The 144,179-nt window shown below is 46.6% G+C and overlaps 1 long non-coding RNA gene across 1 annotated transcript; it reads right to left on the reverse strand.

Annotated features, from left to right (window-relative positions):
- Positions 1–20,392: 20,392 nt before the first annotated feature.
- On the reverse strand, positions 20,393–95,194 carry LOC141074141 (uncharacterized). Its single transcript, XR_012227136.1, has 3 exons — positions 94,938–95,194; positions 90,415–90,497; positions 20,393–21,438 (listed from the first exon to the last, which is right to left on the reverse strand). It is a non-coding gene; the product is annotated as an uncharacterized lncRNA (long non-coding RNA).
- Positions 95,195–144,179: the final 48,985 nt, after the last annotated feature.

Genomic DNA, 144,179 nt, shown 5'->3' on the forward strand with positions numbered 1-144,179 from the left:
CCGGCGCGCGCGCGTATCTCTCTCTCTCCCCCCCGCATACCGCCGCCTCTCTCGTCCCCGGTGTGGCTCCTTTAAATGCTTTCCAAGCCAGATCAGGCGCCGCATCTGCATCCGGCGGTCCGGCTTTCCACCGCACGCCGCCGGAACAAAACGATCGGATGTGTGAAAGCAGCCTTAATGATTAATGAGACACCCATCCATGGGAGGCTATACAGACAAAATGCTTAGCTCAGAAAGGGGAGGCACAGCACTCTTTGTGCAAAGTACAAGAAATTATAGCAAAACCAAAAAACTGAGCTGGACTAAAACCTGGTATATGTGCTAAGTATAAGGCTAAGTGTGCATGTTGTGCATTTGCTGGCAGAAATTTCTGCAAGGTTTCTGTGTCTCTTGGCAGCAAAAACGCTACATAAAAATACGCTGTGTTTTTGGTGCATTTTTGCATGCATTTTTTTCCCCGTGCATTCAATGGGTTAGAAACAAAAACGGCAAAAAGAATTGACATGATGCAGAAAAAAAGACGCACTGCAAATGAGTGCGGAAATTTACTGATCATGTGCACAACACTTACGGATTGTCATTGAATAAGCTTGCATAAGTATTCAATTGCGTTTTTGGACCATTTATGGGAGGAAAAAAAAACCACAACAAAAATGCTTCAAATACGCAACATGCGCACATAGCCTAAGAGAAATTGTATTATCATAGTCTAATGCTGTCTAATAATCATCTCCCGTTTCATTGAAGGCTTCGGATTCCACCTTTCCCCTTATCAAATTTATACTGCAGCTCTACTTTCAGAAATTGGTTGTTGTTTAGAAGCATAAGCACATTACAAGGGATCATCTCCTGTGGAGACGCTTATTTAAAGACATTGTGAGGTAAGACCCACTAGTCAAATGAGTTTCTATTATTTTATCTCACCCAGTGGTGAAGTTTTTTTTTTCTATAAAATATATGATTTTAAGGTCAAATATATTTCTAGAAATTATATGCATGTAGTGGATGTCATAAATCATTATTAAGACCAGTACAGACTTACTATACAATAATATTTACACAATTTTTAGTCGAATTTTCAACGAAAACTGATACAGAAATAACAATAGTTCATTTTTTTTGCCAGTAGATAATACAGTATTCTCTAAACTTAAATGATATGTTAGCTGTTAAACTTAAGTAAGAATAACAGTGAGATCTATTTATTTAGATTAGGAATAACTCCTCAATGTGGGATCGTAGCCCAAACGAGGCTGTAACCTGCCAAGCTATTTCCAATGATTTTTAGCTCTTAACCGCAGTGTAGTTACAATGCAGACTATATGTACAAAGCTCGCTCCCATTGTATATAATTTTTACCAATTGTTTTTAGAATTACATACCTCAATTACACCACATGCTCATACACTGCATAGTAATCAAGGTCATAACATGTATTTATTTATTTTCTCTCAAATTGTCCTGACATGTCTTAAATTCAGGGCAACTGTTACCACCCACCTTTCGTGTCTCCCTCTTTCCTCATAGACTGTAAGCTTGCGAGCAGGGCCCTCATTCCTCTTGGTATTTGTTATAATCTACTGTATGTGATTATTGTTATGCTGTAATGTCTATTGTCTGTACAAATCCCCTCTGAAATGTAAAGTGCTGCGGAATATGTCGGCGCTATAAAAATAAAATTTATTATTATTATTATTAAATTAAAAAGAAACTCCTTAAAGGAGTTGCCCAGGCATAGCGGATCGGAGGGATGCCGCCTTGGTTTCTGACCGTCCACAAATTCCAGGACAGTCTATAAAAATATGGCACTTACTTGCCATGTCCGTAAAAAAATGTAAGTCTTCCTTAATTTTTTTTTTGAAGCTGGAGAAACTTATACAGATTACTATATGGAGGCCCGATGCTATCGCATCGAGAGGGCAGTAATATCATGATGGGGGCAGGCTTTGCATCTTTGAGAATCTCTCCCTCATGTGCTCACCCACCTATCCACTCTGTATTTCCCCATGTGCTGACTTCTGTCTGTACTCTCTTCTTTTACCTGTCTACCCCATGTGCTATCCCCCTTGTCTGCTGTCTCTCTCCTTCCTGTGCTGTGTTCTCCCCTCATGTGCTGTCCCGTTTGAGCTGTCTCCCCCTGTGCTCTGTCTCTCTCACCCCTGTGTGCTTTCTCTCTCCCCAATCTGCTATCTTCTCCTTTCATGTCATGAAGTTCATTTTAAAAATTGTCTGTGTCTGACCGTGTACATAACATACCACAGCTTCTGGGCAGAGGAGGAAGCAAAAGACAATACTGACATTACAGCAGGAGATCGCAGAGGATACATTTTGTGAGGTAAAATATTGTTTAAAAATAGTCTGTGAAATATTTTACCTCACAAAATGAATCCTCTGTGATCCCCTGCTGTCCAGGAGATGTGGTATGCTCTGTACACAGTCAGACACAGACAATTTTTAAAACGAACTTTCGTTCTTGGGAAAATCCCTTTAATGTGACCGGCTTCCTCTGCCTGTAGACACGCTGCGCATCTGCCGCCAGTATCAGCCGAATGGATTCACTGCACCTGCGTGGAATTCGCACAGGCGCAGTAAATCAGACCGGCGCCATCTTTATGCAGGCACATAGCAGTGGTCACATTAAAACTCCTCCTGTACAAAGATGGTGGCGGTCAGTGAATCATTCAGCTGATCCCGGTAGCGGCATGTTCACGACGTTGTTCCGCTGGTGGTACTGAGCAAGAGGCTGCGTACGACATATACAGTATGTGTGTGTGTGTGGTGCGTACAGCATATATAGAGTGTGTGTGTGGTGCGTATGACGTATACAGTGTGTGTGTGTGGTGTGTACGGCATATATAGAGTGTGTGTGGTGCATACGGCATATACAGTGTGTGTGTGCAACGGTGTTCCGCCTTAGGTACCGCGCAAGAGGCTGTGGCCTCTGTTCACACAGTATGCATTTTTGTTAGCACTGGCTGGCCCGCCTGATCTAAGAGCATGGGCATCATTAATAGGTTCAGCCAGATGTTTTGCATTTTCTTTGTGAGCACTGCCACAGACAGATTATATTTTTTGTGCATTATTTTTCCAAGCGGCCATTTCCTGACTGCCTCCTGAGGTATTTTTGCATCTTTGCCATCTTATTGGGTCCACTGCACCTTGTTAGTGCATTTGTTCTGTGGCCTGAGCAGGTAAGCATCTTTTGTCTCTTTGCTGGTTGTTTTTACTACCAGCAGTTTCCATATTGAGACACTCATCACTTGGGTGTCCCAATATGGCGGTCGGTGAACTTCCGCCGCTTAGAATTCTGGGATCCGGACACATCTGGATGGAACAGGATATGAAGACATTACAAGTTATATATTAGATTATGACTGTAATTATCACCATTTTACAGTGAATACTGCTGATGTCTTCATATCTGAATTATGGGCTGTAAGCATATATCACTTATAATCATAATGATTATTATGGTTTTCCAAAATATTGTCGGTCCGTCATTTTGTTGATAATCTGCTAAGGAAAATTAAAGAAAGTCCAGTTGGCAATCCTGGGTCCTACAAAAAGCACCACTACCAATCTGCTGTTTTTGCTCTAGTGGTGACCTGATGTATACACTTTGAACAGATATGCTGCTGAGCACAGTTCCCTTTAAAGTGTAGCAGCCGTGACCAGGTACTGCAGCACAGCTCCTGTTCTTTTGCATAAAAACTATGCTGTAGTAGTCTTCAACGGCTGGCAGCAGATGATACACGTTGAATGGAGCAGCATATTCAGCGTCAGACTGGAGCACCTTGGGCCCACCAGAGAAAATCATTCTTGGGGCTCACTATGTAGCTACATAGAAATAAATACAAGGCCACCAACTGTGCGATATGACACCCTAAAATCAGGGTATAACATAAGGTAGTACACGTCTTAATGATATAGCAGGGGTTGGCATCCACATTTTGGTTCAAACTCAATGATAAATGTTCCCTGGTGTTCACCACTAGGCCAATGTGTTATAGCACCAGTGTAGTGGAGGGGATTTTATGACATCTCATCTCATCTATACGCTGAGAAAATCCACGGTGGGAATTGACCGATGCAGTTTTAAAGGGGATATGTCACCCCATTTTAGCCCTATCAGCTGCAGGCACTGCCATCAGGGGCTTATCTACAGCATTCTGTAATGCATTCACACTAGAGAGGAATACGGACGAGTGAGAGGCGATAAAACAACGCATTGCACACGGACCAATGATTCTCTATGGGGTACCTCCCATCAGCCGTATTTTTCTCTCGTATTTCCTATGGTCCGTGCCAATCGCAGCATGCTGCGATTGTCAGCGTATTATGACCATAGTACGCCAATGCAAGTCTATGGGTGCACAAAAACATCGCATTACACACGGACCACCCGTGTGACTTGCGAGAAATACACAAGACTTTTCCTGGTGACAGGAAATGGGCCAATCCATCATCAGGAAGCTTAGACATACAAATTATCTCAAAAAGCGCTCCAGACATACAGGAAGTACGCCTCCACGGAGTACAGTATCATGGCACCCTACCAGAATCTCAATGTGGAGCTGCTAATTGTTCTTGTGCATGATCGCCCGGAATTATGGGACCAACGGGATGCACATTATGCCGACCGGGCAAGAAAGGAGACTGCATGGAGGTGCATATATCGCAAAATGTTCCCTGATTTTGGTGATCGGCCACGTGAGGAGCAGCAGAACATAAGTACGTGCACATAAATTATGTATGTCAAATTACCTGCCATCCCAAAAAATGTTAGAAGTAGGCCCCCCCCACATCCTGTGCTTCTGATATTGTGCTCTTGTGTCTTGTAAATTATTTTTGGACCCACTGTTTGACCCTGAGAGAATGTTACCCTGTCCCCAAGCTCCTCATAATGCCTAGCAAAAACAGTTTAAAGAGTTGCTAATTGCCACATGAGCTACTGTGACCCTGTGCATCTGGCCTGGTTGCACCAATCCTATATGCCACCCTGGGTAGAACTCACACCCTAGTAGGCCACATGACTTTGATACTAGTTCAAAAACTTGTTTTAGGCAAATTGTAAATTTTCATTCCTTTTTATGTCACATTGCAGTCGAAGATGTGATGAGACGCTGGTGCAGCATCCGTGACCAGCAGCGGGCAAGATGTGGTTCAGAGGACCACACAAAGCGGAAATATGTTTATTTTGACCGCCTCTCATTCCTCGCTCCAATTATGGATCTCAGACTGTAAGTATAACAAAAACACCACATGACACAAATGCTTTATAGGGCCCAATCAAAATTTCTACCTGTGTGGCAGCTCACTAGCGACCACCTAGCGATGCACCAGCGATCCTGACCGGGTAATATCGCTGGTCGGGATCGCTGGTGCATCGCTAGGTGTAACGGTACCCTAAGGTTAAAAGGCTTTCCAATTATTTTGTTGATTATAGATGAAGAGATTTGAGACCATAACAATTTTGTCATTGGGCATCCCCAAAAGACATGCAGAATATCCCCTTTTTGGCCGCATCCTCTCCAACAAAGTGGGGAGTTTGAGGAACCTACGTGAGCCAGACTGTTGGGAGTGTAATACCATCTGGAGATAGTTTTATAGTGGGTCTCCTGTAGTGGGATGGACATTACAGATTGGTAAGCTGAAGAAAGAGCGTCCTCCCAACTTTCAGCAGAGAATGAAGAGTTGAGATCCTTCTCCCAACTCAACATTGAGGGATTTTTAAGTAATAATGTGTCGTTATTAAAATTATCATATATGAAGCTATGGCTCCAAGAGATCTGGTGCTCATGATTATTCAATAACTTTATAGATGCTTCAGAGAAATTGAATTTTAGGTCCAGAAAGGATTGTATGGTGTCTTTGAGGATTTGGTACTCTAGGAAAGAAGATGAGGAAATATTATATTTTCTCTTGAGAAAAAGAAAACTCGAGAATTTGTTTTTGTGGAAGATGTCTCTTAGTTTGAAAATATTGGAATCTGCCCAGATAGGAGACAGAGTACGGTTGATGAGATTTGCTATGAAGGTAAGGGGGAGTTTTGTTTTTATTTCAATTTGCTGAATTTTTAGTCTTGTTTTTGAGAACTTATTCCATGCCGTAGCAATGGCCTGGAAGATTGGGTGAGCAATCGTGTTGGGGAGGTTATTGGTAATAGCTTTGATAAATATGGCTTAGGGGTGTACATTGTTATTCAGAGTAGTTTCCAAATCAAGCCAGGCTGGGCTGTGAGAATCATTTAGCCAGTGAGCACTCTGTTTGATTAAAAGCGTGTTATAGTGAGCTGTGATATTTGGTATGCAAATGCCTCCATGTATTTTCTTTTTATATAACATTTGTGTTGCAACTCTTGGCTTCTTATTGCCCCATATAAAGGAATTTATCTGTGATTGCATGCGGGTAAGGTGGATAAAGAATATTGGGAGAGGAAGACATCTAAGTATATGAAGAAGTTTAGGAATAGTGAACATTTTCATTGTCAAGACCTTCCCCCACCAGGTTAAGTGTTTAGTTTTGTAGGTGACATTGTCTTTATTGATGATTTCAGTCATTTTATTAAGATTGGATTTGACCATCTGTGTGAGGTTTTTGGAGATGAGTATACCTAGGTAAGGAAGAGTTTTATTGGTCCAATTAAGAGAAGTAACTGTTTTGATATAAGGGACTGATTTTTCATTAAGCTTAATCGGGAGAATATATGATTTTTGGTGGTTAATTTTAAAGTTTGAAATGGCAGAGAATTGGTCAATTTCAAGGATAGTTTCAGGGATGGAAATGCAGGGGTCCGTAAGGGTAAGGAATAAGTCGTCGGCATAGAGGCTAATTTTGTATTGGTGGTTTTGCGTGTCTATACCTTTGATAGAAGGATGGTTTCTAATTCGTTCTGCTAGGGGCTCCATGGCAAGAAGGAAAAGGAGAGGAGAAAGGGGGCAACCTTGCCTAGTGCCGTTTTTTATAAGGAATGTGTCAGATACATGGTTATTACAAACTACTCTGGCTTTGGGGGATGAGTAAAGAGCCTTTATGGAGGTTACTAGTGAATCATTGAATCCAAATTTAGTTAGGGTTTCTCGAAGGAAAGACCAGCTTAATCTATTGAATGCTTTTTCTGCGTCGAGCGATAATAAAGTGATAGGGTGTTTGGTAGCATTGGCCCATTTTATGGAGTTTATCAGTCTCCTTGTGGCATCTGCTGGTTGCCTTCCTTTGATAAAGCCAGACTGATCATTGTGAATAAGCCTAGGGAGAATGGAGCTAAGCCTGTTCGCTAGAATTTTAGAATATAATTTAACATCAGTGTTAAGGAGGGATATGGGTCTACAATTCTCGATAGCCTTTGGATCTCCTTTGTTTTTAGGTAGAACTAAGATGGAAGCTTCCAACATCTCAGAGGGAAATTGACCTGTATTGGAAGCATGATTAAAGGCCAAGGTGAGGTGAGGTGAAAGGATAGTGTTGAAAGCTTTATAACACGTATTAGTGAACCCGTCGGGGCCTGAGGATTTGTGAAGGTCAAGCTTGTTGATGGTTTCCTCAATTTCTGATTTGTCTATTGGGGCGGATAAGAATGAAAGGTCATTTTCAGAAAGAAGGGGGAGGTTAATAGATGAGAGGTAAGTGGCAATTTCTGCTGTATTCTGAAGCGAAGATGTGGGGTTGGTATTTAAGTTGTAGAGATTGGCATAAAATTTTGCGAATTCATTTGAAATCTCTTGAGGATGGGAAATTTTGGAGTTTCCTACAAGATATTTGATTCTGTTTATTTTACTTTGAATTCTGCTATTTTTAATTTTGTTGGCCATGTATTTTGTGGACTTGTTTAGAGAGGTATAGTAATTGAATTTGGATGATCTCACTGCGGCTTCATAGGGGACCTGAATTAGATTCCTAAGGTCAATTCTGAGTTTTGATAGGTCCAATTTATGTTGTGGTGATGACGAGGGCAAACCAATTATAACGTTCTCTATTTTCCAAATTGATTTTTGGATATTGGAAATTTTTAGGTTATTTTCCTTTTTGTTCTTAGAGGAAATCTCTATTAGGATACCCCTTACCACCGCCTTGTGAGCACACCAATTTGTTAGCGGACTGGTGTCTTCTGGCTTGTTCTCATTAAAATAGTTGTTGATAGCGTTTTGTAAGGTAATTTTATGTATGGGGTTATTGACAATGTTTGCGTTACATCTCCAAAGTTTGGTATTTCTTAGCGGAGGACCTAGAAAAAATTTTCCAATAACTGGTGCATGGTCGGACATTGTTCTGTGGCCAATAGAGACATCTTAAAATCTGGTAAGAGAAAAAACATCAGAAACGATGAGGTTGATTCGCGATGCGGATTGGTGGGTATCGGAGAAATGTGAAAATTCTACTGAAGGAGAATTTAGGCATCTATAAGTGTCGAACAGCTCATTTTTATCAAGCCAAGTGTTTAGGTTATCAGTAATGGGTCTAGATAGTGAGGATGAGTCTATTGTGCTGTCTGGGGTGAGGTTAAAATCGCCCAGGAGAAACAGATCTCCTCTCCTCACAGATGATACATTTTTCATCAACTTTTTGAGAAACTTATGTTGGCCTCGATTGGGTGCGTGCAAATTGACTAGTGTGCAGACCTGATTATTCAATTTGCAAACTCATATGTGGAACCTACCCTCCTCATCACCATGTTCCTCTAAGGCCTCAAAGGGGATAGATCCATTAATCAGCGTTATAACCCCTGCTTTCTTGCTAGAGTTGCAAGACTCATAAATATGAGGATACTTGCTGTGTTGAAAGTATGGGTGGTTGTCTCTGAGGAACTTCGACTCTTGAACACATGCAATGTCAATACATGCATTTATCAACTCTCTCCAAAAAGTGTGTCTTTTCTTAGGGCTGTTTAAGCCTCTAACATTGTAAGATAAGAATTTAAGACTCATATCTGAGGAACGACAGAGACAGACCACTGATATGAGGAGGGAGCTGGTAAATGGTTTAGGTTGGAAGCTAACAAAGCAACTAGAACAATTAATGAAAATAAATAACTATCAAATGTTATTTCAACTTTTGCTTCAAATTATATATAACGGAACAATTTAAACTGTAAAACTGTTCAAGTAGTTCAAAGCAAAGAAACTACATCTATAATATCGGGGGTAATTCCGTGAACTGGAATAGGAGGGTAAACCTCCACTATAAGAGACTACAGGCCTGAGTACCTGTGGAAGAAAAGGTTAATAAGCAGGCAGGCTGTGTATGATTAGATCAATTATTATGCCTGGAATGACTATTGCTAATTGAATCCAAGAAATCAGCTCCTTCCTCTGGAGTGAAGATGGGGATCGTTCTCCCTCTATAGTTCACCAGCAATTTGACGGGAAAACCCCATTTATGTCACGGTCCCCACCGCCGCGCGCCCTGCCAAGGCCCCCACCGCGCACCCTGCCGCACGCTGTCATACTCACCGGCAAGCTCCGCAACTCCTCTCTCCAGCGTCGGCGGCAGCGTCCTTCTCTGACGTCACTTTGACTCCTGCGCATGCGCCCTAGGCCGCAGCCGGCTCTCCCTGCTGGATCTTATACTCCGGCGGTGTCCTAACCCGGTAGCACCGCCGGACCAATGGGGGCGGATCCTTACCTATATCAGGCCGCCGTCCCTTAGTGGAGACGCCTGATCGCTGATGTTACATTAGCACTCTGGGTCTCAGTGGTTCTGCCTTCTGTGTGGCTTACCTCACTCTGCTTTGTGCTTCCTTGCAGTCCTGCCTGACCGTCTCTGTTCCTGCAGTCCTACTCCGGCCCTGCTCCGTCCTGTTGTCCGTGCTCCAGTCTCCGACCTGCTGTCTGTGGTCCAGTCCTGCCTTACTACTCCAGTCCTGTCATCCGTGTCCTTGCTCAATCCTGCTGTCCGTGGTCCGTTCCTCCAGTCCTACTCCAGTCCAGCCTAACCGTGTCTGTTCCTGCTCCGGTTCTGCCTACCCGTGTCCGTTCCTGCAGTCCTACTCCAGTTTGCCTAGCCGTGCCTATCTCCGTAGCACACTCCAAGCCACCCCTCTTGGTTCCGGATACCGTGGCATTCGAACCCCTGGACCTGCTCCTAACGATCCCTGTATAGGGGTCGGTTCCACCTGGTTGCTCGTCCGGGGCCCCTCGGTGCCGCGGTCCAGTGGGTCCACTCCGGGACTTCCACCTTGCCTAGCATGTCGGTAACAATTTATAGGGTATGTCCTTGTCCCGAAGGGCTGCAGTTATATTATGAAAGGACCGACGTAGTTCCAGCGTTTCCTTGGATAGATCCGGGAAAACTTTGAGATCTTTGTATGGGTCAGCGAAGGATTTGTTGGTCTTGAGATAATTTAGGATCCTTTCCATAGTTTGATAGAAATGGCCTCTAAGAATTGTGTCTCTTGGAAGTTCCTGAGAAATTTTTGGCGGGCGAGGGAGCCTGTGTGTTCTGTCTATTATCAAATCTGATTCGGATAGGTCAGGGATGGCTAGCTTGAAAATTTCTTGGATATGACTTGTAAGATTTTCTTGGAGGATGTTTTTGGGGATCCCCCGGATTTTAATATAATTCCTCCGTCCTCTATCCTCTAGGTCGGCCATTTTGACTCTCAGTTTTTGTACTTCGGCTGATAAGTAGAGTTGAGCGAAACGGGTCGAAAAAATTCAAAAGTCGCCGACTTTTCGCAAAGTCGGGTTTCATGAAACGAAACCCGACCCTAGGATGAGGTCGGCCACGAGGTCGGCGACTTATGCGCCAAAGTCGCGTTTCAAAAGTTTGTTTTGCGCTCTTTTTCAGCCAATCAGGATCCACGGACACTGTGGGCAACGTGATGACATAGGCACGGGTCACCACCATCTTTCAGAAGGGCATGCAAGTGATTGGCTTGCTTTGGTGGGCGTCACAGGGGGTATAAAAGGGCGTGCACGCCGACCGCCATCTTACTTCTGCCGATCTTAGTATAGGGAGAGGTTGCTGCTTATTCTGTAGGGAGAGCGTTAGGCAGGGAAGAAGACAAAAAAACTGCTTCTGCTGCTAGCGATTTGGCCTGCACAACACACAAGTCACTGTGTGTGCAGTGCAAGGGGAGGCTATATTGTGGTGTATCAGTGGTGTTGGTTGTTGGGCTGCCTTTTAAGGCTTCCTGACACGCTGGCATTGCTGTTTACCCACTGCTCCGCAAACTGCTTTTTTAAAAGCAATCCAATCTCCCTTATCCTCTCGTCACTTTGGTCACAGGCAGCTGTGCCATCGAGCGTGTCACATAGCGCTCAGATATCAGTGGGCCGCACACAATCCACAAGTGTTCAGTGTCCAAAAGTGTACGCAGAGATTCAAAATCTCCATTATCCTCTCGTCACTTTGGTCACAGGCAGCTGTGCCATCGAGCGTGTCACATAGCGCTCAGATATCAGTGGGCCGCACACAATCCACAAGTGTCCAGTGTCCAAAAGTGTACGCAGAGATTCAAAATCTCCATTATCCTCTCGTCACTTTGGTCACAGGCAGCTGTGCCATCGAGCGTGTCACATAGCGCTCAGATATCAGTGGGCCGCACACAATCCACAAGTGTCCAGTGTCCAAAAGTGTATGCAGAGATTCAAAATCTCCATTATCCTCTCGTCACTTTGGTCACAGGCAGCTGTGCCATCGAGCGTGTCACATAGCGCTCAGATATCAGTGGGCCGCACACAATCCACAAGTGTCCAGTGTCCAAAAGTGTACGCAGAGATTCAAAATCTCCATTATCCTCTCGTCACTTTGGTCACAGGCAGCTGTGCCATCGAGCGTGTCACATAGCGCTCAGATATCAGTGGGCCGCACACAATCCACAAGTGTCCACTGTCCACAAGTGTACGCAGAGATTCAAAATCTCCATTATCCTCTCGTCACTTTGGTCACAGGCAGCTGTGCCATCGAGCGTGTCACATAGCGCTCAGATATCAGTGGGCCGCACACAATCCACAAGTGTCCAGTGTCCAAAAGTGTACGCAGAGATTCAAAATCTCCATTATCCTCTCGTCACTTTGGTCACAGGCAGCTGTGCCATCGAGCGTGTCACATAGCGCTCAGATATCAGTGGGCTGCACACAATCCACAAGTGTCCACTGTCCACAAGTGTACGCAGAGATTCAAAATCTCCATTATCCTCTCGTCACTTTGGTCAGAGGCAGCTGTGCCATCGAGCGTGTCACATAGCGCTCAGATATCAGTGGGCCGCACACAATCCACAAGTGTCCACTGTCCACAAGTGTACGCAGAGATTCAAAATCTCCATTATCCTCTCGTCACTTTGGTCACAGGCAGCTGTGCCATCGAGCGTGTCACATAGCGCTCAGATATCAGTGGGCCGCACACAATCCACAAGTGTCCAGTGTCCAAAAGTGTACGCAGAGATTCAAAATCTCCATTATCCTCTCGTCTCTTTGGTCACAGGCAGCTGTGCCATCGAGCGTGTCACATAGCGCTCAGATATCAGTGGGCCGCACACAATCCACAAGTGTCCAGTGTCCAAAAGTGTACGCAGAGATTCAAAATCTCCATTATCCTCTCGTCACTTTGGTCACAGGCAGCTGTGCCATCGAGCGTGTCACATAGCGCTCAGATATCAGTGGGCCACACACAATCCACAAGTGTCCAGTGTCCAAAAGTGTACGCAGAGATTCAAAATCTCCATTATCCTCTCGTCACTTTGGTCACAGGCAGCTGTGCCATCGAGCGTGTCACATAGCGCTCAGATATCAGTGGGCCGCACACAATCCACAAGTGTCCAGTGTCCAAAAGTGTACGCAGAGATTCAAAATCTCCATTATCCTCTTGTCACTTTGGTCACAGGCAGCTGTGCCATCGAGCGTGTCACATAGCGCTCAGATATCAGTGGGCCGCACACAATCCACAAGTGTCCAGTGTCCAAAAGTGTACGCAGAGATTCAAAATCTCCATTATCCTCTCGTCACTTTGGTCACAGGCAGCTGTGCCATCGAGCGTGTCACATAGCGCTCAGATATCAGTGGGCCGCACACAATCCACAAGTGTCCAGTGTCCAAAAGTGTACGCAGAGATTCAAAATCTCCATTATCCTCTCGTCACTTTGGTCACAGGCAGCTGTGCCATCGAGCGTGTCACATAGCGCTCAGATATCAGTGGGCCGCACACAATCCACAAGTGTCCACTGTCCACAAGTGTGTGCAGAAATTCTAAAACTCCCCTGTCCTATAGACACCTTGTACCTTGTTTTACATTACTATATAGTTTGTTGGATTTTGTCTACATTTCTACCAAAAATGAGGAAGGCTGGTGGAAGAGGCCGTGGAATTGGGCGGGGGTTGGCAGCTGGTAATGATGGTGTTGGTGGTGGATCTGATGGTAGTGGCAAGAGCAAAATAGGACCGAATGCAGGAGGTGCTGACCCTGCGTCATCGTCTGGCTACATAAGGACTCGAACGCTTAGTTTTCTAGGAGTTGGCAAACCGCTTTTAAAGGCAGAGCATCAGGAAAACGTTTTGTCTTACATTGCTGACTCAGCCTCCAGCTCTATCGCCTCCTCTTCTTCAGTTGTAAAAAGTAAAAGCACTGAGTCGTCATTGGAGGCTCATGTTCATGAACCACACCTTTCCTTGTGTCCTTCACCCCAACCAAGATTGAAGGATGACGCAGGCCATACTACTGATTACTCCATGGAGCTGTTTTCACATACCATGCCTGGATTATCAAGTCAAATGGTGAATTACCCAGGCCAAGATGAATCTGACATGGAGTGCACTGATGCACAGCCACTGATGGATGATTCTGCTGGTACATTCACTCAGAGCACTACATTGTCCTCGCAGTGTACAGAGCCAGATTTTGACCCTGATGAGACTCAGGTGCCCCTTCCCGCACACTATACCACCATACACGGTGACACAGAGAAAGGTGCACATGACATAGAAGAGGAGGTGATGGATGACCCAGTTGTTGACCCAGATTGGCATCCATTGGGGGAAGAGGGTGCTGCTTCCAATAGCTCAGATGAGGAGCATCCACAGCAGACATCGACATCGCAACAGCTGTTATCTGGCAGGCCCGGAGCACTCCAAAGACAGGTTCCAAACATCAAAAGAGTTGCTGGACAGCTTGTCCAGAGGGTCAAAAGATCACAGCGTGCTAGGCCGCAAAATGTCTGCCAAAGTAGGAAGAGTGCAGTGTGGCAGTTTTTTGAACAAAATCCTCATGATCAGGCCAAGGTTATCTGTAAGAAGTGCGCAAAGACCTTTAGCCGAGGGAAAAATCTGAAAAATTTGAATACCAGTTGCATGCTTAGACATTTAACCAGCATGCACTTGCAAGTGTGGACACAACACCAAACCTCAAGTGCCACATGTGCAACTGATCACAACGAAGGTAGTCAGCAACGCTACATTGTTTCCCCCACTGTAAGCCCACCGGTTAGCACAGCAGCAAATGTTGAGGTGTCGTTGCAAGGCCACAGCAGTCAGGGAATCCCACTGTTATATCAACGAAAGACTGATTCTAGGCCATCAGAAAGAACAACAACTCCATCACCATCATCAACCCTCTCTCAGTCCGCCCTGTCCACCGCTACTTCCACCATATGCAGCTCTCAAGTCCAGCTCACCCTCCCAGACACTATGAGTAGGTCAAGAAAGTACTCAGTCTCTCATCCGCGTACACTGGGTTTGAACGCCCACATTGCCAAACTAATCTCGTTTGAGATGATGCCCTTTCGGTTGGTGGAAAGCACAGCTTTCCGCGAACTCATGGCCTATGCAGTACCACGCTATGACCTACCCAGTCGCCACTTCTTCTCTCGCAAAGCCATCCCAGCCCTCCACCATCATGTGAAAGACCGCATTGTCCATGCACTCAAGCAGTCAGTGAGCGGAAAGGTGCACCTCACAACTGATGCATGGTCCAGTCGGCATGGCCAGGGCCGTTACGTGTCCATCACTGCGCACTGGGTTAATGTGGTGGATGCAGGGTCCACAGGGGACAGCGGTGGTGGGACAGTGCTGCCTAGCCCACGGTATAGGAAACAGTTGGCTGTAGGCGTTCGACCCTCCTCCTCCTCCAGAAGCGACAGCTCGTCCACAGAGCGCAGTCGTACGAGCACTCCATCTGCAGCTGCCACTGTTGCACACGATGTGTCCCCCTATCGAGCAGCTAGTGGAAAGCGTCAGCAGGCTGTGTTGCAGATGATGTGTTTGGGCGACAGACACACCGCCGAGGTGCTGGCCGAGTACTTGAAGCGACAAACTGAGTCATGGCTGGGCAGTGTACATCTTGAGGCAGGCAAGGTAGTTAGTGATAACGGCCGTAATTTTGTGGCAGCCATAGCCCTTTCAAAACTCAGCCACATACCTTGCTTGGCTCACACCTTGAACCTGGTGGTGCAGTGCTTCCTCAAAAATTATCCGGAGTTAACAGCCCTGCTCCAGAAGGTGCGAAGACTGTGCGCGCACATCCGCCGGTCGCCTGTACACTCCGTTCGTATGCAGAAGCTGCAGCGATTGCTCCACCTTCCCAACCACCGCCTCATTATCGACATTGCAACAAGGTGGAACTCCACCCTGCACATGGTGGAGCGGCTGTGCGAGCAGAGGCAGGCCATAATGCATTTGTGGGAGGATACACGGCCAGGCACTTTGAGAGCAGACATGGAGTTGACAGGCGTGCAGTGGTCGAAGCTGAAAGACCTTTGTAAAGTCCTTCAGTGTTTTGAGGAATGCACACGGCTGGTAAGCGCAGACGACGCCATCCTAAGCATGAGCATCCCACTTATGCGTCTGCTCATGCAAACTTTGACGCACCTTAAGGAGCAGGCGTCTGCAGCCAATGTTGATGAGGAGGAAGAGGAGGAGGGAATCCTTGATGACATTCAGCCATTGTCTGCTCAGGGACCTCTCCTGGACGAGGTGGAGGAAGAAGAGGAGGAGGAGGAGGAGGATGATGGGGATGATTACTTAGGGGAGGAGGATGCATCTCGTGGGGCAAGTGAAAATGTTGGCGTGGCAAGGTCTGGTACAGGGTTTGTGCGTGACTGGAGGGATGTGGATTTGCCAGAAAGTGCTCCTCCACCCAGCACTCGCAGTGCATCATTGACACCGGGAACATTGGCCCACATGTCAGATTATGCCTTGCGGATCCTAAAAAGGGACCCCCGCATTGCCAAAATGATGAACGATGACGACTACTGGTTGGCCAGCATCCTGGATCCACGCTATAAAGGCAAATTACAAAACATCATGCCACAGGAGAACCTTGACCTAATATTGGCTAATAAACAAGCAACTCTGGTAAATCGGTTGCTTGAGGCATTCCCAGCACACAGCAGCGGTGATGGTTCTCACACGAGCCGTACGGGCCGGGGGCAGCTTGGCAGAGGTGTTCGTGGTGCACACAGCAGAAGTGGCGTTGGAGACAGGGGTTTCATGACAATGTTGTGGACTGATTTTTCAAACACCGCTCACACAACTGGTAATACTGCATCGATGGAAAGTGACAGGAGACAGCAGTTGTCAACTATGGTTACAAACTACTTTTCCTCCCATATCGATGTTCTCCCACACAGGTCATTCCCCTTTGACTATTGGGCCGCTAAACTGGACACCTGGCCTGAATTGGCCCAATATGCCTTACAGGAGCTCGCTTGCCCAGCTGCAAGTGTGCTATCGGAAAGAGTCTTCAGTGCAGCTGGATCAATCCTGACAGAAAAAAGGACCCGTCTGTCAACCCAAAATGTGGATGATCTAACCTTCATTAAAATGAACCACGCATGGGTTTCCAAGGATTTTGTCCCACCTTCCCCTGATGAAACATAGGGTGACAGAAAAATGGCTTGCTTTGGTCCACCTCTTCCTGGGACTTCACCTATTTCGCCTTTTGCATCAGCTGAATGTCCAACATCAACATATGCCACTTTCTAAAACTCCCTAACTGTGCTGCCTCCCCCCCATGGCCGGGGTAACCACCTAGCGCACGACACCGTGCGAGTGCTGTTGCCCTGGACAGGTGGGTAGGCCGACTCTTGGGCGCGGGCACTGGCACAGGGTCCCTCATAGTGCAATCAAGTGTCTCTGACGGTGGTGGTGCACACCCGCCGTCAGACACACCGCTGTACTATGAGGGGCCCAGTGCCAGTACCGACGCCCAAGAGTGGGCCCCCCTTGCTTGGGCAGGGCCCCAGCATTTGCAATCTTTACCTCTCCCTGCTCCTCCGCTGTGTAATCTGGGCCGTCAAATCCATACTGTGCCTGACACCGTCTGAGCCTGCCTCCTGAGACATATATTTTGAATGTGTACGCTATCCATACATGTTATCCAGGGATATGGTACCCTTTCTAACCTTTGTGCAATCACGTGCAATCCATACTGGGCCTAACACCGTCTGAGCCTGCCTCATGCTGTATAGACATATATTTTGAATGTGTACGCTATCCATACATGTTATCCGGGGATACGGTACCCTTTCTAACCTTTGTGCAATGACGTGCAATCCATACTGGGCCTAACACCGTCTGAGCCTGCCTCATGCTGTATAGACATATATTTTGAATGTGTACGCTATCCATACATGTTATCCAGGGATATGGTACCCTTTCTAACCTTTGTGCAATGACGTGCAATCCATACTGGGCCTAACACCGTCTGAGCCTGCCTCATGCTGTATAGACATATATTTTGAATGTGTACGCTATCCATACATGTTATCCGGGGATACGGTAACCTTTCTAACCTTTGTGCAATCACGTGCAATCCATACTGGGCCTAACACCGTCTGAGCCTGCCTCATGCTGTATAGACATATATTTTGAATGTGTACGCTATCCATACATGTTATCCAGGGATACGGTACCCTTTCTAACCTTTGTGCAATGACGTGCAATCCATACTGGGCCTAACACCGTCTGAGCCTGCCTCATGCTGTATAGACATATATTTTGAATGTGTACGCTATCCATACATGTTATCCAGGGATACGGTACCCTTTCTAACCTTTGTGCAATCACGTGCAATCCATACTGGGCGTGAGAACGGCTGGCGAGCTGTTAAGCAAGCTACAGCACCTGTCCAGACAAGTACAGGGATTCCCTAGCGAGGAGACTTATTTGATTGTTTTCTATGTTGGGACAGCAATTTTTGGGGAGCACTATACTCTGGAGAATGATAGATGGGGCCCACCATACACTGGAACATTCCAAAGGTGGACATCAGACACTGGAGCAGCATTTACAGGGCCCATTATACACTAGAGCATTAGAAATGGGGCCCATTATGTTTGGAGCATTATTTGGGCCCATAAGACAGTGGAGCTTCATCCATGGGGACCAACATATACTGTAGCATTATGTGGAGCTCATCATATACTGTTTCAAACATTATATGGGACCAATGATTTTGTATGGAGAAATAGATGGGCCTCGTCATGAGATGTAAAAAGTGAGGTATTTTTCATTGTACTATACCGCTATTTCTCTGCCGTATCGGAGCATGATGAGTTGTGGTATGTGTTAAAGGGGCGCTCTTTCGCCCAGGGCACATGAAAACCTGCAGCCAGCCCCCCCCCCCACAAATTTAGCCAAATAACCCCCATTTTTCAGTGCGTAACTTGTATTATGAAGTTAATTAAGGTTGACAAGCTTAAGTAAGAAGAATTGATGCTTTTGGCATTCAAATGGGCACTGTAGGTGTGTTTCCTGTCCTCCTCTCACTGCCGACTTTTATTCCCCATTGACTTACATTGGGTTTCGTGTTTCGGGACGACCCCGACTTTTCCCTATAATCGGACGATCTTGCTCGACCCGACTTTTGGAAAAGTCGGGTTTCACGAAACGAAACGCGACCCTAAAAAAACAAAAGTCGCTCAACTCTACTGATAAGTATTGAATGTCGACTGAGGACTCCTTCGACTTTCATTCAAGTTTGCATAGTCTTTCTTCATGATTGGCTAGTTGCCTGTCGATGGTCTCACAATATTTTTTAAAGTTATTATCTATTTTTTGGCTTAATAGCTCAAAATTTTTGTTCATAGAATTAAACAGTTTACTGAGCATGTCTTGGCTGGGGTCATGAGGGCTAGCAGATTGCTGAGATGGTGGATGGTCAGGTCCTGCATCAAGAGCAGATTTTTCAGGTCTAAATTTGGTTTTAGCGGGCGTTGGATTTGGTGATGTGTCGCTTGACACTCCTTCGGAGTCTGAGATCTCCTCTTGATTTGAGCTAGATTCGGCCCGAGCTCCTGGAGTTCTCCTTTTTTTGTTGTAGGAGGTATCCATAGTTTCCGCTGAATAATATGTTGATATCTCTTTCAAATTAGGGGTATTGAATTGAGAAGACAGATTTGTTCTTCTCGTTTGACCTGAAGTAAGAGGAAGGTCCCTTGTAGGAGACCTGGATCTCAATGGACTTGAGGTATTGTCTTGTGGACTAGTTTGATGCCTGTTCCAGGAAGAAATTTCCATCTTTCGTTCATTTTGTGACTTGGGAAGAGATGGAGTAGAGAGTTTACCCTTGGACTTGGAATTGCTCATAGTGGTAATAAAATTGCATTGAAATGGAGAAACAGAAATATAAAAGATTTGTGGCGTCACAGTAGCGATCTCAAATGGAGTCGCACAGAAATTGTAATGCAGTAAAGACTACGCGGGGATTTTTAGTGCGATACCAAATGATTGCGATGAGGAAGGAAGACTTAGTAAAGTCTTGTTTGAGGACGCTCGGTTCCACTGCATCTCGTTAGGGAACTTGCGAACGGAGTCAGGGTCTAGTGGAGACCAAATAGGGACTCTTGCATCTCCAGCAGTAAGAGAGTTCGCAGGGGGGATCACGGAACCTCGCAAAGGTAGGTCGCAGCTGTGTCCCGATTATGGAGCTTGCAGAAGGTCACAACTGCGACCCGATTTACGGAGCTTTGTGGCAAAAGAGGGCCTCTCTGCTTACCAGTCAGTCCCGTTCTGTGTCCGCAGTCCTGATGTGTCTGCGGGATGCTGATGGTGTGTGGTCTGTACCAAGAGGGCCTGTATTCTCGGCTCCGGTCAGAGTTGTGATGAGGCTGACAGCTCTGGAAGTTAAGTCGGTCGCTACCAGCTACTTTAGCCCCTGGCTTTGCGGCCTAGCAGCAGATTTAGGCCTCAATCCTCTTTGGTGCCCCGGAAGATCAGAGGTCGATTTTTACCGGGCTTGAAGTGATCTCTTGGGTGTCAGAAGAGTGTTATACACAGATTTAGTGCTGAATGGCCTGTTTTTGCCGCTGTGGAAGTCAGATTAGGGAGGTATACTCTCCAGAGCTCCAAAACCTACATCCACCTCATGTGGGATCTAGGCCACGCCCTCTCTAAGGCCAATTCTGGCCATTTTGATAAGTAACATAAGGCTTCACGAGGCCTTTAAAAAAAGGATACATAAAAAGTTTTAACTTTCAATTGTTGTTGTCTTTATCAATGATGCACTTACATCACGACATGCTGCCATATGCTTACTCATTGATTTATAAACAGAGAAAAGACATAAGGGGTTGTAATATATATAGTTTCCCAAAGCCCAAAAAGAAACATTTACAACATAGACACAGCATGAACTTGCCAAGAAGTTTCCCCCTCAGGTGACATAAAGTAATTTGTGAAAATATCACGCACTTTGAGCCCAGAGAGCGGTCTACGTTGAGGGTTGATAGGTGGTCTCGCCCTACGTACATTGTCTGACCCATGCACAACACCAGCAGAGGAGGAACAATCATGTATCCTGGTGAAGTAATGGCGAACCCCACATGATTTAATTACTTCATTTACATTTTGTTCACTCAGCTGAATGGCAGACTGTAGGAGCTGCCATTTGGCCCAATGTATGCCAAAGTAACACTCCACTAGTCGCCGAGCACGAGATAGGCGCAACTTACAAATTCAGCGCCGGTGGTCCAGGTTGCGCCGGGGATATGGCCTCATGACATTGCGTGTTAACTGAAACTCCTCATCTGCCACAAGGACATAAGGGACTGATTCTTGAGTGGATCCTGGTAGCTGTCGTGGTGGGGGTAGATCCAGCTGGTTGGTGCGTATCCGCCGACCCATAATGGAAGTATTGAAGACTCTAGAGTCTCCCGTCCTTCCATAGGCCCCAATGTCAACAATTATAAACTTGTATTGAGGGTCAGCCAGAGCCAACAATACAACAGAAAAGTCTTGTTTCTAATAGAAGAATTGTGAGCCAGAGTTCGCCAGCTTACGCACCCGGATATGTTTGCCATCAAGGGCCCCAATACAATTAGGAAAGTGGCATTCCTCAAAGTCCCTTGATATCCTCAACCAGTCTTCCATCCTTGGCTGGGGCATGACGAGTTGATGTAGTCTTGACCATATTTGACTACATTTCGACCTGACTATGCCAGAAATGTCAGATCTTCCAATGAGAAAATCATGGTGGAGGGCGGCAGAAGACAGGCCAGCGGACAGGAAGCTGAAGAACAACAGAAATGGAACATTTTAGAATGCACAAATTAACAAAACACCATGTACATACATACCAAACTTGTTAGTGATTCATATCTACTAACACATATATATTTGGTCGCACAATAACAATTTTTCAGGATGATCCCGCAGAGAAGAATAGAGGGGCTGAAAATTACCTCTTGTGAGTCGTTGCCTCAAAAGTGGATGGACCCACATGCGTCTCCTCCTTCTCGGATCCACAATCTCTGGGTATGGGTGGCCAAAGCGCCTGGACAAAACCCAGTTGTAGAGAACACGGTCAGTTGGGGTGAACTGAAGTGTGTCAGACATGTTTGCTAACAACCAGCAAGAACCCCACACAAGCAGAGCACCAAAATGGGCAGATTGGAGGCTGCCACCTGATGTTGAGGCAATAAATAGGGTTGGTGCTGATGATTTAAATTATGCGCAGGCCTCAAAACCGTTAAATGTCCATTTTGCAAGGATGCAAGAAAAAACGGAATACGGATGACATACGGATGCTTACATGAGAAAAATACATGGCCACACCCTGACAGCGGATGACTTACGGAGCACTATTTAGGGACCATTTATGCATATTATGGACGTAAAATACGGTCCGTATTTTTCTACCTTGTGTCTGACTCCAGCCTAATGCTGTAGATAAGCCCCTTTCATGTAACATGAAAGAGTAGAAAAAAGAGTTAGATTATACTCACCCCGGCGTTCGGTCCGGTCGGATGGGTGTTGCAGTCCGGTCCGGTGCCTCCCCATCTTCATAAGATGATGACCTCCTCCTTGCTTCTCCCTCGGCTCCTGCACAGGCGTACTTTCTCTGCCCTGTTGAGGGCAGAGCAGAATACTGCAGTGCGCAGGTGCCGGACTTCTCTGACCTTTCCCGGCACCTGCGCACTGCAGTACTTTACTCTGCCCTCAATAGGGCAGATATAGTACGTCTGCGCAAGAGCTGAGGGAGAAGCAAGGAGGAGGACATCATCGTATGAAGATGTGAGGTGCCGGGCCGCGACACCCACCGCACCCGCCCCCCGTTGAGTATAATCTAACGTGTTTTTCTTATCTTTCAGGTTACATCGGGGGCTTATCTACAGCATTACAGAGTGCATTACGGAATGCTGTAGATAAGCCCCTGATGGCGGTGGCCGCAGCTTATAGCACTAAAAAGGGGTGACAGATTTCCATTAACAAATTCACCACCGATTTCATCCATTGCAATACAAAGAATCAGGTCAGTGGTAAAGGTGCGAAATTACATAGTAGTAAATGCAGCAATATCTGCACAATGTCTGTGTGGATGTTTTTTCTGTTAATTTGCTGTTTGATTTCTGCAGCAAATACATTATGTGAATGCCCCCTCTTCTAGTGGTGGGGGTCCTAAATCTGACATTGGAGTAATATCAAAAGAGTTTTCACTCACGTCCCCCATATACTTTTTACAGAAATCTCTCTGCCGACTGTAAGACCATAACATTTTATGAAGAGCCTCATTTTGTTAGCAGTAGGGAAAGAAAGTTTCAGTTGGGTTATAATTTGGGAGAAGGGCTCAATCAGGGTAATACAGGGGGAGGTGGCGCAGTCAGGGGTGATAAAGGGGGAGAGGGGCTCAATCAGGGTGATAAAGGGGGAGGTGGTGCAGTCAGTCAGGGGTAATACAGTGAGAGAGGGGCTCAGTCAGGGTGATACAGAGGGAGGTGGCGCAGTCAGGGTGATACAGGGGGAGGTGGCGCAGTCAGGGTGATACAGGGGAAGGTGGCCCAGTCAGGGTGATACAGGGGGAGGTGGCCCAATCAGGGTGATACAAGGGGAGATGGTGCAGTCAGGGTGATACAGAGGGAGGTGGCGCAGTCAGGGTGATTCAGAGGGAGGTGTCGCAGTCAGGGTGATACAGGGGGAGGTGGTGCAGTCAGGGTGATACAGAGTGAGGTGGCGCAGTCAGGGTGATACAGGGGGAGGTTGCGCAGTCAGGGTGATACAGAGGGAGGTGGCGCAGTCAGGGTGATGCAGAGGGAGGTGGCACAGTCAGGGTGATACAGGGGGAGGTGGCGCAGTCAGGGTGATATAGAGGGAGGTGGCGCAGTCAGGGTGATACAGAGGGAGGTGGCGCAGTCAGGGTGATACGGAGGGAGGTGGTGCAGTCAGGGTGATACAAGGGGAAGTGGCGCAGTCAGGGTGATACAGAGGGAGGTGGTGCAGTCAGCCAGGGGTAATACAGTGAGATAGAGCCTCAGCCAGTGTGATACAGGGGGAGATGGTGCAGTCAGGGTGATACAGAGGGAGGTGGCGCAGCCAGGGTGATACAGAGGGAGGTGGTGCAGTCAGGATGATACAGAGGGAGGTGGTGCAGTCAGGGTGATACACGGGGAGGTGGCGCAGTCAGGGGGATACAGGGGGAGGTGGCACAGGCATGGTGATACAGGGGGAGGTGGTGCAGTCAGGGGTGATTCCGGGGCGAGGGGGTGCAGTCAAGGGTGATTCCGGGGCGAGGGGGTGCAGTCAGGGGTGATATAGAGTGAGGGGTGCAGTCAGTCAGGAGTGAAAGGAGAGATGAGGTAATGGGGCCCTGATTTATCCCTAAGTAACTTATCCCTTCCCCCTCTCTCCCCCCAGACTAAAGGTGGGTCCCCTTCCCAGGGCTGTGGGGTACTCGGTACCGGGCCGGTGTCAGCGGGATATGTCACAGCAGCGGTAACCCGGTCTGTAGCCCTGGGCGCCCAAGTAATGGGGGAATTGAAATGGTGAAATGTAATTGTTTGAATGAATAGTTCGTGACGCCACCTGTGGTGTTCGGCAATTGAGATGTTAAGTCGACGCTGCATGCAGATCCTCTGGGGCTGGTGGTGTGTTGCAGTCAAGATGGTGAAGCTCCCCACATGTGGAGCTGTAGTCCCAGAGCAGTGTAGAAGCAGGTACCCAGATGTAGCGGTACCGGGTGTGTCGGCGCAGGAATAAATGGAGGACACCGGGGCTTGTAGTTCCAAAGCTTTACTCACAGTCTGTAGTACACACAGGTGCCTGCCTCCGTGCCGTGTCCTCCGGGTCAGGGACTCAGTCAACCTCCAGGTCAGATGGATTGCTCCCTTCCAACACTCCGCCAACATGTGCCTTTCTGAACGTCTCCTCTTATAGCGCCTTTGGTGTGAAGTACTCCTACTACTTAGTTACACTGGAGTTCCTCCTGAGAGATGTTCCCAAGAACTATACTTGTACGGCAGACAGCTGTAGCCTGCTTCGGGGACTCCTTACTCCTAAGTCCCGGCTCACTATCCAAGTTGCTGTTGTGCCCCTAAGTCTTAGATGGGAGTAGTGCATTTACAGCCCACTACTCCACCGGTGTCTGCTGTAGGACCCTTAGTATCCATACAACCTCGGGGACCGGGCCCCAGCCTTGCGCTTAGAACTTCTAGGCAGGGTTCTCTTCTAACCCACGTCCTCTGTTCCCTTTTACTCCTACGTTCCGTACTAGTCTTTCTGTCCCATGGAAGATCAGGTTTCTGTTCAATGTCTTTTTCTTTCTTTTCTTTCCCGTGCCAGCAGACCCAGGTCCCTGAGATCTGCTGGGGCACCTCCTTCCTCCATCCCTCTCCCAGTGATCTTCACTCCTCACTCTCTCCTCTCAACTCAACTGAACTCAACTTAACTCAACTCCTAAACCTTCCCATTCTTTTATGTATTCTATCTCCACCCACCTCCCAGCACGTTTCGTGTTTCAAGCAGGGAGCCAACAAAGGTGCTCTGCTACACTCCAAGCAGGGAGCCGCAATGTGGCTTTGCTACACTACTTTGTGATGATGGGTGCAGGTGTTGGAATGTGGTCAGGAGCCTTCAACTTACCTGGATGGTGGGGTACCACACCTCAGGAGGAGATGCAGTACCTCTGTGGCAACAGAACCCTCAGGGGCGCCACAAAGGCTCCCTATTTACACTTACTTTTAGGCTGGCAGGGGGCCCTCATTCAACCATTGCAGCTGTAGTAGGGAGTCATCTATCTCCCTCTGCTGCTTACACTGTGGGGGAGGGGCATTATAGATGACAGCAGCTCATTACCTGAGCTGTGCTGTACGGCTGGGGAGAAGAGGACACAAACTTAAGCTAACACTGACTAGCTGTGCTGTAGCCAATCAGGGTTAGCCATGCCAAGAGCTGCTCCACTCTCTCTGCTTGCTGATCGCATTGAAGAGCAGTAACACAAAAAGTCATCAGGACTCAAGAGCTCTTACTGCTTACAAATAGTGCTCCCCAGTCTGCAGCAGCAGAACATGTGACACCCGCCCACACTACTCTCTGAGCAGCTCTGAGCAGTGAGCACGGAGCTGGGAGTAGTGGTGGTGACATGACGCTGGGAGGAGTCCTGCTCTGGGCTCCTCCCACAGAGCAGTGAATATTAATTTTTCTTTAGTAGCAGGGGCTGCAGAAGCTGGCTTCTGCTTCCTAGCACCCGCTGCTGCTCCGCTGGCATCGGGGGGCCCGCATAGCAGCTGCCCACTGGCTGGGGGCCCCTGGAGCAGTGGGGGCCCTAGACAACTGCTGGCCAGTATGCCAGCAGCTGCGTATGCTTGGGCCCACCTGAGAATTCTCCGGTTCTCCAGTGGGCCAGTCCGACCCTGAGTATATTGCTTTGCAATACTGGTATATAATAGTGTCAGTGTTACTGGGCATAATAAATATATCAGTAGGTTAGGTCAACAATATTGGATTGGTGAGGGTCAAAACCCAGGCACTCCCACCAATCAGCCTTTAGCTCTGACAAATATGAAATGTAAACAGTGAATTGAGCTGCACTGCACAGCTCCACTTGAAGGGGTAATCAAGGATAAATAATTCTTTTTTACTATGGGCTTAAGACCTAACAGCTAGGTAGTTGCCGCCGTTATCTGCTGCTACAGAGTAGTCAAAGACTGCTCCTGCTGGCAATTCTGCAGCTTCCGCTTATGTTACATTGACAGAGCTGCAGATTCTCTTCCGCATTGCTTTATTGATGGGGTGTGACTGTCGATGTTATGCTGATTGAAAGCCGGGAGCCTGCCTAATTGCAGGGAGCTGGCTCAATCAGCATGATGTTGGCAGTCACGACCCATTGACAGAGCAGTTCAGAAGGGGATGAACTGCTCTGTTGGCTTGGTGCAGCTGAACCGCCAGTTGGAGCAGTGAGTGACTGCTCGGTGCCGGCGCCTGGTAGAACAAGTAGCTAGCAACTACTTGTTTTTCAGTTATTAGGCCAATCTATTCTATTATTTCTAAACACTGTTTTTCAGTGATTCCTTTGTATCCCCATTCATACTGCACCCACATACACAAATGATACACCATTTGAAAGGTAAACTTGCCCCCTTCAGCAAGAAAATAGCCATACAAACCACACATCCAGGATTTGATCACAAAATACAGTTTAAACATTAATTTGCATAAACCTGCAGTAAGGAAAAATGACCTGCAGGTAGCACCACAGTACCCCAAAGCACACTACCAACTCATTTGTAAACATGCACTGCTTTTTTGCTGATTACTTCGCCCCACACACACACACATGATACACCATTTGAAAGGTAACCTTTCTCCCTTCAGCAAGAAAACAGCCAAACAAACCACACATTCACGATTTTATAAATAAATACAGTTTAAAGGGAACCTGTCACCCCCCCAGGGCATTTTTAACTAAAAAAGCCACCTTCAGCAGCACTAAGGCTGCACTCTGTGAAGGTTGCTCTTCTGTTTCTGATCCCCAGTAACACCAAAATATTGAGTTTTACAAATAGGTCCCCAGACCTGTATTGAGGCCCATAGATGTGGTGTGTGCCTCTGTATCAGCCACCTCCCATCCATCCATCATCCCCCTATTGCGTCACTGTGCCACCTCCCTGCCATTCATCATGTCCCTGTTTTGCGTCCCTGCGCCGCCTCCTCCTGTGTTGCTGTTGACGTTACAAGCCAGCGGGTGCCTGCGCTGAGCCAACAGTTCTCGGGCATGTGCAGTGTGTACTGCGCGTGAACTTACATCAGGCTATCACGCTTTCGTATTTCGGAGGCCCCAGATCCCGGCCCACAGTGTGGTATGATGTATATATTTTAGCTTGCTCGGAGATTTAGTTTTTGTCTCTTAGGCCTCTTTCACACATCAGGTTTTCGCCGTCAGGCGCGATCCGGCGCTTTTGACAGAAACCGGATCCGGCGAAATGCGGTTTCCCCCCAATTGACTTGCATTTGCTCCGGATCGCGCCGGATGGCCATGCGTTTCATCCGGTTTTCGCCGGATCCGGCAATGTGTCACGATCCGGCGTCTGGAAAAAACGGCTACTGTAACGTTTTTTGTCTCCGGCGAAAAAGCCGGACACGCCGGATCCGGCGCGTCCGGCTTTTTCACACAATGAAAGCCTATGAGCGCCGCAATGTGCCTGATCCGGCGAAAGCCGGATCCGGTGGCCGGATCCGGGTTTTTTGGTCTGAGCATGCTCAGTAGCTCTGCCCACAAGACATATATAAAAGCAAGACAGTGGGACCCACAGCCACACCCAACATGCCACCCAAGAAAGCAACCAAGCGCAGCAGGAGAAGGCAGGAGACCACTGCAGCACCATCAGCACCACCACCACCCCAAATGGAGCAGCAAATGGAACATGCTGAGGAGGGGAGGCCAGCAGCAGATGAGAGACGGTATCAAATCCCCCATTCCTCCAAACTAGGGCTATGGAATATCAAGATATTCATTGGCCCTTTGTTTCTCTTTATTCAACAGCCGCCCAATAGATGCAGCAGCAGCAGCAGCAGCAGAAATGGCAGCAGCTGGAACACCACCCACAGCCATGGAGTCTGGCCACCAGAAAGACAGCACATCATCTTCTGGGAGCCCTCCCTCGCATCGTCAGCGTTTGACGGTAAGTTTTTATTTCCAAAATCCATCATCTCTGTAATATATGTCTATTCATTGCCTTTTATTTCAAAACAGGAATCACAAGATGAAGAGGAGCTCCCAGAAGAAGAAGGAAGGGGTGGACAGACACTTGGAGTGGGCTCACAATTGGTAAGTTTTTTGCATCAAACGCAGAAACACAACATCACACTACACACAACACATAGAAAACAATGTTCTGCAGACCACACACAGCAAACAAATGCCTACATCCAAAGACATAACATTTTTTGTTTTCTTCTCTAGTCTTCCCAATCTGGTGCTCGGCCAAGAGGTCCTCGCAGTGCCTCCCAGGGTCGTCGGCGACAGCAACGCGGCGGTCACCAGCGTGTAAGTATAAATATTTTTGCTTTGGTTTTTTTGCACTTTTTATTTCATTTCTTTTGTGGAGGCTAATTATGTTATTTTTGTCTTTTTCTTTAACAGCATTCACAGCGTGAATCTCAACTCTGACGGTGAGGATGGAGGGATTGATGTGGACCGCCTCATCGATCTCGTCAGAGAAAGGGAGCCGCTCTGGAATATGGCTGACCGACGCCACGCTGACCTGATCGTTACCCGACGACTCTGGGAGGAAATCTGTTCGCTCCTTGTGGACCACTGGGAGGACCTCGAAGCTCGGGCCCAGATTAAAGAGCGTAAGTATATACAGTACCGGTTGCTTGATTTAAACCAGTGTTTCCCGAACTCCAGTCCTCGTGGTCCCCACGGATCATGTGTTCAGGATTTCTATTTACTTTGGAAATCCTGAAAACATGACCCCTGGGGACCATGAGGACTGGAGTTTGGGAAACACTGATGTTGTATACTAACCACTTTGTCCTTTCTCATTTCAGGGGAGAGAATTGTGAAGCGGTGGCGGTCTGTGAGGGATCGTTTCAAGAAGGAGTTCAATAAAGAGACGCGGGCCCCGAGTGGATCTGGAGGACGCAGGAGCAAGTACAAGTACGCACAAGCCCTGTCGTTCCTCCGGGAGACAATGCTCACCAGAAGGTAAATATTACACACCACATGTGAAAAAAAAAATATTTAGATGTAACTTTTTTTTTTCAGCCAGGGCCATACCATGTCACTATTTTAATTGTTTTTTTTTTCTCTTTATTCCACAGCACGGTGAGCAGCACTCGGGAGCCTGCACGATTGGACCCTTCTGAGGCGATCCCTGAGGAGACCGGCACCGAGGGACACTTCGACCGCCCCGGTACATCTGCACCTTCCCAGCCTTCCCACACATTCGACCCATCTGTCCCATCCACCAGCACAGGAGCATCGTGGCCGCCTACATTATATGAAGCTGCTGGTGAGGAGATCGCTTTCCCTTTACCCCACCCTTCTGCCCCTGCCACCTCTAGTACACCTGCGGGTACTGGGCGGCAGCGGCAGAGGGGTCAGGAAAAGAGTTATGCGCCAGAGTTCTTGCATCTGAATGCATCTTTCCAGAACTGTCTAAAAGTCTTGTCAGAGCAAATCTCCGCAGGCTATCAGCAGATCAACTCCAGCATTCTGGAGGTGAAGACACTTCTGCAAACCATGCATTCAGAAGCAAGATCTTCGCCAAACCACACCTTTTTCAGGTCTGTTGTGGAGCGCATGGAAACGCTCTCTCCTGCCCAGCAGATGCATGTAATGCATTCATGCCACGCTGCTCTCCAGCAAGTTACCTCCCAACCTCCTCCTCCCACCACAGTAGTTCCTCCACCTGCACCCCCTCCAGCCACTTTCCATCCTCCCCCTCCTATTACATCTACACCCCCTCCAGCCACTTTCCATCCTCCCCCTCCTATTACATCTACACCCCCTCCAGCCACTTTCCATCCTCCCCCTCCTATTACATACCATCCACCTCCCCAGCACCATCCACCTCCCCAGCACCATCCACCTCCCCAGCACCAGCAACCTCCCCAGCACCAGCAACCTCCCCAGCACCAGCAACCTCCCCAGTACCAGCAACCTCCCCAGTACCAGCAACCTCCCCAGTACCAGCAACCTCCCCAGTACCAGCAACCTCCCCAGTACCAGCAACCTCCCCAGTACCAGCAACCTCCCCAGTACCTGCAAACTCCCCAGTACCAGCAACCTCCCCAGTACCAGACATCTCCCCACTTCCAGCAACCTGCCCCGTACCAGACATCTCCCCACTTCCAGCAACCTGCCCCGTACCAGACATCTCCCCACTTCCAGCAACCTGCCCCGTACCAGACATCTCCCCACTTCCAGCAACCTGCCCCGTACCAAACTCCTTCCCCATACAACTTGCCATCAACATCATCTGCTCCTACAGTCCCTGCCCAACCCTCCACTCCACCACCCACCACCTCTTCTGCTTCCCACATGTCCACCCATTCTGTAGTTTTTTCCACACCTTCACCTCTAACTGTTCCCTCCCCACCACGATCCCAGTCCTCTCTCCACACTCCCAGTGTTGAAGTGTCCCGCAGCCCCTCCAGCAGTATTTCCACCACACACTACACAGATTTATAATGTGTGTATTTAAATAAAAATGACCAGTTTTATGGTTTCAAAGCTTTATTAAACAAGTTTATTAAAATTTTAAAAAAGTTTACTAAAAAAAACATTTTTCAATAAAAGTTAAATTATTTTACACTGGTTGTCTGTCATTTCTTTCTGCGGCGAAAAAGGTTAAATACAGGGTATTTAAAAGGTGAAATGGTATTCAAAAGTAGGTATATAACTGTGGGTAAATTTTAGCTTTTTGCCACAGTTGTGTTCCTGGTTGTGTTTGAAGCAAAGTATTTCACCTAAAAAGTTGTGTTTATTGTTCGTGATTTCATAACAATGTGCACAACTTTTGTTGAAAGGTGAAATACTTTGCATAAAACACAACCAGGTACACACCTGTGGCCTAAAGCTAAAAATAGTAAGACCATGACAAGATAGCCAACTTTGGTTGGCAAAGGTATATACTGTTGGTACAGAAGGTACACAAGTTTGGTTGGGCACAAATCTTTCACACTCTGTCATCCTGCCAGTGTACTCTGCCTTGAGGTGTCATAAAGTATAGTGCAAAATTGTCCCTCATTACTGAAACCGTCACAGAACTTCTAGTGGTAATGTCATGGTAATCTTGCAAGGTGGTTTCTTCAGAGGTGTCCTCAATGGAAATGGGTTCCTTGCAGATAACAAAATTGTGGAGTACCACGCACGCTTTGATCACCTCGTCCACAGTTTCTGTCTTGAGGTTGATCGCAGTCAATAGGACCCGCCATTTGGCTGTCAGAATACCAAAGGTACATTCAACCATTCTTCTTGCTCTTGTGAGGCGGTAATTAAAAATGCGTTTTGGTCTTGTCAATCCTCTGCTAGAGTACGGTTTCAAAAGGTGTTCTGACAGCTGGAAGGCTTCATCCCCTACACAGACAAATGGCATAGGTGGACCAGATGTTTGCGGCAGCGGTCTAGGTGGTGGGAACTGAAAGGTGTTTCCATACAGTTTATGCCCCATGGCAGACAGTTTGAAAACTTGAGAGTCATTGGAGCGGCCATAGGCCCCAATATCAACCGCAATAAATTTGTATTCCGCGTCAGCGATGGCCATGAGGACAATTGAAAAATATTTCTTGTAATTGAAATATTCCGATCCCGATCCAGCTGGCTTTACAATGCGGATATGTTTCCCGTCCACAGCGCCCAAGCAGTTGGGAAACTGACATATCTGTTGAAACTTGTCAGCAATTTCAATCCACCTCTCTGTTGTGGGCTCTGGTAAAAACTCTTCAGCTAAGGAGTCCCACAGTGCACGGCATGTGTACTTCACTATTCCAGATATGGTGGAAATCCCGAGTCTGTACTGGAAATGCAGAGACGAAAGGGATTCTCCAGTTGCAAGAAATCTGTGGGGAATTAAAAAACAATAAATTAGTTTTAAATCACAGCATTACATACCAAAACTGAGCTATAACACTTGGAGATACAAACTACCACCAACAAGATTGCAGTGAAAGTGTGCTCTGATGCGATCACATCCAATAAATGTGGCTTACCTTAAAGTCACCATCAGACGCTCTGCGGGTGAAACAGAGAAGCGGCAATAGGTGTCCGCTTTTCTTATGAGGTGTGCAATGCGCTCCACCAAGTAATCAAAATTCTCCATTTTCATCCGAACATATCCAAAAAATTTATCCGGGTTTCGTCGAAGGTCCATGCAGAGTGTAGAATAGACCCCACGCGTCATTCTCTTGGCTGTGATGGGGTGGATCCACAAACGTCGTCTACGATGCCTGATGCGCTGCTGTCTCGCTCTCTCCTTCTCCAGAACAATCACCCTCAAACGATTCGCCTCCGCTATAAAATCCGCCAAATTCTTCAAAATATTTCCAATGACAACATCCATCTTTGCCAGTAACTTGCTCTTCTCTCCAACCTGCACTTTCTCCTCTACAACCTGTCAAAGAAGGGCTGTAGGAACATGCTATATATAGTTTTCCAGTAGCCAATCCCGTTCGGAAGGCCACAAGGGTCAATTTTAAAAACCGGATCCGGCGTAATCCGTCGAAAAACGGATAGAAAAACGGATGAACCGGATGTCTGTCAAGAAAAAGACGGATCCGGCAGAAAACCGGATCCGTCACATCCGGTTTTACTAAACATTTGCCGGATCCGGCGTTCCGGCACGACGCCGGATCGCGCCTGACGCCGAAAACCTGAAGTGTGAAAGTAGCCGTACACAGGCCCACTAGTCACATGGTGACTATATAATATCTTTGTACACTTGTAGTTTACAAGAAGTGAGAGGAGATTAACACGACTATATAACATGTAGTCACAGCTGTTCCCAGTATTTCAGCTCAGTCCTATTTATTGCTTTTAGGTACAGTACTCCTCCCAAAACTCTGTCCCCTTTTGTATGCATCATTACAGAATTCCTGGCAGAACTGCTCTCTATTGGGCAACCAGACCCCCTGGTCATAGCCGCCCCTATCATACCTCCCAACTTTTGAAGAAGGGAAAGACGGACAAAGACTGCGGCTTTTGGCCACGCCCAGCCACACCCATTTCACAACTAGTCACACCCATGTGCACACCTAATCGCACCCATTTAGCACTGCTGATCACACTGACTGGTACTGAGGGCACAGTGGCTGGCATTATGGGCACACTGACTGGCACTAAGGAAGAGAGAAAACAGAGAGAGAGAAAAAAGAAAACAGAGAGAGCGAGAAAGAAAGGGGAAAGAAAGAAAGAACAGTGAGAGACAAAGAAAGAACAGAGAGAGACAGAGAAAGAACAGAGAGAGAAAGAAAGAGGGGAAAGAAAGAAAGAAAGAACAGAGAGAGACAGAGAAAGAACAGAGAGAGAAAGAAGTAAAGAAAAGAAAGAAAGAACAGAGAGAAAGAGAGGAAAGAAAAAGAAAGAAAGAGGGGAAGAAAGAACAGAGAGAAAGAAAGAACAGAGAGAGAAAGAAAAAGAGAGAAAGAAATAAAGAAAGATTCTACAAAGATACTATAGCAGCCCGGCTCCTATTGTAGTGCCCACCTGAGCCTCCCGGTGCAGGACCTATCATGATCCGCTCACATGGCCGGCATCCCCGATTCCAAGGCGATCCTGCTGTCTGCGCTGTCGGAGGAGGACACGGTGATGGATCTGAAGCATTCCTAGTTCCGTCACAATCTCCTCAAGAAATTATCTCATTTCCGGTCAGCTTCCAGCACATCACTTCAGGTGGAACGTCATGTGTGTCTTTTAAAATGCTCCTCGGGGCTCCGCCATGTACTCCTGTGTCCGTGGGAAAAGCACGCTTTGTATGCTTTGTACACACTTGGCTCCGCTCCGTACATCCCGTACACATATGGCTCCACTCCATACACACACGGCTCCACTCTGTCCACCTCGTACACGCGTGGCTCCTCTCCGTACACCTCGTACACACGGCTCCTCTCCGTACACCTCGTACATGCGCGGCTCCTCTCCGTACACCTCGCACACGCGCGGCTCCTCTCCGTACACCTCGCACATGCGCGGCTCCTCTCCGTACACCTCGCACACGCGCGGCTCCTCTCCGTACACCTCGCACACGCGCGGCTCCTCTCCGTACACCTCGCACACCCGCGGCTCCTCTCCGTACACCTCGCACACGCGCGGCTCCTCTCCGTACACCTCGTACACGCGCGGCTCCTCTCCGTACACCTCGCACACGCGCGGCTCCTCTCCGTACACTTCGTACACACGGCTCCGCTCCGTACACTTCGTACACACACGGCTCCGCTCCGTACACCTCGTACACACGGCTCCGCTCCGTACACCTCGTACACACACGGCTCCGCTCCGTACACCTCGTACACATGGCTCCGCTCCGTACACCTCGTACACACACGGCTCTACGGCTCTGCTCCGTACACCTCGTACACACGGCTCCGCTCCTTACACCTCGTACACACACGGCTCCGCTCCGTACACCTCGTACACATGGCTCCGCTCCGTACACCTCGTACACACACGGCTCTACGGCTCTGCTCCGTACACCTCGTACACACACGGCTCTGCTCCATACACCTCGTACACACACGGCTCTGCTCCGTACACCTCGTACACACTAGGCTCTGCTCCGTACACCTCGCACACACGCGGCTCCGCTCCGTACACCTCAAACACACGCGGCTCCGCTCCGTACACCTCGTACACCCACGGCTCCGCTCCGTACACCTCGTACACACACGGCTCCGCTCCGTACACCTCATACACACACAGCTCTGCTACATCCACACTGTAAATCCTGACCCCACACATACTTACCTCAACCAGCACCATGACAACAGCAAAGCAGAGTCTTGCAGACGGTAGAGGCAAGGCTGAGCGCACAGGACCTGTGATGAGGTCACAGGAGGGGCGGAGTCAGGGGTGACATGTTCGGGGGTCTGGACAAAGTCTCCTGATCATGTGACCCCCTGACTCCTCCCCTCCTGTGACCTCATCACAGGTCCTGCGAACAGAGCCAGCAGGCAAGCGAGTGCGACGCTGTGAGTGGCTGGGGGGGAGGGGGTCTAATGCTAGGGCGAGGATGGGGGAGGGGGCGTGGCGGCTTATCTCCCTGCAGTGCGGGAGGAACTTGGAAACTATCACCGCCGTGCCCGCAGAGGGCCGGCGGCAGGAGAAACAGTGGCCGCAGCAGCTGGCAAGCGGCCAGATGATTGGGCGCTGCCGCCCGCGGCCCACGTGACAGCGGCCCAGCGGGAAAATTCCCGATTGGTTATATTGCCAATCCGGGCCTGCTCTTCACTAATAAATACCTGTCTGTGTTCATCAGCTCATGAAATACATTTACATTTGACCATCTTGCTTTTTCTGAAATTGCCTGTGCCTCCGACGACCAATGTGCGAAAATTTTGCAAGGGCCAAGCTAGTAGAATAAAAATTAAATTTCAGATAACCACATTAACATGTAGCAGCCACTGCCAGGTACTGTAGAATATCTCTTATGCTCGTAAGCTTTCCCCACAAATAGAAGTCTAGATTGTAGGTGATTTCCCACAAATGAGCATACAGTTATGTCAGATGGATGGCAAAGGTTCAGGAGTTTTGCCCGTGCCATCAGAAGCAGGTGGCAGATGTAATACACAGCCAGGTTCCTGCAGTATGTGTCGAGACCAGACATTGTGCCGATCTCAGCATTTTAATCTCTCACATGTTGCTGTCAATAATGAATTACTGAAAAGGACATAAAATTCAAAAAACATTACATAAATAAGGCATCTGTATTTATTAACACCAGGTCACAAAACTAATTTATTACAGGATGCAGCAAGTCCATCATAAAGGCAGAAGCAGCAGCAGGTGCAAAATACTGATGAAACAACCACTCACACACCAACCATTCATGGAAGGGATAGTTGCTTAGCATTATAAAGGCACACAATGAGTGCTTTCTTGTAGCACAACAACAATAAACCTCTGGAGGGTAAATAGCTGAAAAATAAGTAAAAAAAAAAAAGTTAAACATTTTTTATTTATTAAAAATTAGTTAGAAAATGTTGAAACTATTATTGTTGATATATAATATAATAAGGCATTAAAGGGAATATGTTAAAGTATTTCATTTAGAGATAGGGAGCGACTTGTCAGACTAAAGGTATGTTTCCACGGTCCATAACGACAGCGCTTTGGACGCAGCACGTGCCGGCTCCGTCCAAAGCTCTTGTACGCGCGGTGATTCCGCATGTGTTCATTGAACCATGCGGAATCACTGCATCATATACATTGGAGTGTGATATTTATCTTGCGGAGATGGAGCATCTCCACAAGATAAATAGACATGCTGCGGTCTTTAACCCCTTCACCCCCAAGGGTGGTTTGCACGTTCATGACCGGGCCAATTTTTACAATGCTGACCACTGTCCCTTTATGAGGTAATAACTCTGGAACGCTTCCATGGATCCCGGTGATTCTGACAATGTTTTCTCGTGACATATTGTACTTCATGTTAGTGGTAAGATTTCATACAAATAACTTGTGTTTATTTGTGAAAAAATGGAAATTTGGTGAAAATTTAGAAAATTTCGCAATTTTCCAAATTTGAATTTTTATGCCCTTAAATCACAGAGATACGGCACACAAAAAACTTGATAAGTAACATTTCCCACATGTTTACTTTACATCAGCACAATTTTGGAACCAAAATTTTTTTTTGTTAGGAAGTTATAAGGGTTAAAAATTGACCAGCGATTTCTCATTTTTGCAACACCATTTTATTTTTACGGACCACATCACATTTGAAGCCACTTTGAGGGGTCTATATGATAGAAAATACCCAAAAGTGACACCATTCTAAAAACTGCACCCCTTAAGGTGCTCAAAACCACATTCAAGAAGTTTATTAACCCTTTAGGTGCGTCACAGGAATTTTTTGAATATTTTAAAAAAAAAATGAACATATATCTTTTTTCACAAAAAAAAACTTCAGATTCAATTTTTTTTATTTTACCAAGGGTTACACGAGAAATTGGACTGCAAAAGTTATTGTGCAATTTGTCCTGAGTACGCTGATACCTGATATGTGGGGGGAACCACTGTTTCGGCGCATGGCAGAGCTCAGAAGGGAAGTAGCGCCGTTTGACTTTTTCAATGCAAAATTGGCTGGAATTCAGATCGGACGCCATGTCACGTTTGGAGAGCCACTGATGTACCTAAACAGTGGAAACCCCCCACAAGTGACACCATTTTGGAAACTAGACCCCCCAAGGAACTTATCTAGATGTGTGGTGAGAACTTTGAACCCCCAGGGGCTTCACAGAAGTTTATAACATACAGCCGTACAATTAAAAAATCATATTTTTTCTACAAAAATGATCTTTTCACCCTCAATTCTTATTTTTCCAAGGGTAACAGGACCCTAAAAGTTATTGTGCAATTTGTCCTGAGTACGCTGATACCCCACATGTGGGGGTAAACCACTATTTGGGCGCATGGCAGAGCTCGGAAGGGAAGCAGTGCATTTGACGTTTTTGGCTGGAATTGAGATCTGACACCATGTCACGTTTGGAAAGTCCCTGATGTACCAAAACAGTGGAAACCCCCCACAAATGACACCATTTTGGAAACTAGACCCCCCAAGGAACTTATCTAGATGTGTGGTGAGCACTTTGACCCCTCCAGTGCTTCACAGAAGTTTATAACGCCCGGGCGTAAAAATAAAAAATTCTTATTTTTTCCACAAACATGATCTTTTAGTCACCAACTTTTTTTATTTTCCCAAGGGTACCAGGAGAAATTGGACCCCAAAAGTTGTTGTCCAATTTGTCCTGAGTACGCTGATACCCCATATGTGGGAGAAAACTACTGTATGGGCACATGTCGGGGCTCGGAAGGGAAGTAGTGACGTTTTGGAATGCAGACTTTGATTGAATGGTCTGCGGGTGTCATGTTGCCTTTGGAGAGCCCCTAATGTACCTAAACAGTGGAAACCCCCCACAAATGACCCCATTTTGGAAACTAGACCCCCTAAGGAACTTATCTAGATGTGTGGTGAGCACTTTGAACCCCCAAGGGCTTCACAGAAGTTTATAATGCCCTGGCATGAAAATGAAAAAAAACCTATTTTTTCTACAAACATGATCAATTAGTCCCCAATTTTTTTTATTTTCCCAAGGGTAACAGAAGAAATTGGACCACAAAAGTTGTTGTCCAATTTGTCCTGAGTACAATGATACCCCATATGTGGGAGAAAACTATTGTATGGGCACACGTCGGGGCTCGGAAGGGAAGTAGTGACGTTTTGGAATGCAGACTTTGATGGAATGGTCTGCGGGTGTCATGTGCGTTTGGAGAGCCCCTGATGTACCTAAACTATTGAAACTCCCCACAATTGATCACATTTTGGACACTAGACCCCCCACAGAACTTATCTAGATGTGTGGTGAGCACTTTGAACTCCCAAGTGCTTCACAGAAGTTTATAACGCCCGGGCGTGAAAATAAAAAAATCATTTTTTTCCACAAAAATTATATTTTTGCCCCCAATTTTTTATTTTCCTAATGGTAACAGGAGAAATTGGACCCCAAAAGTTGTTTTGCAATTTGTCCTGAGTAGGCTGATACCCTACATGTTGGGGTAAAATACTGTTTGGGCGCATGGCAGAGCTTGGAAGGGAAGGAGCACCATTTGACTTTTTCAACTCAGAATTGGCTGGAATTGAGAAAAGACGTCATGTTGCATTTGGAGAGCACTGATGTGCCCAAACAATGGAAACCCCCAATTCTAACTCCAACCCTAACCCCAACACACCCCTAGCCCTAACCCTAGCCCTAGCCCTAACCCTAACCATAGCCCTGGCCCTAACCCTAGCCCTGGCCTAGCCCTAACCCTAACCCTAATGGGAAAATGGAAATAAATACATTTTCTTTTAATTTTATTATTTTTCCCTTACTAAGGGGGTGATAACGGGGGGTTTGATTTACTATTTATGGCGGTTTTTATGTTTGGCAGCTTTCATTCGCTAAAAGACGCTTTTTATTGTAAAAATAGTTTTTGCTTCACCACATATTGAGAGCTATAATTTTTCGGTATTTTGACCCACCGAGTCATGTGAGGTCTTATTTTTTGCGGGACAAGTTGACATTTTTATTGGTACCATTTTTGGGCATGTGACATTTTTTGATCGCTTTTTATTCTGATTTTTGGGACACAGAATGAACAAAAACCAGCGTTTCAAGAATTTCTTTTGGGGGGGTGCGTTTACACCGTTCTGCGTGCGGTAAAATTGATAAAGCGATTTTATTCTTCGGGTCAGTGCGGTTACAGCGATACGTCATTTAGGTCACTTTTTTAATGTTTTGTCGGTTTTATGCAATGAAAACTATTTTATATAAAAAATAATTATTTTTGCATCGCTTTATTCTGCGAGCTATAACTTTTTTATTTTTTCTCTGATGACACTGTGTCATGGCTCGTTTTTTGCGGGACAAGATGATGTTTTCAGCGGTACCATGGATATTTATATGCGTCTTTTTGATCGTGCGTTATTGCACTTTTTGTTTGTCAGTATGACAATAAATCATTATTTTTGCTTCATTTTTTATTTTTATTTTTTAAGGGGTTCGCTAAAGGGGTTAACTAATGGGATAGTTTTATAGGGCAGGTCGTTACGGAAGCGGCGATACCAAATATGTGTACTTTTATTGTTTTTTTTTATTTATTTCCAAAAAATAGATTTATTGGGGGAATATTTTTTTTTTTTCTAATTTATTTGGCGATTTTTTTTAAATTGTTTTAACACTTTTTTTTTAACTTTATTACATAGTCCCAGGTGGGACATCACTGTCCTGTGACAGATCGCTGATCTGTCACATCACAGATCACTGTGACAAATCAGCGATCTGTCACGTCACAGGCACTGCTGCAGACTTCCTCATGCCTGCGCTTTGCAGGCACTGAGGAAGCCAGCTCCCTACAGGCCCCCGAAGGCCCCTGTCGCCATCTTGGATTTGGGGGCCTGCAGGGAAGGAGCCCCCCGCAGCAGAGCTGCACATTGCGCTGCCGTGGGGGGCTCAGGGAAGCACGGAGGGAAACCCCTCCCTGCCGATGCTTCCCTTTAACCCCCGGTACACCGCAATCATGTTTGATCGCAGTGTGCTAGGGGTTAACGAGTCGGGGGCGGTCCGTGACCGCCCTTGACACATTGTGCCGGGTGTCAGCTGTGATAATCAGCTGACACCCAGCCGCGATCAGCGGCGCTCACCACGTGAGCGCCGCTGATCGCTGAGACGTACTATCCCGTCCATGGGCATAGGGGTTAAAGACGCGCCGCATGTGCGTTTACCAGGGATGCCACGGGTGTCCCTGTATGCATTGCGGAGATGGGGCTTCATAAAATCCCATCCATTATGCTGTAACATCTGGAGGCTGTGGAATAGACACTGTGGCTGTACGCAATGTCCAGTCCTCAGCGTTTACTGACCGTAGAAACATACCCTAAGGGAGCATGGTATAGAAAAGCCAACAGGACCTGCCTCAGACCAGTCATCTAAGATGCATAGTCCCTGGCCAGCTTTTGAAACTTTGTTTTCTATGAAATGCTGCAGCATTTTACAGCAGAACATACATACAATCATGGCCAAAAGGGTTCGCTTCCTTGAAATTGTTCCAGAAAATGAAATTATTCTCTCTGAAATTATTGCAGTTACACATGTTTTGTATACACATGTCTATTTCCTTTGAGTGCATTGGATCAACACAACAAACAGAGAAAAAAAGGCAAATTTTACATAATTTTACATAATTTCACACTACATCCCAAAAAATGGTCCAAACAAAAATGTGAAATTTAACAATCACACTTGAAACCAGATAAAAAGGGGATAAATTGACTCAATCTTTGCGTTGTGCGTCTGTGTTCGACACTAAGCATGGAGAACAGACAGAGGAGAAGAGAACTGTCTGACTACTTAAGAACCAAAATTGTTTAAAATTATCAACAATCTCAAGGTTACAAGTCCATCTTCAGATATCTTGATGTTCCTTTATTCAAGGTGCGCAACATTATCAAGAAATTTACAGCCCATTGCACTGTAGCTAATCTCCCTGCCTGGACATAGACAGAGAAAAATTGATTGTCCAGCTAATTGTATAAGCAGCCCCAATCAGGTTCCAAAGAAAGTCCAGCTGTCCTGCAGGCTCTTAGTGGAACAGTGTCAGGACAAGCTGTTAGGAACGGCGGAACACACTAAATAAAAATAATAAAGTACGTTCGCCGCTCGGGGTCCACCATGCAGTAGATGTCACACCGCTGCTAGGTAATGACAGACAAGCAATAAGGCGGTATAATGCGCACGGGTTAGACTTCACCTGAGGTGTGCAAAGTGGGCTCTGTTCACACACAGAGGCGCCGCAACATAAACATACGAAAACGCTGAGCCTGTTAGTGTCAAAGACCACAGGGAAATGCACGCACAGTATCTGGTCACAGGAGCAGGACCCAAGGCAGAGGAGCTGCGTCCGTCTAGCCCTACCGTGTGTGCGGCATTGCTACTGCGGACGCCAAGGAGGGCTGCAAATGCAGCGCGGTGTAGGGTACGGCCTCTAGTCGACAAAGCTAGGAGGCAGGTGCAATGTCGGACGCTAGAGTAGAGATGCGGAGAGCACAGTGGACTAAGGCTTGCCACTGACTGGTGCTGACTGCTGCAATAATTCCCTAACCACATGCGTAATATCAGAGGGAAGGGGTTTCAAATGAGTCAGTCACCAGAGTCATACATCCGTCACCATTCACACACTAGCTTGAAATGTCTATACTAGCGCATGGCCAAACGGTCATATGCACCTTCCAGATCTCCGAGATGGGCCAATGAGATCTGGAGCAGGACCTGGGCACATGACTCCCGATCTCCAATGGGAGATCGCCTCGTGAGCATGCCCAGTAAGAGCACAGAGGAACTTAGTTTCTGGAGTGGTCTGCTGCAAAGTAATCTCCTCTGCAGTAGATAGACAGCAGGAGACCACAGAATGTGAGGCTCTGGATTCCTGCAGAGCAGGCACAGAAACCAGAAGCCTAACATTACCCCCCTCCTAGGGCCCCCTCCCCTCTGAGCCTTCCAATCCACCACCTTGTGCCCATCAGAGGCATAAGTCTCAGACTCGTCCGAAGGCAAGTCTGATGTCCCGGGAGGTGACACTGAAAACCGTGACACGTGGAAGGTATCAGAGGCGGCAAGATCACCAGGTTTAAGTAAGGACACGTGGGAGACAACGGGAGTGGCAAGTCCGCCCGGAGCATAGGTTGAAGTGGAACGCCGCGGTGTGTCGGCGGACGTTTCCACTCTCTGTTTAAGGATGCTATCCCGAGCACATGAGGTGCATGCCTGAATATATTTTTTAATGTCCCGAGCCCTGTGCGGCCACCAATACGACTCTGCCAGGAGTTCTGTGGTCTGCATGTAGCCACAGTGACCACCCGCCCTGGTTGCGTGTGCCCACGCGAGAACCTTCGGCCGAAGGCGAGGTGGGACAAAGGTCTTGCCCGGCGGCACAGAGTTTGGCCATTGTGGGGCCCCGTTATCCTGGGGAACAGAGTGCTGACAGTGGTAACCGCAAGTGGAGCTTAGTGCCGGACGCACCTCGAGACTGGCGCGAGACAGCTCCATGGGCTCTGTGAGTGAACACTCTGGCTCGGGGGATTCCAGAGGTTCAAAGAGGTTAGGAGCCGGAGTAACCCTCCGTCTGGATTGAGCACACTCCAGCCCGCGCTCCGAGAAATGGAGATCAATGCGGGTGGTAATGGCAATCAGCTCCTCCAGACTTGCAGGAACCTCTCTGGTAGACAGAGCATCCTTAACATGCTCAGCTAAACCTCTCCAAAACACAGGGATGAGGGCTCTATCAGACCACTCCAGCTCGGAAGCCAGAGTCCGAAAACGTACGGCATACTGACTGACTGAGAGCGACCCCTGAGTTAATGCCAATAGCTGAAGAGAGGTGTCGTGCATGACTCGTGGACCCAGAAAGACCTGCTTGATAGCTGTTAAGAACTGAGCAGCGGTCCGAACCTCTGGGTCGCCACGCTCCCAAAGCGATGTGGCCCAATCCAACGCCCTGCCCGACAGAAGGGAAACAATAAACCCCACCTTAGCCCGTTCCGTAGGGAATTGCACAGCCAGTAACTCCAGCTGGATAGAGCACTGGCTCACGAAACCCCTACAGGAGGTGCTATTGCCAGAAAATTTATCGGGCAACGGGAGGCGGTAAACTGTCAGCGCAGGGGAGGACATGGACATAGGTGAAACCGCCTCTGCAATCGCCTGTACAGCAGCCTCTGAAGACTTCACCTCTGAGATAACACTCTCAAGAGTAGCCAACCGGCCCTCCAGGTGGCAAATGCACTGAAGGAGTTGCTGCTGATCTGCCATTACTAGCCAGACCCTGGCGCTAGTATAATGTTACGAATGGCGGAACGCACTAAATAAAAATATATAATAAAGTGCGTTCACCGCTCGGGGTCCACCATGCAGTAGATGTCACACCGCTGCTAGGTAATGACAGACAAGCAATAAGGCGGTATAATGCGCATGGGTTAGACTTCACCTGAGGTGTGCAAAGCGGGCTCTGTTCACACACAGAGGCTCCGCAACATAAACATACGAAAACGCTGAGCCTGTTAGTGTCACAGACCACAGGGAAATGCACGCACAGTATCTGTTCACAGGAGCAGGACACAAGGCAGAGGAGCTGCATCCATTTAGACCTACCATGTGTGCGGCGTCGCTAGTGCGGACGCCAAGGAGGGCTGCAACTGCAGCGCGGCGTAGGGTACGGCCACTAGTCGGCAAAGCTAAGAGGCAGGCGCAATGTCGGACGCTAGAGTAGAGGTGCGGAGAGCACAGTGGCCTAAGGCTTGCCGCTGACTGCTGCACTAATTCCCTAACCACATGTGTAATATCAGAGGGAAGGGGTTTCAAATGAGTCAGTCACCAGAGTCATACATCCATCATCATTCACACATTAGCTTGAAAAGTCTATACTAGCGCATGGCCGAATGGTCATGCATGCTTTTTATAGCCATGCGGGACCTTCCAGATCTCCGAGATGGACCAATGAGATCTGGAGCAGGATCTGGGCACATGACTCCCGATCTCCAATGGGAGATCGCCTCATGAGCATGCCCAGTAGGAGCAAAGAGGAACTTAGTCTCTGGAGCGGTCTGCTGCAAAGTAATCTCCTCTGCAGTAGATAGACAGCAGGAGACCGCAGAATGTGAGGCTCTGGATTCCTGCAGAGCAGACGCAGAAACCAGACGCCTAACACAAGCTATCTGACCACATTTGAATGAAAGGAAACTCTATAGCTGGAGACCCAAAAGGACCCCACTGCTACCACAGAGACATTAAAAAGCTAGATTGCAGTTTGCCAAAATGTACTTGTGAAAACAAAAATCCTTCTAGGAAAGTGTCTTATGGACAAATGAGACCAAGATAAAGATTTTTGGTAAATCACAGCATTCCACTGTTTACTAAAAACGGACTAAGGGCCTACAAAGAAAACAACACAGTACCTACAGTCAAATATAGTGGAGAATCAAAGGTTTTTATGGGGTTATTTTCTTATCTCTGGCACTTACTGTGTGGAAGGCATGATGAAATCTGAAGATTAGCAAAGGATTTTGGGTCACAATGTAATGACCAGTGTAAGAAAGCTGGGTTTGCATCCTAGATCATGGGTTTTCCGGCAGGACAATGACCCCAAACATTTTTCAAGAAGCACCCAGAAATGAATGGAAACAAAGCATTGGAGAGTTCTGAAGTGGCAAAGAATGAGTCTGAATCTAACATTTCTGTTGGGAGAAAACACCCTTCTAATATGAGAGACCAGAAGCAGTGTTCTAAAGAAGAATTCCAGTTGATAGGTGTAAGAAGCTTGTTGATGGTTATAGGAATGATGGATTGCAGTTATTTATTCCAAATGACGTGCAGCCAAATATTGAGTTGAGGTAGCCAACAATTTTGTCCTGCCCTTTTTTAGGGTTTTGTGTGAAATTATGCCCAATTTGCTTTTTTTTTCTCAGTTTTTTTGCTGTACTAATATACATAAAGGAAATAAACTAGTGTATAACAAAACTTGTGCAATTGCAATTATTTTCTGGGAGAAATACTTCATTTTCTGGAACAATCTCAAGGGTGTCAACACTTTTGGCCATGACTATAGCTGCAATAACGCTGCCAATGTCAGGCATTAGTGTTAGGGTTCAAGCAGCTTGAATCTCCTATCAAGTTCCCTTTAATAATCAAACCTCCAAGACTAAGTAGTGGCATGGTAGCAGCATTTAGATTTGTTATACTCCCTATACATGTACAACATCTCAACAGGTTTATTCTTATGAGATGCCTCTGCAGACTCAAACCCAGTCTACACAATACAACTGAAGTGAGCTGCAAAATATATAAAACGTCAGCCTACTCGATGAGTGGAGTAAAAGCTATAATATTTTAGGACTATTCATATAAAAACATTTCAAAAATCTTAATGAAATAAAATAATATTTTATAATGACAACTTTACATTTAAAATTAAGTTTTACATTTTTGTATCAAAGGCAAATTATTGAAATGTTTTATTGTGCTTTAGTATGCATGGTGGGCATTTTTTAACAGATTATACTTATGGGAATTTTACTAAGCATGTGCTATAAAACTCACTAGGGACGCATCTGCAAGAATTCTGGAATTTTTAGTAGCGAGGGAGGATCAGTTTTCACAGGGTTCTGCTGCTACTTTTTATATTAAATACTTCCTATAAATGCCTAAGCTGTATCAGATAAAATTTCACAAGCACTACTGAAAAACTTCACTTCATTCAAGGAGCGCTTCAATGGGAAACTAAAGCAGGAATCTTTTCATAAAGTGAATCTACTACTTACCATATGAAGCAGGTTTGTTTTTGATATTTTTGCTTCCTAAAATTAAATATAATCCATTTCTTATGTCTTCCCCTTGAAACACCCTGGAGGAGTTAGGCAGAACTAATGCACAGTAAATAATAGTTATCTCTTCCTCCTCAAGTATAATTTAAAAGTCTCCCTTCAACATCAAATCAGATTAAATTTATTCAAAAATATTTGCTTAATTGATTAAATCTGATGATAGATTTGGGTATAATGTGATTACCTCTTATAGATTTAGACTTAGAAATTAAAAAAGAAGAGTTTCTAAAACGTGTCTTACTTTACTAAAGTGTCTTTTACGAGATGTAGGTCATAAATATTACATTTTTGGTCTGTTTTTAATTTTTTTACAAATTAATTTGTCAGTAGCTATGGGTTTCATTATGCACTGTAGCTTCAACTCTGGATTTTTATTAGGAAGTCAACACAAAATGATGGTTCAGACCAACGAAAGGTGTTTTGTGCACCCTTGGCAAGGCCAAATAGTTCAGTACACCTTCCACCTGCTTGTTTTGCATCTTTTTTGTTTTTATTTAGGTGAAAGGAATGTTCTGAAACAAAAATTGATTTCAATCCTAAATGTTTGCCTATTTAATGTCATAATTTAATCTTTTCCAATATCCAAATCCATCTTGCTGTGGAACTTTTTGATACCTTAAACACCTTCCTAGAGCACTGGAAGGCGACAAACAATGACTGCCTTTTCCTCCACTGACTTGTTGCTGACATATAGTCAATCAATGTCCTCCTGACATCTACCGTATTTTTCGGATTATAAGACGCTCCGGATAATAAGACGCACCCCAAATTTTGAGGAGAAAAATAGAAAAAAAATGTTTTTAATAAAATGGTGGTACTAATAATCCATGCGTCTTGTTGCTTACCGGGGTGGTGGCTGCGTTAAAGCGGGGTTCCAGGGTTGCTGCTGGAGGAGGCAGGAGAGGGGTGATGCTGCAGGCCGCAGGCTGGGATGAGGGGGTGTCCGATGTGCAGTGCACCACTGCGGGTGTCCAGTGCTGCAGATGTCCCTGGCGGTGCAGCTGAGGTGCCCAGCGGTGGTGCTTTTGTTGGGGGGTGGTGCTGTGGTGGACAGTAAGAAACACGCGGCCACTTTAAGAGACAGCATCCTCTTGTTTTGAGTGATGGAATGTTCTGCTCCCCCTGTAAAAGACTATGCTAATGAACTGCCCATGGCTGAGGAGGGAAGAGTCGAGCCTGTGAGAGGGTGTGAGCTGGAAGCTGCTAGGGAGAACGGCTGTGCATGTAGCTGTGTGCATGTAGTATCATTCTTTGTTGATTGTTTGGATTTGCCTGTGTGAAATATATTGATCCTGTAACAGTTGGAGCACCATGCTATTTGACGGCCCAGCTGAAGAATACAAACTCTCGTAAATTATCTTTTGCCACTGCATACCCCTGTTTGCACCTTCCTTATCCACTTTATTCCTTGCCCTCCAATAAATTTAGCCTTTGTTGTTTGCACCTCATCTTGTGTACTGTAGTCTCCCTGCACCGTGGTGGTTTCCCGGCCATCGCTTCACTTGGGTGTCTGGCGCTGCTGCCCGGGTCTCCGGGTGTACTGCTGGGGTCACCAGTGCCGAGGGGGGGCTCGGCCGACATTTCGATGAAATCTCATCTCCCGAGATCTTGATGTTGAGATCTTCATCTGCGCATTTGCCACCCCCGGTGGCCATTTTCCCGGAGTCCACCACACAGGAAACCATGGAACTGCGGGGGGCTCTGGCCTTTCACAAAATGTCAGCAGAACCCCCCACAGCACCGCAGGCCCCAGCAGCACTGCTGGAGACACGGGCAGCAGCGCTGGACACCCCAGCACCACCGCTAGGCACCCCAGCAGACGCACCCCCACTTCCCCCAAAAATTTTAGGGAAAAAAGTGCATCTTATAATGCATAAAATATGGTAACTTGTGGAAATTCTCCTCTTTTGGGTTCCTAGGATTATTACAAAAAGATCGGAGCACTATTTCCTGACTTCAATGAAACCTCAAGGCTAATTTTGGGAGATAGGCTGGATCTGGTTTCAACATGATTCTATCCCCAAAAACCAGAGTATATGGGGGATTAATTGATAAGTCTTGGATATCTCTCACCAAACAGGCAAAGGTCATACCTACCAGAATTATTGTTTTCAAAGTAGGATTCTTAATTCATGATACCTGCAATGGTTCAAACTGATGTGTGCCAGAGCACATCTGCAATTATTTTTTCATGTTGTTTGACAAGAGGAAAAAAATCGCAGAATGATGCGATTAAGCTGTGAGAATCTAATTGCCCTCACCCATACAAGTCTATGCGTGTGTGTGAAACATCAGACTGCACTTGGATGTCATCCGAGTGCAGTATGATTCCCGCAGACTTCGGCAACAGAGGAGATGGAGAAATTAGTTTCTCCGTCTCCTCCACATCTGTACTGTGAATCTCTCATTCGAGGCAATCGGATCACAGAGCACTGATACTCAGCTCAAACTTGCAGCTGAGCTGGAGCCATGTGTCATTAGCATATAACATGCAATGCTATACGCCAGTGTGACCCTGACCTAACACTGTCTATACGGTAACACTGTATCACATTCCAGTTACCAACAAAATGTCTCCGTATTGTGATCCTAAACCTTATCCTTTTTAAAACACCCAGAAGAAGAAAGAAGAAGAGAGGAGTGACGTCACACACGTGAGCATGCCAACATTTACTGCTCTTGCAATTTGAGCTTGAATAATACTTGGTTTTCATGACAAATGTGAGCATCTGCTCCCCCTTGTGCTTAAAAGTTGAAAAAAGCTAAACTTTTAAAATCTTTTGTCATATTTCTTTCCATTAAAAAAAAAAATACTTTTATATTTAAATTGTTTTCATTATGTGAGACTGGGACTCTCTTTCATGGCGATAAAGATACATATATATATATATATATATATATATATATATATATATATATAGGTATGTGTGTCAGTGTCCAGCTGCAGCAATGAAACTCATGGGTCTTTCCCACCTGGTAATCAAGTACCTGCACGGACTGGATTAGGAGTAGATCCTTCAATAGGAGAACAAAAAGGAAATCCAGCAAGAACTCAGCAAACCAGGGTTGGAGTAAAATGATGCTTTTCTTTATTTCTTCAACAAGGACCGTGAAGAATGCGGATTAGGCCGCCAAAACGCGTAGTCCCATTTGCGCTTATTTCTGCCACGCACTCTGGTTTCTGATCCTTGTGGGTCATTTTTTTACCTTGTTGAAGAAATAAAGAAAAGTATTATTTTACTCCAACCCTGGTTTGCTGAGTTCCTGCTGGATTTCCTTTTTGTTCATATATATATATATATATATATATCTATATATATATATATATATATATATATTAACACATAAAGAGAAAACCACGATCAAAAAAGCCCACTTTTTTAATATATAAAAATCAAAAATATTTATTATTTCATCAAAAAGAACATGAACATGGGAAAGACATAAAGTGCAAATGTGCATGGACAGACAATATACCAAAAGAGTACAGATTTATACAGGGCATCAAAGAGTACTAAGCTTATAAAGATCCATATAGATAGTTAGGGATCCATTTAATAAACAATATACAATTAGACTATGCAGCGTGCTGGCCCACATCAAGATTAATGTGTATAAATAATCATGGAAACACCACCATGGGCCCCTGACGTAGGCAAGGCCGAAACGCACGTTGGGGTGGGTACAGGTCCCAGGGCATCGCCATTCTTATATAGGTAAGACTAGCTGTGCGGTGGTGGTTCCATGATTATTTATACATACTTATCTTGATGTGGGCCAGCACACTGCATAGTCAAATTGTATATTAATATGTATATTAAATGGATCCCTAATTATCTATATGGATCTTTATACTGTATGCTTAGTACTCTTTGATGCCCTGTATAAATCTGTACTCTTTTGGTATATTGTCTGTCCATGCACATTTGCACTTTATGTCTTTCCCATGTTCATGTTCTTTTTGATGAAATAATAAAAAATTTTTATTTTTATATATTAAAAAAAGTGAGCTTTTTTGATCGTGGTTTTCTCTTTATGTGTTAGTTTTGTATACGATTAGCTCCATATAAAGCTCCTATTTTCTTGCACCAATATGTGTCATTATTATACACTGATTACTGATTTATCATAATGGTGCGTGTTTTATTGCTGTGTGTTTATATTTATATATATATATATATATATCTCACAAAAATAAAGGAAACACTCAAATAACACATCCTAGATCTGAATGAATGAATTAAATATTCTCATTGAATACTTTGTTCTGTACGAAGTTGAATGTGCTGACAACAAAATTACACAAAAATCATCAATGGAAATCAAATGTATTAACCAGTGGAGGCCTGGATTTGGAGTCACACACAAAATTAAAGTGGAATGTAATGTCCTTAAAACAAGTCAAAATGAGGCTCAGTGGCCTCCACGTGCCTGCATGACCTCCCTACTGTACAACGCCTGGGCATGCTCCCGATGAGGAGGCGGATGGTCTCCTAAGGGATCTCCTCCCAGATCTGGACTAAAGCATCCGCCAACTCCTGGACAGTCACGTTGGTGGATGGAGCGAGACATGATGTCTCAGATGTGCTCAATCGGATTCAGGTCTGGGGAACGGGTGGGCCCGTCCATAGTTTCAATGCCTTCATCTTGCAGAAACTGCTGACACACTCCAGCCACATGAGGTCTGGCAGTGTCCTGCATTAGAAGGAACCCAGCGCCCACCGCACCAGCAAATGGTCTCACAAGGGGTCTGAGGGTCTTATCTCGGTACCTAATGGCAGTCAGGCTACCTCTGGCAAGCACATGGAGGGCTGCGTGGCCCTCCAAAGAAATGCCACCAACACCATTACTGACCCACTGCCCAACCGGTCATGCTGAAGGATGTTGCAGGCAGCAGATCGCTCTCCACAGCGTCTCCAGACTCTTTCACATCTGTCACATGTGCTCAGTGTGAACCTGCTTTCATCTGTGAAGAGTACAGGGCACCAGTGGTAAATTTGCCAATCCTGGTGTTCTGTGGCAAATGCCAAGCGTCCTGCACGGTGTTGGGCTGTGAGCGTCAGGCCCTCAGACCATCCTCATGGAGTTGGTTTCTAACCATTTGTGCAGAAACATGCACATTTGTGGCCTGCTGGAGGGCATTTTGCAGGGCTCTGGCAGTGCTCCTCCTGTTCCTCCTTGCACAAAGGCGGAGGTAGCGGTCCTGCTGCTGGGTCGCTGCCCTCCTACAGCTCCCTCCACATCTCCTGGTGTACTGGCCTGTCTCTTGACAGCGCCTGCAGCCTCTGAACACTACGCTGACAGACACGGCAAACCTTCTTGCCACAGCTCGTATTAATGTGCCATACTGGATGAGCTGCACTACCTGAGCCACTTGTGTGGGTTGTAGCGTCCGTCTCATGCTACCATAAGTGTGAAAGCACAACCAACATTCAAAAGTGACCAAAACATCAGCCAGAAAGCATTGGTACTGAGATGTGTTCTGTGGTCCCCACCTGCAGAACCACTCCGTTATTGAGTGTGTCTTGGTTATTGCCAATAATTTCCATCTGTTGTCTATTCCATTTGCACAACAGCATGTGAAATTGATTGTCAATCAGTGTTGCTTCCTAAGTGGACAGTTTGATTTCACAGAAGTTTGATTTACTTGGAGTTGTATTCTGTTGTTTAAGTGTTCCCTTTATTTTTTTGAGCAGTGTGTATATATATATATATATATATATATATATATACAGTCATGGCCAAAAGTATTGACACCCCTGCAATTCTGTCAGATAATACTCAGTTTCTTCCTGAAAATGATTGCAAACACAAATTCTTTGGTATTATTATCTTCATTTAATTTGTCTTAAATGAAAAAACACAAAAAGAATTGTCCTAAAGCCAAATTGGATATAATTCCACACCAAACTTAAAAAAGAGGGTGGACAAAAGTATTGGCACTGTTCGAAAAATCATGTGATGCTTCTCTAATTTGTGTAATTAACAGCACCTGTAACTTACCTGTGGCACCTAACAGGTGTTGGCAATAACTAAATCACACTTGCAGCCAGTTAACATGGATTAAAGTTGACTCAACCTCTGTCCTGTGTCCTTGTGTGTACCACATTGAGCATGGAGAAAAGAAAGAAGACCAAAGAACTGTCTGAGGACTTGAGAAACCAAATTGTGAGGAAGCATGAGCAATCTCAGGGCTACAAGTCCATCTCCAAAGACCTGAATGTTCCTGTGTCTACCGTGCGCAGTGTCATCAAGAAGTTTAAAGCCCATGGCACTGTGGCTAACCTCCCTAGATGTGGCCGGAAAAGAAAAATGGACAAGAGATTTCAACGCAAGATTGTGCGGATGTTGGATAAAGAACCTCCACTAACATCCAAACAAGTTCAAGCTGCCCTGCAGTCCGAGGGTACAACGGTGTCAACCCGTACTATCCGTCGGCATCTGAATGAAAAGGGACTGTATGGTAGGAGACCCAGGAAGACTCCACTTCTTACCCCGAGACATAAAAAAGCCAGGCTGGAGTTTGCCAAAACTTACCTGAAAAAGCCTAAAACATTTTGGAAGAATGTTCTCTGGTCAGATGAGACAAAAGTAGAGCTTTTAGGGCAAAAGCATCAACACAGAGTTTACAGGAGAAAAAAGAGGCATTCAAAGAAAAGTACATGGTCCCTACAGTCAAACATGGCGGAGGTTCCCTGATGTTTTGGGGTTGCTTTGCTGCCTCTGGCACTGGACTGCTTGACCGTGTGAATGGCATTATGAAGTCAGAAGACTACCAACAAATTTTGCAGCATAATTTAGAGCCCAGTGTGAGAAAGCTGGGTCTACCTCAGAGGTCATGGGTCTTCCAGCAGGACAATAACCCAAAACACACTTCAAAAAGCTCTAGAAAATGGTTTGAGAGGAAGCACTGGAGACTTCTAAGGTGGCCAGCAATGAGTCCAGACCTGAATCCCATAGAACACTTGTGGAGAGGTCTAAAAATGGCAGTTTGGAGAAGGCACCCTTCAAATATCAGGGACCTGGAGTAGTTTGCCAAAGAAGAATGGTCTAAAATTCCAGCAGAGCATTGTAAGAAACTCATTGATGGTTACCGGAAGCGGTTGGTCGCAGTTATTTTGGCTAAAGGTTGTGCAATCAAGTATTAGGCTGAGGGTGCCAATACTTTTGTCCGGCCCATTTTTGGAGTTTTGTGTGAAATGATCAATGTTTTGCTTTTTGCTTCATTCTATTTTGTGTTTTTTCATTTAAGACAAATTAAATGAAGATAATAATACCAAAGAATTTGTGTTTGCAATCATTTTCAGGAAGAAACTGAATATTATCTGACAGAATTGCAGGGGTGTCAATACTTTTGGCCATGACTGTATACACAGTATATATAATAGAGGAGATGACTATTCTGTCTAGCATCATCCCTTACATATCAGATTCTTTTATTTATAACACCATCTCTTCATTTCTTTATTTCATAGTGTCCTCTCTTACTAGATAAACTGAAATGACAGCTGACGGTATATGGGAAGGAAAGCTTTTTTCTAATGCAGGACTGTACTGATTGACTGGTCTTCTGGTAACGCTGCTCCATCAGCAGTCACTTAATTTTATACCTAACAAGAGAGATTCTATGTCAGGCTACGGCCATGTGCACGACCCCATAGAATAACATTGGTCTGAGTATGATCCGATGTTTTGTCTGATCACTTTCAGACTGAAAAAATATGGTCATCTGCATGAACCCTAATAAAGTGAGGGCACTGTGAATAACAAAAATAATAAGATTGCGCTATGTAAAGGACAGTGCTATACGTGACAAGAGATGATACAATGTAATAAAGGGATGGTACTGTACAATTTTGTACAATATTGTACGCAATACATAAGGCGAAGTGTCATACCTAACTAGAGAGGATGCTACATAACATGGGAAGATGTTATACTTAATGAAAGAGGAAGCTATGTAATTAAGAACAGAATTATGTATAGCAAGAAAGTACACTATATACTAAAGAAGTGTACTATAAATAATAAATTGGTGCACTATATACTAGGGTGCTGTACTATACATAATAAATTATTGCACTATATACTAAGGAACGGCATAGTAGATAATAAAGCTACATTACTATATTTGTGTAAAGTGTCAGTGTACTGCCCAATTTTTTTCTCACACAGGACACAGGGCACAGACATTGGACTGAGTCTCTCAGATCTCACTCTCTGGTCCATGATTTTCACAGATATGTGAATGGATCTGTACAATGCTGAGCCTGTTTGCCATCTGATAAAAAAAACTGGCAGCTCGCAGACATTTGACACGAATGTGAGAATGTGGCTGAAGGGAGGTTGTTTTACAAATAACAGAATTAATCCAAGTCATATAGTACAGATACAGAATAAATGACCGCTGACGTCTCTTCTGATTTGTTGTTTTCTGTTGTTTCTGGTCAGACCTTGTATCGATATCTCCCAGCCATGACTCGTTTTGTCACGATGATCACCGCAGCTCGAAAAATAACAATGTCTTATATATTATCTATATAAATTTGTATCCTGAATAAAAAAATCCCCCACACTGTGCCCCTGAATACAGATATAAGTCCCACAATTAGTCAACCACCATTCGAAATATAAATTGGCAAGCCACCACTGCGTCGCTCATTAATTATTATTTATGCTGCCCAATAAATATGAATTGCATTTTTGATATTGCAGCATTTCTGCACCTATTATTTAAAATAGGTTACTTGCGTTTTTCATTGCGTTTTTAAAATGTGTTTTTATCATGTTTTTGACGCTGCGCTTTCTTGTATCTGGAGTGTCTGGAGCTGCTTTGTTTTTAATTTTTGTTTTGACAAAATTTGATTGCTATACTTAGGTGCAGATTGCATGAGTCTATTATATGTTTCTGCTGTGGAAACGCACATGTATGTTTTTTCCTGTGGCATTTCCACGTCTAATGTAAGTCTTTGGCCGGGGTCACACTAACCGACGCAAAATACGGTCAGTATTTTACATGCGTAATACAGATGAATGGCCCCTAAACAGTGCTCCGTATGTCATCCGTAATCAAGGTGTGGTCGCATATTCTGCGCATGTCAGCATCCGTATGTATTCCGTATGGCATCCGTATGGCGAGATTTTCTCGCAGGCTTGCAAAATGGACATATAATGGAGCCCTATGACAGGGTTTCTAACAGAAACCAAAGAATAGATATAGACACATAGAATGCATATATATATATATATATATATATGTATGTATGTATTCTATGTGTCTATATCTATTCTTTCGTTTCTTTATTAAAACTGTCAGTGTGAGTTTACTGTATAGCGCACTGAATTGCCGGCTTTGGTAAAAGACACCTGGTGCGTATTTCTCGCAAGTCACATGTGTGGTACGTGTGTAATCCGTATTTTTTGCACACCCATAGACTTGCATTGGCGTACTATGGCCATAGTACGCTGACAATCGCAGCATGCTGCGATTGGCACGGACCGTAGAATACCGATGAGAAATATACGGATGGTGCGAGGGACCCCATAGAGAATCATTGGTCCGTGTCTAATGCGGGCTTTTAGCGCCTCTCACTCGGCCGTATTCCTCGCCAGTGTGACCCCGGCCTTTGGGGAAAATCCACATACATGTGGGGCTGACTGTGGGGACATACACATGTGGTGTTGGCTCTGGGGACATATATACAGTATGTGGGTCTGGCTGTGGGAACATACAGTGGGTACGGAAAGTATTCAGACCTCTTTAAATGTTTCACTCTGTTTCATTGCAGTCATTTCGTAAACTCAAAAAAGTTATTACACTATGCACCCTATCTTGACTGATATAAGTGTATAAGTCCCTACAACCAGCTTCACATATATAGAATGGGTATGGAAAGTGTCATGGTTAGGACATGGCTAATGTCCTGTTCTCACAGGGTTAACTTTTGCCGGCCTCTCTTTGGATCTGGGAGGGGTATTTATACTCACTCCAAACTAGCATTCTCTGTCAGTTATACTGTTGTTCTGGTGTGTCTGACCCCTGGCGTGCGTGTACTCTGTGTTGTTTGTTTGCTTCCCGTGTATGACCCGGCTTGTTCCTTCACGCTGTACTCCGTCTCTCGTTTGGTACTATTGTCTTTTCTGGTTCTGACCTCCTGGCTTGGCTATCGTTACTCCGTTACAGTTTACCCCTATTGTACCGTCTATGCCGTTCTGGTTTTCTGATCTATTGCTACATCCTGACTATCCATTCTGTCTAATCCTTTGGTACTGTATTGCTATCTCGTGCTTTGACCTCGGCTTGATCTGGTTTCTGTCTCTGTCTATGCCCCTTGGTAACATTGTCCTGTAGTTACCTTTCTAGGAGTTTCCCTGCAGCTCCTAGCTCTGTTGAGCTTAGGCCACACCCCCAGCAGTCACGTGCTTCAGGTCCTGGAGCATGCATTGTCACCACTGCTGCCCGCTCCGCAGGTATCTTTGGGCACAGTCTTTGTGCTCAGGACACGCGCACTTGCTCAGTGAGCAAGTGCAGTGCGGTGTTCCTGATAATATAACTGACCGTTTCAGTTTTTTTTTCCTCTGAAGAGAAAAAAAAAAAAGGTGTGTGTTATCCTCATGGATTCCTTACAAGCTTTGGCTGATCAGGTCCAGCACCTGACCCAAATGTTCCATAAACTCAATGTGGAACAGCGCACGATGGCCCATACCCCACAACAGTTGGTGGTTACTGTGCAGGGGGCTGTCGATGCAGGGGCTTTTAGTTCTGGGGGTAGAGATGTGTCATTAGCGTCCCCCGAATCTTCGGTCAAATTTCCTGACTGTTATGATTGAGTCACCAAGGAGGAAAAAACAAAAATGCAAGCTCAGCCAAGAAAATCAGAGAGGTTGGAAACTAGCAGATTGCAGACTCCTAATCCTATCACACAACTAACAGTAGCCGTGGAGTGTTCCTACGGTGATCCTAGACACCTTGTCACAGCCGGAGATCTAAATAAGCCTAAAGAGAGAAAAGGGAAAAACTGACTGCCCCAGAGCAGACCCCAAAGCAATAGGCAGCCCCCAACATATAATGACAGTGAAGCAAGATGAAAACACTAACACAGATAGAAAGATAGGATGAGCAAACAATGGGGCCCAAGCTAACTAAAAAGGACAGGACAGAAAAGCTGCTGTCTGCAATCCGAGAAAACCCTGCTAAAAATATTACCAACACAACTGATAAGCAAAAAGGACCCTGAAGTCACTAGACTTCAAACCCTATATCAGCACTCAGAATATTCTGAAAGCAGAGCAAAAGAGAATACTGATCAAGGAATAAGAATCCAGCACACCCCCAGCCGGGGATGGCTGAACTCCAAAACAAGGTAAACAAAACCAAAACTAATAAGTTCAATAGCAGAGCAAAAACTTATCTTTGGGAAGCAGGAATCAGACTGGTCTCCAAGAATCCAGCAGAGAAATCACCAGCCACTCAGAAGGGCGTCGGCTGCCTTATAGCCAGTCTGAAGTTCCTGTTACCCAGTCACAATCCACCTGATCAGGTGTTTGGTTTCTTTCATCCAAATCAGCCTCACTACCTTTCTTCACCAGAAGAGGGAGATCCTCGGACACAAAAGGTGAATGAACAGATGAGCTCACAACAACTGACCCTTTCTCAGGGGATAAAAAGGAGTTCAGGTCTTTCAGAGAAGGATGCAAGCTTTCTTTTTCTCTAAGGCCCCGCTCCTTCGGGGATGAGTTCCAGAGGGTGGGGGTCATTATTTCCCTACTTCGGGGGGCTCCGCAAGCATGGGCTTTCTGTCTTCCTCTGCTCCTGAAAGTATGTCAGTGAACTTGTTCTTTGAGGCTCTGGGACACATCTATGATGAGCCTGATAGAGTGCGTCTGGCTGAGGATATGGTGATGAGTGTGACACTGGGGAGGCAATCTGCTGAATGGTTCTGCTCCGAGTTTAGACGTTGGACCGCCGAAGTGTCCTGGAACAAAGCCGCCCTGAGGGGGTTGTTTTGCAGGGGTCTTTCTGACCGTCTGCAGGACGCTCTGGCATTACATCCACCTCCTGATACCCTGGAGGACGCCATGATGCAGGTGGTCCGTATGGACCGGAGACTCCGTGCTAGAGGAATGATGCAACAAGAGTCTCCCTTGTACCCCAAATTGTGTGACACTGCACCTGTATCTGAGCCCATGAAGGTTGGGTCAGTCTCGGTTAAGGAGAAAGAGAGAAGGCACCGTAGAGACAACCTACTATGCTTTTACTGTGGAACCTCTGGATATTGGAAAAGGAATAGCCCCTCCTGCCCTTCTTCAGAGAAACCATCAGAGAAACGACTGAGTCTGGGCAACAATCGAGGAGGTTGTCCAGACTCCCAGGTACATTTTTTCTCACGCACAAAAATGGTGCTCCAGGTTGAATTGGAAATTGCTGGCGGTCCTGTTATGACCACCGCCTTTGTTGACTGTGGTTCCTCCATTAATCTGATTGATGGCCAAGTTGTGACTCTTAATAAGATAGGGACAGTCAGGACCCTGTTAAAGGATTCATCCCCTCTTACTCAGGATGGAATTTGTTTTATGTCTGAAGTTTTTTCTATGAAAGTGGGTTCCACTCATGTGGAAAATTTAAGTTGTTTCATTATGAATAATCTGCCTGCAGGACTGGTATTGGGAATGCCCTGGTTGCAATGCCACAATCCTCTTATTAATTGGTGAAGGGGGAGATCACCCGATGGGGATGTAATGATAATGGTCTGTGTTGTAACCCGGTTCCTTTTGTCAATCCGATACAATCCGTATCTGTGTCATCTGTCAGTCTGGAGGGTATTCCGGAGTACCTGAGAGACTTTAAAGATGTGTTTTCCGAAAGCGAGGCTGTGGCGCTCCCACCACATAGACCATATGATTCTGCTATCGATTTAGTATCTGGAGCCAAATTACCCAAGGCTCGTTTGTTTAATTTGTCCGGGCCTGAGCACCAAGCTATGAAAGAGTACATTAAAGAAAGCCTTCGCAAGGGGCATATTTGGCCCTCGGTCTCACCCGTGGCAGCGGGGTTTTTCTTTGTAAAGAAAAAAGATGGTGGGCTGCGGCCATGCCTCGACTTTCGAGAACTGAACAAAATTACTTTGATTCCTGATCTATGCAATCAACTCACGGGGGCCAAATGGTTTTCTAAGCTCGATCTACGAGGGACTTATAACCTTATAAGGATCCGGGAGGGGGACGAATGGAAAACAGCGTTCCTGACAACTGAGGGGCTGTTTGAAAACCTGGTTATGCCCTTTGGCCTCACGAACGCTCCTGCGGCTTTTCAGAACTTTATTAATATTGTTTTTTCTGACTTGATTGGATGTTACGTAGTCATTTACCTGGATGACATCTTGATTTACTCTGAGGACAGTCAGTCCCACTTGCATCATCTGCGTACGGTGCTTATGAGACTCCGGGAGAACCATTTGTATGCTAAGCTGGAGAAGTGCTCATTTTTTATGCAAGAACTGTCTTTTCTGGTTGTAATTGTATCCAGGGAGGGATTCCGCATGGGTCCAGGGAAGGTTCAGGCCATTACAGATTGGGTGCAGCCTCATGACCTGAAGGGGTTGCAGCGATTTCTGGGCTTCGCTAATAATTATTATAGGAAGTTCATTAAAGGGTTCTCGCAGGTGGTAAAACCCTTGATGGACCTCACTCTTAAGGGGGCAGATGTAAAAAATTGGTCAGTGGCAGCCAAAAATTCCTTCCTGGCATTAAAGAAGTGTTTTACTACAGCCTCTGTGTTGGTACAACCCGATTCGTCATCGAGGTCGATGCTTCGGAGGAGGGGGCAGTATTGTCACTGGGTCCCTCTACCCTGACTAACCTCAAACCCTGTGCCTTTTTCTCTAAGAAGTTCTCTTCAGCCGAGAGAAACTATGATGTCGGTAACAGGGAATTGTTAGCAGTTAAATTTGCCTTCGAAGAATGGAGGCATTTTTTTGGAGGGGGCCGCTCATCCCATTATGGTCATCACTGATCATAAAAACCTGGCCTATATCGAGTCTGCTAAGAGATTGACCCCCAGACAGGCTCGGTAGGCACTTTTTTTTTTCTCCATTTCATTTTACCATCACGTTCCGACCAAGGTCTAAAAATGAAAAGGCAGATGCCTTATCCCAAAGTTTTGATTCTGTGTCCCCTCCAGAACCTCCTTCCTCCATTCTTCAATTGGGAGTGGTTGTAGCCGATATCTCCTCTGAGTTACAGAGAGAGATTCTGGAAGCACAAGCTCCCAGGAATAAACCCCCAGGTAAATCGTTTGTACCCGAACAATTCCGTCCCACACTCCTTCAAGAATTTCATGACTTTGTGTTAAGTGCACACCCTGGTATTGCAGCTACCCCGGGGGGCAGTAGCTAGGGGTTTTTGGTGGCCCTCTATGGGTACTGATATAAAAAGGTTTGTGAATACTTCTGGGTAGAGATGAGCGACTTTGCCTTTTTTCGGGTCGAGTCGGGTTTCATGAAACCCGACTTTCTCAAAAGTCGGGTCAAACGAAATCGGCCGGTTATCGTGAAAAGTCGAAGGCTGACTGAAACACGAAACCCAATGCAAGTCAATGGGGAAGCAAAGTTGGCAGGGAGTGGAGGACATTAAACACACCTACAGTGCCCATTTGAATGGCAAAAACATCAATTTTTATTACTGAAGCTTGTCAACCTTAATTTACTTCATAATAATAGTTACGCACTGAAAACTGGGGGTTATTTGGCTAAAGTTGTGGAGGGCTAGGGCTGGCTCCAGGTTTTCATGTGCCCTGGGCCAAAGAGTGCCCCTTTAACACATACCACAACTCATGATGATCCGATACGGTAGAGAAATAGCGGTATAGTACAATGAAAAATACTTCACTTTTTACATCTCATGACTGATATCGATTTTAAATTCTCCAATAGCTCCAAAAACGGACAGTATATTACTCCATACAGTATTATGGGCACCGCATTGTGTGCTATACAGAGTAATGAGGCCCATATACACTCACTGGCCACTTTATTAGGTACACCTGTCCAACTGTGTGTTAAGACTTAATTTCTAATCAGCCAATCACATGGCGGCAACTCAGTGCATTTAGGCATGTAGACATGGTCAAGACAATCTCCTGCAGTTCAAACCGAGCATCAGTATGGGGAAGAAAGGTGATTTGAGTGCCTTTGAACGTGGCATGATTGTTGGTGCCAGAAGGGCTGGTCTGAGTATTTCAGAAACTGCTGATCTACTGGGATTTTCACGCACAACCATCTCTAGGGTTTACAGAGAATGGTCCGAAACAGAAAAAAAATCCAGTGAGCGGCAGTTCTGTGGCCGGAAATGCCTTGTTGATGCCAGAGGTCAGAGGAGAATGGGCAGACTGGTTCGAGCTGATAGAAAGGCAACAGTGACTCAAATTGCCACCCGTTACAACCAAGGTAGGCAGAAGAGCATCGCTGAACGCACAGTGCGTCGAACTTTGAGGCAGATGGGCTACAGCAGCAGAAGACCACACTGGGTACCACTCCTCTCAGCTAAGAACAGGAAACTGAGGCTACAATTTGCACAAGCTCATCGAAATTGGACAGTAGAAGATTGGAAAAACGTTGCCTGGTCTGATGAGTCTCGATTTCTGCTGCGACATTCGGATGGTAGGGTCAGAATTTGGCGTAAACAACATGAAAGCATGGATCCATCCTGCCTTGTATCAACGGTTCAGGCTGGTGGTGGTGGTGTCATGGTGTGGGGAATTTTTTCTTGGCACTCTTTGGGCCCCTTGGTACCAATTGAGCATCGTTGCAACGCCACAGCCTACCTGAGTATTGTTGCTGACCATGTCCATCCCTTTATGACCACAATGTACCCAACATCTGATGGCTACTTTCAGCAGGATAATGCGCCATGTCATAAAGCTCGAATCATCTCAGATTGGTTTCTTGAACATGACAATGAGTTCACTGTACTCAAATGGCCTCCTCAGTCACCAGATCTCAATCCAATAGAGCATCTTTGGGATGTGGTGGAACGGGAGATTCGCATCAGGGATGTGCAGCCGACAAATCTGCGCCAACTGTGTGATGCCATCATGTCAATATGGTCCAAAATCTCTGAGGAATGCTTCCAGCACCTTGTTGAATCTCTGCCACGAAGAATTGAGGCAGTTCTGAAGGCAAAAGGGGGTCCAACCCGTTACTAGCATGGTGTACCTAATAAAGTGGCCAGTGAGTGTATTTCTCCATACAGAATCAGTGGTCCCATATAATGTTTGAAACAGTATATGATGAGATCCACATAATGCTACAGTATATGTTGGTCCTCATGGATGAAGCTCCACTGTCTTATGGGCCCAAATAATGCTCCATATATAATGGGCCCCATTTCTAATGCTCCAGTGTATAATAGGCCCTGTAAATGCTGCTCCAGTGTCTGATGTCCACCTTTGGAATGCTCCAGTGTATGGTGGGCCCCATATATCACTCTCCAGAGTATAGGGCTCCCCAAAAATTGCTGTCCCAACATTGAAAACAATTAAATAAGTCTCCTTACTAGGGAATCCCTGTACTAGTCTGGACTCCTCGTCGTCCCCATCTTCCATCTCACTGCACTAGGCTGTTTAGGCAGAGGGTGTACAGACGTCGCCACAGTGGCATTACCTTCCTCCTAGGGAGTGTGATGTCATGCTTGGGAGCAACGAAGGATCTCTCTAGCAGTTCAACCAACACACAACACATTTCCCACTCCAGGCCAGCAGGGAGACCTCTGAACCTGACTGCTGAGGAGCTGCTCTCTGTGGTCGGGAGGAGGTAAGTTAGGGCACTCTGTGCAGGGAAGGGAAAGTGTGTGGATGTGAGAAGGGGAGCTGGAGGATGAGCAGAGTTAAGGTTCACTCCTAGCTGGAGCGCATGGTCCGGATTCCGTTCTCCGAGTTTGTAGGGACACTGACGTTGCTGCAGCTGAAACCGGAGGAAGTAGCAGTTGTAAATGCTCTGTACCCAAACCCAACTAAGGCTCAGAGGCCCCAGCATCGACATGTGGGAGCCAGAAGGGGAAGGCTACGGCTGCCTGCCATACGAGAAAGTTCCAAAAGAGAGTCAACAAGGGGAACTTCATTGAACTCAGCACTGCGAATACCTCAGATAAGTGCTAGAACGGAGGCCACACTACCTATCTGCAGAGAGAGAATTCCAAATTGGCTTCCAGGCTGACCAACTCCTCCATCTGTACTCTGGGTCCTGGACGGCACTTGCCAAGTACAGGTAAAGGAACTGCATGACTGTGTCTGTCATCTTTCTCCTGCGCCTGGCGCACGGCTCTGCTACATCCTGCACTGCACACTATCTACCAACTCTTTCATCTGCCCTGCGACTACGGCCCTACCTGTGCAGGGCGTCTACATCTTAGCTGCACCACAACATCTGTTCCAGAGAAGCGACACTGCAGCGCTGGTCAATCTAATCAGAAACCACAGGTGGCGTCATGTATCATTCACCTATAAACGTTATTCACCCCTTTGCATGGACGCCCAGGGCCACGGAACGGGTCATCACCACCAACGTGACACATCCCTCTGAGACACCGGCCCGGTACCGATTAACCCCACTGCCCTGGCTGGCCACCCACACTCCATGTCAGATTCATCTTGGACTGGGGAATTAACAATTTGCTTGATAACCCAGGCATGGTATGATAGAAAGTGCTACATGGACCTAATGTGAAGTGTGGCCTGCTGCATCATTCACTTTTGGTGGGGGTGAAGAACACAAGGAAAGGGGTTCTTCCTGACCAGGAGCCAGCACTTGACGACTCAGTGCTTGCATTTTTTGAAACTTCAGAAGAAGAGGGCATATTTACTGGAGTCTGTTTCGGCAATGTAAGCCAAAACCAGTTCCTGATGCTCCGGCTTTAAAAGCGGTTAACCTACTCCCAGAAAAGGTAGCCTCCCAGGCGTTCCGGAGCCAGACCATGATGCAGGCTCAACACCTCCTGCCTTAGCTGCTATTGTGCTTTTGCCACTACCAGCAGATGCACCACCACCATCAGCACCAGCTGGCACCCCCCACGCCCACGTCCGCGGCCTCTTCCACCAAACTTCAAAATTTTGCAGAAAATAGACCCAAAATACCATCAGATATTTGGCACTGTATCAGAAGCGTACAGCTCTATTCAGTCAAAGGATAATTGTCAATCTCCCTATATATTCCATCAGTCACACAGAGACGCTCACAGGCTCAGTATGGATTAGACAAGAATATAAAAATTAGACAAAGTGTACAGTATCATCAGATAGCAGGTATATATAGTATAGTTTAAACATTCTAAATCTCAGTAGATATTTGAGGAGGCACACACAGACACTCTCAGGCTCAGTATTGGATTACAACACAATCTAAAAAGCCGTAAAACGGTAATGGATCTCAAGAGTACAGCTGTACACAGTGTAGGTGTCATTGTTGTCAATTTCAGTATTTATTTCCACAGTCAGAAAATAACTCTCACTTGGTCAGTTTGGATTAGACCAGAATATAACAAGCAGTAAATGGGTAATGTATCCCAAGCGTAGAGCTGTATACAGTGTTGGGGTAATTTTTAAATGTACATATAAATTGCAGGAGTAACCCATAGACACTCACATGCTCAGGATGGATCACACCACAATATAACAAGAAGATCCGCAAGAAATAATCACACATGTGGGACAATGTTCCAGGTGTCAATGATACACTTAGAGTGTTGGTTGGAGGAGGACTTCCTGACAGAAAGGGTACAGTATCACCAGATACCAGGTATATTTAGCATATTTTGAACATTAACAATGTACTTCGATATATCAGGAGTAGTGTTGAGCCACCCCGCTAGTGTTTTGGTTCATTGCACAGGAGGCAAGTTCGTTGAATGTTCGTCGAACGTTCGAAGAACACCGTTGAACCCCATTCAAAACAATGGCAGGCAAACACAAAAACATACAAACACATAGAAAACAATTACAAAACACCTTTAAAGGTGTCCCAAAGCAGACAAAATGCTCAGAAGACAAAAATAACATATGGAAAAGGGCAACTACATTTAGAAAAGAGGTGGAGGAGTAAAAGGAGGAGGTGAAGGAGACACAGATATAGGCTTGTCATGCCCTTATGAAGTCAAGAAAGGCTCGAATAAAAATGTAAAATACAAACCAAAAAAAAAAAATTCTGAAATCGAACACGATCATATACCGTCGGACTGCCCACCAATAAATTATGGCAACGGGCGATGGGGCGGCGTTATTCCCACGAACCTCCAAACTGCGTCCAAGAAGGCAAAGCATTTGGTTACCGGGGGCTGTATGATTGCAAAGCTGAACCAAAAGGGCAATCAAAAGGGCATCACCAGGAGTGGAGCCTGTGGCTTAATTGGACTCCACCCGGGAAACCACAACCATACAAGCTACAGAAAAGATGGACAGATTGCAAGCTTTGTCTTTTCTGTGTGTGGTGTGGTATGTCCGTTTGTACTTGTGCTAGCGATTTCTCAGCTTTATTCCATTAACGACCGAGACTCCGGCATGCCCCCGCGGTATGCGTCAAGCTTACTAGAGGGATACTCGAGGCTCTGGCAAGCAAGATTGAGCAATAACTCGTCTATCATGCCCTTACATGTCCGGGGCTGCATGCGCGCTACACTGAAAGGACCAGCTTTTGTCGCTTACAGGTGCTGATAAGCCGCTGAACACCGCTAGTGATGGGGATCTGGGATTCCAATTATTCCCCGTGAACGATGATTTCCCAGTAAGTGCAGGTCAACCGCAATTACGGAATTAGGGCTAACCGGCATTCCTGACAAAATGAAAAAATTACGTGTCCAGACCACAGGTGCTGTAGCTTGCTTAACAGCTCGGCAGCCGTTCTGAGGCCCAGTATGGATTCGACAACATTGTAGAAAGTTGATAAAGGGTACAGATTCACCGGATAACACGTATATATGTGTGACGTTCAGGAGTAGACAACGTCCAGGAGTGGACCCTCTGTTTCGCGATTCCGGAGCCCCTGGGCCGAGCACTCCAGGTGATAACCGACCACTATACAGGGATCGCTAGGGGCAGGACCGCAGGGGTCAGACCCACGACAGCCGGGACCAAGAGGGACGGCTCAAGGACAAATAAGGATGCAGCCGGGCTGGGATGCAAGGCGGAGACTAGTGTAGCTGAGCAGGGGGTACCAGAGGAGGAAGGACATTGAGAGGAGCAGCAGGAGATAGGCACTGTTGGTGAGGGAAGACAGAAGTGGAGGACCAGAGGCAGGAGAATCAGCGGACGGACAGAAGACGACGTTCATCAAAAGCTTCACTGAAATAGCCACTCCTGTTGTGAGTTCATTTTCCCCTTCACCTTTGATGTCTGATGAACTCCCTCTGCTGGTGAAGAGAGGTAGTGATATTGATTGGGATGGGAAGAACCTGTTATCTGAACAGGCGGAGTGTGATTGGACATCTGGAATTTCTGAGTGGATATAAGGCAGCCGATGCCCTGCAAGGTTTGCTGGTGATCCTTTCTGCTATGAGCTCTGGCATCCAGTTTTAGTTCCTGTCTACTAAAAGCGAAGTTTTTGCCCTGCTATTATTCCATGAGATTTTGTCTGATTTCCTTAGTGTTTGTATTCAGCCAGTCCTGGTTGGGACTGGCTGAATTCCATTTTTGTCTCTGATCAGTTGATCTCTTTGCTCTGTTTTCAGAATATACCTGAGTGCTGATATAGTGATTTTGAAGTCTAGCGACTTCAGGGCCTTTTTTCCTATCAGACGGTTGGGACATTTTTGTAGGGTTTTTTGCTGATTACAGCCAGCAACTTTTCTGTCCTGTCCTATCTAGTTAGTTGGGCCCCATCGTTTGCTCAGCCTGTCATTCTGTCTGTGTTTGTGCTTTCATCTGTTTTTCACCGACAATACATGTTGGGGGCTGTCTATTGCTTTGGGGTCTGCTCTGGGGCAGTTTAGATTTCCCCTTTCCTTCTTTAGGCTTATGTAGTTCTCCGGCTGTGACGAGTGGTCTAGGGCACCGTAGGAACCCCCCACGGCTACTGTTAGTTGTGGTGAATAGGATCAGGGTTCTGCAATCCGATAGCTACCAACCTCTCCGTTTTTCTGGACTTAGCTTGTATTTTTGTTTTCTCCTCCTCCAGTGACTCATTCATAACAGAATCACCAGCCATACCGCAAATCCTAGGGTACTCAATAGCAGGAAAGAATTGTAAAAAAATTTTAAAAAATTAAAAAAAAAGTGTCAGAGTTTTTTTTTTGTGTATATTTTTTCCTCTATTTCTCTGAGGCCGTAGGAGGAATTTTTTCTCAATGGAGATTGAGCAATTGTCTGATCGTGTGAAGCAGCTTGCTGCTGAAGTGCAGGGAATTTCCGCCTACCTTGCTCATTCACATGCTGCTGAACCAAAGATCCCTACTCCTGATGTGTTTTTTGGGGATCGGTCAAAATTTCTGAATTTTAATAATAATTGTAAATTATTTTTTGCCTTGAAGCCTAACTCATCGGGGAGCTCCGCGCAGCAGGTTAAAATTGTCATCTCTTTGCTGCGCGGCGATCCCCAGGATTGGGCGTTTTCTTTGACACCTGATGATCCTATTCTGACTGATGTGAACGCATTTTTTCAGGCCTTGGGGTTGTTGTATGATGAACCTAATGCTATTGATCAGGCTGAAAAGGCCCTGTTGGCATGAGCCAGGGTCAGGATTCTACAGAGTTGTACTGTCAAAAATTCCAAAAGTGTGCGGTCCTTACTACCTGGAATGATGGTGCCTTGGCAGCTCTCTTTCAGAAAGGTTTGTCAGAAACCGTAAAAGATACTATGGTGGGATTTCCTGTTCCCTCTGGTCTTGACGATTCTATGTCATTAGCCATTCAGGTTGATCGGCGTTGGCGTGAACGCAAAACTGTACGAGAGGTGTTGCCACCTGTTGAACAAATGTCTGAACCTATGCAATGTGATAGAGTTTTGTCTAGGGCGCAACGTCAGGAGTTCAGAAGGCGTAACAAGCTGTGTTTTTTCTGTGGAGATGCCTCTCATATGATTTCTGTCTGCCCTAAACGAGAGAAACGTTTTGCACACACATTTGCTGTGGGTGGTGTTCAACCTAAGTTTCTTCTGGCAATTACTCTGATCTGCTCCCTGTCCACATTTTCCGCTAAGGCTTTTGTGGATTCGGGAGCAGCTCTGAACCTGATGGACTTGGATTTTGCTAACCGTTGTGGGTTTCCTATGACACCTCTGCGGATGCCTATCCCTTTGAGGGGTATTGATGCTACTCCTTTGGCGAAGAATAAACCTCAGTTTTGGACCCAGGTGGTAATGCGGGTCGCCCCAGACCATCAAGAAAATTGCAGATTTTTGGTGTTGCATAATTTGCATGATACCATCGTTCTGGGGTTTCCCTGGTTGCAAATCCATAATCCAGTTTTGGATTGGAAATCTGTGTCTGTGGTGAGTTGGGGTTGTCGGTGTGCCCTTAGTGATGCTCCTGTTTTCTCCACCTCTCCCCAGTTGCATGATGTTCCTGACTATTTGGCAGATTTTTATGATGTATTTAGTGAGAATGAGTCTGCGTCTTTGCCTCCTCATAGGAGTTATGACTGTGCAATTGAGCTGAGCCCTGGGTGTAAATTTCCCAAGGGTCGACTTTTCAATTTATCTGTACCCGAGCACGAGGCTATGCGATCCTATATTAAGGAGTCATTGGAGAAGGGTCATATTAGACCATCCTCTTCACCCGTAGGTGCTGGTTTTTTTTCCTGTGGCCAAGAAAGATGGTTCATTAAGGCCTTGTATTGACTATCGTTCCCTCAACAAAATTACTGTTAAATATCAGTATCCGTTACCCCTGATTTCTGATCTATTCTCCAGAGATAAAGGTGCTTGCTGTTTTACCAAGCTTGACCTCAGGGGGGCGTATAATCTTATTCGCATTAAGCAGGGGGATGAATGGAAGACGGCATTTAATACTCCGGAGGGACATTTTAAGTACCTGGTGATGCCTTTTGGGCTCACTAATGCCCCTTCTGTCTCCCAGTGCTTCATGAATGATATTTTCCGAGATTTTGTGGATAAATTTTTGATCACCTATCTGGATGATATTTTGATCTTTTCCAAGGATTGGGACTCTCATGTGGAACATGTTCGGACTGTGTTCCGGATTTTGAGGGAGAATTCCCTGTATGTCAAGGGATCGAAATGCCTTGTTGGTGTACAGAGGATTTCATTTTTGGGATTTATTTTGTCTCCGTCAACTATTGAAATGGACTCTGCCAAGGTACAGGCCATTTATGATTGGGTTCAGCCCACTTCTTTGAAGGCCCTCCAGAAGTTTTTGGGTTTTGCTAATTTTTATCGTAAATTTATAGCTAATTTTTCTGGTATTGCCAATCCATTGACTGATTTGACTAAGAAGGGTGCTGATGTGCTGAATTGGTCTCCGGAGGCTGTTTCTTCCTTTCAGGAGCTGAAGCGAAGGTTCACTTCTGCCCCGGTTTTGCGGCAACCTGATGTCTCACTCCCGTTTCAGGTAGAGGTGGACGCTTCTGAATTGGTGCAGGAGCTGTTTTGTCCCAAAAAGATCCTGTAACATCTAAAATGAATCCCTGTGCTTTCTTTTCCCGAAAGTTCTCCCCATCCGAACGTAACTATGATGTGGGGAATCGGGAACTGTTAGCCAAGAAATGGGCATTTGAGGAGTGGAGACATTGGTTGGAGGGAGCTAAACATCAAGTCGTGGTCCTTACTGACCACAAGAATTTGATTTACGTGGAGTCGACCAAATGCTTGAATCCTAGACAGGCTAGGTGGGCCTTGTTTTTCACACGTTTTGATTTTGTGGTCTCTTTTCTTCTGGGCACTAAGAATGTCAAGGCAGACGCCCTCTCTAGGAGTTTCTTTGCTGATTTTTCTATTGTGACCAAGCCTGCTACCATCTTAGGGGAGGGGGTAGTTCTTTCTGCCATCTCGCCCGATTTGAGACGTGCTCTGGAAGAGTTTCAGGAGGACAAACCTGAGCGTTGTCCCATTGGAAAATTGTATGTTCCTGACCAGTGGAGGAAGAGAGTGATGTCTGAGGTTCATTGCTCCGCATTGGCTGGTCATCCATGTATTTTTGGTACTAGAGATTTGGTGAGTCAGTCTTTTTGGTGGCCCGCCTTGTCTCGTGATGTCAGGAATTTTGTGCAGTCCTGTGGGACTTGCTCCCGGTCTAAACCTTGTTCTCGCTCTAGTGGGTTGTTGATGCCTTTGCCGGTGCCCAGGAGGCCATGGACCCATATTTCAATGGATTTTATCTCTGATATGCCTGTCTCTCAGAGAATGACTGTTATTTGGGTGATTTGTGATAGATTCTCTATGATGGTCCATCTTGTACCACTCACTAAGTTGCCATCTTCCTCTGAGTTGGTGCCCTTGTTTTTGCAACAGGTGGTTCGCTTGCACGGGATTCCTGAGAACATTGTATCTGACAGAGGAGTTCAGTTTGTTTCTAGATTTTGGAGGACTTTCTGTTCCAAGCTGGGAATTCAGTTGTCCTTCTCCTCTGCATTTCACCCTCAGACCAATGGGCAGACGGAGAGAACAAACCAGACTTTGGAGTCGTATTTGAGATGTTTTATTTCTGCTGATCAGGATGATTGGGTTTCATTTTTGCCCTTGGCCGAATTTGCTTTAAATAATAGTTCTGCCACTTTGATGTCACGTTTTTTTTGTAACTTTGGGTTTCATCCTCGATTCTCTTCAGGGCAGGTGGAGTCTTCTGCCTGCCCAGGTGTTGACACTGTGGTGGAGAGAATGCACCAGATTTGGGACCAAGTGGTGGATAAGTTGTCTCTCTCCCAGGAAAAGGCCCAGCGGTTTTCCAACCGGCATAGGACCATTGGTCCCCGGTTTAAGGTGGGTGATATGGTTTGGTTGTCATCAAAGAATATCTCTATGAAGGTGGCTTCTCCAAAGTTTAAACCTAGATTTATTGGACCTTACAAGACTTTGGAGATTCTTAATCTCTTTTTTGATTTGCTCTTCCTGTTACATTCAAGATCCATAACGTGTTTCATAAGTCTCTGTTAAAGAGGTTTGTTGAGCCAGTAGTTCCTGTGGTGGCACCTCCTGACCCTGTATTGGTTGAAGGTAATGTGGAATATGAGGTTGAGAAGATACTGGATTCTCGTCTGGCTAGACGGAGACTCCAGTATTTGGCTAAATGGAAGGGTTATGGCCAGGAGGATAATTCTTGGGTTCCTGCATCCGATATTCATGCCGAAAGATTGGTTCGTGCTTTTCATCGGGCCCATCCTGATCGCCCTGGTGGCGTGGATGAGGGTTCGGTGACCCCTCCTCAAAAAAAATTTAAAGGGGTCTGAATACTTTCCGTACCCACTGTATATATGTGAAGCTGGCTGTAGGGACATATACACGTGGGGCAGGTAGCGAGGACATATCTTTGGGTCTGGTTGTGGGGACATATATACATGGGCTGGCTTTGGGGACATATATATGAGTGGCTGACTGTGTAGATATAAGTGGGGATTGCTGTAAAAACATATGAGTGACTGTGACTGACCGAGTGGACATATATACGTGGGGCTTGTGAGGGCATACACACATGAGGCAGGCTGTGAGAACATATCCACGGGGCTGTTTGTGGGGACATTTATATGTTGGGATGGCTGTGGGGACATACGTGGGACTGACTGTAGGAACATATGTGGGTCTGGCTGTGGGGAAATATGCTGGTCTGGCTGTGAGGACATAGTCTTCCTTCACTGTGCGTGACAGTAAGTGCAACACGAAGGGATATGGGAAATGGAACCAAACACTAGGGAAGTGGGGAGTGGAGACCCCTAGACAGATCTAACACAATGTCTTCCCTATCATCCCTGTATAGGTTCCACATCTATTGCCAAGCAGGACACCTAATTCCTGCCTGACTTTGGCGATAAGCATCGGGAAGGACAGGATGAGCACTGTCAATTCCCACTACTACTGAAGTTGGGATACACAAACAAGGTGGAACACTTAGCTTGAGTAGACTCAGAGAGAAACATAGACATCCTCCAGCAAAACCAAGAGGAAGAGAGTCGACTGCAATAGCTCCAAGCCACAGCAGGGAACTGAAAATAGAAATATCAACCGTCCCTAACCAGCAGCAAGCTGGAAGTTATAAACACCCCGATCCGGGTGTTTCAACTATATCCAGGGTAAGGTTGCCACTGGGTCCTAGAGTCAGAAGGACCAGGAAGAAGGCTGCAAAACAAACTGCTGAGACCTTCTGTAGTCAGATGCAGCCTCTGACATACCCATGACACATATGTGGGGCTGGCTGTGAGGACATACAAGTTGCTGGCTGTGGGGATGTAAATGGGTTATGTAAAAACGTTAAGCAGCAACTGCCCACATTATCCACAGCCACTGGACATCAATACAGTGGGCCAGTACATTAGAGAGAATATGTGGCAACTCATTAGCCTGGGCGGATGCCTTTAGGGTGGGAGTTGGTTGGAGTGAGGAACAAAATGAAGTTGAAGCTTTGCAGAGAAGGTACTCAAGGGTCAGATGCTTTTCCAGAGGCAACCAAACAGGGTGGCAGAATATTTCAAGTCTGGGGTGAAATAGCCAGAAGGAATTGTCATCATGGCGAGGTTAGGCTAGGAAGAAACTGGGAAGCATTCTAAGATGGTCTGGTCCAGAACAAAATGAAGTTGAAGCTTTGCAGAGAAGGTACTCACGGGTCAGATGCTTTTCCAGAGGCAACCAAACAGGGTGGCAGATTATTTCAAGTCTGGGGCGAAACAGCCAGAAGTAATTGTCATCATGGCGAGGTTAGGCCAGGAAGAAACTGGGAAGCATTCTAAGATGGTCTGGTCCGGACATGAGCCGTATAGAAGTGTCAGCAAAGTAGGGAGAGCTGAGGAACCAAGTAAACATGAATGTGTAACCTATGATGTGACAACTGTGGATGTATTGTGTGAAGCTATCAGTAAAGAAACTGTTCAAGTTACTATGGACTGTGTCTCAATTACTGGGAGTCGCCTCGGAGAAGGGCCATTGACGCTTGGGAAGTGCCAAGGGGACCCGAACCAGATGATGCAGGTACAATGAACAATGAAATGCAATTTTCTGTGAGGAAAGGCTGGGACACTGATGCTTTAGTGTCTCTGGCTATGACTATAGTCCTGTGACTGTCCGACCCTTACATTAAGTGCAAGGGTAAAAAACAGGAACATGGTTTGCAGTGACGAGACGCAGGCAGAGCAGGGGTTAAAAGGTTTATTTGCAGGGGAATATTCCACACAGGTAAAAGGTTAAAAAATATAAATGTCAATGGATTTTGCAAGGTCAGGTACAACGGCACAGCTAATGACAGTTCAGTAGCAAACGTGTTCTGAAGTCCTAAATCCGCAGCACCGGGTGCGTACTCAATTGCGCAGACAGCGGCTGGCGCCATGTCCTTTCCAGTAGGGCCAAGTAAATGACAATACCCCATCGTCTACTGCTGACAGTGGTTAGTCTTCAGTACCTTCCACTGTCCCTAGTCCATATACTGTAGTGGCTAAACAACGGTAAGGGCCACAGTCCTGTATGAGCCTAGAGTGGCTCTGCAAGTAAACAAAGGCCAAGTCAAGTCACAAGTGTCTGGGGCCGAGATTTACTAGCATGGTCAAGGTGTAGGTTATGGTCACGCTACCGGTTTCTTTCAGGCGGCACACCCACGGTACTCACGATCCTGAAGTGTCTGGTTCCTGGCTTTAAGTCGATCACCAGGCACACACTGCTTGTCTCTCGGGTCCCCGCGGTGGGCGACAGCGGTCACTGGTCTGTGTGGGGCTGGTGCTCAAAGGATGGAGCACTTCTCTCTCTGGCTGCTGCAACACCCGGCTCAGCTCTGCTCTGTGTGCATGGTTCTGCTTTGCTGACATGGCTCTGCATGGCTCTGCTCTGCACAGCTCTCTCCACAGGTGACAGGAGCTCCATCTGTATGGCCCATCGCAACACCGGTACTTTCTGGTGAGGAAGCAGAGTGCATTGCTCACCGCTCTGAGCACTGCTCTCTGCGCTGCTCCCCGCCGGCGCCAGACTGCCCAGCTTTTATGCCTCTGCTGCTGCGTGCCATTTTCTGGCTCTCCCCACCCTTCTCCATCCCCAGGAAAGTCCTCCTTGCTCAGGTTTCCCCTAGACAGCAGGGGAAGGTCCACCTCACTCAGGCTTCCCCACCCCCCTCCGGGAACAAAGGTTGCAGCCCTTCTAGTTCCGGACCTGGCATGTAGGTCCCTGTGGTCTGGTCTATCTCCTTACAGGGACATACGAGAAGTTGACTGTGGCGACCTATATGTGGGGCTGGATTTGTGGACATACATACATGGGGCTGGATGTGCGGAAATTTACACGTGGGTCTGGTTGTTGGAACAGATATGGAGCTGGCTGTGGGAACATGTACACGTGAGGCTGGCTATGAGGACATGTACGTGTGCAGCTGGCTGTGAGAACATATAGACATGGTGCTGACTGTGGGGACATCTACACGTGATGCTGACTGGGGAAATACATATGTTGAGCTCACTGTGAGGACATATGTGGATCTGACTGTCGGAACATATAGTATGTGGGGTTGACTGTAGAGACGTATGAGGGGCAGTCTATGGAGGCATATATATGTGAGGCTAGCTGAGGGGAAATATTTGGGGCTGGCTGTGAGGACATAGATGGAGCTAGCTTGGAGAACATGGGAAGGGCTGGCTATGGGGACAAACAAGTAGATGAAGTGGTGATATTTTACTAGTGGCTGGATCTAGGGACTTACAAGCGCCTGGCTGTAGAGACAAATCTAAGACTAGCTGTGGGTCTGGCAGTGGGCATATCAGAGGGACCTGCTGTCGGGCTTGCTGTGGGGACATTACAAGATATGCTGAATGTGAGGACATTACAAGAGATGCTGGATATAGGGACATAACAAGAGAGACTATGGCATGGTGGACTGTGGGGAACATTCTACTGGGAGCTGTGGGGGACATTATACCTGGGCTGTGGGGACATCATACTATATACAATATGTGGATAGAATCATATTGTATGGGGGAGGCTGTAGGGGACATTATATTGGGGGCTGTGGAGGGCACCATACTGTATAGGGGGTTGTGGGGGACATAATACTACATAGGGAGATGTGTGGGACATCATAATGTACAGGGGACTGTGGAGAGCATTATGCTGAGGGTTTTGCAGACATCACACTGTAAAGAGTGCAATGGTGATGATACTATATTGGGGGCTGTGATGGCCATACTGTATAGGGGGCTATGGGGGCATAATACTACATAGGCGTCTGTGGGGACATCATAATGCATAGGGATCTGTGGGGAACATTATGCTGAAGGCTGTGGTGGACATCATACTGCATGGGGGCCTGGGGCCTGTGGTGTACATCTTTGTGTATAATAGGGGGCTGTTGAAAATATCATACTGTTTAGCCTGCTTCAGTTACCATCATACTGTAAATCCCAAAAAACAGATAGGAAGCTGAATGCCATAAAATACAATTTTATTTAGACAAATACTAAAATCAATAAACAAAAATTAGTACAATGATATATCTCAAATGAGGGCAAACATATGCAAAAGACAGGCCTAGACAGATGTACATATGGGTTTCAAATACATATATACTGTATATATATTTGGATCCTATCAGTTCATACACAAAAAAAAGTGCTGCAGGAGTATTTGTAAGGAGGAGTGCCTTATATTAGTAAATGGAGCTAAATAATAAAGGCTTCCTATATAAAAATCTCCTTAAGTATCTCCATATTACAAATGAACAAAAACGGTCCTGAATCAAAAACCTCATCGATTACAGATCAGCTAGATTCCTATTTGCAATGGCCATAGCGCATATCGGCCGTAAAAAAGTGCATAGTGCAGTGCATTTAATCATATCCCTTGAAGCTGGCCAGGTAAAAATAATTATGCATGCTCCCTCTGGAAGAAGCTCAAACGCGCGTCAGGGGTGCCCAGGCTGATAAGGTACGATACTCTGTCTGCAGCAGCTATTTCTTTCCTCTTTTTACCTGGCCAGCTTCAAGGGATATGATTAAATGCACTGCACTTTTACGGCCGATATGTGGATAGTGTAGCACAGCGGGGATGGTTTCAAGTGTTACAGACAGTGACCGCAGGAACAGTTCACAGCAAACGTGCTTTAATGTCCACACTTACATAAGGTACAGAAAACGGCAACCTCCAGATCACAGCTGGGAAACAACAACAGTCTGTGGGAGTCCGGTTGCCGAGGACGACAACACTACCGTATCACGCTGCGGGGTGCCAGGAGTTTGCTCCTTTGGCTCTGTGCTAGCTCACACAGATGGAGCTCTGCAAAAGCCGTCTACTCTGCAGGTTACAACACTCTAAACTGACACACCCAAAACCATATACTGCAGGGTTTAAACAGGTATCTGTGGTCATGGCCACTTGTAAGACCCTGCTATGGAGTGGAGCGACCCGCCTCACTACCATCCTGTAGATCGCTCCAAAAATAAAAGCCCCTGCTGAGTTTTACTGAATTATGCCTTGACCAAATAACCTGACCAGGTCCATGCTCACTTTTATCTCTGCCTTGTGACTCACAGGCGTCCTGCTGTGAACACAAGGCACTCCAGCGGGTCTAATACGACTCTGTCCTCATCCTGGGATACACATAGCGACCCTCACATATGACTTCCTTCACTGCCTCACATATCCCCCCCTTTGTTCAAACTTGTGGGTGTTGAACACTTGTCAACAAACGGGGCCCCGTGACAGGCATCCCCATATCCCTGCGATTTATCCACCCAATGTTCAAAGGTGAAATTAAAATTTTGCAGGGAAAGAAACCATCTGGTGACCCGAGCATTACTCTCCTTGGCATTCCTCATCCATATCAAGGGTGAATGATCTGTCACCAAGCGAAACAGTCGACCAAGCAAATAATAGCATAGGGACTCCAAAGCCCACTTAATGGCGAGGCACTTCTTCTCCACTACGCTGTAATTTTCCGAGGACGGGGTGAGTTTCCTACTTAGCTAGGTTACAGGATGTTCTTTCCCGTCCACCTCCTGCGACAGGACTGCTCCTAGGCCTACGTTAGAGGCATCTGTCTGTACAATGAATTGTTTCTGGAAGTCAGGGCTAATGAGGACGGGCTGTCCTCACAGCGCCACCTTCATGAATTGGTACGCTTCCTCCGCCTGGGGGATCCACCAAACCATAACCGACTATTTCCCCTTGAGGAGATCAGTTAGGGGTGTTGATCTCCCTGAAAAATTAGGTATGAACCTCCGGTAATACCCGATGATACCAAGAAACACTCTCACATGTCTGGTGTTCACAGGTCGTGGCCAGTTCTGAATGGCCTCAATTATATTTATTTGAGGTTTGATAACCCCACAGCCGATCACCTATCCCAAGTACTAGTCTTCCTTGAGCCCTATCGCACACTTCTTGGGATTCGCCGTCAAGCCCGCGGCTCTAAGCTAACCTGCTACTACTTGGACCTGGGACAAGTGGGTATGCCAGTCAGCACTAAAGATGATCATGTGATCCAATTACGCATACTTCTGATGGGGCCCCAGCACTATGTCCATTAGCCTCTAGAATGTGGCTGGAGCCCCATGTAGTCCAAATGGTAGGACGACGTAGTGGTACAGTCCCTTTGGTGTTATGAATGCCATCTTTTCCTTGGCTGATTCCATAAGAGGCACCTGCCAATAACCCTTGGTCAGATCGAGCATTGTTGTGAACACTCTTAACCTGACTTCTGAGTTTGGGCTCCCTGTTGTGGTGGCTGCGGGTAGTGAAGCTGGTCGGGTTGACAGAAGTCCATCACCTGAAGATGATTAGTGGAAGTCAGGTGTTACAGACTGGGAAGATTTAAGTGAGCAAGCTTCCCTCAGTTGCTGCTGGTGATTTGTTTTTCTTCCTGTGTATCTTGAAGTCCACTTGTCCCCTGCTTGGTCCTGCATCGTTCAGATAAGTTATTTGTTTGCTGGAATTGTTTTGCATTTGATCCAGTTTTGCCTTTCCCTGCTTTCTGCATTGCTGTGTGGGTTCAGCATTGTTCCCTGCTGGGACCGGTGCTGGACCCCGCTCCATATGCCACAGCTTATGTCAGTCTGTTTAGTATTGGTAATCCCCTGTCATAGCAGTGTCTTTGGTTTTGCTTCCAGTTCACACCAGAATGCTGATCCAGTGGGGGAGAGATCGTGTGGCCTCATTATTTTTGTATATCTGGTGTGTTGGATCTTTTAGGGTTTTTGCGTGATTGCAGGCAGTATCTTTTCTGTCCTGTGCTATCTAGACAGTTTGGGCCCCATCATTTGCTTTCTCTATTTTCTGCCTGTGTTTGTGCCTCATCTTGTCTCACCGGCAATATATGTTTGGGGGCTATCTATTCCTGTGGGGTTCTGCTCCGGGGCAGTTTAGCTTTCCCCTTTCTTAGTTTAGGCTTAGTTAACTCTTTGGCTGTGCTGAAGCGTCTAGGGCATCGTAGGTACATCCCACAGCTAGGCTGGTTGCCTAGCTTATTTCCCGGCTATCCTCCTCGGTGACCTAATCATAACAGAGCATGGTAAAATACTGGGCCTGACCCAGTCGCTTGATCAGCTCGTCCACCCTGGGCATTGGGTAAAGGTTAAACTTTGACATCTCATTTAACTTACGGAAGTCATTACAGAACCATAATGACTAGTGTTGAGCGATACCGTTCGATACCCAAAAATATCGTATCGGATGGTATCGCCCGATACGAAAAAAATATCGGGTATCGCCGATTCCGATACCGGAAGTCCCATTCAAGTCAATGGGACTTCCGGTATCGGAATTAAAAAAAGGCCTTTATTTCCTTGTTGGCTAATTCTACATAATTGAAAACAAATAAGAATCATGTAGAATGTATTGTGGGAGGTGGAGGAGCATGGCATAGCATTAATTCCAAAATTTTTTTTCAAGACGTTCGGAGTTAAAAAGATATTGACTATGTTAACTTTTTTATATTTAGTCAGATATGTATGTTTCACAACTTCCATGGTCTTCACCTTCTTTTGTACTTCTCCCACACTTTCTCCTTCATGATCCGCAGCAGTAGCATTTTTTTCATCAACTTTTTCTTCACCTTATTCATCTTCTTCTTCTTCACCTTCTTCCCATTAATTTTTTTTTTTCCATTATTCATATTCTTCTTATTCAGCTATTATTAATTTTCATATGCTATTTCTTCATCTTCTTCCTATTCTTCTTTTTCTTCATTTTCTTATGGCGACAGGCATTCCTGTAGTACTTATCTTTAAAAGTTATAAGATTACACCTTACGTTCTGCCTGTCACAAAAGATTTACAACAGGATTTGTCCGCGTTCAGTTTGGCCTGCAGCAGCAGGCATTTTCCAGGGGCACCACGAGGAGGAACGGACTCACCCCCATTTACTGCTTAGTCTTCTTCTGCTTATAATTTTGATTTCTTCTATGCTGATTTTTTGTCTTATGCTTAATGTTCTTCTGCTTTCTGTTCTTCTGCTTTTGCTTCTTCTGCATCTTGTTCTTCTGTCTTTTGTTCTGTATCTTGGTGGTTGTCTTCATGCGAGAACCAGCTGACAGTACTGGAACCCGTAGTGGCAGCAGAAGGAACAATAGCCAATGGCACTACTGAGGAACAGCTGACGGTGCTGGACCCCGGTTACTTTGCAGGAGGTACCTGTGCTAGAAAGCACTACCAAGGACCAGCTGACGGTGCTGGACCTCGGATACCGAGATGGAGGCACCTAGGCCAAAGGCTGTGGCGAGAACCAGCAGACAGTGCTGGCACCCGGATGGGTAGCAGAAGGAACAAGAGCCAATGGCATTACAGAGGACCAACTGACGGTGCTGGACCACGGTTACTAAGCAGAAGGTACCTGTGCTAAAAAGCACTACCAAGGACCAGCTGACGGTGCTGGAGCTCGGATACCGAGATGGAGGCACCTAGGCCAAAGGCTGTGGCGAGAACCAGCAGACAGTGCTGGCACCCGGATGGGTAGCAGAAGGAACAAGAGCCAATGGCACTACCGAGGACCAACTGACGGTGCTGGACCACGGTTACTAAGCAGAAGGTACCTGTGCTAAAAAGCACTACCAAGGACCAACTGACGGTGCTGGACCTCGGATACCGAGATGGAGGCACCTAGGCCAAAGGCTGTGGCGAGAACCAGCAGACAGTGCTGGCACCCGGATGGGTAGCAGAAGGAACAAGAGCCAATGGCACTACCGAGGACCAACTGACGGTGCTGGACCACGGTTACTAAGCAGAAGGTACCTGTGCTAAAAAGCACTACCAAGGACCAGCTGACGGTGCTGGACCTCGGATAACGAGATGGTGGCACCTAGGCCAAAGGCTGTGGTGAGAACAAGCAGACAGTGCTGGCACCCGGATGGGTAGCAGAAGGAACAAGAGCCAATGGCACTACCGAGGACCAACTGACGGTGCTGGACCACGGTTACTAAGCAGAAGGTACCTGTGCTAAAAAGCACTACCAAGGACCAGCTGACGGTGCTGGACCTCGGATACCGAGATGGAGGCACCTAGGCCAAAGGCTGTGGCGAGAACCAGCAGACAGTGCTGGCACCCGGATGGGTAGCAGAAGGAACAAGAGCCAATGGCACTACCGAGGACCAACTGACGGTGCTGGACCACGGTTACTAAGCAGAAGGTACCTGTGCTAAAAAGCACTACCAAGGACCAGCTGACGGTGCTGGACCTCGGATACCGAGATGGAGGCACCTAGGCCAAAGGCTGTGGCGAGAACCAGCAGACAGTGCTGGCACCCGGATGGGTAGCAGAAGGAACAAGAGCCAATGGCACTACCGAGGACCAACTGACGGTGCTGGACCACGGTTACTAAGCAGAAGGTACCTGTGCTAAAAAGCACTACCAAGGACCAGCTGACGGTGCTGGACCTCGGATACCGAGATGGAGGCACCTAGGCCAAAGGCTCTGGCGAGAACCAGCAGACAGTGCTGGAACCCAGGTGGGTAGCAGAAGGTACCCATTGAAAGCAAAGTAGCCAGGCCGCAAGCCGGCCGCAGTTACCGAAACCCACAGTCCTACAGGGGGTCCATGTCCCATTGGCACTACGGATCCAGCCTTCAGTGCCAGTTCCCGCAGCCCACATAGGAGTCACCTAAACTGCAGGCACCGTAGAGTCGGCTAACCCGGCCGCAAGACGACAGGACAACGGATTGGTGGCATAGTGACCTTGACACTACCTGGAAACAGCAGGCGTGCTGGAACCAGGCTGGGCAACAGGGAGTCCCCGTGCCAAAGACACTGCCGAGAACCAGCTGACGGTGCTGGAACCCAGATGGGTATCAAAAGCTACAAGAGCCAATGGCACTACCGAGGAACAGCTGACGGTGCTGGACCACGGTTACTAGGCAGAAGGTACCTGTGCTAGAAAGCACTACCAAGGACCAGCTGACGGTGCTGGACCTTGGATACCGAGATGGAGGCACCTAGGCCAAAGGCTCTGGCGAGAACCAGCAGACAGTGCTGGAACCCGGGTGGGTAGCAGAAGGTACCCATTGAAAGCAAAGTAGCCAGGCCGCAAGCCGGCCGCAGTTACCGAAACCCACAGTCCTACAGGGGGTCCCTGTCCCATTGGCACTATGGATCCAGCCTTCAGTGCCAGTTCCCGCAGCCCACATAGGAGTCACCTAAACTGCAGGCACCGTAGAGTCGGCTAACCCGGCCGCAAGACGACAGGACAACGGATTGGTGGCATAGTGACCTTGACACTACCCGGAAACAGCAGGCGTGCTGGAACCAGGCTGGGCAACAGGGAGTCCCCGTGCCAAAGACACTGCCGAGAACCAGCTGACGGTGCTGGAACCCAGATGGGTATCAAAAGCTACAAGAGCCAATGGCACTACCGAGGAACAGCTGACGGTGCTGGACCACGGTTACTAGGCAGGAGGTACCTGTGCTAGAAAGTACTACCAAGGACCAGCTGACGGTGCTGGACCTCGGATACCGAGATGGAGGCACCTAGGCCAAAGGCTCTGGCGAGAACCAGCAGACAGTGCTGGAACCCGGGTGGGTAGCAGAAGGTATCCATTGAAAGCAAAGTAGCCAGGCCGCAAGCCGGCCGCAGTTACCGAAACCCACAGTCCTACAGGGGGTCCCTGTCCCATTGGCACTATGGATCCAGCCTTCAGTGCCAGTTCCCGCAGCCCACAAAGGAGTCACCTAAACTGCAGGCACCGTAGAGTCGGCTAACCCGGCCGCAAGACGACAGGACAACGGATTGGTGGCATAGTGACCTTGACACTACCCGGAAACAGCAGGCGTGCTGGAACCAGGCTGGGCAACAGGGAGTCCCCGTGCCAAAGACACTGCCGAGCACCAACTGGCATTGTTGGAGCCCAGGGACAATCATGGTGTAGGCCGAGGCCTACTTGGTGGTAGTTTTAGATTGTTTGTAGGCTACAACAGACTGTCAACGTGCTCCAATTAGGCATCTGTCTCCACTCTGTTTCCAGGATTTCACTTGACCACCAACACCGCCAGTTTATGTGTACAGTAGCCGTCTGCCCAATCCACACGTGTTGCTGTGTTACTGGGATTCTGTAATGTCAGCAGATCCCCTGATGTGTGTCTGCCACTGTCTCCTGCTCTGTCCACCTTCCCACCGCTTGCAGTGGGAAGGTGGACAGCGCAGGAGACTGTGGCGGACACATATTGGGGGATCTGCTGATGTTACAGAACCCCAGTAACACAGGAACACGTGTGGAATGCGTGGACGGCTACTGTGAGCAGGAACTGGCGGTGTTGGAGGTCAGGGGAAATACTAGAGACAGAGTGGAGACAGAGGCCAAATCAGAGAATGTTTAAATCTGAAGTAGTTACAATTTGGAGGCAGCAGCAGTTTGCCCACCACACAGCAGGGGATCAGCTGACGTTACTGAACCCCACTTTCACATGAACGAGTGTGTTTTTCTGTGTGGACAGCACTTCCGAGCACCAACTAGCATTGTTGGAACCCAGGGACAATCATGGTGCAGGCCGAGGCCTACTAGGAGCGAGGTGTAAAGCAGAGGTATTTTGACTTTGGAGGGAGCAGGACACTTTGCCCTCCACACAGCAGGGGATCAGCTGACGTTACTGACCCCCACTTTCACATGAACGAGTGTGTTTTTCTGTGTGGACAGCACTTCCGAGCACCAACTAGCGTTGTTGGAGCCCAGGGAGAACCAGGGTGCAGGCCGAGGCCTACTTGCTGGCAGTTTTAGATTGTTTGTAGGCTACAACAGACTGTCAATGTGCTCCAATTAGGCATCTGTCTCCACTCTGTTTCCAGGATTTCACGTGACTACCAACACCGCCAGTTTATGCGTACAGTAGCCGTCTGCCCAATCCACACGTGTTCCTGTGTTACTGGTGTTCTGTAATGTCAGCAGATCCCCTGATGTTTGTCTGCCAATGTCTCCTGCTCTGTCCACATTCCCACCACTTGCAGTGGGAAGGTGGACAGCGCAGGAGACAGTGGCGGACACACATTGGGGGATCTGCTGACGTAACAGAACCCCAGTAACACAGGAACACGTGTGGAATGCGTGGATGGCAACTGTGAGCAGGAACTGGCGGTGTTGGAGGTCAGGGGAAATACTAGAGACAGAGTGGAGACAGAGGCCAAATCAGAGAATGTTTAAATCTGAAGTAGTTACAATTTGGAGGCAGCAGCAGTTTGCCCTCCACACAGCAGGGGATCAGCTGACGTTACCGAACCCCACTTACACATGAGCGAGTGTTTTGTCTGTGCGGACAGCACTTCCGAGCACCAACTGGCGTTGTCGGAGCCCAGGGAAAATGAGGTAGTAGGCCGAGGCCTACTTGGAGCCAGGTGTAAATCTGAGGTTGTTTGACTGTGGAGGGAGCAGGACACTTTGCCATACACACAGCAGGGGATCAGCTGACGTTACCGAACCCCACTTACACATGAGCGAGTGTTTTGTCTGTGCGGACAGCACTTCTGAGCACCAACTGGCGGTGTCGGAGCCCAGGGAAAATCAGGTAGTAGGCCGAGGCCTACTTGGTGGCAGTTTGCGATTGTTTTTAGACTACTACTAACTGTCAACGTACTCCAATTAGGCCTCTGTCTTCACTCTGTTTCGAGTATTTCCGCTGGCTTCCAACCACGCCAGTTGCTGCTCTGAAATGCCGTCTGCACAACCCACACTTGTTCCTGTGTTACTGGGGTTCTGTAACAGCAGCTTCTCCCTAGAGGTGAGTCAGGCAATGTCTCCTGCTCTGTCCACATTTCCACTACAAGTAGTGGGAATGTAGACAAAGCAGGAGACATTGCCGTGCTCAACTCTGGAGATGAGCAGATGTTACAGGACCCAGGTACCACAGGATCAAGTGTGGATTGTGCAGACGGCACTTGAGAGCAGAAACAGGCGGTGTTGTAAGCCGGAGGAAATACTCAAAACAGAGTGGAGACAGAGGGCAAATCAGAGAACATATTAAATCAGAGGTAGTCAGAAGTTGTAGGCAGCAGGAGAGTTTGCCGTACACACAGCAGGGGATCAGCTGACGTTACCGAACCCCACTTACACATGAGCGAGTGTTTTGTCTGTGCGGACAGCACTTCTGAGCAACAACGGGCGTTGCTGTAGCCCAGGAAATAAAGTTCAGGTCATAGAAACATGAACACAACAGGAGACCTGGATCCTGTTGCCAGCCAATTACCGTATTTATTCTGGAAGAGTACTGGCAAATTCGGGTGAGATCCAGGCCTTGTTCATTTTCACAAAAGTAAGCCGGTCAACATTATCGGCGGATAGTCGCGTGCGACGGTCTGTTACCACACCACCTGCAGCACTAAAGACACGTTCCGATAATACACTGGCAGCAGGGCAAGCCAGCACCTCCAATGCATACTGGCTAAGCTCTGGCCATGTATCCAGCTTAGAGACCCAATACTTGAATGGGGAAGAGCCGTCTGGGAGAACACTAACAGGGCACGACAAGTAGTCTGTCACCATCTGACAGAAACGTTGCCTCCTGCTGACTGGAGCCGTCTGTGATGGTGTAGCCGTTTGTGGCGGTCCCACAAAACTTTTCCACATTTGGGCCATGCTGGCCTTGCCTTGTCCTGCGGCACTGCCTCTGCTACCTCTCTGTGCAGAGCTTCCTCCACTGCCTCTACCCACATGGCTGCTTTGAAAAGCACTACCAGCAACACTTGTGGGGGGAATGGAGAACATGATGGCCTGCACAAGTGTTTCTTGGTACTCCCGCATTTTTCGCTCCCGGTTCAACTGTGGTATGAGGCTTTGTAAGTTGTCCCGGTAGCGAGGATCTAGGAGGGTGTACACCCAATAATCAGCCGTGTGGAGAATGTTGGCGATGCGGCGGTCATTTAACAAGCACTGCAGCATGAAATCAACCATGTGCTGCAGACTGCCAACTGGACCGGAAACGCTGTCCCCAGCTTGAGGCAGCATCTCTGCCTGCTCAGCATCACCCCACCCTCGCTGTACACACTGATTACTAGAGCCTTGTGTACCTCCCTCCTCTGGAGAGATGTGTTCCTCCTCCTCCATTGACTCCTCGTCATCCTCCTCACTAAGTGTCCCCTGCCTGGGCCTTTGTGTGGAAGCACGTTGCGCAGACTTGCCAGAAACAGATGGCATTTCTGACTGCTCATCCTCGACCTCTTCAAAAACCTCCTCACTTAGTGCTTGTAAGGTTTTTTGAAGCAGACAGATGAGGGGGACAGTCATGCTGATTAGTGCATCATCTGCACTGGCCATCCGCGTGGAGTCATCGAAGGCACGCAAAACTTGGCAGATGTCCCTCATAGTGGCCCACTCAGTGGTGGTGAAGTGTGTCCGGCGCACAGTGCGACTTGTTTGCGCCTGATGCAGCTGGTACTCCATTACTGCTGCCTGCTGCTCACACAACCGCTCCAACATATGTAACATTGAATTCCACCTGGTGGGGAGGTCACATATGATGCGATGTTCTGGCAGGCGTTGCAGAGATGCAATGCGCGATCTTGCCATGCTGGAACGCCGCAAGTGAGCACACTCTAGGCGAACCTTGTGCAGCAGTGCATCAAGATCCGGATAGTCCCTCAGAAAGCTCTGCACGACCAAATTGAGTACGTGTGCCAGACATGGTATGTGAGTGAGGTTGCCTAGGCCCAGAGCTGCCACTAGATTTCGGCCATTGTCACTCACTACCAAACCTGGCTGGAGATTCGCTGGCACAAACCACACATCGCTCTCCTGCTTGATGGCATTCCAGAGCTCCTGTGCTGTGTGGCTCCGATTCCCCAAAGAAATTAATTTAAGGACGGCCTGTTGACGTTTGGCCACACCTGTGCTCATATCTGGCCTAACAGGCTCACGCAGTGCTGATTCCGAGGAACTAGAGTAGGAGGAGGACTCAATATGTACAGACTGCATTCCTGCAATCCTTGGAGTTGGCAGAATACATACAGAGCCACTCTCCAGATCTGTACCCGGCTCCACAACATTGACCCAATGGGCAGTGAGGGAAAGGTATCGTCCCTGTCCATGGCTACTGGTCCACGCATCGGTGGTCAGGTGGACCTTGCTACTGACGGCATTTAGTAGCGCATTTTTAATTTTTCCCTCCACATGCTTTTGCAGGGCAGGGACAGCTTGCCTGCTGAAATAAAAGCGGCTGGGCACATTGTATTGTGGAACTGCCAATGACATAAAGTTCCGGAATGTGTCAGTCTCCACCAGCCTGAATGACAGCATCTCAAGGGCCAGTAGTTTGGCAATGCCGGCATTCAGAGCCAGTGCTCGGGGATGGTTTGCCGAGTATGGCCGCTTTTTCTCCCATGCCTGTGCTATCGATTGCTGGTGAGTGGCCTGGGAGGGTGCTGATGACTGCGAACGTGGTTCAGTGGGTGGAATTTCACTGGGTCTCTGGACAACAGTGGCAGTGGTTCTTCCATGGCGTTCCAGTGAGGAAGCCGATCCAGCTGTGTGTGAGCTGGAGGAAGAGGCCCCAACACGAGCTGAAGAGGTGGTAGGTGCTGCTGAAGGTTGGCCTACATCTTCAGTGTGTCTGTGTAACTCCACCTCGTGCTGGGTACGCACATGTTTCCACATATTTGTGGTATTGAGGATGCTCACATTTTTCCCTCGTTTCACTTTCTGATGACACAGCTTGCATTTGACAAAGCAAATGTCATCTGCAACTGTGTCAAAAAAAGACCACGCACTGCAAGTCCTGGGAGCGCCCGTTTTGTGTTTTGGAAGAGGATTGCTCCTCACGGGTGCCAAAGTGGAGGCTACAGGCAACCAAGTCTGCCCCCGCCCTCTCCCTCCTCTTTTGGCCGTTCGGGGAATCTCTTCCTCAGAGCTGCTCCCACCACCTTCCTGTGGCTGACGCCATGATGGGTCAAGGACCTCATCATCTCCACTCCCCTCTTTAAGCACCGGCTGGTCCTGGGTTGTCTCGCCAGCACCGTACGCACCAGAAATTGGCAACTGAGTCTCATCATCATCTGATGCATACTGAGGTGTGCTGACCATAGGCACTGGCCCACCCGCCTCTTCAGATTCAGAGGGACAAAGCAGTTGCGCATCACTGCATACTCCCTCTTCTTCACGCTCTAGAATGCTGCTTGGCTGGCCACCTCTTTCCAAGCCAACAGATTCTGAGAACAGAAGTAAAGATTGAGATGGCTCCTGTCCAGGGCTCTCAGACTGCCTGGGCAATTTGGCAGGTGGTGAAGAGACAGATGGTTGCTCTTCAGTGCTCTGGCCTTGGGAGGATGCGGAAGTCATTGAAGTGGATGCGTTAGCTGCCATCCATCCGACAACGGCTTCAATTTGTTCGTCACGCAGCAGTGGGGTACGGCGAGGTCCTACAAAGCTGCGCATGAAGGACTGTTGCCTGGTAAAAGTGGGGGATGCCGGGTCACTGGTGGCCGCAGCAGATACCAAATCCCCACGTCCTCTCCCTGCTGAATCCCCCCGTCCTCTCCCTGCTGAAACTCCACGGCCACGACCACGTGCCTTACTCCCTGCCTTCTTCATCTTGGTAGACTGATAAAGATAGGCAGAAAAGTAAAAAAGGGGTGGCTTAGTGTTCTCATTCCTGAACACCTGCTAACCAGTATAAGAAACACTAATTTGGCTAAGAGTGTGTGTACTACACTTTAATGTGAGCTAATGTGGCCTAGACAACTGTAAAGTGGAGTGTTTGGTGAACTTTATTTCCTTTTTTTTTTTGGGTGGGGGGAAAGGAAAGGATGTGACCAAAGTTTGAAAGCTATAGTATCACAAACTTTTTGGAGCGATTACAATGCAGGAAGCTAACCTACAATGCAATTGATGAGGCTCCAAAAAATAGGGTGATACTAGCCTGGCTGGCCCTGAAGGGCACAAGCCAGCAAAAAGGCTCCTCTATCTAATCCTATATAGTGTTTGCAACCAACCAATGACAATGGATGCGGTTGGAAGCACACAAATATAGGAGCAAAAATCTGGCTAAATTTGCTGCAAAAAAAGGACTATGTATGAGGCAGTGACGCACGCTGAGCGGACTACAGCTAGCGGTGGCTGTAGAACACACTGCAACGTGAGCTGTACTCACACACAGACAGACCTATCAGACAGCCAAAAACAGTGCAGAGAAATGGGCTTTAGCACTGAAAGGCTGCTGAAAGGCTCCGCTGTCCACTCCTTTAGTGTTTGCAACCAACGTATATGGATACGTATGGAAGCACACTATACAGGAGAAAAAAAAAGCAGCAATAAAAGAAAAATGTGTATGAGGCAGAGACACACGCTGGCCGGCCTACAAGCAGACGTGCCTGCAGGACACACTACACAGCGTGGGTCTGCACTCACACAGTCCTTGCAGACAGCTGTGAAAACAGCGCTGCTAGGGAAAAGCAAGCTACAGTGGTGGTTTATGTAGCCTGGATAAAGCACAATATTGTTTTTAGAATCGCTATTTCTAACTGTCCCTCACAGTCTTCAACAGCAGCCTGTCCCTAACTGAATTCACAGCAGAGTGACCAGAAATGGCGGCTGCAGCGCTTTTTATAGTGCATCATGACTTCATTTCAGCAGCCAATCACAGCCATGCCAGTAGTTAACATGCCTACATGCCTAACAGGATATGCCCACACTTCTGAGGATCCCCATTGGCTGAATCAAATCGAGCGGGCTCCTAGCATTATGGGAACTTCCGATTCCGGTATTCGATATGAAAAAAAGTATCGGAACTAAGTATCGGAATTCCGATACAGCTAATATCGGCCGATACCCGATACTTGCGGTATCGGAATGCTCAACACTAGTAATGACCCATCCAGTTCCGAGATTAGCACAATCGGGCTAGCCCAGTCACTCCGGGATTCCTTAATTAATCCCAGCTGGAGCAATTGTTTTACCTCATTCGCGATGGCTTGTCTCCGGGCCTCGGGCACATGGTACAGTTTCATTTGTACCCTTACGTGAGGCTCGATGACAATGTCATGCTGGATGACAGAGGTACGACCGGGTAGACCCGAGAATACATCAGTATCAGTTACCGAGTTTACCAGCCCGGAAAAAGAAAGCCCGATCAGTTGTATCACGTGAATCTGTTGAAGGCATGGAAGGACTGGGAGTGTATGCTTATGAAGGTGACTCCCACCTACCATCTGGTGACTGGCCCGGACTGAGGGAGAGGTAAAAATAGGAGACACCCTCTCAAAACAGCAGCGCTGAGAGGTCCAGAAATTGATACAAGGGAATACTGTATCCTGTTTCCCCCTCGGGGTGAGTAATAAATAAGGATTGCTGTGTGGAGAGAGCGCTGTCCCAGCCTCTCTGCTGATCTTCCGTCCTGCCGTGCCATCATGGCTCTCGCTGGGTCTGGGTGCTTGCGGCGTGTGTTGTTGCCGACAAGGACCTGTGTGACATGATAGAGGTCAGCACGGAGTATCGAACGGACTCGTGACGTTACAGAGGTCCTTGTCTCTACTTACTACTCACCCCAAGGGGAAACAGGATACAGGCACGGGAACTTGACATGCACACAGAAACCCAGTACTACGTAGTATCATCCTGCTCCACCTACTCACTGCAACTTGTGGATTATCCTCCACGCTTGGTGCATCCTGATGCAAAATAATTCTATGAGTCTGCAATCTCCAGTATATTGATCCTAAATTGGAACAATGAAAATTGGTTTTAATGCAGGTTGACTCCCACATACTGTATGTCTTAGTGCTTAATAATTTATATACGGGGACATCTACTCCTCACACATTATAATGACATGCTTAGTTTTAAGGGCACTGTGCCAGAATGTGCTAGAGAAGACTAGAGAAGGGGGAATCTGGAGAGAAGATCTGTGGATGTGAAAAGTCATAATAGCATCAGGATCAGATGGAGGCAGAAAGAAAGAAACAACTCAGTCAGAGAAGATGTCACCTATAAGGTACTTGGATGTAAATGTTTACTTGCTGTTATGATACGGACTACGTCTCATCAGTACTGAGATTTCAGTATGGTCTGCAGTCTGATAAAGACTGATAACTCCCAGCAACTCCTTACTATTGTTAAGGACATACTGAGAGTTGTATGTTCATGAGATACAAATGTATAAGGGCCCTACTTGACATTACACTCAATTGCTGTGCTAAGTTTGGCGATGTATTCATGTACTGATGGTGGTTCCGGTGTCGTATACACATACTGGTGTTATATTTATTTACTGAAGTTGGTTCTCGTGATGTAGTCATATAATGATTGAGGTTCTGATGTTGCATTAATGTACTGATAGTGGATCTGGTGAGATATTCATATACTGATGGTAGGTCTAGGTGATGTGTACAATGTACTGGTGTTGAATTTACTTACTAATGGTTGTTCTCGTGATATATTGATGAATTGATTGAGGTTCTGGTGACTCATTAATGTACTGATGGTGGTTTGGTGCTGTATTCATGTACTGATGGTGGTTTTAGTGACCTATTTATTTACTAATTATTGTTCTGGTGCTGTATTTATGTACTATCAATGGCTCTGGTTTTCTATTTATGTACTGATAATGATTTTGGTTTTTATATTAATGTACTGTTGATGGTTCTGGTGATTAATACAGCACTAGAACCAACATCACTACATGAATACATGACGAGAGCCATCAGTAGTTTATGAATGCAGCATCAGAAAGCCATCTCTACATGAATACATCAAAGAACCACTATCATTGCAGGAATATGGCTCCAGAACCACCATCAGTTTTGTTGCTAACTCTATTTGTCACATGGTAGACATAAATTTCATCATAGGTATGCCTTTATCTATAATGGGGTCTGTTTAGATCCCATTAAGGAATCCACCAAATGCTGGACACATTAATTGAAACCAATTGGCCATCATTATAGTCAAGTTATATTAATTTCCATGACTGTTCTTGAGCCTAACATTTAAATATATCTCTATTTGTCCATGCTATTGTGTAAATTATTCCCAAACAATGATTTATTCTATAGCTAACTTTTAAAACACATTCCTTGTTGAGCCTCACCCCTAAAGTAAATATTTTTTTTTACTTTTGATGGTAAGCTTGTTACCTGACCTATCGGAGGGGCAAGGGGGTGCATTAGGGCTTCTTTTACTTTCATTTCTGACCCATTCCTTTGCTTGGAAGATAAGGGTTTATCAGGTAGGGGGCGCGCAGGGATGGCTCCACGTTTTCATGGGCCCAGGGCTAAATAGTCTCAGTGGGCCCTTTTAACACATACTATAATTCATGATACACAGATAAGAAATATAGGTATTGTACAACGCTAAAGATTTCACTTTCTTCTTCCATTATGTGAGTGATATTTATTGTAAATTTTACAATCGCTCAGAAACCATTTAATTCTCACTATGCACAGTGTGTGTGCTTTGGGAATTTAAAAGTTTGCAGTCACACAGAGTGACTACAGACTTTTCATTTTAGACCGGACAGTATAGTCCTCCATACAGTATTATGGGCACTACATAGTCTGCCATACAGTATTATGGGCAGCACATATTTGTCCATATTGTATAATGTGCCCTATATATTGCTCCATACAGTATAATGGGCACCACATAGTGATCTATACATTGTAATAGGGCCCATATATTTCTCCATACAGTATAATGGACCCCATATATTGCTCCATACAGCATTATGGGCCCCATGTATTGTTCAATACATTATAATTAGCCCCATATAATGCTCCATACAATATTATATGCCCTATATAATGCTCCATACAGAATAATGGGCTCCATATAATGGTTTATACAGTGTAATTAGCTCTGTATAATGCTCCATACAGAGTAATGGACCCCATATAATGCTCCATACAGAATAATGGGGAACTATATATTGCTCCATACAGTATAATGTGTAACGGAAGTGGTGGAACCATTGTGCCATGGTCCGAGGAGAGCCTGGAGGGGCGTCAGTAGGTGAGCACCTGACTCTTCACTAGAGCCCCTGATGGTGGGTTTAGGCTTGGCCCCTGTTGAACTTCAGGTGCTACACCATGACAGACCTCGTACATGCGGCAGCTGACCCCCAGGGAACAGGTAGTGGAACAGCCCAGTATGAGAGTACAGTTGATTCAGGAAGGCACGGCAGGAACACAGGAACCATAGGATTCAGGTGGGTACAGCTGGTATGCAAATAGGCACTGACAGATATGGTCTGGTACAGCTGGTATACAGATAGACATTGGCAGATGCAGACTGGTATGACTGGTATAAAGATAGACACTGGCAGGTGCAGACTGGTACGGCTGGTATACAGATAAGCACTTGCAGGTGCGGGCTGGTAAAACTAAAGTTCAGGGAAACAAGGCAAATACAGTCACACAAGTACTGGTCAGGTAGACTGACTGGCAAGCAGTGAGGACCTGACAACAAGCAAATATACAAGGGCCTAATTAAACACATTCAGGTGAAGGTGCCAATAATAATAAGTGTCTCCCGCCATTGACTGAAGACACTTTAGGATGGCACACAATCCTTTTAAGGCTGTGAGTGCACGCACAATCATGACCTAAGCACAGTGCTTGGGGATCTGCGTGTCATGTGCAGATCTCTGGCAGCTGTGCGGGCTGGGGGAACATGGCGATGAGAGAATTGGCATCCCGGCCAAGCGAGGAGAGATGCATGCAGGGACGCCGGGCTACATAATGGGTCCCATATATTGCACCATACAGTTATATGGGCCCAATATAATTCTCCATAAAAAATAGTGGGCCCTATATATTGCTCCATTCAGAATAATGGGCCTCATACAATGCTCCATACAGTATAACGGCCCATATAATTCTCCATAGAGTATATATTGGCACCATGTATTGCACCATATAGTGTAATGGACCCCATATATTGCTCCATACAGTATAATGGGCACCACATAGTGATCCATAGAGTATAATAGGCACCATATAATGATATAATGCACCATACAATATAATACCTCTATATATTACTCCATACTGTATAATGGGCCCCTTATAATGATATAATGCACCATACAGTATAATAGCCCAATATATTACTCCATACATTATAATGGCCCCCATATATTACTCCAAACAGTATAATGGGCCCCATATATTGCTCCACACAGTATAATGTGCCCCATATAATGATATAATGCACCATACATTATAATACCTCTATATATTACTCCATACAGTATAATGGGCCCCATATATTGTTCCATACAGCATAATGGGCTCCATATAATGTCTCATAGTGTATAATGACCCTATATATTTATCCATACAGTATAATGGGCCCCATATAATGATATAATGCACTATACAGTATAATAGGCCAGTATACTGCTCCATACATTATAATGACCCCCATATATTACTCCAAACAGTATAATGGGCCCCATATATTGCTCCACACAGTATAATGGACCCCATCTATTACTCCACACAGTATAATGGGCCCCATATAATGCTCCCTACATAAAACAATAATCAAATGCCTCTTGCGTTCCCTTCTGCTCTTGTCTCTTCAGTGTCTTCTGACTCTGCATTGCTTAGCACAGCGGAAGCGTTGTAGTGAAGTCAATGCATCTTCTGCCGTGACACGTCACAGAGAGTCAGAAGACAGTGAAGAGACTGGAGCATCGGGGAACAGGGAGAGGTGAGTATTTGAGGGGCTGGGGTGGTGCCAGCACTAGGAGCAGGCTCCCCCTACTCGTGGTTCCTATAGCGTGCTAGAGTCCCAGACAGCGAGTGGACCCCTGACGGTTGTCTAGGGCCCTGGCACCTGCCTTGGTGCATCAGGTTTTGATGCTCCCCCTGGGGAGGGGGCACCATAAGCTTCCTCTGCCTAGGTCACCAAAAAATGTTGTCCATCCCTGAATGCAATTGTCTGAACGGAGCCCTTATCACACTGTAACACAGTAAGTTACGATTCAGCTAAAATATCTGTACTTTTGTCATTGCAAAAAGAGTAATTTGCATTTGCCAATCCAAAATGCAAAGTCTTCACTAATCCTTATAACCCAGCTAGCAACATGTGCTGCAATCATTTGTATTAATTTTTTAATAACATCTTCTGGTTAAATACACCCGAGTTCACTCACCGTCAGTATTCACCAGGCAACAGACAATTTTTCAATAAACGCTAGTATTTATTAAATCAGCCTTTCTGAACTTTATCCAAGGATCCAAAAGGCAGCAGATTAGGCTGGCGCAATAGGAATCAAATGGTAAAAAAAACAAATCTCGCCATGCTTTTAAATGTTTTTCCAGGACTGAAGTAAGAAAAAAAATTAAAAAAAGCCCATTGCTGTTTGTTTTTGCTTGTGTTGGCTTTTAAAATGCAAGAGGGTGAGATTTGGACTGCTATACCCTTCACAGCTTGCTTATATACACAGCACCGTGACCTTTGCCTCTTGCTGAGAGCAGCTGCCTTGCAATTGTATTACTGTGCTGGAGTTCAGACTTTGTAATGGCTTGCAAAACATTTTGCAAAGGGTGACCTATCGGAGAGCTTGTTACATGAAGCTCTTAAGCTGCAGAAAATGTCAGGCGGCTCTTAATGCAGACTACTTGAGATGTTGGCTGCGGTTAGGGTCTGAGGTTCCTGTGGACGTCTGTTACCGACCCTCTGTTGAATTTTCTTTCTTCGAAAGGTGGGAAGCTTGTCATTAATGAACGTGATGTGAGCTATCAATCAGAGAATGTCATGTTTCATTAAAACAGCTGCCCAAGTCTTGATTAGGAAAAGGAACATATTTATTCACCAAATGTCTTGAAGACAAGTTTGATATTTGATGGTATTTTTTCAAGATCTGGATTTTTTTAATGCATGTCCATCATTATAATGTACTTCAGGCAATTTAAATGAAACAGAAAAACATATTTCATCTCATAATATGTAATCCCATTGTTAACATCTTACTACTATTTAAACCATAGTCTGTATATTATGTGCTTAGTTATAATTGTGATGGGTAATGCTAAGTAGTCCTATGCAAATCCATCGACAAATTCAGAGGAAAATGAGACAACATAGCAAAGATTAAAATAGGACCTTTTTTGGTGCTTGTTGACATCTACACACTCCTCGGCTCGTTTTTCACACCAGTCTTTATGAGGAACAGGGTGGAATGCAAGGTGTTTCATTCATTGAAGGGGTTGTCTTAACCTATTAGTGTGTAGTCACTCTATTTGGCTGCAGACTTGTAATCCTCTCATCTTGTTCACTGCATGCTGTAAGGATTCTCCAGTGCCGGTGCCTGGATTTGGCACGTGACCACATGTATGAGATATGCATACTTTCAGCCACATTCCGACTAGACTGTTTCTGGCCTCGCTTCAACACACTTGCATTTAGTGAGTCTGCACACGTCTAGCTGGAATGTGGCCCGGAGTAGGCATTGTGCATATTTGCAGTCTCATGACCGCTCACTTCTGACAATCCTCCCAGCAAATAGTACGCACAATGTAAGGATTCACAAGTCTGCAGTCATATAGAGTGTCTGTAGACTTTTAGGTTAAGACCGGACAACCCCTTTATGAGGTGCACACTCCTTAAAGGGAATCTGTCACCTTATTTTTCGCCTATCAGCTGCCGGCACCGCCATCAGGGGCTTATATACAGGATTCTGTAATGCTGTAGATAAGCTCCCGATGTAACCTGAAAGATCATAGAAAACGGTGAGGTCCTCTTCTTTGCTGCGTGTCGTGGCTCCTGCGCAGGCGCATTGCTCTGCCCTGTTGAGGGAAGAGCAGAGTCCTGCAGTGCGCAGGCGCCAGGAGAGGTCTGGCTCCTGTGCACTGCAGTATTCTGCTCTGCCCTCAACAGGGCAGAGCAGTGCACCTGCACAGGAGCCATGACAGGCAGCAAAGAAGATGTCACCGTTAGAAGATGGGAGGCGCCGGATCGCAAAATCCATCGGACCAAGACCGGACCGCCCCTTGGTGAGTATAATATAACTCATTTTTCTTATCTTTCAGGTTACATCGGGGGGGGGGGGGGGCTTATCTGCAACATTACAGAATGCTGTAGATAAGCGCCTGATGTCGGTGCCGGCAGCTGATAGGTGAAAAATAGGGTGACAGATTCCCTTTAAAGAATAATTCTAGATGGATAGTGGTATGGGCTGCTCTGTGAGCCTCACCACAGGCTTGTGTTGAGCAAAAATGTTATGACTTCCTGGCATAAAATTTTTGATAATTTGGGGACCTAATATACTGAGACAGCAGGACATAAATTTATTTTCCCCTTTCATCTTCCTGTACAAAACAGTTGTCTCTATATAAAAATAATAGTATTAACAATTACTCACCCTCCCAGGTCTAGTGCTGTGTCTCCACCATTGCTCCAATGATTGTTTATAGACTGCGTAGTGGTGACATCACTTCAGCAGCGCTGCAGCAAATCACTATGCTCAGTGGTTTTTCTAATGTAACCCAGTGATTTGCTGTAGAGTTGACCTGACATCACTGCTACAACCTGTAGATAATAACTGCATCGGGGGATATAGCATTCAGCTGGGGGAGCGTTAACAGAAATAAACACTTGAAATAGATGACTCTATATAATTTATGAGTTTCACTTTTTGTATTGAAGAACTGAAATACATTAACTTTTTGATGATATAATAATTTTGTGAGATACACCTGTATATGAGAGGCTGCTGATAAGTCTTTGGCTTTGTGACCTTTTTTTGTTTCTATGGTAACATGGTAACAAAAATTACATCACATAAAGAATATTACAACACATGAAAGCCTTATGTGTTTAATATAGGTTTCAAAATGTTGTGTTTTTAGCTTATGGCAACAGTGTTCTACAACATGGCGGAGTCTAATGCGATATTCACAGCAAATGAGAGCAGAGGAGTGACAAAATTCTTGTTTCTGCAAGGGAAGTCTGCAAAGGATATTCATGGTGATATGTCGCAGACATTGGGGGATCAATGCCCTTCATATTCTACAGTTACTGGGTTGCCGAATTTAAAACAGGCCACTTCAGCACCAACAATGAGAAACATCCTGGATGACCGAGAGTGGTTGTTGTTTCAGAGATCGTGGATGCTGTGCACAACCTCATACTGGAGAATTGGCGAATTTCAGCTAAAGCAATAGCAGACATCATTGGGATTTCCCGTGAACGTGTTTGTGTAATTATCCATGAACATTTGGACATGAAGAAGCTATCTACAAAGTGGGTCCCCAAATGTTTAACAACAGATCAGAAAAGCATGCGAGTGAAAACTTCCCGGTCCATTTGTCAGCATTTCCAGACTGATAAGAACTTCCTGGTCACTATGTACGAGATCTGGATTTATTTGTATGACTCTGAAACCAAGAAGCAGTCAAAAGAGTGGAGGCACATTGGTTTTTCTAGTCCAAAGAAGTTCAGGGTGCAAAAATCAGCCACTAAGGTAATAAGGAGGCCGTGCTGCTAGTGGACTACCTTCAGAAAGGTTCCACCATCAATGAAAGGTATTACATTGAACTTTTGATCCAATTGAAGGCAGCTCTGAAGGCTAAAAGGCGCAGCAAGCTGTCCAAAGGAATCTTGTTCCTGTAAAACAACACCTCTGCTCACACTGCACAAGCGACCAAAACAAAACTGGGGGAACTGGGCTTCCAGCTGGGTGACCACCCAAATTTTTCACCAGATCTAGCTCACTCCGACTATTAACTGTTTACAAACCTGAAGAAACACCTCAAGGGTACCAAATTTCAAACCATTTCTGAAGAAATGGCTGTTACGGATGCCTGGTTTGAGGCACAACCGAAATCCTTCTTTTTGTAAGGCTTACAGAACTTGGAATACCAATGTAAGAAGTGTGTTGACATAAGTGGAGAGTATGTGGAATAATTGTAAAATTTCATCTTCCTATCTCGTTTCTTTTGGGGTAAAGCCAAAGACTTATCAGCAGCTCCTTGTATGTACGGTACACTGTATAAAGTATAGCAGTGATGCAGTTCAATAAATAAATTTTTGTACTTTTTTCTATGCAAAAACAAAAAAGTACAAAAAGGGAAAAAAAAAAGGGAAATTCAGCTGGAGAGAAAGCTGACAGTTGGGAGTGGAGAGTTGTCATGGTAACAGGAGTCAGTTGGAGGAGGAGTCAGGAAGAAAAGTCAGTTTTGTGTAGGGGACTGAAGGAGTGAGGAGCTCGTCCCAGGACTGGAGAGTAAAGTGGAGTGAAGAAAGGGTCAGGTGGAGGGACCAGGTCACAGTAGGGAACCGACCCCAGACTAGTGGAGAAACTGAGGAGTCATCTATCAAACCGGAGGCTGTAGTATCTGTATGTGCGACAGCCAAATCCGCATACATTCACTGAAAAGGCAGCCAGACAGGATCAAGGGGACCCAAAGAACATCGCCCGACTTGATCTTAGGCTGCAGGCTTCGGACACTATGTGTGAGGTGCAGGGCAGGAGAGGTGGGAGCCAGCGCAGTGAAATGGCCAGGAAAGGAACATCAGAAGAGGGGTTCTGGTACAGTGTACCCCAAATTACCTGAGAGCTGGCTGGACCCCCAAGCCGGAGGACACAGCACTGGGTTGGGGATTGTATAAGGAAGAACTGTGAGTAAAAGTGTGAAGACTGCAGTCCACTGTGTCCTCCGGTTTATTTACAGCGTTACCTGTCCTGCACTACAACCATTACCATCACCTTTTACGCCATAACTGCCCTTGGGCCTAGCTCTACCTGTGGAGAACTGTACCAACTCTGCTGCGTCACGAACTGCCGCAGTGGATCTGAATTGCAGCGTCGAACATATTATCATTGCCGAACACCACGGGTAGCGTCACAAAATATTCCACTATAAACTTCCCCCTTCATAATTTTATTGCACACCCAGGGCCACAGACCGGGTCACTGCTGCCGTGACATTTCCTCTGAAGAACCATCTGATCCAGTACCGAGTACCCCCGGTACCGAGTACCCCCGGCCCGAGTGGGTGCTGCAACTATCTCCAAAAATTCAGCTACTATACTGTTACCATCTGGGGGCAAGGGAGCTAAACTGGAATCTTTTGCAGATAAATATTTGTGAAAGACCAAACTGCTTCAGGTAAAATCTAATGCAGATACTCCTGAAATTACTTGTGGCACACACTTCCAACTGTTGCTCCTCTCATTCCCTATAGCCATATGTGCTTGTCTCCTTATTGCCTATTCCCCTTTTTCACAGTGCTTTTCCAAAATGTTCAGTACAGGCAATTCTCCATGTCATGGGGAGACTTTATCTACTTTCCGTGTCAATCTCATGGCAACTCAGGCTTCTCTGTTCTCTTTCCCTTAGCTAATAGCTGCTGTCAATATAAAACATAGGACAAGTGAATAGACAGGCACTCAGGCACAATAGGAAATGGAGAACAGGACTTCAGTGGCTTAGTGACAAAAGATCATCTCCATGATTACATGATTTAGTGACATGGTTTATAGGGAATCTATCACCCCCTGAGACGTATATTACCTATTAATATGGGCATACAGGTAATACAATGGTTAAACCTTTCTTACCTGTATGCCTCATATTAACAGTCTTGTTGAGAAATGTTGTATTCTTTCTGTATTGTGATAAAACACTCCGGTTATCGCCTTTGCTGGGGTCAAAGGTCACGTGCGTTCAGCATAAAACTCAGGCGCAGAGCTGGGATTCGGGTATAACTGACTCTGGGTCAGGTTTATTAATGGTGAAAGCAATGCATAAAAGAAATAAAACATTAAACAAATCCTTGCCTGTCCGGCACTAACTAAACAAAGTACAACCTAACTACCAACTGGCGGGCTTCTCCCATCCAGCCAAACCACAGTTGCAGTGGGCACTGCTTCCACTCACGTGTGTCTCTCACACAGACAGGCTCTCTGTGTTCCCAGGCTGAGACCCTCACACAACCACCTTGCATCCTTTTATATCCACCTCCCAATATTCATTAGCAAGCAGGTGTGATACTGACCAGACTAGGCCACATAGGAAAGGAATCTGGGCGAGATATACCTGCCCTCATCCACTATTCCCACATGATTCTCACATATCCCCCCCTCTGCTCAGACCACTCTGGTCGAGCAATGACACCCGCCAAACAGTGCACTCGGGACAGGGCATCTGCATTCCCCATCTGTACCCCTGGGCGGTGCTCCACCGTAAAAGTGTAGGCCTGCAGGGCAAGGAACCACCGGGTCACCCGGCTATTCCGTTCCTTGTTCAAGTGCATCCACTTGAGAGGGGCATGGTCAGTGATTAGCCTGAACTTTCGGCCCACCAGGTAATATTTGAGGGCCTCTAGAGCCCACTTAATGGCGAGGCACTCTTTTTCTACGACGGCATACCTTTGCTCGTGTTTATTCAGCTTCCTGCTGAGATAGAGGACTGGGTGTTCCACTCCGTCCCTCACTTGTGAGAGTACGGCCCCGATACCAGTATCAGAGGCATCCGTTTGTACCACAAACTCGCTGCGGAAGTCTGGAGTCACCAGTACGGGCTGAGAGCAAAGTGCCCGTTTTAGGCTATGGAAGGCTTCTTCAGCCGCTAAACTCCATTTAATCATGACGGAGTCTTTCCCTTTTGTAAGATCCGTCAGGGGGGTAGCGATGGCTGCAAAATTGGGTATGAACCGGCGATAATAGCCGGCGATCCCCAGGAAGTCTTGCACCTGCTTCTTGTTGACAGGTTGTGGCCAGTCCTGAACCGCCTGAATCTTATCAACCTGGGGTTTAACAACACCCCTCCCAATTACATACCCCAAATACCAGGCTTCTTCAAGCCCGATGTGACATTTCTTGGGGTTCACGGTTAGACCTGCCTCCCACAGGTCGTCAATCACAGCTTGTACTTTCTGGAGATGAGTCTCCCAGTCCAAGCTGTAAATGACAATGTCATCCAAATAGGCCGAAGCATACCGCCTATGTGGCCTCAAGACTCGATCCATCCGTCTCTGGAAGGTCGCCGGTGCCCGTGCAGTCCAAACGGCATATACACATACTGAAATAAACCTTCCGGCGTAGCAAATGCCGTCTTTTCTCTGGCAGCCTCAGCCAGAGGGATCTGCCAATACCCCTTTGTTAGGTCTAGGGTCGTAATTTACCGGGCTTTTCCTAACCGATCTATTAACTCGTCGACCCGGGGCATGGGGTAGGCATCAAATTTTGAGACCGCATTCAGTTTCCTGAAGTCATTGCAGAACCGGATGGTGCCGTCCGGTTTAGGAATTTGCACAATCGGGCTGGACCACGCACTGTGCGATTCCTCAATGACTCCTAACTCTAACACTGCCTTCACTTCTCGGGAAACGGCTTCACGGCGCTTCCGGGATTCGGTAGGGCTTTACGTGAACTGTGACACCAGGTTCCGTTACGATGTCATGTTTCATTAGCATAGTCTGCCCGGGTTTTTCTGAGAAAAACTTTTGGTTGTGAAGTAGAAACTGCCTGACTTCAGTCTTTTGCCGCTCCGAGAGAGTCTCTGCAACCCGTACCTCCGGTACGGTATGCAAGCACACGGGACGGGCCAGCTCCGCTGACAAGGCAGACCGATCTTTCCAGGGTTTTATCAGATTTACATGATAAATCTGTTCAGGTTTTCGTTTACCTGCCTGGTATACTTTGTAGTTTACTTCACCAACTCTTTCCTTAATCTCAAAGGGGCCCCGCCACTTTGCCAGGAACTTACTGTCCACCGTGGGGACCAGGATCAACACCCTATCTCCGGGTGCAAACGTACGGATCTTGGCGCCCCTTATCATAGATTCTTTTTTGGGCTCCTTGAGCCTGTATCATGTGTTCTTTGATGATAGGGATAACAGCCGCAATACGGTCCTGCATTTGTGTGACGTGATCTATCACTGTTTTAAACGGAGTGACCTGACCCTCCCAGGTTTCTTTTGCAACGTCTAACAGTCCGCGAGGACGTCGGGCGTACAATAACTCGAAAGGCGAGAATCCTGTGGAAGACTGGGGTACTTCCCTGATGGCAAAAAGCAAATATGGAAGTAAATAGTCCCAGTTCTTCCCATCCTTGTCTATCACCTTTCTCAGCATCTGCTTCAGAGTTTTATTGAACCGTTCGACCAACCCGTCTGTTTGAGGGTGATACACGGATGTGCGTAACGGTTCGATTTGTAACAATCGGCAGAGCTCCTTCATTACCCTGGACATAAAGGGGGTCCCCTGGTCGGTGAGTATCTGTTTTGGTATACCAACCCGACTAAACACATGCACCAGTTCCTTGGCAATCGTCTTGGTGGCCGTGTTACGCAAAGGGATGGCCTCCGGGTAACGAGTGGCATAATCCAAGATGACCAGGATATGTTGGTGTCCACGTGCAGACCGTGGAAGGGGCCCAACTAAATCCATCCCAATCCTCTCAAACGGGACTTCAATAATAGGTAGGGGTACCAAAGGGCTACAGAACCGGGGCTTAGGTGCAGAGGCTTGGCAGTCAGGACAAGACTCACAATATACTCGAATATCGTGATGCATGCCTGGCCAAACAAAACAGTGTAATTTCCTTTCGGTGGTTTTCTGGACTCCCAGGTGACCTCCCATCACATGTCCGTGGGCCAGGTCCAGCACCTGCCGCCGGTAGGGTTTTGGCACGACTAATAGTTGCACCGTATCTTCCCCCTTTTTCTCTATCTGATAGAGTAAATCATTCTCCAGAACCATGTAAGGATATGCCAGCCTAGAGCCAGGTTCTACGGGTACCCCATTTATCACTTTTACATTTGTCCTAGCCTGAGAAAGGGTAGAATCCTTTATTTGCTTGCTTTAGAAGTCATCTTTCTGAGCTTCTAAATCCGGCAAACGGGGAGGTGGACGGCTGTCGGCCTCCTCCTCTTCCCCGGTCTCCTCCGTATCACCCGCCATGACTGAAAACGGGAACGGCAGGTCATTTCCCGCAGACTCTTCTCCAGAGTCTTCCGGAGAGACCTCTTCCAGGGGTTCGGGACCCACACGTGCCCTGGGAGAAGAATCATGTACACTATTACCCAAAGGCATCAACTGATTCTCCCACAATTGCCAGAAGTGGGGAAAATCCCGGCCCAGGATAACATCATGCAATAACGCCGGGACGAGTCCCACTTTATGTTGCACAGACCCATAGGAAGTAGTAATGCATATGACCGTGGTGAGGTACGAACAGGTGTCTCCATGCACACATGTTACAGAAAATTTGTCTGATGGTCCAGTCGGGGCTGACACCAGACTGGCCTTCACCAGAGTCACCACACTTCCCGAGTCTAACAATGCCACCACATTTTTGCCATCAACAGTTAAACCACACAAGTGTTTTTCCACATCCTTTTGACCGGCATTCACACTCACTACCCGTGCAACCATAGACATGCGGTTTCTAGAGTCTGTGACGTCGCACTGCATGGGTTCAGTAGTGACCGGACAGTTCGCAGCAATATGTCCCATCTCTTGGCAGCGGAAACACCTAATGGGCCCCTTGCTTTGACCATAGTTCGTTACTCTCGGCCTCGCAGTGCGGGCAGTCCCGTTTTCCTCCCCCACTGTCTTAGGGATTTTTCCATCTCCCCTACTCCCTGGAACAGTCTTACCGGTTCCACGTGGAGATGATGAAGAACGAGGTGGGGTAGCGTCGTCTCGGAGTCCTTCCGCCACGGAGTAACGTTCAACCAGATCCACCAGTTGATCTGCCGTCGTAGGATTTCCATGACTTCCTCAGGGCTGGCGGTAGAGCTCTCAGGTACTTGTCCATGACGACTCTCTGGATTATCTCTGGCGCTGTCAGCACCTCGGGTTGTAGCCACTTCTTCGTCACGTGGACCAGGTCGAACATCTGTGACCGCGGTGGTTTATCCGGCTGATAAGTCCATTGATGCACTCTCTGTGCACGGACAGCGGTCGTCACTCCCAGCCGGGCCAAGATCTCGGCTTTCAATTTGTCAAAGTCCTGCGCGGCTTCAGGCTCTAAGTCATAGTAAGCCTTTTGGGCCTCACCGGAAAGAAACGGGGCAATTAGGCCGGCCCACCGTGCCTTCGGCCATTTTTCTCGTACCGCCGTCCGTTCAAACGTGGTCAGGTATGCCTCGACGTCATCTTCGGTCGTCATCTTCTGCCAGTACCGACTCACGTGAATCACTCTCGACTCGGCTTCCAGGTTAACCTCATGTAGGCTTGCCAGGCGCTGTGCCACCTGCTGGAGAAGGGAACGATCGGTAGCTGTCATGTCCACCAACTCCTTCAGCTGGGCCATCATCACCCGATTAGCTTCTTGCTGGACAGCGGTGGACTGTACCAGCGCTTTCACCACGTCCTCCATGCTCATGCTTGCAACGTGATGCCCGCGTTCTCCACCACAATGTGATAAAACACTCCGGGATCGCCTTTGCTGGGGTCAAAGGTCACGTGCGTTCAGCATAAAACTCAGGCGCAGAGCTGGGATTCGGGTATAACTGACTCTGGGTCAGGTTTATTAATGGTGAAAGCAATGCATAAAAGAAATAAAACATAAAACAAATCCTTGCCTGTCCGGCACTAACTAAACAAAGTACAACCTAACTACCAACTGGCGGGCTTCTCCCATCCAGCCAAACCACAGTTGCAGTGGGCACTGCTTCCACTCACGTGTGTCTCTCACACAGACAGGCTCTCTGTGTTCCCAGGCTGAGACCCTCACACAACCACCTTGCATCCTTTTATATCCACCTCCCATTATTCATTAGCAAGCAGGTGTGATACTGACCAGACTAGGCCACATAGGAAAGGAATCTGGGCGAGATATACCTGACCTCATCCACTATTCCCACATGATTCTCACAGTATGCTAATGATTTCTTCCTGGCTTGCAGAATATTATAATACTACCCTCCTCCCATGCAAGTCAGTTATGGCCCTGGAATTCCACGCCTGTGCCAGGCACTCCCTCAAAAATCCATATCTCTTCCTACGTTCTATAAGCATTGCATTCAGGGATCTTCTATGCAGACGAGTCACTGTATCCTCCGGCGTGCGTGCTGATAAGGTGCTCTCCCCACTTCCATCCTGCATAGTCATCACTAGAAACCATGTGTATAGTGATGACTATGCGGGGAGGAAGTGGGGAGACCACCTTATCAGCACGTGCATCGGAGGTCACAAGAGCAAAAGCTGCCTGCGCAGAAGATCCCTGAATACAGCGCCCACAGAAGCGAGGATGAGGTATGTATTTCGGAGGGAATGCAGGGCACAGGCGCAGGATTCCAAGGCCATTACTGATGTGCATGGGAGGGTGGTAGTATTACAGTGAAGACAGCAGGCAGGGATTTCTTCCAGGCACCGCACGCCCCAAAGCCTGGAAGAAATCATTAACATAAAGAAAGAATTTAAAATTTCTCAGCAACAGGACCATTAATATGAGGCAGACATTTAAGACGAGTGTGGCGCCCCTGAGGCTCAGTCGCCACAGAGGTACTGCACCTTCTCCTAAGTTGTAGTGCCCCACCACCTAGGTAAGTTGGGGGCTCCTTTCTACACTCCAACACTCACATCCCACACAACAGGGTAGTTCTGCATAACCACATTGCGGCTCAGTGCTTAGAGAGTAGCAGAGCACCTCTGGTGGTTCCCTGCATGGAACACTGGATGTGCTGGGAGGTGGGTGGAGTTGAGATCCATATAAAAGGTTGGGAAGGTTTAGAATTAGAGATCAGTCTGAGAGATCAGTCTAGAAGTCAGTCTGACGGGAGGTCAGGCGAGAGAAGGACAGTCAGTCAGGAGAGTCTGAGGACGGGTCCGAGAGAGAAGGAGGAGTGCTGCAGCTGCCTCAGTGATCTGAGCCAGCTGGCATGGGAAAGGAACAGAAGGAGAAAGACGTAGAACTGCAACCTAAGCTTCCATAAGCGAGAGAAAGAACAGCGCAGAACGAAGGAGTAGGAGAACAGAGAGGAGTTGTGGGTCGAAAGAGGAACCCTGCCTATAGGTTCTCAGCACAAGGCCGGGGCCCAGTCCCCGAGGTTGTATGGACACTTATGGTTTTGCAGCAGACATCGGTGGAGTAGTTGGCTGTAAATGCACTACTCCCATCTAAGACTTGTGGCACAACAGCAACTGAATAGAGAGCCAGGACTCCGGAGAAGGTAGTCCCAGAGAGAGGCTACAGCTGTCTGCCATACGAGTAGAGTTGTTAGGAACATCTGACAGGAGGAACTCCAGAGTACCACGGTACTGGAGCTCTTCACACCTTAAGGCGCAATAGAGGAGTCGTTCAGGAAAGGTACATGTTGTTGGAGTGTGGGAGAGGAGAATTCTGACTTGCCCGGGAGGTTGATTGAGTCTCTGCCCCGGAGGACACGGCACAGAGGCGGGCACCAGTGTGTACCACGGAATGTGAGTAAAGCTTTGGAACTGCAAGCCCTGGTGTCTTCCATTCATTTGTGCGCTAACACCGTCAGCACCGCTACATCTGAGTACCACCAATCCCTTCACCGCTTGTGCCTCTCCTCTAATCTTACATCCACACTGCCCTGGGACTACAGCTCCACCTGTGGGGAGCTACACCATCTTTGCTGCACCATCTCATCAGTCCCAGTGGATCTGCATGCAGCGTTGGCTTGACATCTTACTTGCCAAACACCACAGGTGGCGTCACAAACTATTCCATTCCATTAACTACATTCCCCCCATTGATTTGGTTGCCCAGGGCCACGGACCGGGTTGCCGCTGCTGTGACACATCCCACTGACACCGGCCCGGTACCGAGTGCCCCACAGCCCTGGGTGGGCGACCCACTAGCTTGTCATTTCTATCACCTGTATGCCCATGTTTATACAGTAGGTTCAGAAAATATTCAGACGCTTTTAAATTTTTCACTTTGTTTCATTGCAGCAATTTGGTAAATTCAAACAAATTCATTTTTTTCTTCACTAATGTACACTCTGCACCCCATCTTGACTGAGAAAAACAGAAATGTAGAAATTTTCGCAAATTCATTGAAATGTATTAAAAAATAAAAACTGAAATATCTCGCTGTGATAAGTATTCAGACCCTTTGCTCAGTTTTTAGTAGAAGCATCCTTTTGAGCTAGTACAGCCATGAGTATTCTTGGGAATGATGCAAGAAGTTTTTCACACCCGGATTTTGGGATCCTCTGCCACTCTTCCTTGTAGATCCTCTCCAGTTCCGTCAGGTTGGATGGTGAGTGTTGGTGGACACCCATTGTAAGGTCTCTCCAGAGATGCTCAATTGGGCTTAGGTCAGGGCTGTAGCTGGGCCAGTCATGAATGGTCACAGAGTTGTTGTGAAGCCACTCTTTTGTTATTTTAACTGTGTGTTTAGGGTCATTTTCTTGCTGGAAGGTGAACCTTTGGCTAAGTCTGAGGTCCAGAACACTCTGGAAGAGGTTTTCATCCAGGATATCTCTGTACTTGGCCGCAATTATGTTTTCTTCAATTGCAACCAGTCTTCCTGTCCCTGCAGCTGAAAAACACCCCCATAGCATGATGCTGCCACCACCATGTTTCACTGTTGGGATTGAATTGGACAGGTGATGAGCAGTGCCTGGTTTTCTCCACACATACCACTTAGAATTATCACCAAAAAGTTCTATCTTAGTTTCATCAGACCAGAGAATCTTATTTCTCATAGTTTGGGAGTCCTTCATGTGTTTTTTAGCAAACTCTGTGCAGGCTTTCATATGTCTGGCACTGAGGAGAGGCTTCTGTCGGGCAACTGTGCCATAAAGGCCCGACTGGTGGAGCGCTGTAGTGATAGTTGACTTTGTGGAACTTTCTCCTATCTCCCTATTGCATCTGTGGAGCTCAGCTACAGTGATCTTGGGGTTCTTCTTTACCTCTCTCACCAAGGGTCTTATCTCATGATTGCTCAGTTTGGTCTAGGAAGACTTCTGGTGGTCCCAAACTTCTACCATTTAAGGATTATGGAGGCCACTGTGCTCTAAGGGACCTTGAGTGCTGCAGAAATTCTTTTGTAACCTTGGCCAGATCTGTGCCTTGCCACAATTCTGTCTCTGAACTCCTTGGCCAGTTCTATTGACCTCATGATTCTCATTTGGTCTGACATGCACTGTGAGCTGTGAGGTCTTATATAGACAGGTGTGTGCCTTTACAAATCAAGTCATATCAGTTTAAATAAACACAGCTGGATTTCAATGAAGGAGTAGAACCATCTCAAGGAGGATCACAACGAAATGGACAGCATGTGACTTAAATATGAGTATCTGAGCAAAGGGTCTGAATACTTATGACCATGTGATATTTTAGTTTTTCTTTTTTAATAGATTTGCAAAAATTTCTACATTTCAGTTTTTTTAAGTCAAGATGGGGTGCAGAGTGTACATTCATGATAAAAAAAATGATTTTTTTTTAATTTACCAAATGGCTGCAATGAAACAAAGAGTAAAAAATTTAAAGGGGTCTGAATATTTTACGTACCCACTGTAGGTTATATACGTCCCAGGGGGTCACAAATTCCCTTTAATGAGTAACCGTCATTTTCATTTGCATTTCATAAATCAATAGTACACATGAAAATAAGTAGCTTTCTAATATATTTTATCAGAGAATTCTGCTTCTTTCACTTCCTTGACTGATCATTCTCTCACAATTCATGGGTAAAATCTCTATTCAGTTATATCATTATAGAAATAAGAAAGGACAGTTGGTGCTTATAAGATTCTATGAAGAAGGGAAGAGGGGCTAGAGGCAGAAATGACAATTAGGCTGGAGTCACACACAAGGTAGAAAAATACGGACCGTATTGTATGGCCGTAATACGCATAAATGGTCCCTAAATAGTGCTCCGTATGTCATCCGTTGTCAGGGTGTGGCTGTGTATTTTTCTCATGTAAGCATCCGTATGTAATCCGTATGGCATCCGTATACCGTTTTTTTCTCGCAGCCTTGCAAAACGGACATTTAACGGTTTTGAGGCCTACACATAATTTAAATAATCAGCACCAACCCTATTTATTGCCTCAACATCAGGTGGCAGCCTCCAATCTGCCCATTTTGGTGCTCTGCTTGTGTGGGGGTCTTGCTGGTTGTTAGCAAACATGTCTGACACACTTCAGTTCACCCCAACTGACCGTGTTCTCTTCAACTGGGTTTTGTCCAAGGCGTTTTGGCCAGCCATACGCAGTGATTGTGGATCCAAGGAGGAGGCGATGCATGTGGGTCCATCCACTTTTGAGGCAACGACTCACAAGAGGTCATTTTCAGTCCCCCTATTCTTCTCTGCGGGATCACCCGGAAAAATTTTACAAATACTGTCGCATGAGCCTTGCAACATTTGATCTACTCTTGGAGACAGTGCGCCCTGGGATAACCTTTCAGAACACAAGGATGCGCCAAGCTAGATCTGCAGAGGAGCGACTACTACTCACATTACGGAAGGTGCTACACAACAACATTCTCTATGTTCATGATGTGTTCCCCAAACTCTGTTTTTTATTTGGTCCGAAGTTAAATGCCCTCATCTTATTCCAGATATATATAAACTTACAGACCAGAAGGTTATGTGTAATACGTACTGAATATCACGTAGTGATTGTGCGACCAAATATATGTGTGTTAGTAGATATGAATCACTAACAAGTTTGGTAAGTATGTACCTGGTGTTTTGTTAATTTGTGCATTCTAAATTGTTCCATTTCTGTTGTTTTTCAGCTTCCTGTCCACTGGCCTGTCTTCTGCCGCCCTCCACCATGATTTTTTCATTGGAAGATCTACCATTTCTGGCATAGTCAGGTCGACATGTTGTCAAATATGGTCAACACTACATCAACTCGTCATGCCCCAGCCCAGGAAGGAAGACTGTTTGAGGACATCAAGGGACTTTGATGAGGATTGCCACTTTCCTAATTGTATTGGGGCCCTTGATGGCAAACATATCCGGGTGCGTAAGCTGCCGAACTCTGGCTCACAATTCTTCAATTCGAAGCAATAATTTTCTGTTGTATTGTTGGCTCTGGCCGACCCTCAATGCAAGTTTATAATTGTTGACATTGGGGCCTATGGAAGGACGGGAGACTCTAGAGTCTTCAATACTTCCATTATGTGTTGGCGGCTACGCAACAACCAGTTGGATCTACCACCACCACGCCAGCTACCAGGATCCACTCAAGAATCAGTCCCTTATGTCTTTGTTGCAGATGAGGCTTTTCAGTTAACATGCAATTAGAGTTGAGCGAAACGGGTCGGTCATATTCAAAAGTCGGCGACTTTCGCTGAAGTCGGGTTTCATGAACGGAAACCCGACCATAGCGTGGGGTCGGCCACGAGGTCAGCGACCAGAGTGCCAAAGTCGCGTTTCAAAAGATGCTTCCAGCACCCTTTTTCAGCCAATGATGGAGGACGCATACTGTGGGCAACGCGATGACACAGGCATCGGTCACCACCATCTTTGAGAAGGGCATGCAAGTGATTGGCTGGCTTTGTGTGGCATCACAGGGGCTATAAAAGTAAGAACAAAACCGTTGGCACAACCCTGAGAATTGTAGGTGGTGCCCAAGTAGGATCCCAATCCGTGAACTAAATATATATAAACTTGGCACACACCAAAGGTTTCTGATGCAGAAAGGTGATTTTTAATTATACAACAGTACATACATACACAGACGTTTCGGTCTAGGACCTTCATCAATGTACGATATATTGTACTGTGAGATTCTTAGTGACTGGGCTTTGTGAGATAGACCAATCCTGTGAGGAGGCACATGAAGCCGTCCCACTGCGTGGTGATTTGTGGAGTGTGGACGCAGTATCCACCGCGAATCCCAAGTGCAGCCCTTGGGATTCGCGGTGGATACTGCGTCCACACTCCACAAATCACCACGCAGTAGGACGGCTTCATGTGCCTCCTCACAGGATTGGTCTATCTCACAAAGCCCAGTCACTAAGAATCTCACAGTACAATATATCGTACATTGATGAAGGTCCTAGACCGAAACGTCTGTGTATGTATGTACTGTTGTATAATTAAAAATCACCTTTCTGCATCAGAAACCTTTGGTGTGTGCCAAGTTTATATATATTTAGGGGCTATAAAAGGGCGTGCACACCGACCGCCATCTTGCTTCTGCCGATCTTAGCATTAGGGAGAGGTTGCAGCTGCTGATTCTGAATAAGGGAGAGCATTAGGCAAGGAAGAAGAAACAAAAAACTGCTTCTGCTGTTAGCGATTTCCACTTACAACACAACGCTTTGTGTGCAGTGACAGGGGAGGCTCTATTTTTGTGCATGAACTCTGTTGGTTATTAGGCTGCCTTATAAGGCTCCCTGATAGCTGCATTGCTGTTTGCACACTGCTGTGCAAACTGCATTTTTAAAAGCAAAAATACTTTTTTTCCTCTTTTCACACAGTTACCAAGCGCTCATTTTTCCACCCTTTTGTGTGTGCAGCAGTCCTGCTTATTAGGCTGCCTGCGTCCATACTTAGACTGAGAGCATCATTGTCAGCGTCCTCAAATCTCTAGTGAGATCCAAATTCTCACCAATCCTATAGACACCCTGCACCTTGTCATACACCATCCAATTTCAGCCTGTTACATTGAGGTGTAATCTCTCCTGGGCCTGAGACAATAGTTCAGCATCCTCAAATCTATAGTGAGATTCAAATTCTCACCAATCCTATAGACACCCTCCACCTTGTCAAACACCATCCAATTTCAACCTGTTACATTGAGGTGTAATCTCTCCTGGGCCTGAGACAATAGTTCAGCATCCTCAAATCTCTAGTGAGATCCAAATTGTCACCAATCCTATAGACACCCTCCACCTTGTCATACACCATCCAATTTCAGCCTGTTACATTGAGGTGTAATCTCTGCTGGGCCTGAGACAATAGTTTAGCATCCTCAAATCTATAGTGAGATTCAAATTCTCACCAATCCTATAGACACCCTCCACCTTGTCATACACCATCCAATTTCAGCCTGTTACATTGAGGTGTAATCTCTCCTGGGCCTGAGACAATAGTTTAGCATCCTCAAATCTATAGTGAGATTCAAATTCTCACCAATCCTATAGACACCCTCCACCTTGTCATACACCATCCAATTTCAGCCTGTTACATTGAGGTGTAATCTCTCCTGGGCCTGAGAAAATAGTTCAGCATCCTCAAATCTCTAGTGAGATCCAAATTGTCACCAATCCTATAGACACCCTCCACCTTGTCATACACCATCCAATTTCAACCTGTTACATTGAGGTGTAATCTCTCCTGGGCCTGAGACAATAGTTCAGCGTCCTCAAATCTATAGTGAGATCCAAATTCTCACCAATCATATAGACACCCTCCACCTTGTCATGCACCATCCAATTTCAGCCTGTTACATTGAGGTGTAATCTCCTCTGGGCCTGAGACAATAGTTCAGCATCCTCAAATCTCTAGTGAGATCCAAATTCTCACCAGTCCTATAGACACCATCCACCTTGTCATACACCATCCAATTTCAACCTGTTACATTGAGGTGTAATCTCTCCTGGGCCTGAGACAATAGTTCAGCGTCCTCAAATCTATAGTGAGATCCAATTTCTCACCAATCCTATAGACACCCTCCACCTTGTCATACACCATCCAATTTCAGCCTGTTACATTGAGGTGTAATCTCTCCAGGGCCTGAGAGAATAGTTCAGCATCCTCAAATCTATAGTGAGATTCAAATTGTCACCGATCCTACAGACACCCTCCACCTTGTCATACACCATCCAATTTCAGCCTATTACATTGAGGTGTAATCTCTCCAGGGCCTGAGACAATAGCTCAGCATCCGCAAATCTATAGTGAGATCCAAATTCTCACCAATCCTATAGAAACCCTCCACCTTGTCATACACCATCCAATTTCAGCCTGTTACATTGAGGTGTAATCTCTCCTTGGACTGAAACAATAGTTCAGTGTCCTCAAATCTATAGTGAGATCCAAATTCTCACCAATCCTATAGACACCCTCCACCTTGTCATACACCATCCAATTTCAGCCTGTTAAATTGAGGTGTAATCTCTTCTGGGCCTGAGACAATTGTTCAGCGTCCTCAAATCTATAGTGAGATTCAAATTCTCACCAATCCTATAGACACCCTCCACCTTGTCATACACCATCCAATTTCAGCCTGTTACATTGAGGTGTAATCTCTCCTGGGCCTAAGACAATAGTTCAGCATCCTCAAATCTCTAGTGAGATCCAAATTCTCACCAATCCTATAGAAACCCTCCACCTTGTCATACACCATCCAATTTCAGCCTGTTACATTGAGGTGTAATCTCTCCTTGGACTGAGACAATAGTTCAGTGTCCTCAAATCTATAGTGAGGTCCAAATTCTCACCAATCCTATAGACACCCTCCACCTTGTCATACACCATCCAATTTCAGCCTGTTAAATTGAGGTGTAATCTCCTCTGGGCCTGAGACAATAGTTCAGCGTCCTCAAATCTATAGTGAGATTCAAATTCTCACCAATCCTATAGACACCCTCCACCTTGTCATACACCATCCAATTTCAGCCTGTTACATTGAGGTGTAATCTCTCCTGGTCCTGAGACAATAGTTCAGCATCCTCAAATCTCTAGTGAGATCCAAATTCTCACCAATCCTATAGACACCATCCACCTTGTCATACACCATCCAATTTCAACCTGTTACATTGAGGTGTAATCTCTCCTGGGCCTGAGACAATAGTTCAGCATCCTCAAATCTATAGTGAGATCCAATTTCTCACCAATCCTATAGACACCCTCCACCTTGTCATAAACCATCCAATTTCAGCCTGTTACATTGAGGTGTAATCTCTCCAGGGCCTGAGACCATAGTTCAGCATCCTCAAATCTATAGTGAGATTCAAATTGTCACCGATCCTACAGACACCCTCCACCTTGTCATACACCATCCAATTTCAGCCTGTTACATTGAGGTGTAATCTCTCCAGGGCCTGAGACAATAGTTCAGCATCCGCAAATCTATAGTGAGATCCAAATTCTCACCAATCCTATAGAAACCCTCCACCTTGTCATACACCATCCAATTTCAGCCTGTTACATTGAGGTGTAATCTCTCCTTAGACTGAGACAATAGTTCAGTGTCCTCAAATCTATAGTGAGATCCAAATTCTCACCAATCCTATAGACACCCTCCACCTTGTCATACACCATCCAATTTCAGCCTGTTAAATTGAGGTGTAATCTCTTCTGGGCCTGAGACAATTGTTCAGCGTCCTCAAATCTATAGTGAGATTCAAATTCTCACCAATCCTATAGACACCCTCCACCTTGTCATACACCATCCAATTTCAGCCTGTTACATTGAGGTGTAATCTCTCCTGGGCCTAAGACAATAGTTCTGCATCCTCAAATTTATAGTGAGATTCAAATTCTCACCAATAGTAGATACACCTTCTACCTTGTTTTACAGTACCATATAGCTGGTGTTATTTAGAGTACATTTTCACAAAAATGAGGAAGTATGGTGGAAGACGCCATGGAAGTGGGTGGGGATTGCCAGCTGGTCCCGTTGGTGGTGGTGTTGCATCTGTTGGTAGTGGCAAAAGCACAATAGCACGTAAGGCAGGAGGTGCTGAGCCTGCGTCATCGTCTGGCTCCACAAGGCCTTGAAGGCTCTCTTTTCTGGGAGTAGGTAAACCACTTTAAAAGCCGGAGCTTCAGGAACAAGTTTTGGCTTACAGCACTGAGTCGTCAGTGGAGGCTCCTGGTCAGGAACAACACCTTTCCTTGTGACCTTCACCCCTACCAAAAGTGAAGGATGTGGCAGGCTACACAACCGATTACTCCATGGAGCTCTTTTCACATACCATGCCTGGGTTAGCAAGTCAAATCGTGAATTCCCCAGTCCAAGATGAATCTGACATGGAGTGCACTTATGCACAGCCACTGCTAGATTTTTCTGCTGGTACATTCACTCAGAGCACTACATTGTCCTCGCGGTGTACTGAGGCAGAATCAGACCCTGATGAAACTCAGGTGCCCCTTCCCGCATACTATGCCACCTTACACGATGACACAGAGGAAGGTGCACATGAAATTGAAGATGAGGTGATGATGACCCAGTTGTTGACCCAGATTGGCATCCATTGGGGGAAGAGGGTGCCACTGCCAATAGCTCAGAAAAGGAGGAGGAGGATCCGCAGCAGGCAGCGACATCACAACAGCTGTTATCTGGCATGACCGTAGCAGTCCAAAAACGTGTTACAAAAACCAAAAGAGTCGCAGGACAGCTTGGCCAGACGGTCAAATTAGCACGGCGTGCAAGGTCTCAAAATGTCTTCCATAGTAGTAAGAGTGCAGTGTGGCACTTTTTTGAACAAAATCCTAATGATCAGGCAAAGGTTATCTGTAAGAAGTGCGCAAAGACCTTTAGCCGAGGGAAAAATCTGAGAAATTTGAATACCAGTTGCATGCTTAGACATTTAACCACAATGCACTTGCAAGCGTGAACGGACTACCAAACCTCACGTACCACATGTGCACCTGCTCCGAATGAAGGTAGTCAGCAACGCTACATCGCTTCCCCCACTGTAAACCCACCGGTTAGCACACCACCAGCAGCAAATGTCAAGGTGTCGTCGCAAGGGCAAAGCAGTCATGGAATCACAATGTTATTGTTACGAAAGACTGAATCTAGGCCATCAGCAACACCACCAACCCCATCACCATCACCAACCCTCTCTCAGTCCGCCATGTCCACCGTTAGTTCCACCATATGCAGCTCTAAAGTCCAGCTCATCCTACCAGAGACTCTGAGTAGGACAAGAAAGTACTCATCCTCTCATCTGTGTACACTGGCTTTGAACGCCCACATTGCCAAACTAATCTCGTTAGAGATGATGCCTACAGGTTGGTAGAAAGCAAAGCTTTCTGTGAGCTCATGGCCTACGCAGTACCGCGCTATGACCTACCCAGTCGGCACTTCTTTTCACGAAAAGCCATCCCAGCCCTCCACGTGCATGTGAAAGACCGCATTGTCCATGCACTCAAGCAATCAGTGAGTGGAAAGGTGCACCGCACAACAGATGCATGGTCCAGTAGGCATGGCCAGGGCCGTTACTTGTCCATCACTGCTCACTGGTTTAATGTGGTGGATGCAGGGTCAACAGGGGACAGCGGCGGTGAGACAGTGCAGCCTAGCCCACGGTATAGGAAACAGTTGGCTGTAGGCGTTCAACCCTCCTCCTCCTCCAGAAGCAAAAGCTCGTCCACAGAGCGCAGTCGCACGAGCACTCCATCCGCAGCTGTCAGTGTTGCAACCTTGCCTGGCTCACACCTTTAACCTGGTGGTGCAGTGCTTCCTCAATAATTATCTGGAGTTAAGACCCCTGCTCCATATGGTGTGAAGACCTCTTTAAAGTCCTTCAGTGTTTTGAGGAATGCACACGGCTGGTAAGCGCAGGCGATGCCATCATAAGCATGAGCATCTCACTTATGCGTCTGCTCATGCAAACTTTGACGCACAATAAGGAGCAGGCGTCTGCAGCCGAGGAGGAAGAGGAGGAGGGAAGCCTTGATGACAGTCAGCCATTGTCTGCTCAGGGAAGTCTCGTGGATGAGGTGGAGGAAGAAGAGGAAGAGGAGGAGGAGAAGGATGATGGGGATGATTATTTTGGGGAGGAGGATGCTTCTCAGGGGGCAAGAAAAAATGTTGGCGTGGTAAGGTCAGGTACAGGGTTTGTGCGTGACTGGAGGGATGTTGATTTGCCAGAAAGTGCTCCTCCACCCAGCACTCGCAGTTCATCATTGACACCTGGAACATTGGCCCACATGTCTGATTATGCCTTGCAGATCCTAAAAAGGGACCCCCGCATTGCCAAAATGATGAACGATGACGACTACTGGTTGGCCAGCATCCTGGATCCACGCTATAAAGGCAAACTACAAAACAACATGCCACAGGAGAACCTAGAGCTAATATTGGCTAACAAACAAGCAACTCTGGTAAACCATTTGTTTGAGGCATTCCCAGCACACAGTGGCGGTGATGATTTTCCAACGAGCCATAGGGGGCAACATGGAAGAGGTGTTCGTGGTGCACATTGCCGAAGAGGCGTTGGACACTGGGTTTCATTACCAAGTTGTGGACTGATTTTTCAAGTACCGTTCACACGACTGGTAATACTGCATCGATCGAAAGTGACAGGAGACAGCAGTTGTCAACTATGGTAACAAACTACTTCTCATCCCATATCGATGTTCTCCCTCACCGGTCATTCCCCTTTGACTATTTGGCCAGGAAACTTGATACCTGGCCTGAATTGGCACAATATGCTTTACAGGAGCTCGCTTGCCCTGCTGCTAGTGTGTTATCTGAACGAGTCTTCTGTGCTGCTGGATCAATCCTGACAGAAAATAAGCCCGTCTGTCTACCCAAAATTTTGATGATCTAACCTTAATTAAAATGAACCATGCATGGGTTTCAAAGTATTTTGTCCCACCCTCCCCTGCTGACACGTGGGTTGCCAGAAAAATGGCTTGCTTTTGTCCTCCTCTTCCGCGGACTTCTCCAATTACTCCATTTGCAGCTGCTGAATGTCTAACATCAACATATGCCATTTTTTCCACCTCCCTAACTGGGCTGCCTTCCCCCACAGGGCCGGGGTCACCACCTGGCGTACGCACCCGTGCGAGTGCCGTTGCACTGGACAGGTGGGTGGGCACACTCTTTGGCAACGGCAGTGGCACAAGGTCCCTCATAGTAGAATCAAGTGTCTCTGACAGTGGGGGTGCACACCCGCCATCAGACACACCAGCGTACTATGAGGGGCCCTGTGCCAGTACCGCTGCCCACGAGTGGGCCCCCCCTGCTTGCTCAGGGCACCAGCACTTGCAATACTTACCTCTCCCTGCTCCACCACTGTGTAGTCTAGCCTGTTAAATACTTCACTGGGACTGCCAATACAAATTTGGTGAAATGATAGATGATGGTTAAGACGTAGCTATGCCCTGTCCTGCTGGGCTCTATCTTCAGATGATCAATGGCTTCCATTTGTTATGGACGTCGACTCACAATGCGATGCAGTGGTGGTTTATCATCTGCTTTCACAGTTTTTCGACTCACAGATGTGTGACATTCTTGCCCACATTTTTAAATGTGTCCTCTCATGCCAATCCAATAGAATCGCTTACCACCTGTGGCTTGTGTCTTTTGCACTCCAAAGTTACCTGACAGAACATGATAGGCAGTGAGGACCATGTCTACATCTGTCCCTGTGATCACAATTTGATGGAGATGAGTAACGGTGATGGATTCCACGGTACTGGGTTACAGCAAACCTTTCCTCACAGGAACTGTTTTCGCTGTCTCCACAGACAAAGTAATTGAGGGTCGGCATCGCCTCTGAGAATTCTCCCGGGAGTTTTTACCGTGATTAGAAATTCTAAAATTTCTGCAGTCAGTCAACTTTCCGTCTGTACTTGTATACATCTCGTTTCCTCTTGCTGAGAGTCTGGACTGTCTTACTGAGACTGAAATATATATGAAGATTGAAAAACACCCCAACAATGTATACTAGTGTACGCTTCGAATACATAACCCTTTTTCTACTTTTTAGATTCTTGTCAAATCCATACTGAGGCTGTGAGTGTCTTTGTCGGACTCCGGAAATATACACTCAGATTTTTAATGTTTAAACTATGCTATATATATACCTGTTATCCGGTGATACTGTACCCTTTCTCAACTTTGTACAATCAGGTCAAATTCATACTGGGCCTGAGACGCTCTGAGTCTGCCTCCTGTTATATAGACATAGGTTTTTAATGTTTAAACTATGCTATATATACCTGTTATCCGGTGATACTGTACCCCATGGGTCCTCAAACTACGGCCCGCGGGCCACATGCTGCCCGCCAAGGACTTTTATCCGGCCCCCCGCCAGGCCGACAATGAACTCATGAACTGCACTGCAGTTCAATGCCGGCGGGCCCTGTAATCGCGGGCGGGACGAGGCGCCGAGGAAAGGCGTTACGCAGCCCTCCGTATGCAACAGAGCACAGTGCACACAGACGGCGTGATTGTTATCACGCCGTCTGCATGGCCTGATGACGTCATGCCGCCTGTGTGCCTGTGCAGGAAGAAGACTGAGATGAGCAGGCGCCTCTTCAGAGCAGCGGGGGACATAGGTGAGTACTTTTTTTTTTTTTTTTTAACGCCGGGTCCTATTGGGGTCATTTACCTGCCTAATGGGAACATTTACCTGCCTAATGGGGACATTTACCTGCCAATTGGGAACCTGTGCTGCCTAATGGGGACCTGTGCCGCCTAATGGGGACATTTACCTGCCTAATGGGGACCTAATGGGGACATTTACCTGCCTAATGGGGACATTTATCTACCTAATGGGGACATTTACCTGCCTATTGGGGACCTGTGCTGCCTAATGGGGACCTGTGTTGCCTAATGGGGACATTTACCTGCCAATTGGGGACCTGTGCTGCCTAATGGGGACCTGTGCTGCCTAATGGGGACATTTACCTGCCAATTGGGGACCTGTGCTGCCTAATGGGAACATTTACCTGCCTATTGGGGACCTGTGCTGCCTAAAGGGGACCTGTGCCGCCTAATGGGGACATTTACCTGCCTAATGGGGACCTGTGCTGCCTAATGGGGACATTTACCTGCCTATTGGGGACCTGTGCTGCCTAATGGGGACATTTACCTGCCTAATGGGGACATTTACCAGCCTAATGGGGACATTTACCTGCCTAATGGAGACCTGTGCTGCCTATTGGGGACATTTACCTGCCTATTGGGGACCTGTGCTGCCTAATGGGGACCTTTGCTGCCTATTGGGGACATTTACCTGCCTTTTGGGGACCTGTGCTGCCTATTGAGGACATTTACCTGCCTATTGGGGACCTATGCTGCCTATTGGGGACATTTACCTGTCTATTGGGGACCTGTGCTGCCTATTGAGGACATTTACCTGCCTATTGGAGACATATGCTGCCTAATGGGGACCTGTGCTGCCTAATGAGGACCTGTGCTGCCTATTGGGGACATTTACCTGCCTAATGGGGACATTTACCTGCCTAATGGGGACCTGTGCTGCCTATTGGGGACATTTACCTGCATATTGGGGACATTTATCTGCCTAATGGGGACATCTACCTGCCTATTGGGGACTTGTGCTGCCTAATGGGGACCTATGCTGCCTAATGGGGACCTGTGCTGCCTATTGTGTGCACAGGAATTTATTCATAATTTTTTTTAAACTATATTCCGGCCCTCCAACGCTCCTAGGGATCGTAATCTGGCCCCCTGTTTAAAAAGTTTGAGGACCCCTGCTGTACCCTTTCTCAACTTTGTACAATCACGTCCAATCCATAATGGGCCTGAGACCCTCTGAGTCTGCCTCCTGATATATAGACATAGGTTTTTAATGTTTAAACTATGCTATATATACCTGTTATCGGGTGATACTGTACCTTTTTTCAACTTTCTACAATCTTGTCGAATCCATACTGGGCCTGAGAACGTCTGAGTCTGCCTCCTGATTAGAGATGAGCGGTGTTCGAGTCAACCTGTTCGCCAAGTTAAAATTCCAGCTGTTGTGGGCGGTGTTCGAGCCGTTCGTCGAACTCGAACACTTTGCTTAAAATTCAGCTGTTTGAGGTTCCGTTTGAGAATGGTTCGTTCACCAAAAGCGTAACTTCATTTCCACATTAATAATGGTTTTCAATGTTAATAGACTGTTTCATGGCATAGTAGCGGTGTGTGGTAGCAAGCGGTGTAGTACACCTGTCAAGGAGCTACACCGTGTGTGTTTCTAATTATTTTTTACCGCATCTTGTCCAGAAAATCCTTTTGGGCCTTGTAGCACTGTCTGCTACTCAGCAGAGGAGCCCACCAGTGAACCAAGCTATGCTGCCTGTTTATGTAAGAACTACGTCCTACTCAGCATAGGAGTCCAGCTGTTAAGAAAGCTACAGCACCTGTGGTTTGGAAACTTAATTTTTTCATTTTTTCTGGAATGCCGGTTAGGCCTAATTCCGGAATTCCGGTTGACCTGCACTTACTGGGAAATCCTCGTTCGCGGGGAAGAATTGTAATCCCAGATCCCCATCACTAACGGGGTTCAGCGGGTTATCTGCACCTGTAAGCGACACACGCTGGACCTTTCAGTGTAGCGCGCATGCAGCCCCGGACATGTAAGTGGGTCACCCTCGCACACCCAGGGCAGCGGGGGTACTCGGTACCGGGCCGGTGTCAAGGCGGGAATGTGTCACAGCGGCGGCGACCCGGTCCGTGGCCCTGGGCGCCCAATATCAATGGCGGTGATGTTAATGGTGTTAAGGTTTATATGAATAGTTCGTGACGCCACCCGTGGTGTTTGGCAAGTAAGATGGTAAGCCAACGCTGCATACAGATCTGCTGGGACTGATGGTGTGGTGCAGCAGAGATGGTATAGCTCCCCACAGGTGGAGCTGTAGTCCCAGGGCAGTGTAGGTGCAATTGATGAGGAGAGGCGCAGAATGGTATGGAGGTTGGTACCCAGGTGTAGTGGTGCTGGAATAACTGGAGGACACCAGAGTATGCGGTTCCAAAGCTTTACTCACTGTTTGCAGTTCACACAACTGCCTGCCTCTGTACCGTGTTCTCCAGGTCAGGGCTCCAGCTAACCTCCAGGCAGGATAGCATTCTCCCTTCCACACTCCTCCAGCATGTACCTTACTGAACGACTCCTCCAATGCGCCTTTAGGTGCGAAGCACTCCAGTACTTAGTTACCCTGGAATGCCTCTCTATAGGTGTTCCTAGTCTTTACCTGTATGACAGACAGCTGTAGCCTGCTTCGGGGACTCCACTCTGTGTCCCGGCTCTCTATTCAGTTGCTGTTGTGTCCCAAGTTTATGATGGGAGCAAGGCGTTAGCGGCTCACTACTCCTCCGGTGTCTGTTGCCGGACATAAAAATCCAATCAACCTCGGGGACCGGGCCCCGGCCTTTGCACTCTCTGGACTGGAAGGGTTCTCTCTCTTTCTCAACCTGCTTCCCACCATCCTTCTATTCTCCTTCGTTCCGATCTGTTCTCTTTCTCTTATGGAAGGTTAGGTTATCAATCTTATCAGTTTTTTTCTCTGGTCTTTCTCGTGCCAGCAGCCCAGATCACTGGGACCTGCTGCAGCACGTCCCTCAGACACCCATCTTCTCTCTTCTCCTCTAACCAACTAACCAATAACTTTCACTCTTCCCACTCTTTAGTATCATCTTACTCCACCCGCCTCCCAGCACATCTCGTGTTACGAAGCAGGGTTCCACGAGGGGTGCTCTGCTAACCCCCAGCATGAAGCTGTTAGGTGACCCCACTGAACTATCCTGTGTGTGGAATGCAGGTGTGGAGCGTGGTCAGGAGTTCCCACCTTACCTGGATGGTGGGGCACTACACCTTAGGAGAAGGTGCAGTACCTCTGTGGCGACTGAAGCCTCAGGGGCGCCACATAAGAGCATGACAGACCTGTTATTGCTTGATCACGCGTGCCAGAGCCTCGCGTGTCCCTCTAGTAAGCTTAATGTGTACCGTGGGGGCATGCCGGCGTCTCGTTCGTTAATGGAATTAAGCTGACAAATCGCTAGCACAACTAAAAACGGACATCCACCACCACCCACAGAATCAACAAAGCTTGCAATCTGTCAATCTTTTCTGTAGCTGGCATGGTTGAGGTTTCCCGGCTGGAGTCGAATTAAGCTGCAGGCTCCACTCCTGGTGGTGCCCTTCTGGACATTCCTTTAAGGTTCAGCTTTGCAACCATACTGCCCCTGGAAACCAAACACTTTGCCTTCATGGATGCTGTTCGGAGGTTCGTGGGAATAACGCCGCCCGATCAGCAGTTGGCCTAATTTATAGTGGGAAGTCCGACAGTATATGATCGTCTTCGATTTCAGATTTTTACTGTTTTTTGGTATTTTACATTTTTATTCCAGCCTTTCCAGACTTCATAAGGGCATGACATGCCTATATCTGTGTATCCTCCTCCTCCTTTTACTCCTCCACCTCTTTTCTATATGTAGTTGCCGTTTTCCATATGTTATTTTTGTATTCTGAGCATTTTGTCTGCTTTGGGACACCTTTTATGGTGTTTTGTAATTGTTTTCTATGTGTTTGTATGTGTTTGTATGTGTTTGTGTTTGCCTGCCATTGTTTTCAATGGTGTTCGACGTTGTTCGTCGAACATTTGACAAACATTCGACGAACTTGCCTCGTGTTCGATGAACCAAAATGAACTGGAACACTAGCGGGGTGGCTCAATACTTCTCCTGAATATATAGACGTACATTTTTAATGTTTAAACTATGCTATATAAACCTGGTATCTGGTGATACTGTACCCTTTCTGCCAGGAAGTCCTCCTCCACCCACCACTCTAAGTGTATCATTGACACCTGGAACATTGTCCCACATGTGTGATTATTTCTTGGGGATCTTCTTGTTATATTGTGGTGTGATCCATCCTGAGCATGTGACAGTCTGTGGGTTACGCCTGCAATTTAGATGTACATTTAAAAATTACCCCAACACTAGTGTATACAGCTCTACGCTTGTGATACATTACCCATTTACTGCTTTTTATATTCTGGTCTAATCCAAACTGACCAAGTGAGAGTTATTTTCTGACTGTGGAAATAAATACTGAGATTGACAACAATGACCCCTACACTGTGTACAGCTGTACTCTTGAGATCCATTACCGTTTTACGGGTTTTTATATTGTATTGTAATCCATACTGAGCCTGAGAGCGTCTGTGTCTGCCTCCTGAAATATCTACGGAGATTTAGAATGTTTAAACTATACTATATATACCTGCTATTTGATGATACTGTACACTTTCTCTACTTTTTATATTCTTGTTTAATCCGTACTGAGCCTGTGAGCATCTCTGTGTGACTGATGGAATATATAGGGAGATTGACAATCATCCTTTGACTGTACAGAGCTGTATGCTTCTGATACAGTACCATATATCTGATGTTATTTTGGGTTCATGTTCTGCAACATTTTGAAGTTTGGTGGAAGAGGCCGTGGACGTGGGCATGGGAGGGCCAGCTGGTGCTGATGGTGGTGGTGCATCTGCTGGTAGTGGCAAAAGCACAATAGCAGCTAAGGAGGAGGTGTTGAGCCTGCATCATGGTCTGGCTCCGGAACGCCTGTAAGGCTACCTTTTCTGGGAGTAGGTTAACCGCTTTTAAAGCCGGAGCATCAGGAACTGGTTTTGGCTTACATTGCCGAAACAGACTCCAGTAAATATGCCCTCTTCTTCTGAAGTTTCAAAAAATGCAAGCACTGAGTCGTCAAGTGCTGGCTCCTGGTCAGGAAGAACCCCTTTCCTTGTGTTCTTCACCCCCACCAAAAGTGAATGATGCAGCAGGCCACACTTCACATTAGGTCCATGTAGCACTTTCTATCATACCATGCCTGGGTTATCAAGCAAATTGTTAATTCCCCAGTCCAAGATGAATCTGACATGGAGTGTGGGTGGCCCGCCAGGGCAGTGGGGTTAATCGGTACCGGGCCGGTGTCTCAGAGGGATGTGTCACGTTGGTGGTGATGACCCGTTCCGTGGCCCTGGGCGTCCATGCAAAGGGGTGAATAACGTTTATAGGTGAATGATACATAATGCCACCTGTGGTTTCTAATCACATTGACCCGTGCTGCAGTGTCGCTTCTCTGGGACAGATGTTGTGGTACAGCTATGATGTAAAAGCCCTGCACAGGTAGGGCCGTAGTCGCAGGGCAGATGAAAGAGTTGGTAGATGGTGTGCAGTGCAGGATGTAGCAGAGCCGTCCGCCAGGCACAGGAGAAAGATGACAGACACAGTTGTGCAGTTCCTTTACCTGTACTGGGTAAGTACCGTCCAGGACCCAGAGTAAAGATGGAGAAGGAGTTGGTCAGCCTGGAAGCAAATTTTGAATTCTCTCTCTGCAGATAGGTAGTGTGGCCTCCGTTCTAGCGCTTATCTGAGGTACTCGCAGTACAGAGTTCACTGAAGTTCCCCCTGTTGACTCTCTTTTTTGGAACTTTCTCATATTGCAGGCAGCCATAGCCTTTTCCTTCTGGCTCACATACGTTGCTGCTGGGGCCTCCGAGCCTTAGTTGGGAACAGATCATTTACAGCTGCTACTTCCTCCAGTTTCTGCGGCAGGACCGTCAGTGTCCCTACAAACTCGGAGACCGGAATCCGGACCATGCGCTCCAGCTAGGAGTGAGACTTAACTCTGCTCATCCTCCAGCTCCCCTTCTCACATCCACACACTTCCCCTTCCCTTCACAGACTGCCCTAACTTACCTCCTCCCGACCACAGAGAGCAGCTCCTCAGCAGTTAGGTTCAGAGGTCTCCCTGCTGGCCTGGAGTGGGAACTGTCTTGTGTGTTGGTTTAACTGCCAGAGAGATCCTTTGTTGCTCCCAAGCATGACATCACACTCCCTAGGAGGAAGATAATGCCACTGTGGCGACCGTACTCTTGGGGGCGCCACAAGTGCACTGATGCCCAGCCACTGCTAAATGATTCTGCTGGTACATTGACTCAGACCAGTACATTCCTCTCGCACTCTACACAGCCAGAATCTGACCCTGATGAAACTCAGGTTCCCCTTCCCGCATACTATACCACCTTACACCGTTACAAAGAGGAAGGTGCAGATGAAAGTTAAGGTTCCTTGAGCAGGTGGGGGGCGTACTCATGGGCATTGGCACTGGCACAGGGCCCCTCATAGTACGCAAAAGTGTCTCTGCCGGTGGGAGGGCCCACCCGCCGTCAGACACACCGCCGTACTATGAGGGGCCCTGTGCCAGTGCCGTCGCCAACGAGTGGGCCCCCCCCTGCTTGCTCAGGATCACAGCACTTGCAAAGTTGAAATACTTACCTCTCTCTGCTCCACTGCCGTGACGTCTTCCACGTTTCCTGACAGTGACATTCTGGTCAGAGAGCGCGATGACATCATGTCTGTACGCCCTCTGCCTAAACAGTCCAAGTGCAGTGAGATGGATGATGGGGACGACGAGGAGTCCAGACTAGTACATTGATTCCCTAGAGAGGAGACTTATTTAATTGTGTTCAATGTTGGGACAGCAATTTTTGGGGAGCACTATACTCTGGAGAATGATATATGAGGCCCACCATACACTGGAGCATTCCAAAGGTGGACATCAGACACTGGAGCAGCATTTACAGGGCCCATTATGCACTGGAGCATTAGAAATGGGGCTCATTATATATGGAGCATTATTTGGGCCCATAACACAGTGGAGCTTCATCCATGGGGACCAACATATACTGTAGCATTATGTGGAGCTCATCATGTACTGTATGGAACACTATATGGGACCAATGATTCTGTATGGAGAAATACACTCACTGGCCACTTTATTAGGTACACCATGCTAGTAAGGGGTTGGACCCCCTTTTGCCTTCAGAACTGCCTCAATTCTTCGTGGCAGAGATTCAACAAGGTGCTGGAAGCATTCCTCAGAGATTTTGGACCATATTGACATGATGGCATCACACAGTTGGCGCAGATTTGTCGGCTGCACATCCCTGATGCGAATCTCCCGTTCCACCACATCCCAAAGATGCTCTATTGGATTGAGATCTGGTGACTGAGGAGGCCATTTGAGTACAGTAAACTCATTGTCATGTTCAAGAAACCAATCTGAGATGATTCGAGCTTTATGACATGGCGCATTATCCTGCTGAAAGTAGCCATCAGATGTTGGGTACATTGTGGTCATAAAGGGATGGACATGGTCAGCAACAATACTCAGGTAGGCTGTGGCGTTGCAACGATGCTCAATTGGTACCAAGGGGCCCAAAGAGTGCCCAGAAAAAATTCCCCACACCATGACACCACCACCACCAGCCTGAACCGTTGATACAAGGCAGGATGGATCCATGCTTTCATGTTGTTTACGCCAAATTCTGACCCTACCATCCGAATGTCGCAGCAGAAATCGAGACTCATCAGACCAGGCAACGTTTTTCCAATCTTCTACTGTCCAATTTCGATGAGCTTGTGCAAATTGTAGCCTCAGTTTCCTGTTCTTAGCTGAGAGGAGTGGTACCCAGTGTGGTCTTCTGCTGCTGTAGCCCATCTGCCTCAAAGTTCGACGCACTGTGCGTTCAGAGATGCTCTTCTGCCTACCTTGGTTATAACGGGTGGCAATTTGAGTCACTGTTGCCTTTCTATCAGCTCGAACCAGTCTGCCCATTCTCCTCTGACCTCTGGCATCAACATGGCATTTCCGGCCACAGAACTGCCGCTCACTGGATTTTTTTTCTTTTTCGGACCATTCTCTGTAAACCCTAGAGATGGTTGTGCGTGAAAATCCCAGTAGATCAGCAGTTTCTGAAATTCTCAGACCAGCCCTTCTGGCACCAACAATCATGCCACGTTCAAAGGCACTCAAATCACCTTTCTTCCCCATACTGATGCTCGGTTTGAACTGCAGGAGATTGTCTTGACCATGTCTACATGCCTAAATGCACTGAGTTGCCGCCATGTGATTGGCTGATTAGAAATTAAGTCTTAACACACAGTTGGACAGGTGTACCTAATAAAGTGGCCAGTGAGTGTATATGGGCCTCATTACTCTGTATAGCGCGCTATGCGGTGGCCATAATATTGTATGGAGTAATATACTGTCCGTTTTTGGAGCTATTGGAGAATTTAAAATGGATATCAGTCATGAGATGTAAGAAGAGAAGTATTTTTCATTGTACTATACCGCTATTTCTCTGCCGTATCAGAGGATCATGAATTGTGGCATGTGTTAAAAAAGCCCAGTGACACTCTTTGGCCCAGGGCCCACGAAAATCTGGTGCCAGCCCTACCCCCCACACAACTTTAGACAATTAACCCCCAGTTTTCAATGCGTACTGTAAATATTATTATAAAGTAAATTATGGTTGACAAGCTTAAGTAATAAGAATTGATGTTTTTGGCATTAAAATGGGCACTGTAGGTGTGTTTCCTGTCCTCCACTCCCTGCCGACCTTGGTTCCCCATTGACTTGCATTGGGTTTCGTGTTTCAGTCGGCCTTCGACTTTTCACCATAATCGGCCGTTTTCGTTTGACCCGACTTTTGAGAAAGTCGGGTTTCATGAAACCAGACTCGACCAGAAAAAAGGCAAAGTCGCTCATCTCTACACGCAATGTCATGAGGCCATATCCCCGGCGCAACCTGGACCACCGGCACTGAATTTGTAACTTGCGCCTATCACGTGCTCGTCGACTGGTGGAGTGTTCTTTTGGCATTCATTGGCCAAAATGGCGAGTCCTCCAGTCTGCCATTCAGCTGACTGAACAAAATGTAAATGAAGTAATTAAAGCATGTGGCATTGGCCATAACTTCACCAGGATATCTGATTGTTCCTCCTCTGCTGGTGTTGTGCGTGGGTCAGACAATGTGCATAGGGCGAGACCACCTATCAACCCTCAACGTAGAAGGCTCTCTGGGCTCAAAGTGCCTGATATTTTGAAAAATTACTTTATGTCACCTGAGGGGGAAACTTCTTGGCAAGTGCATGCTGTGTCTATGTTGTAAATGTTTCTTTTTGGGCTTTGGGAAACTATATATACAACCCCTTATGACTTTTCTCTGTTTAGAAATCAATGTGTAAGCATAAGGCAGCATGTCGTGATGTAAGTGCATCATTGATAAACACATCAACAATTGAAAGTGAAAACTTTTTATGAATCCTTTTTTTAAAGGCCTTGTGAAGCCTTTTGTTATTTTTCAAAATGGCCAGAATTGGCCTTAGAACACAAACAAATTTTTCCAATGTTCAAATACAGCATTTAACCACAAAAACACACACAAAGTTATAAATTGTAGTATGTAGGGGGTGGAGAAGGCAGCAGCCCAGCCTGTGTTGCCTGATGGCTAGTGTGTCCACCTTGGCCCTCGGCCTGTGTGGGGGCATACTCTTGCCCATGATGGAGGTAGTGGGCCGGCTCATGGGCTTGAGGTGGATACTGGGCACTATATTGGAGACGACTCTCCTGTGGAGGCTGGTAGGGCCGTGAGTCTAAACCACCAAAATGGCCATGTCGTCCCCAACCAGATTGAGACCAGCCTCCAACATTGGCTGGGAACAAGTGGCCATATTGGTGTGCTGGGTTATACCCTGACATTTGGGAATGATGTTGACAATGTTGGGTAGGGGGGGGGAAGGGGGTGAGGTGTAGGCCCACGCGTAGGAGGATCCTCAGACCCTGATTGAGCAAGCACTTGGGGGTGTGGGTTAAGATGCATAATATTCCTGGGTGACAGCTGCCACCTCTCCAGAATCTCAAACAGCTCATAAGGGGTATTGGGGTTGAGCTTGCATCAATTAGGATCTGAATGGTTCCTCGCACACGTAGCCGCACCTCACTGGGAAGGGAACGTAGATAATGGGCAAGGCTGCATGAGTACTCCACCTCCACATCAATAGTGGCAACTTTGTAACGGGAATTTTGGGCCCCTGTATCCACATTGGTCGTGGTATCAGTGGCAGGGATATGGCGCCTTTGTCTACGTCGCCTGGATGGCACAGCAGGCTGGGGGAAGCCCTCTAGGCAAACAGTTGGGCTGCTGCTGTTGCTCTGTTCATCATGGATGTCGGGTGGTGATGCAGCTGTCGGTCCTTGTTGTGGCTCTGTTCTTGGTGGTGGTGTTTCTGGTGGCGGCCCAGGTTCTAGGGTAGGATCAGGTCAAGCCGGAGAAGTGACTTGGGCCTGGCTCCTCGAAAGCTCACAAGATGGTCGAGACAGCTCACCCCCTCCACCTACAGGATCGATGGCCTCTGATTCAGACCCTGTCTCCCTTTCAGTTATGTTAGAGTGAGTTCTGTGATTAAATATAATATGTAGAAATTTTGATCGGGCCCTATAAAGCATTTGTGTCATGTGGTGTTTTTGTCATACGGTCTGAGATCCATAATTGGAGCGAGGAACGAGAGGGGGTCGAAATAAACATATTTCCGCTTTGTGTGGGCCCCTGAACCACTTCTTGCCCGCTGCTGGCGCTCACGGCGATACTGGTCACGGATGCTGCGCCAGCGTCTCATCACATCTTCGACTGCAATGTGACATAAAAGAATGAAAACTTACAATTTGCCGAAAACAAGTTTTTGAACTAGTATCAAAGTCATGTGGCCTACTAGTGTGTGAGTTCTACCCAGGGTGGCATGTAGCATTGGTGCAACCAGGCCAGATCCACAGGGTCACAGTAGCTCATGTGGCAATTAGCAACTCTTTAAAATGTTTTTGCTAGGCATTATGGGGAGCTTGGGGACAGGGTAACATTCTCTCAGGGTCAAACAGTGTGTCCAAAAATAATTTACAAGACACAAGAGCCCAATATCAGAAGCACAGGATGTGGGGGGGGCCTACTTATAACATTTTTTGGGGATGGCAGGTAATTTGACATACATAATTTATGTGCACGTACTTATGTGCTGCTGCTCCTCACGTGGCCGATCACCAAAATCAGTGAACATTTTGCGACATATGCACCTCCATGCAGCCTCCTTTCTTGCCCGGTGGGCATAATGTGCATCCCGTTGGTCCCATAATTCCGGGCGATCATGCACAAGAACAATTAGCAGCTCCACATTGAGATTCTGGTAGGGTGCCATGATGCCGTACTCCGTGGAGGCGTACTTCCTGTATGTCTGGAGCGCTTTTTGAGCTAATTTGCATGTCTAAGCTTCTTGATGATGGATTGCCCCATTTCCTGTCACCAGAAAAAGTCTGGCGTATTTCTCGCAAGTGGTCCGTGTGTAATGCAATGTTTTTGCGCACCCATAGACTTGCATTAGCATACTGCGGTCGTAATACGCTGACAATCGCAGCATGCTGCGATTGGCACGGACCATAGAAAATACGAGAGAAAAATATGGCTGTTGGGAGCTACCCCATAGAGAATCATTGGTCCGTGTGCAATGCGTTGTTTTATCACCGCTCACTCATCCGTATTCCTTTCTAGTGTGACGCCGGCCTTAAAGCTCTCCATAAAACTTATGAGCACCAAGTGTCATCTCCTATCTCAGTAATAGGAAAATGTGTGTTCACTGAAGACTCATTTTGTAAATGAATTAAAAATTTTGAGAATGAAAGTAAGTCCAGGAAAAGTTTTGTATTTTTGTATGTATTATTGATTTATGAAAAAAGAAATATGGTTACTCTACTGTATGTTTATCTGATGTGCTAGTATAGGTTCTCTATCAGACTTACTGTGCTCTAGCTAAAACAAAATAGAACAGTTGCCTCCTTTTTTTATGTTGCCAGAAAACCTCTAAATGCTCTGCTCTAATCACCATTGGATACATCGCCTATCAGACCTATGATCACTTTAATTGACTACTGCAGATTTCCTCCACTCAGTTTATAGTACATAATATTCTCCTGGCCAGAATACTCTGCTTTCAGTATAATGAAGACTAGAATTGTTAAATTTATGCTTAACCCCTTCCTGACATCAGACGTACTATCCCGTCCATGGGACCCGGGCCACTATGCCCATGGACGGGATAGTACGTCTACCGCGATCAGCGGCGCCCACGTGGTGAGCGCCGCTGATCGCGGCCGGGTGTCAGCTGATTATCAAAGCTGACACCCGGCACAATGTGTCATGGGCGGTCACGGACCGCCCCCGACACGTTAACCCCTTGCACACCGCGATCAAACATGATCGCGGTGTACCGGGTGTTAAAGGGAAGCATCGGCAGGGAGGGGGCTCCCTCCGTGCTTCCCTGAGCCCCCCACGGCAGCGCAATGTGCAGCGCTGCTGCGGGGGGCTCCTTTCCTGCAGGCCCCCGAATCCAAGATGGCGACGGGGGCCTTCGGGGGCCTGCAGGAAGCTGGCTTCCTCAGTGCCTGCAAAGCGCAGGCATGAGGAAGCCTTCTGCAGTGCCTGTGTCAGATCGCTGATCTGTCACAGTGATCTGTGATGTGACAGATCAGCGATCTGTCACAGGACAGTGATGTCCCACCTGGGACTATTTAATAAAGTTAAAAAAAAAAATAAAAAAAGTGTTAAAATAAATTTTAAAAAATCGCCAAATAAATTAGAAAAAAAAAAATATTCCCCCAAATAAATCCATTTTTTGGAAATAAAAAAAAAAAAAAAACAATAAAAGCACACATATTAGGTATCGCCGCGTCCGCAACGACCCGCCCTATAAAACTATCCCATTAGTTAACCCCTTTAGCGAACCCCTTAAAAAATAAAAATAAAAAACGAAGCAAAAAATAATGATTTATTATCATACCGCCAAACAAAAAGTGTAATAACGCGCGATCAAAAAGACGCATATAAATACCCATGTTACTGCTGAAAACTTCATCTTGTCCCACAAAAGACGAGCCACGACACAGCATCATCAGCGAAAAAATAAAAAAGTTATAGTGCGCAGAATAAAGCGATGCAAAAATAATTATTTTTTATATAAAATAGTTTTCATTGCATAAAACCGACAAAACATAAAAAAACGACCTAAGTGAGGTATCGCTGTAACCGTACTGACCCGAGGAATAAAACCGCCTTATCAATTTTACCGCACGCGGAACGGTGTAGACGCACCCCCCCAAAAGAATTTCATGAAACGCTGGTTTTTGTTCATTCTGTGTCCCAAAAATCGGAATAAAAAGCGATCAAAAAATGTCACATGCCCGAAAATGGTACCAATAAAAACGTCAACTCGACCCGCAAAAAATAAGACCTCACGTGACTCGGTGCGTCAAAATACGGAAAAATTATAGCTCTCAATTTGTGGTGATGCAAAAACTATTTTTACAATAAAAAGCGTCTTTTAGCGTGCGACAGCTGCCAAACATAAAACCCGCCATAAATAGTAAATCAAACCCCCCCGTTATCACCCCCTTAGTTAGGGAAAAATAATAAAATAAAAAAAATGTATTTATTTCCATTTTTCCATTAGGGTTAGGGTTAGGGCTAGGGTTAGGGTTAGGGTAGGGTTAGGGCTAGGGTTAGGGTTAGGGCTAGGGTTAGGGTTAGGGCTAGGGTTAGGGCTGAGATTAGGGTTAGGGGTGTGTTGGGGTTCGGGTTGGAGTTAGAATTGGGGGTTTCCACTTTTTGGGCACATCAGGGGCTATCAAATGCAACATGGCGTCTGATCTCAATTCCAGCCAATTCTGAGTTGAAAAAGTCAAATGGTGCTCCTTCCCTTCCAAGCTCTGCCATGCGCCCAAACAGTGTTTTACCCCCACATGTAAGGTATCAGCCTACTCAGATCAAATTGCAAAACAATTTTTGGGGTCAAATTTCTCCTGTTAAACTTAGGAAAATAAAAAATTGGGGGCAAAAATATCATTTTTGTGGAAAAAAATGATTTTTTTATTTTCACGTCCGAGCGTTATAAACTTCTGTGAAGCACTTGGGGGTTCAAAGTGCTCACCACACATCTAGATAAGTTCCGTGGGGGGTCTAGTGTCCAAAATGGGGTCACTTGTGGGGAGTTTCAATAGTTTAGGTACATCAGGGGCTCTCCAAACGCACATGACACCCGCAGACCATTGCATCAAAGTCTGCATTCCAAAACGTCACTGCTTCCCTTCCGAGCCCCGACGTGTGTCCATACAGTAGTTTTCTCCCACATATGGGGTGTCAGCGTACTCATGACAAATTGGACAACAACTTTTGGGGTCCAATTTCTCCTGTTACCCTTGGGAAAATGAAAAAATTGGGGACTAATTGATCATGTTTGTAAAAAAAATACGTTTTTTTTATTTTCATGCCCGGGCATTATAAACTTCTGTGAAGCCCTTGGGGGTTCAAAGTGCTCACCACACATCTAGATAAGTTCCTTAGGGGGTCTAGTTTTCAAAATGGGGTCATTTATGGGGAGGTTTCCACTGTTTAGGTACATTAGGGGCTCTCCAAAGGCAACATGACACCCGCAGACCATTCCATCAAAGTCTGCATTCCAAAACGTCACTACTTCCCTTTCGAGCCCCGACGTGTGCCCATACAGTAGTTTTCTCCCACATATGGGGTGTCAGCGTACTCAGGACAAATTGGACAACAACTTTTGGGGTCCAATTTCTCCTGGTACCCTTGGGAAAATAAAAAAATGGTGACTAAAAGATCATGTTTGTGGAAAAAATACACATTTTTTATTTTCACGCCCAGGCGTTATAAACTTCTGTGAAGCACTGGGGGGTTCAAAATGCTCACCACACATCTAGATAAGTTCCTTGGGGGGGTCTAGTTTACAAAATGGTGTCATTTGTGGGGGGTTTCCACTGTTTAGGTACATCAGGGGTTTTCCAATCGCGACATGGTGTCCGATCTCAATTCCAGCCAAAAACGTCAAATGGCGCTGCTTCCCTTCCGAGCTCTGAAAAAATAAAAAATAAGAATTGAGGATGAAAAGATCATTTTTGTGGAAAAAATATGATTTTTTAATTGTACCGCTGTACGTTATAAACTTCTGTAAAGCCCTTGTGGGTTCAAAGTTCTCACCACATATCTAGATAAGTTCCTTGGGGGGTCTAATTTCCAAAATGGGGTCACTTGTAGGGGGTTTCCACTGTTTAGGTACATCAGGGACTCTCCAAACGTGACATGGCTTCCGATCTGAATTCCAGCCAATTTTGCATTGAAAAAGTCAAACGGCGCTCATTCCATTCTGAGCTCTGCCATGCGCCGAAACAGTCGTTCCCCCCCACATATCAGGTATCAGCATACTCAGGACAAATTGCACAATAACTTTTGCAGTCCAGTTTCTCCTGTTACCCTTGGTAAAATAAAAAAAATTGAACCTGAAGTATTTTTTTTGTGAAAAAAAAGTTAGATGTTCATTTTTTTTTTAAATATTCAAAAAAATTCCTGTGACGCACCTAAAGGGTTAATAAACTTCTTGAATGTGGTTTTGAGCACCTTAAGGGGTGCAGTTTTTGTAATGGTGTCACTTTTGGGTATTTTCTATCATATAGACCCCTCAAAGTGGCTTCAAATGTGATGTGGTCCTAAAAATAAAATGGTGTTGTAAAAATGAGAAATCGCTGGTCAACTTTTAACCCTTATAACTTCCTAAAAAAAAAAATTTTGGTTCCAAAATTGTGCTGATGTAAAGTAAACATGTGGGAAATGTTAGTTATCAAGTTTTTTGTGTGCAGTATCTCTGTGATTTAAGGGCATAAAAATTCAAAGTTGGAAAATTGTGAAATTTTCAAAATTTTCGCCAAATTTCCATTTTTCTCACAAATAAACGCAAGTTATTTGAATGAAATTTTACCACTAGCATGAAGTACAATATGTCACGAGAAAACAATGTCAGTATCACCGGGATCCATGGAAGCGTTCCAGAGTTATGACCTCATAAAGGTACAGTGGTCAGAATTGTAAAAATTGGCCCTGTCATGAAAGTGCAAACCACCCTTGGGGGTGAAGGGGTTAAAGGAAAGATGTTTTATTCCAATATTTCTGTATGTAATGACATATTGGAGGCAAATCAGTTCCTCATGGAGCCTACATCTCCTCTTCTAGACAACATTAATAATTCATGGGTGAGAATTCATCTTGTCTGTCATTAAGTTCTGGTCTGGACAAAACCCTCATCCATATTGGGTTACATGAGAATTTTTCAAAACACTTTTGCGTATAATAACTATTCCTGAATTACATCTCAGAAGAATGTTTCTACTGCTACTTTGTGAATCTGTTTTCCTTAAAATTGGTGTCTCGTCCTTCGTGTATAGATTCCATATCAAATTGGCTGGCCCAGTCATTCTTAATGCTGTACTGTAACTTCTTCTGCCTCTTCTCTGACCTTCCTTAGCGCCCTTTTTCGCATTATCCTTTCTCCATATGGTCTCTACTTGCAGCTTGACAGATGTCAAAATATTTCAGCGCCTTGACCTTCCCGGAGGATGAATACGTGGACAATTTTCTTGTCGTTTCCTTGAATGATATGAATCCTCCACACTGTGAAACACTCCAGTAAGTGGTGTATTTCCTGTTATTTTGGGGTGTCATTACACACTGAACTTTCCAAAAAGCCCGTGGACCATGCAAATGAAAGGTCTACTCAGATTTCATTAAAACTTGATTTTGTGTGCATTTGTTATGGTTTATAAAGGCCCTTTTCAAAAACTATTGAACAACTATAGTACAAAACATCTAAAAATCATTTGAAGCAGATAAATATTTCTTGAATTCTAAACTTTTGTTAGCATAGCTTGCAAAGTGAAATAACATGAGAATTCTGATAGCAACTTTTAAAAAGAGGGGGCAGACCCATAAATAACATTTGTCACCTATAGTCATAAGTGATATAATTATGATTGCTGGTGGTCCCTCAATGAGAAAGTGAAGAAGTGGTAATGAGCATGTAAGTTCTATAGACAGCCTGTGTTTATTTCAATAGGTGATTTTGCACTCTCAATGCAGTGCAACAGTTCTAGCCCTGGATCCTATGGGACTTGTAATTCCATCCATAATGGGGTATACAGAGTTAATTACTGTACAGTTTGGGTGGGGTTGCAAGCTATTTAAGCTCACGAAATCTTGCTGTCCACTGCCAGTTATAATCTGACTTGCTTCTGTGGAATTTGTGCCTTGCTATTGTCCCAGTGGACAGTCCTGATTTTTTACCTTGGCTTGCTTTTTGACTATTCTTTTCTTACGATTTGGTCTCTACACTGATCTCCTGACTGACTCAGCTACCTGACTATTCTCTTGTTTTGCCTACTCCAGGACAGACCTTGGACACACAGCAGCTGACCCTCAAAGGGACCGGAAGCTGCATCCTCTGTTAAGACCAGATCTCTGTACAAGGGTTAGATGATGAAGGCCAGGGTTCCTCTAAAATCTGCCTGAGGAGTGGTTTTCATCAAGTCTGTCCAAAATAGCCTTTTAGAGCCTATGTCCTTTAACAGACGCTCCAGTGGATAGTTGATGGAGCATTGGTCACACATGCTCATTAATGCTTCATGCTTGGTCCCCTACCTCATGATTGGTTGGGTTTCATGGGTCAGACACTCAGCGACCTTATATTTCTGACTTATCCTCTGTATAGGTGATATATGATGTTTATTGGACATTCCCTTTAATTGTTATTCAAATCGGGATTGTACAAATTCTGAGCCAAAGTCAGTGAATATTGCATTATTGGACTTTTCTTAACAAATAATCTAATAATGATTCTTGCTGTTATGGGACTAAATGTGAAATTATGAAAACTACATGGTATTCACTTGCTTTGCAGGGAACGGCTGGCGGCAAAATTAATCAGGTGTACCCCAAACATTCCACTTGGACACTGGTACAGACTTATTATTTTGAGGTAATTAAATCATTTCAATGAGATTTAAATGTGAGTTGAATTTCATAAAATTTTCAGGTCCCGGCAAATTCAAACAATTTGCGATTTCATATGTATTGTTATGCTCACACATGGACTGTTAAGCACGCCCATGGATCGTGGACAGAAGAAAGCCTTTCCTTCACTAGAGCCCCTGATGGTGGAGTTAGACTTGGCTCCAGATGGACACCAGGTGTTACCACAGGACAGACCTTGGACACAGAGCAGCTGACCCCCAAAGGGACAGAAAGCTGTAACGACAGGTGCTGGCAGGAACAACAGAAATACTGGCAGGTATGGCAGGGGCAGCAAGTATACTGACTGGCATGGCTGATTCACATGCAGGCAAGTACTGGCAGACACGACTGGTATATAGGCAGGTACTGGCAGGTACAGGTAGTTTACATGCAGGTACTTGCAGACATGGCTGGTATAAAGACAGGCAGGCGCTGGCAGGCACGGCAGAAATACAGACAGGCAAGTACTGGCAGACACAGCTGGTATACAGGCAGGCAGGTGCTGATGGGCAAGGCTGATATACAGGCAGGAAGGTACTGGCAGACACAGCTGGTATACAGGCAGGCAGGTGCTGATGGACACGGCTGATGTACGGGCAGGCAGGTTCTGGCAGGCATGGCTGATATACTGTTATGCCGTAACATAAGGATGAGGGTCTCAAACTGTCCTTGGAACTGAAACCCTAACTATAACTGTCCCTGGAGTACTCTTGTAGGTAGAGAGACCCAAGTCTCCAACCTCACTATGCTCCTGTTGAACCCTGATCTGTCCCCTGCCCCACCCCATGAGGCATGGGACAGAAATGTAAGGTAAACAAGACATAAAGACAAAACAGGAATAGCAGAAAACCTCTATCATACAAAATCACTAGCCAACAATAGGGAGAAGGATAGGGACAGGGAGGAATAAACTTAATGGGATCAGGGACCAGGAGATAAATACACACATACTACAGCAAACCACAAAACTCTACAGCAACAACTCTGTTCCAACCACTTAGCTTTAGCACTCAGCACAGGAAGACAAATACTTTAATGGCACGGACAAAAAGGTCTGACCAGTTTTTATAGGAAGAGATAATGACCAGAACAAAAGCAGCTGAAATGAAGCTGTATGTTTCTAACCAGCATAGAAAGGGTGGTTAACCTTTTCAGCACCAGAGGAAACTAAATCCATTTAATATGGAACACAAATCACACTATCTCTAAAGAAGACCTGCGATTGATTACTCGACTCGACCGACTAACTATAGGTCTTTCAGGGGTGTGTGGCACCCTCATGCAGGGCCGCCATCAGAGCATTACTGCCCTGACTGGCGTATGGGGCCCCCTGAGCAGAGGGCCTGCTGCTTCCAAGATGCAGGTTCAGTTAAACTCTATTGCCATGCGGGCCAGCACGGCAATAGTTAAATGCTGCCAGCCAATAGGAGGCTGACAGCTTATAACAGCGCACACGTTGCCAGCGTATAACGTAATTTTCATTTGCTGGCAAGAACACGCTTGAATTGCCTGGGGTGGTTGTTGCCGCTCAACCACGACCAGGTAAGGAGAAAGTGTTTTTTTTATTGAAAGTGGCAAGCCGTAATATGTTTAGGCAGCAGGACGGAGCCACATGGAACATGTATCTCCATCCTGTCCTGTCTGTCTTCTTCCTGCCTCATGATCCTTCACCATGCAACATGGTGCAGGATGGAGACAGATGAGGCACAATGGAGACAAGGGGCAGGATAGAAACAGATGGTGCAGGATCATGGGCAGGATGGAGACAGATGGGGCAGGAACATGGTGCAGGATGGAGACAGATGGTGCTGGATCATGAGGCAGGATGGAGACAGTTGGGACAGGATGGAGGCAGATGGGGCAGGAACATGGGGAAGGGTGGAGACAGATGGGGGAGGATGGAGACACATGGTGCAGAATCATGGGGCAAGATGGAGATATGGTGCAGGATGCAGTCATGTGGTTCAGGATCATGGGCAGGATGGAGACAGATAGAGAGGTATAGAGACAGATGTGACAGGATGGAGATAGGTGGGCAGGATGGAGACACATGGTGCAGGATCATAGTAACATATAGTAACATAGTATTTAAGGTTGAAGGAAGACTTTTCATCCATCTAGTTCAACCCATAGCCTAACATGTTGATCCAGAGGAAGGCAAAAAAAAACATGCAGCAAACACTAAGCTTCACATTGGGGAAATAAATTCCTTCCTGACTTCACAAACGGCAATCAGACTAGTTCCTTGGATCAACACCCTATTAAGGAATCTATTATATATAACCTGTAATATTATACTTTTCAAGAAAGGCATCCAGGCCCTTCTTAAATTTTAGTAGTGACTCACTCATTGCAACATCATACGGCAGAGAGTTCCATAGCCTCACTGCTCTTACAGTAAAGAATCCGCGCCTGTAATTATGATTAAACCTTCTTTCCTCTAGATGAAGAGGATGCCCCCCTTGTCTCCGTCTCTGGTGTAAGAGTAAAAAGTTCATTAGAAAGGTCTTTGTACTGTCCCCTCATATATCTATACATTATAATAAGATCACTGTGATGGTGTGATATGTTTTGTGGCTACCATTTTGTGTCTAGTTATATTTTACAGATTTCAATAGTGTTCTTTTGTTGCCCTGTATCATTCTGTGTATTCCCCATATTGGCTAGAGCCTCAATTGCCTTCCAAAAGTCTGATAATTGAATTAGCTCACTTACTGTCTTCAGCCTAACTGCATCTATGCCTCTTGATGAACCCCCTGTAGTGCCTTAATCCCCAAGGCACCTTCGTCAGGTCTGGGAGGCCTGAAAACCACCCCAACCTGCCTGACTACCCATGGACGTAAGGAGGGGGCTGGGGAGGACCGGAGCTGTACAAGTCAGACCCTGTGTGGTGATGATCATGTGAAGACTGCACGTCAGAGAAAAGGGGAAGCATATGGACCCATTTTATCCTCTGCTGGATTATTGGACTCTCCTCTCCTTGGACATTCATCCTGTTACTGAAATACATTCGTGTTCTGGACTATTGTATCCTCAGTGAGGTGGATTGTTTTTGAACCTTTTAGTTTTGCCTATAATAAAGGTCTTGGGATTGTTCACACTTCCCTCGCTCTGTTGATTGTGTGGTATCAAAGAAGGACCCCGTGACAACTGGTGGCAGCGGTGGGATCAACAGAGTGTAACCCAATGGAGAACCACCCACAAAGTGAGTACAGAAATTGGACTGTATCCAGTTTACAGGAGAGATCCAGAGACCTGGGCCTGAACTACCAAGGACTGACTAAAGATGTCTGAAGGACAAGCACTGGAGACAGGGATACCCACCCCAAAAAGCCAGTGATTGGTGTGGTATGAAGAAGAGATGGCGGTTCTGGGCCCCAGCATCTCTCAGGAGTATAAGGAAGAGGCAGCCCGCCGGGCACAACAGAGACAAGAAGCAATGGAGCTTCAAAGTGGGAGTAATGCAATGTGGAGTGTAAACCCAACGATCCGGAAGCCTGTACGGATCACCCGGACAGAGTTTAAGCCATTTGATGAGGCTTCCTGAGATGTGGAGGGGTTCTTCAAGGACTTTGAGCAGCAGTGTGCTGTGATGGAGGTGCCCCACTCTGGCTGGATGCTTTTGTTAGTGGGACTCCTGAACGGAAGCATGGCAGAGGCTTACCGAACCATTGACTCACAGCGGAATCAGGATTATAACACTGTAAAGCGGACTATCCTGGATTACCATACTATCACCCCAAACTCAAATAGGGCCAAGTTCCGAGACCTCCCATTCACCACGGGGGGATCATTTAGAATGTATGCACATGAGATGTCCCAGGCATGTCGGAGATGGCTGGAAGCAGAAAACGCCTTTACTGTGTAAGATGTTATACAGACGTTCCTTTGTTTCTTATGGAACAATTTCTTGCCAAGTGCCTCACAGAGGTACGGGAATGGGTCCGGGAGCGCACGCCGTGTACCGTGGATAGAGCTGCAGCCCTGACTGATGAAGCCCTTACTATCCCACCGCAATGGAGGAGGCTTCTGGACAATGAACCATGGCCTGCCCCCACGCCCCGTCCCCCTCCGATTATATCTGCCCTTCCACCTAGTCACAAGTTGATGACAATCATGCCTCACAATCCTTGGCCCCAACAGATCCAACCATGACCAGGGGGTATCACAGAGAGGAGATGTTATGGGTGTGGGCAACCTGGACATTTACAGTTCGGCTGTCCCTCAAGGATTCAGAGGGAGCCCCACACAGCCCCACTTCGTCCACTGCATCTTGTGCACTCCATCCTGCCTGAGGAAGAGCTACCACCACCCCCACCAGAGAGGACCACCGACCATGGCACCATAGATACCCCTCCTGGAGTGTACCGACTCCAGCCTTTGTCCTTTAGCTATCCAGAGCAACGGCAACACCACCTGCAGGATGTCTTAATTGATGGATACAAAGTGTCAGGATTTAGAGACATGGGGGCATTCCTGACTATCGCTGACCCCGTGTGGCTCGACCCGAGGCAATTCACCAGGGTCAGAGAATTCCCATTGTCCTGGCAGGGGGTGCCCGCAAATATATACAGCGACCTTCTGTGCATTTGGATTATGGTTGTGGAGAAAAACTGTGTTGGATTGGAGTTATGGGAGGACTTCCTGCAGATCTCCTCCTTAGGAATGACATTGGGGCGTTACAGTACCAACTTGTGGGAGCAGTCCCGACTACAGGCCCTTCAAGTACTATGTCATCCGTACCTCACCGGGGAGCAACCACCACGAACCGCATCAGAGTTGGTAAGCAATACGTTCTCTGCTACTACATTGGGAGAGTCTTGGGACAGAGAGGAGTTTAGGAGAGAAATAGAGGGTGACACTACCTTAGCAACCCTTATGCGAAAGGCAGAAACTGGGCACATGGGAGATAATGGGGATGGCGTCACTCGAGAAAATGGACTGTATTATCATGTAACAAAGGTCAGTGACAAGGGCAACCCTGATGCAACGACCAGGCAACTCATTGTCCCTCAGAAGTACAGGGCACAGCTAGTCCAACTGGCCCATGACATCCCCTTGGCTGGACATCAAGGAAGGAAAAGGACTGAAAAGAGACTCACCCAAAGTTTTTACTAGTCTGACATCTCGCAGTCAGTAGCCCATTATTACCGCACCTGCGATGTGTGCCAGAAAATGCGGCATCCAGGAGCTCGACATAAGGTACCCCAGCAATCCCTGCCCATAATTGAAGAACCATTTCAACATGTAGCTGTTGACATCATAGGTCCTCTGGCCCACCACAGCCAGTCGGGGAAAAAATATATCCTGACAGTGGTGGACTATACTACTCGGTATCCTGAAGCTGTGGCCCTGTCCAGTATTATAGCAGTAAAGGTAGCCAAGGCCCTTGTTACCATCTTTATCCGGGTAGGATTTCATAGTGAAATATTATCGGATCAAGGCACTCAGTTCATGTCAGATCTGGTCCAGTCTCTATGGCATACCTGTGGTGTTCGAGCCATTCGCACCACCCGCAGACCAACGGACTATGTGAATGCTTTAATGGAACCCTAAAAAGTATGCTGAGGGCTTTTGCTGACATTGAAAAAGACTGGGAAAAATACCTGCCACATCTCCTCTTCGCCCTTCGTGAGGTTCCCCAAGAGTCCACAGGGTTCTCTCCCTTCAAACTACTGTTTAGCCGGAAGGTCCATGGGCCTCTCACTCTTCTGAAAGAACATTTGGAGGGAGACATCTCAGATACCAGAATGCCCATCGTTCCCTATGTTCTAGAGTTCAAAGGCCGTCTCACCCAGCTAGCTACCTTGGCTAAAGAACATTAGTGAATGGCCCAGTCCAGACAAAAAACCTGGTATGACCGTAATGCCAGGACCCGGGAATTTATGGAAGGACAACAAGTGTTCATGATTACTGCTTCCCCTGCCAACAAGCTTCAAGCAGCGTGGGAAGGTCCTTATCAGATTGTCAAGAAAATTATTGACACTAACTACGTTATTGCCCTGGACTCTAGTGGTCGATGGCAGAAAACCGTCTACATTAACATGCTGAAAGAATACC

The sequence above is a fragment of the Dendrobates tinctorius genome, unplaced genomic scaffold, assembly GCF_039654945.1.
Source record: "Dendrobates tinctorius isolate UK_male_01 unplaced genomic scaffold, ASM3965494v1 ptg000326l, whole genome shotgun sequence".
Taxonomy (NCBI): domain Eukaryota; kingdom Metazoa; phylum Chordata; class Amphibia; order Anura; family Dendrobatidae; genus Dendrobates; species Dendrobates tinctorius.